General features: G+C 42.9%; 2 protein-coding genes across 4 annotated transcripts; both read left to right on the forward strand.

Annotated features, from left to right (window-relative positions):
* The first annotated feature begins 5,400 nt into the window (after window positions 1-5,400).
* On the forward strand, window positions 5,401-8,911 carry LOC121284860 (pancreas/duodenum homeobox protein 1-like). The gene is made up of 2 exons (XM_041200696.1): window positions 5,401-5,740; window positions 8,532-8,911. Exons 1-2 carry the CDS (start codon window positions 5,401-5,403, stop codon window positions 8,909-8,911), a joined length of 720 nt encoding a protein of 239 aa, XP_041056630.1.
* Window positions 8,912-56,470: 47,559 nt separating this feature from the next.
* On the forward strand, window positions 56,471-121,180 carry pdgfra (platelet-derived growth factor receptor, alpha polypeptide). 3 transcript variants are annotated; one of them, XM_041200589.1, is made up of 23 exons: window positions 56,471-56,763; window positions 76,294-76,369; window positions 79,711-80,022; window positions 82,390-82,656; window positions 85,137-85,267; window positions 90,332-90,506; window positions 94,018-94,207; window positions 96,095-96,210; window positions 97,457-97,583; window positions 97,833-98,029; window positions 98,625-98,719; window positions 99,495-99,627; window positions 100,494-100,598; window positions 101,166-101,276; window positions 101,779-101,932; window positions 104,500-104,666; window positions 110,443-110,561; window positions 110,687-110,809; window positions 111,168-111,279; window positions 112,106-112,205; window positions 112,327-112,432; window positions 113,283-113,521; window positions 118,100-121,180. In XM_041200589.1, the coding sequence occupies exons 2-23, from the start codon at window positions 76,309-76,311 to the stop codon at window positions 118,245-118,247; spliced, it is 3,288 nt and encodes a 1,095-aa protein (XP_041056523.1). In that variant the 5' UTR covers window positions 56,471-56,763; window positions 76,294-76,308; the 3' UTR covers window positions 118,248-121,180. The 3 variants fall into 3 exon arrangements, with proteins under 3 accessions (XP_041056523.1, XP_041056533.1, XP_041056515.1); XM_041200599.1 differs by lacking the exon at window positions 56,471-56,763 and adding an exon at window positions 57,043-57,061; XM_041200581.1 differs by lacking the exon at window positions 56,471-56,763 and adding an exon at window positions 57,116-57,570.
* Window positions 121,181-134,037: the final 12,857 nt, after the last annotated feature.

Consider the following 134,037-nt stretch of genomic DNA (forward strand, 5'->3'; position numbering starts at 1 on the left):
AGTTTTATGTTAAGCGTATTATTATTGCAATAATAAAATTAATTGCATCAGTATTGAAATCCGGCTAAATTGGTAAGAGAGCAATAAGGTAATTGTTAGACATAAATATATATATAAATATAAAAATATATGTACAGTAAACGGCCTGAAGACCTATAATATAATTACGTTGGCCGCTGGAATTGTTTTCCAATGAGCGATTTTTTTTTGTTTTAGAATTTGCATATCCTATAACGAAGCCAAATTGCATTCGTAACCAAAAGCGATGACCCAAGTGAATGCCAGTTATTTTGAAAGCCGCCCTTACCTGGTAGAAGAGATAAACATGCTGGGGTGAGGGGAAAGGGCGGGGGAGTGGGGCTTGCAGAGAGAGGCACGGACACGACGGGCCTAATTGCCCCCTCCTGTGCTGTAATCATCCTATAATTCTAGTACCGACTCCAAAACAGTAGCTGTACATTGGAGCTAAGCTATACCTTTGGAGTTAAGCTAACATTAAGAAAAAAAAACAAAATATTGCGTTTGATGGAAATCTGAAATAAAAGTAGGAAATGCTGAGAAAAACTCAGCAGGTCTGGCAGCACCTGTGGGGACAGAATTAACGTTTCGAATCCATATTACTCTTCTTCAGAGCTAAAGAGAAGTAGAAATGTGATGAGTTTTACACGGTTTAAGAGGAGGTGGAACATCCCAAATACTGCTGCCTGTATTATATAACATACCAAATCAAGCTAAACCTATTGCCCCTATCCTCACTGACTTACATTGACTTCTAGTTTTCAAATACCTTAAATTTAAAATTCTCATATTTGTGTTTAAATTCCTTCAAAGCTTCAATTATCTCCCTATTTCTAGAACCTTACCAGCCCTCCCATGCCACACCCCTCCTTACAGACTCTCAATTACCCTGACTCTGATCTCATGTGTATTTCATTCTAGCATTGACGGAGATGCCTTCAGCTCTCTAGGCCCAACCTGCTGGAATTTTGTCCCTATATTCGCCTACCTCTGAACTTCCCTCTCCGCTTCTAAGCGCTTAAAACCCAACTCTTCAAGGAAACCTGTAGTCACCCTGCCCAATATGCCCTTCTTTGGACCAGTGTTTTTTTTTCCTTATGCCCCTATGAAGCACATGGTGATGTTATTTCTATGTTAAAAGTATTATACCAATTCAAGATTTGATATGGATCATTTGTTCCAGATTCTTGTTATTATTATTTGTATGATTATGGTTGTGTTATTTCAAAATTCATTAAAAAATGTATCTTCTTCAATGAGATTTTATTTTGATATATGTCTTATCACTGAATACATTGTGAAAAAGTTTGCACGATTTCACTAGAATGGAATCCTTTAAGTACCAAGAATTGGCCAAGTGGTTCTGCATATGCACTTTAAATGATCCTGTGCAAAGCTTGTTTTAATCATCAATATGATTGTGCTGTTTTATGCCATCCATTACAGTTATACAAGTATATGATCAAGTTTAGATCATGCACATGAGATCTCCTTTTAAGCCAACTGGGTTACAAAATGGACAAGCAAAATATGATGCTTTCATTTCATGTTATGGCATAAGATCAACTGAAGCTGGGAGCAAATGCAATAAGAACAAATGTATTATGAAATTGATTTTTGGGAGTTTTATACTGCTCTCAGAGTGCTGCTTTCTGACCCCAATGGTCATATTAAATGTAAATGTGTTGGATTTCAGACAGCAATGAGAAATATACCTTTACTATTGAGTCTTTTCAGCTGCTGCTAAGTTTACTGGGATTAGTCAAATTTTTACTCCAGCAGCAATATATACTTTGGTGGTGATATGACATCCGTTGGTGTCATGATGCTATTGTTCACTAACTTTCCATTATCTTCATTTTGACACCAAGACTTGACATCATGATATCACTTTCCCCTTGTGCACTCCTTATGAAGATCATCATTACCAAAAAGATATATACAGAATATAAGTAACATCATTAATTCCATAGCATATATCATTAACAAAACAGTCACATTGTAGTGATCTTAAGAGTGCCATATGATGTTCCAGGAATAACTAGAATTTACTTTTGCATCTGTGGATAAAGTCCATGCCATTAGAACCTCTCAATAAGGTTGCACTTTAAAATAATTAATGGTTATTATTACGTTCACAATACATAAACTCAATATATACTGGCATGCAATTTCTTGACAATTCAAGGGTGATTCCCACATAGCACATTAAGGGGGTATAAAATGGCTGCATGGCCACAGCACTGTATCCCAATACATCAATGCTTTAAGGAGAAGGGAAAATATGGAAATTAGAACAAATAAAAAAAAACACAACCGGAGTGTCTGGAACTTATCTAGTAGTATGTGCCTTCAATTCATGTACTAATCCATAGGATTATTTCTTGTCCAAATGAAACTGATGAATAAGGATTATCTTTTGGTTCAAAGAATTACCAGGAAACCTAAATTTTATACGATGTTTCTTCAGGTGAATGGAGGTTCCAAACCAAGCACCTGCACATCATGATAAACTAAGTGTATCATTCCTATTGCAGAAATGCAATACGTAATGCACTCCCTGTCAAATCTCTTTTCAGTTTTGGAAAACAATTTGTTCCTCACCTGATAGCCACATACACACTTCCGGCAGGCGTTGTTGGACAAAGATCAAGAATAAGAGCACGAGGTAATTTTTTGCCTCCCGATGTAAGGGCTCTCAGGCCTATTCAGTAGTAATGAATGGCTTCTTAGACGGGGAAACATTCTCATCGTTAATGTTTTAAGCATTGTTGTTTGCCATGCAATCCATTTAGTAAGGATTTATGACCATTCTTAGTTAACATTTAATATACCTATATCTATCTATACGTAATGTATATATATGCTTTCATTATATTGTACTTTGGGCACCGCATTTTAGTAAGCACTCTTTTTGGTTGAAATTTTAAAAAATGACCAACTATAGCACAGGGGAAAATCTACCAACCACAAAAAATGGACACACCTGTCACAATAATATAATTAAACTTATCTATATAATTGCGTCTTTATTTACACTAATAATTTTAATCAACCACTCTTAAAAGGTTTATCCATGACCTTCCCAGGGTTGTCATTCTATCAGCTGAAATCTTAACCTGTGTTTGAGCATGCGCAGTGCGATGGGTCGCCCCTTGAATCGGTGCACTTCTCAGTGCAGCAACTGGGAGTGAATCTGTCCTTGGGATGCCGCAGGGCTGATGAGCTTGATTTAGTCTCATAATAGGCTGGAGCACACATCTTAGACGCACATAGAGGTAAGGCTTCCCTGAGAAACTATTCTCGATTGTCGTTTTGGCTCCTGAGAGGAGTGGGCTGACGAATACATCCACTGCTTCATTTTATTTATGTTAAAAATTCAAAACAGGAATTGTTTGCACAAAGACCTATGTTTATTGGTTCAAGAGCTCCAAGTGTGCTTTTCCTCGAGTTATTATTATCAGTATTGTTTCCTTTTCCATAGGATTTTATAAAAAGTTGGGGTACACATTGTAGAGCCTTTAGAAAGTAAAGCTTCCCAGATAAACCATTGCTTTGTGATTATTTTGATTCACAATTACCAATATCAGAGGTGATCCACGTCCATGAAAATAAATTTTCTGTGGTACAATCTATCAGTATTTGGATAAAGTGCTTTTGGAACGCTTTTAATATTAAGAACATTTTCTAAGAAATCAAATCAATTAAACCACCACTCGTCTGTTGTAAATTGTGTGGTGTGATGTCGCGTTATGGAGTTCCGACATGTCTTGTAACGGCATTAAAACAAAAAAAGTAGATGAGACATGGTGCATTTGAAGTAATACAGGATTCAGAGAGAAATGTCGATATAAAAACAAAAGGATTGAACATCGCCTTGCTTAGTGTTCAAGACCAGCTTCCCATACTCTGGTCTCCAAGCCAACCTGTATTTTGGTACCTGATACCAGGTGAAAAGGTCATTTCTTTCTACTGTGTACATAGGCTACATAATAAACAAGAGAAAAATCAATATCCTCACCACAGAGGCAGATTACCTTACACAAGATCCTTGTTCTTTAGCTGGCCGTGAATGGTAGCAGAAGCAACAGTTTGATTAAGATTGTTACTTCACAATCTTACGGGGAAAAATCAATCTGGTGTGTTGAACAGACATCTCCAGCAAAAATATTACATCCCCGCTGTAAATCAACAACCAGCACAAGACTAATTCTGTAGAACGATTTCTAGTCCATTATTGGTCTTCTTGTTATTAGCTCCTGCGCCTAGGAAATCTGAACCTCCCAGCAGCAGTTAAACTTACTTGCTGGCTGAGCAGCGTCTCTCCTTGAAATCAGTACAAAACGTGGGAAAATATTAACTTGTCGCAATAACTCGACTTACATACACTTCACCCATTCACTTTACAACAGCAGTTTTAAAGCAATCTTTTATTTGAACGATTCTTCATCTTTTACCGAAGACACGGAGCCCTCAATTTTAACATCCAAGTTGGAAACCTACGTTCAACACATATTTTCTGTCATTTAAAATAAGACTAAAGATGTGCAGGGCGATCACAGGCAAGAAAGTACAAAAATAAACTTAATCCGAAATTTTATAATATCAAGCACGGAGAAAGATTGGAAGAAGCAGTTGATTCATTACAATTAAACGTGGACGTGTGTGCTGAATATTGAATGATTTACGACTAAGTCTACTCAGGATAAAAGTTATGCACATGAGGTTTGCTGAAACATTTGATAGCCTTATTTTGGTTATAAAGAGTTCTTCTGCATTACACGGATGCACAAATGTTTGTGTCTGTGTATAAATCCTATATTAACAACATTTATTTCACTTGGAAGATCTTTTGTAGCTGATTTTAACGTATATTTCAAACTTATTTAATATTCACATACACGGGTCCACAAATGTCTCTATCATCAGTCATTTATTAAAGTATATTCACATTATATTGCTTCTTGATTTTAGTAATAAAATAATCAATAAGTTAGTCCATAGTTCATAGAAATAGTGTAATTACTTTTCCAAAGCTTTTGCGCAATGAAGTTTGGTGGAACCTTTTGTACTTTACGACTTGTGATCACAACTTATTTTCTATGATTGCAGTCATGATGTACTCAATCGCATGCATGTGAACTCTTTAAGACAACATTTCTCGCACCACATGCTGTATGAGTCTTTTACTGTGGCTCGGTGTGATTCATTAGAAGATTTTTTAAAAGTAAAACGCCTCTTTGCTGTCTACCAATCAGCGACTTAAAGGCAATCACATGACAAAGTAACAGGTGAGCAGTCTCAGATCAGGTGTTCGCGTTCATTCCATGTGAGACTGGGGATTTCAAGGTTTATAGAAACATTGACATAAGATCTCAGTTGATGCTAGATACCATTTCAGTTATGGACGGAGAGGTGGACTATTTTGAGAGTGCGTGTCAATATCAGAGCCCAGAATACGTTCAGAACCCACCTGCCTGTGTGTACGCCAGGACTCCGCAGCCCTCTCTCCTTAGATCGTGCTTCGGTGATTTGAACGAGCGTTATGTGACGGAGTTCACCCGCTACGACGGTGCTACAGAACCGAAGTCTGGCTACATTTCCCAGCCTAACTACTTCAACACAGGGTATGGGAATAACCTGCAGCCTCAGGGACGCTACCCGTTCCCTTGGATGAAGAACACAAAATCGCATGCTTACACTTGGAGAAATCGGTGGGAAGGTATTGTTACATGCTAATCAATTATTAAGTTTAGCTTTTGCTTGAATTTAATGATAGATACGAACTAGAATGAATAAACTGTTAATAGCCCTCATTCAGCACATTTTCAGATATAATACGATATTTGCCATGCAACTAAATCTATATCTACATAAAAGCACACCGTATGTGTGTGTGTGTGTTTGTGGACAAGTACCCCAATACGTAAATGTCAGGTTACATATTATTATTTACACGTAAATACGTGCCCTGATTACATTTTAAATTAATACACAAAGTGTAATAGAGAACCAATTCAAAACTTAAGGCAGTTACAAATCAATGAAACGTTTCCTTTTATTTGCTCTTATTAATACCAAAATTAATTCACGATACGAAACAACTGAAGAAAAAAATTACACCAACATCACATGTCTTGGCCACTCGACTTACACCATGCGAGCAAATTCGCTGCGTACATATTTGATTTCCTTACCTTGTTGAGTTTGATGGTTGCTGTGCAGATGGGACTAAGGGAACATGACAGGGGGAAAATAATCGGTTGGACTGGAATAATGCCACAGCTGTACCTTCTTTGAGTGTTTCGTCTGTAATTGTTCACCTCCCCCCTCATCCCGATTAGAGTGGATAGAATCCACAATATTGCCAATTGTAATGGATCTGTGCAACTGAGGCGTGAGGAGAGGGCCCGAAGGCCTCTCTCTTCCATAATTTCTCACCCGTATTTTTGCTAATTATCTTAACACCGAATTTACTAATTGGCTCGTTTTTAACATGTATTTCCAGGCGTTCAGATGTATAATCCGTGGCAATTGGGTAGAAATGTTCGTTATGGGTTAACGAAAGAATGAACTAATTTGTCAGGCCTGGCGAGCATTTCTTACGAGATAGTCTCTAAACATGCTCTGCAGCCGCACAATTTTTAAAAGTGCTGTTATATTTGAGAATTGTAAGGGTTTACACCATCTGTTCCTGCGAAATGCTAATATTTAGTGAATGATTAACACCTTTACAGCAACAATGCCATATCAAAAAAGTGTAGCAAGGATGAGAAAGAGGTTTAGATCTATTGTGTAAGTATAAAATGCAGGTGTTTGGGTTGTAAAGGAATTCATAAAAAGTTAATACAGCAGATTTATATACCAATAGAAAAAGGAATAATTTTGGTTGAGACTGGCATTCTGTATAGGTGTGGACCCACATTGAACAGGCAGGTATTCGGTTGAAAAAGACCATATGTGTGTTACTCCATGTTTATTTATCCGACAGGCGATTGGAAAAAGTGTTGCGGTAATATCCTTTTACCGGATTTTATACTGTATCCGCAGTGAATATCTATGGACACAGTATAAAATCTGGTAAAAGGATATTATCACAATATCCTTTGTGGCATTATTTCTACACATTAACGTCCAAATTTAAATCTTAGACCAGCTGTCTTTTATTAAAAATAAATTAATATATCACCAAATTTTCTAGTTTCTGTTCCCTTCAAAAATTAGGATATTTAAAATTGGGAGTTGTTACATTATTGCCTGGCAGAATAGTTTTGTAATAAACACGAGGGAAAATTGTCGGCTATGTTTCCCCAAGAAAGACCACTACAGTACCAAGTGTAATAAATGCAGATTGGAAAATTAATTTCCCCTTAACCTATATTCAGAATGGCCCCCGCAGTTTTCAACACGCACCGCCTAAGAGCCAAAGAAATGACTCTGTGCAAATGTGTAATCTTAATCACAAGGCCCCAGCGGGTACATTTATGGAATGCGAGACTCACCTGTATGAAAATTATCTTAATAATTCAGAATGAGAGGGAATTATTTAACCTGGACATCGATATCTGACCGAGGAGAGAATGTGGTTCATTATAAAGAAAGAACCTTTTCAGTACAAAGCATTTCAGTAGTTTTTGATATTTAATTACAGAAGTTTATTGTACATAAACCAGTAAATTTAATATTTCATCTGGTTATGCTTCAGACTTAATTAAAATACTGTATTAGTTTCATAATTCAATTATGCGCAAGGTTTTTAAAGCGATAATTATGGTGAAAGGTACCAGGACATGTTCACTCCAGCCACTGGTAGATTGTTACCTTTTCCCCTGTAAAATACGATTGTCATTTGTAATTCTGGTATACGGTTTATTAAGATAAAATATTACCAGTGGTATTTAGAGCTTAATAACACACATGGTGCCTGCTGTACAATGTGTCACAAAAAAGTATAATTGCTTTAAGGAGTTCATGTGAGCTGGAAGTTTCAGAGAATTGCTGATAACATTTGGGGGCAAAAAGCCCTCAACTTCTACACATTCCTCCACAAAATGGACCACGGCATATAAGGAATGATTTTCTTCTGTAATTTTGCTTTAAACCTTCTCAAAAAGCCAACATTGCAAAGAAGAAAGGCCCTTCGAAAGGAATACTTACCTTTTTTTTAAAAAAAACCCTAAGTATTTGAGATATTTCACGTCTGTTTTTATCGTGTAATTTTGTAATGACGTGAAATTCGTTTCCAATTGGGCCACGTTTCCACACTGAAGGTCAACCCATCACGCCGTCCTGAAATGCATTGCTTAATAATCTATTGTTACTGTAGAACATTTTAGTCAGTATGAAATAAATCTTTCAAAATGCATCCTTTCTTATTTCACGTTAACAAAAGGCCCTCAGATCCTGACCTAAGGGACTGAAACCACAAATTCTTTTATCAGCTCATTTCCTTAGATTGTGTGTTATTTGTGAATAATGGACAAGTAAAGATGACAGATCTGGTTTTCTGCTAGGAAACAACTTTACGATGGACGCCGATGAAAGCAAACGGACCCGAACGGCCTATACCAGAGGCCAGCTGCTGGAACTGGAGAAGGAGTTCCATTTTAATCAGTATATATCGAGACCCCGCCGCATTGAACTAGCAGCAATGCTGAACCTTACCGAAAGGCACATCAAAATCTGGTTCCAAAACAGAAGGATGAAATGGAAGAAGGAGGAAGCGAAAAGACAAACCAAGGCAAATTTAAGCAAACCCGAAGCGGCGCTGGACGGCAAGTGTTCGGGAGAAGCTACGGCAGGGAGTCACTCAGGGGCTTCCTTCAAAAACACGGACAATGATTTTTCTATGACTGGAATCAACAACGATATTGGACATCTATTAACTTCATAGAATGCAAACTTAACCTGTTCGCTTTGAAGTATGTCAATTATTGTTTTTTTTAAATTCTTTCTCAGGATGTGGGCATCGCTGACTAGGCCAGAATTTGTTGACCATCCCTTTTTGCCCTTGGTGGTGTCACGCTGGTAAATGTTGTAGTACATTTCATAAGCTATGGAACAAGCCCGCATGCATTTCCATTAAAATATTTAATATATTGTAAAGAAAAATAATCGGTTGACTCCAGAATGCGATTAATTTAAATATCTGACAGTAGAGATTATTTCTGCCTATTCACTCAATAGGACAGTCCTCTAACCCATCACCAGAAGCAATATTATAGATGTATACAATCAGGAATAAATTGTTAATAATTCCTGGATCTTGCATTTTCTTTTCTCTTGAGTTAACATTATGTTCAAACAAATAATAGGACACAGATGGAATTCTCATACTGCATATTAAAATGCAAGAGTGACCAGAATCGGGTTAGAGAGCTAAGTGGACCGTGGAAACATGTAGGGTTCAGGTGAGAAGTCAGTGCAATCACCAGACAACAAGCCGGTACAATTTACACCAAAGTTTGCCTAATTGGACTGAAATCTGGTCTGTTGTGAAACCAATAAAATTATTAATAATTAATCATTGGTGAGCATTACAGACCAGGCATTCGTTATATTTCACCCTTTAACACAGTCACATTCCTTATAACTTCTGATTACAAATAATAATTTTTTTTACTGATTGCAAAAGTAACAAATAATTTCATTTAATTTCAAATAGCTTCATCGTGAGATCACAAAATGCAAAACGCTTACCCGATGAATGGACGCAATATTTTAATATAAAACTATTGGTGAATACAAATTATGGTATGACTTTTAAGAAGGGAAACGACCGAAAGAGAACTGGTTCCACATTACAGATCCAGTTTCGGAGTTTTACGATGTTCAGACACCCTTAAGTATTGGAAGCAGGAGGAATCCGATCAGCTTCAATTTCCACATGACCTGGAGCCACTAAAAGGCACTATTTCATTTCAGTCTATTAAACGATTAAAACATGGAATTTAGCAAGTCACGTCGAGATTCCGGCACATAAAGGAATTCCCAAAACATACTTTACGTAAATAAGTAAATGCATTAGTGATAAAAAAAAGTTTGAGCGTCGTTGCACTAGTGATACCAATTCATAGTTCGCACATCAATTCATTGAAGATGTCAAATATAAGAATGTAGAATGTAATGCGATATAAAGACAGGATTAAAAATGTCAGTAGTTATCATTGATCTCGACATTCCACATTGTGCAATGCAAATAATATCCGAAGATCTGTACTGAAAGAATACGTACGCTGAATAATGCCCTTAGTTAAACAGGATTTAATTACACGAGGAATATGAACGATGGACACTTGAGCTTGGTGTATTATCTTATACGACGCTGGTTACTGACATTAACGTGAAATGAGGATTAACCAAAAACAGAACGTTTCTTTAAGATTCTCACAACATTTGTCTAGTTTTGAATGGATGCATAAACATAGTTCTTGGGAGTGGGAGGGGCCGATGACATAGGCAGAGACAACAGAGAACTAACTACACCAAGTGACTGGAAGACTGTGAATGAATTATTTCCAATCAGAGTTCATACCATAATGACCACCTATGATTACAATCGTTTCGCTAGTTTAAAAGCAGGGACTTGGAAGTGAACCCGGTTTCAATACTTGAAGGAACTTAATGAAAGAGACATTTTGATGGGTGTCCTAATCCCGCAATAAATAACATGCTAATATTCTGATTTATTTTGTATCATTTTAATTCAATAATTTCACGCTACTGGGTTACACAGCGAGGTGGATGTGGAAAAGCTAAAGCACTTTCGTAGAGAATGTGAGTCACCCCAATCGTTGTATTTCGGCAAGTACTTAAAACCGTCACTTCGAGGGGAGGGTCCAGCAGCCACGGAAGTAACTAGTTATAAAAATAGATATCCTGCAATACTCCTTAACTCGCTCCGGCAAGAAACAACCCGAGAATTTGAAGAATGGCCCTTTCCTGAGACACAGAGTTGGCGGTTAAGGTTTTATTAAATCTCACTTATTATTTTAACCGTAGCTCACGTAAAATGGTGATCACAAGGCATATAACCTTGCCATTGTATCCCCGAACACTGGCTACTCATCGAAACTAACCTTTAGGATTTCAATCTCGGTTGTAATCTGTTACTCTCGCAGTTATTCATTGGACTGATATGCCTGTGAGGAAATCGATCAATAATCTTTTCGCCTTACATGGAATTGTGGCTTCGGAGCACGAAAGGCTTTTTCTTGACTGTTTTCCCCTGGTTAGGACCTAAAGCGTTCGACTAAGTAAATGTTGGGGTTGATTTTAACACCAAGGGATTTTGGGGTCCTGTTTTCCCGTCTTTTGGCTATTTTACTTGCGTTCTCACAACCCTGTAAACATTAACTTGATTATTGCACACACCCATGGCTCTGCACGTTTGGAAACCTCAACAGGAGTACAGTCCAACCCATAGTGTTCCTCCACACACTTTCGTAGAAATGGCTGGATTGTCTCCAAGAGGAGGTCAAAATGGACCTAACTGCATCCTAGTTGACGTCTGCCAATTTAGCACAGGCCACTGATTGATCTATAGCCTCCATGCGTCGCTCAGCTATTCGCTAAATACATTTGTTGAAGCGCTGAGGGAAACAAAGCTATTTAAACTTGATTCATTTCTTTTCAGGCATGAAACAACAAAGAGGATCATTTCGATATATCGGTAGGGTGGCTGGAAATCACAGGATAAAAAAATACTTAATCCACTCCCCTACAACTAATCATTATTCCTGTTATTTAACAATGACGTTTTTAGTCACAGCTGAAAACTAAATTCTTATACCCACTTTCAAACCCATACAGTGTTGATTTGACTTTCTGTGGCCAAATGTACCTGGGCAAGATTTATATATATATATATATATATATATATACACACACACCTGACCCATAGAGTCCATGGGATTAAATCTAGGGTACAGGTGTTTTTCACAAATTTAGATTCCGCCTTAGCTTCCGCCACCTCACCCCCCCACCCCCTAACATTTTCACTTCAATCTTCTCCTGAAAATGGTGGCTCTTACAGGTCCAACTGGCCGTCATTTACATGTGTGCAGGTAAGCCTGTTTGGTGTGTATTTCATTATGAGCTTCCAGTCAATCCTGTGCTACCACTGCACCTTTACTTAAACACTTCCAGAAATCAGCAACGGATTGCCATCAGAATTGAGAATTTCAGCACGGCTTTTCCCTTGAGACTCAATGTAACTATGCATAGAATCCAAATCATATATACAGAGGTCCTGTCACATACAATGCTTCCAGCAGAGGAGCATTTAACCTATCATGTTCATGCTGGCTGCCTGGAACTCACCTAGTCCCATCTCTTGCATTTTCTCCATACTCTCTTTGGCTTTAGATAATTATCCAATTGTCTTTTGAATACCTCAATTGAATCTGCCTCCACCACATTTTCAGGTAGAACATTCTAGCCACACACTGTGTAAAAAAGCTTTTACCTGTGTCACCACCTGAAACCGGTGTTCTCTGGTTCTCAACCTTACCATGAATGGGAACAGTTTCTTGCCACTCTGTCCAGCCCCTTCATGATTTTGAACACCTCTATCAAATCTCCTTTTAATCTTCCCTTCGCCAAAGAGAACAGCTGAAGCTTCTCCAATCTATCCTTATAGCTGAAGATCCTCGTCTCTGGAACCAAACTTGTAAATCTTTCCTGCACTCTCCTAATGTCTTCACATCCTTCCTGAAGTGTGGTGCCCAGAATTGGACACAATACTCTAGCTGAGGCTGAGCCAGAGTTTTTTTAAAGTTTCTTCATAACTTCCTTACTTTCTTACTCCATGGCCCTATTTATAAAGCCCAGGATCTCGTATGCTTTATTAACTGCTTTCTCAACCTGCCTTGCCATTTCAATGACTTGTGCACATACAGTCTCATGCCCCTCTGCTCCTGCACCCTCTTTAAAATTATACCCTTTATTTTATACTGCCTCTCCTCATTGAGAGTACTTGAGAATTGTTCACTGAAAACTGCTAACTTAGCATTGACCAGTGAATCAACTCATTTGTATGGCTTGGTACAATAACCATCAGATGTATTCACTCCATGTATATTTTGAGGGGGTTCTGGTTTTACTTTATCATCAACAAGATAAGTTACATATAACAGCACCAATCCTAATCCTATATCAAACAAAAATGCATTGCTTCACTGGTTATCGTTCTGGAACCCATGCCCCTTTCTATACAATATTGCTGAACAACTAGGGAGACTCATTCATTGGAAGCACATATCAAGAGTTCTCATGAACGGAAAGTCATGGGCAATCCATACCTGGATTTCTGATATTTTCATTTGATGTATGGAGCTCTCCTCTTGGACCAAAATTTCACACATATCTCATCTAATGTCGTCATTGTATTGGAAGGCAGTCACATCCATTCAACATTCCTTGTTGATGCTTTTAAATGGCACCTAATATACCTGTATTTGTACTTAAGCACAACTTGACCTGGTAGTAACAGGCTATACTGGAATACTTTGTGCCATCTTGGCCAACTAACCATCTGCCCATAAAGACTTAAACAAATGTACAGAGGCCCAGTCACCAGTATCTGATTACTGGTAAGATTTTTAATGCCAGTGAAGTCCTATCACTTCATTATTATTATTAATAGTACTATTATGATCTAGTGGATTTCAATCTTAATGGTAGCTTTGCACTTCTAGACCCTTGATTTAAATCTACCTTAGATTGATTGAATAGAAACTTCCTTTGCTTGCTGGCTATATGGGTTCATTAGAAACAAAAACAAAAACAGAATTACCTGGAAAAACTCAGCAGGTCTGGCAGCATCGACGGAGAAGAAAAGAGTTGACGTTTCGAGTCCTCATGACCCTTCAACAGGACTAGATGAATCCAAGCCCATCTTCCAATCCCAGCCCCAGCCGTGTATTCACTATACCCCCTGACCTTCCCCTCTCTGATGCTGAATGTTCAGTGCTTAGCAAAGGACTTAGTTTCATACCCTTACGCCCTTACCTCAATGAATTTCGGGCTCGGCACGATGCTGAACTCTTCTTCCGCCGTCTTCGTCTCTGGGCTCACTTCTTTGGGCAGGAGTCCTCTCCCTGTTCAACGGATCCTTTTACCCACCTCCAGTATTCTCCCTCCACCTGGACCCCTCCCTCTGGATTCTTACCTTCTCTTGATCTTTTCATTGAGAACTGTCAGCGCGACATTAGTCATCTCAATTTCTCTGCTCCTCTCACCCGTTCTAATCTCTCTCTCTCTGAACTTACTGCACTCCGTTCTCTCAGGTCCAGCCCTGACATTGTCATCAAACCCGCTGACAAGGGTGGGGCTGTTGTTGTCTGGCGCACTGACCTCTACCTCACGGAGGCTGAGCGTCAACTCACAGCCACTTCGTCCTACCTCTCCCTGGACCATGACCCCACCACTGAACATCAAGCCATTGTTTCCAGGACTGTCACTGACCTCATCTCCTCTGGGAATCTTCCTCCCACAGCTTCCAACTTGATAGTCGCCCAACCTCGGACGGCTTCTACCGTCCTACCCAAAATCCACAAACAGAACTGTCCCGGTAGACCGATCATGTCAGCTTGCTCCTGCCCCACGGAACTCATTTCTTGTTATCTTGACTCCTTTCTCTCTCCCCTTGTCCAGTCCCTTCCCACCTACATCCGTGATTCCTCTGACACCTTACGTCACATCAACAATTTCCAGTTCCCTGGCCCCAACCGCTTCCTCTTCACCATGGACGTCCAATCCCTCTACACCTCCATCCCCCACCAGGATGGTCTGAGGGCATCTTCTTCCTCGAACAGAGGCCCAAACAATCCCCATCTACCACCACTCTCCTCCGTCTGGCTGAACTTGTTCTCACGCTGAACAATTTCTCCTTCAACTCCTCTCACTTCCTCCAAATAAAAGGTGTGGCTATGGGTACCCACATGGGCCCCAGCTATGCCTGTCTCTTTATGGGGTATGTGAAACATTCCTTGTTCCAGTCCTACTCTGGCCCCCTTCCACAACTCTTTCTCCAGTACATCGATGATTACTTCGGTGCTGCTTCATGCTCTTGTCGGGACTGGGAAAAATTTATTAATTTTGCTTCTAATCTCCACCCCTCCATCATTTTCACGTGGTCCATCTCTGACACTTCCCTTCCATTCCTTGACCTCTCTGTCTCAATCTCTGGTGATAGGCTGTCTACCAATATCCATTACAAGCCTACCAACTCCCACAGCTACCTCGACTACAGCTCCTCACATCCCGCTTCCTGTAAGGACTCCATCCCATTCTCTCAGTTCCTTCGCCTCCGTCGCATCTGTTCCGATGATGCTACCTTCAAAAACAGTTCCTCTGACATGTCCTCCTTTTTCCTTAACCGAGGTTTTCTACCCATGGTCGTTGACAGGGCCCTCAACCGTGTCCGGCCCATCTCCCGCGCATCCGCCCTCACGCCTTCTCCTCCCTCCCAGAAACATGATAGGGTCCCCCTTGTCCTCACATCACCCCACCATCTCCGCATTCAAAGGATCATCCTCCGCCATTTCCGCCAACTCCAGCATGATGCCACCACCAAACGCATCTTCCCTTCACCCCCCCGTCAGCATTCCGTAGGGAACGTTCCCTCCAGGACACCCTGGTTCACTCCTCCATCACCCCCTACTCCTCAACCCCCACCTATGGCACCTCCCCATGCCCACGCAAAAGATGTAACACCTGCCCCTTCACTTCCTCTCTCCTCACCATCCAAGGGCCCAAAAAATCCTTTCAAGTGAAGCAGCATTTCACTTGCATATCCCCCAACTTGGTCTACTGTATTCGTTGCTCCCAATGTGGTCTCCTCTACATTGGAGAGACCAAACATAAACTGAGCGACTGCTTTGCAGAACACCTGCGGTCTGTCCGCAAGAATGACCCAAACTTCCCTGTCGCTTGTCATTTTAACACTCCACCCTGCTCTCTTGCCCACATGTCTATCCTTGGCTTGCTGCATTGTTCCAGTGAAGCTCAACGCAAACTGGAGGAACAGCACCTCATCTTCCGACTAGGCACTTTACAGCTTTCCAGACTGAATATTGAATTCAACAACTTTAGGTCTTGAACTCCCTCCTCCATCCCCACCCCCTTTCTCTGTTTCTTCCCCCTTCCTTTTGTTTTTTTCCAATAATTTATATAGATTTTTCTTTTCCCACCTATTTCCATTATTTTTAAATATTTTAAAATCTTTTGTGCTCCCCCACCCCCACTAGAGCTATACCTTGAGTGCCCTACCATCAATTCTTAATTAGCACATTCGTTTAGATAATGTCACCAACTTCAACACCTCTGTGTTCTTTTGTTCTTTTGTCTGTGACATCTTTTGATGATCTGCTCCTATCACTGCTTGCTTGTCCCTACAACCACACCACCCCCCTCCACTTCTCTCCTCCCACCCAACCGGCCCCCCCCTCCCCACCCCTCCTCTTCCTCCTCCCGCCACCCCACCCCCCGCCCTCACACCTTAAACCAGCTTATATTTCACCCCTCTCCTTGGATTCACCTAGTTCTGTTGAAGGGTCATGAGGACTCGAAACATCAACTCTTTTCTTCTCCGCTGATGCTGCCAGACCTGCTGAGTTTTTCCAGGTAATTCTGTTTTTGTTTTGGATTTCCAGCATCTGCAGTTTTTTGTTTTATCTCTGGGTTCATTAGAAGTTCTTCCATAACTTAAATGCCAATGAGATTTCTTTCTTGAGGTGCTGCCATACCCTATTCCAGAATTTGAATTTCCCTTGGTTTAATGACATTAAGTCAAACTTAGACAGTATTTCTATGATACATGAAAAGGTAGCAGTCCCAAGGCAAAAAACTAGAGTATAACTGGCTTGTATGACACAATGCTTAATATTATGGGTGGAATTGTCCCAGATTTGCACAAAGTGTTGTACTAGTTGGGAAAAGGATGTTTTACTCGCCAGCTGCAATGGCGGCTTTTGGCGTTGTATTGCCCCATTCCCGGCACATCTCGCCTCATTAAAAATGCATTCACGGGAAACACACTGGATCGCTGGAGGGCGGATTTGGATTTTCCCACCAAACCGTGACCTCAGCACTTCCTCATTCTGGGCATCATTTTTAAAGCGCACCAGAGCGCATACCTCCTTCCTGCCTGCAGACCTGGACTGCACCAGGCAACATATGGCCCTGAAAGCAAAGAAGACAGCAGTGACACCTCTCTGGACTGCCTGCTGGACACAATGGAAGGCTGCCACGAAGCCCTCTACTCCCACCCTGGCTGCAGGAGGTCCACCAAAGTCACCAATCCCGCCTGGGAGGCTGTGGCGGCAGCAGTCAGTGCCACCAGAGCACAGAGGAGGTCAGCCATCCAGTGCAGGAAGAGGATGAATGTTCTCAGCAGTTCTGCCAGGGCAAGTCAACTACCTCGTCACTCTCAACTCACACACTCACAAACCCATCACACATCCACAGGGATCTCACACCTCAAGGGACAACATCACTAACTCTCACACACACCCTCACATCTCCAACAGGCTCATATCCTCTGGAGCTCGCGTCCTCATTCCGTTCATTTCTCCACACACCACACAAACATTCCACGCAGTGCCATGAGTCCTGCTCACACGCTCTACATCTGTTTCCATGCAGGAGAAGCTGGCTCACAACAGTAGGGAGAGGTCCCAGACCTGGAGGGGTGTGGAGAGGCCCATACTCCAGGTCTGAGGAGTGTGCCATCAGGCTGACTGGATGTGGACTGTGCCTGCAGTGACAGTGATGTCAGTGGTGAACACCCATATGATGGTCCTGCACTATATCATCCCTCCCTCAACGCAATGTGAGTGCTCACTCTCATACTTTTGACTCTGCTGCCATGCACTAATGATCTCTACTGAAGTTCACAGGGAGCTCTGCCAAGGGACCAAAACTCTCAGCCAGTCAGTCCCTCAGCCCCATCCACATCCTCACCTCCAGCCAAGAGGACATCTCCTCCAATGAAGAGCTGGAAATAAGAAGCCTGGAAGACCCATCACAGTGCTTACCCACACCTTCCACCAGCGCAGAGACACACACCTCGATAGGATCTAGACCTAGAGTAGGCTCGGGTTCACCATCTGCTGGCCGCTGCACGATCACGTGTCTGCAGCAGGAAGAGGCAGGTTCAACCAAGCTCCCTGGCACTTGGAGGACTGCTAGGGAAGAGGCATCTGTGAGGTCCGAGTCAGATGACGAGCTCCTGGATTCAGCCTTTCAACTCATTGTGGAGAACCAGCAGAAGATGGAGGAAGATCGTGCAGAGCTGTTGGAAGCCCACAACAGAGTGGCATGTGAGTCGGAGGAGTGTGCCCCCTCCTCTCTGATGAAGTGTTGCCCCCATGTGCATGTATGGAGGTCCCTATGGGAAGGATGGCAGGTGCCATGGTGACGCTGGTCCAGCAGAACGTGGAGGTGTGTGCAGATCTGCACTCCATCACGGTAGTCATAGATGAGTTCCTGCAGTGGCAACATAAGAGGGAAATGGGGCACTTCAACATTCCTCCAAGTGCTCCTTCCCCTCAAGAAGCCAGGCCGGGGCCCCCGGGCACCCTAAGGAAGGAGGAGCAGCAGCTGGACACCTCTGGGTCATCCACTCAGGAATCTCAGAGGCTGTCCTTTCCCTCCGAGTCCCCTTTGCCTGTGAGCCCCTCAGCCTCATCCTCTGTCACAGCAGAGGGAGCAGCTGGCCCATAGGAGGACAGCCAAAGCAAGCCAGGGCCCTTGAGACCTCGCCTTTCCAGAGATTGCACACCAAATTCAACAGAGGCAACAGGGCCAACCATTGTTCAGGTTGTCTCTATCTCCACATTACACCCTCACTCCTCCACCCTGCCTCCTACCTCCTCCCTTACTCCTTCCTCCACCTAGACTCCTTCCTCTCCCTGGACTCCTTCCCCCTTCTGAACTCCTCCCCTCTGGACACCTTCCCCCTCCAAACTCCTTCCCCCTCCAAACTCCTTCCTTCCCCCAGACACCTTCCTCCCCCAGACACCTTCTGCCCCCTGGATGCTTCCCCCTCCAAACTCCTTCCCTTACAACTCCCTCCCCCCTTAAACCTACTTCCACACTTGCTGCATTCCCCCTGTTACACCCTCTTCCTCTGTACTCCCTCCTCCCCCTCCCAACCTCACTCGGTTGACACCTTTGCTCTCCTCCCAATCTGCTACCACCAACACCTTCATCCGCTCTCCTCCCTACCTCATCCTCCCCTGACACCTTCATTCCCCCTTCACAAAACGTCAACCCCCACCAATCCTCCCCCAGTGAAACTTAGATTTTCCTCTCCTGCCACCAGCCCCTCCACTGGTACACCTTCCTCTCCCACTCACAGCTGGACCTTCCTCTTACCCCTTCACCAATCAACTGTCGCAGTCCATGGCCAAGACTATGATGTTCCGAACTAGATCCGAGACATCAACAGAGTCTTCCCACCTTCCATGAGCTGCTTCGCAGGAGAGGCACATCCATGAGAATCTACCCTACATGTGATGCACATATCCCTCCAGGACCCAATACTTCTGCTCCTCGGATGTCCGCGATCTGAGAAAGGCTCTAATGCTAAGTCCAGACTTCTGCACATCACACCGGCATAGCTGAAAATCTAGAGCAGGGGGATGACTCCGGTCGGGCTTATTTTGCATCCCATTAGTGGGATCATAAGGCGATCGCCGGTGTGAAACTGAATTTTGGCCTTCCCACCATATTGTTCCCCCCCATCCCCACCCCACCACCGCCCACCTTGACGCCTGCCACCAAATGAACTGGAAAACCCCAGCCTATATTTTACTTCACAAAAACCTATGTCAATGTGAGAGAGAATTTGATTTTACTTTGTCAGGAAGGGTGGAATTAGTTAAACAGCATATTTCTAACAACTTTATTAAATAATTATTGACAACTTAGTTAAGAGATAATGTTTTACATGCAAGTCAGAGATATGATTATGAAACAAGATAAACCCTTGTATTTTTTCATTTAGGGTTTACCATGTAAAAAATACAATACCCATTTGTATCTCAGTGCCGGCTTGTCCAGTGACTGAAAGCTGTTGCCAAATAAAAGTTGCAGAACAAGGCTGACTTTTGCCCCCATATCTTGTGTAAACAGAAAAGCCAACACTGTGCAGCTAAAGATAGATGTTAAATATTCGGTTTCACATAGCAACATACAACAACACAGACCAATGCACCTGGAAGGTTGATGAACGATTTGATTTGATCGCCTTATTAAGGAGGACTCAGGTTTCAAAGTACATTTGCACTAGTAAGTTTGAGAACTCTTGAGACTTTGACCAGGGATAATTTCTTATGTGCCAGGAGAGCACTCTTTAAAAGTGTGCAGCAATGGCACTTTGCTTTGTCAATACAAGTACAAGCAGTCAACACGTCACTTCCTAACAGTGTAAATGCAAAGTATGAAGCAAAATAGTGCTTTAAATGTGATTTCATAAAGACATTATTGATCTATGAAACTGAAAGTTGCTTGCAAGTCCAATGGAGGAATATTAGTCACTCTCGTGTGAAAAGATTGCATCACAATTAGATCTATAAAATATTTTAAGGGAACGTCTTTGTATTATGAGTTCTTATGTGAAGTGCTAGCATATTTTGCATGGCATTGCTCATGATGGCCTGGGAAGTTACATTATTACAGGGGCTGGGTGCTAGAATATGTAAGAGGAGGAATGGTGTATATCTCCACTGAAAGGATTTGGAGAGAAGCTTATGAGAGATTTACCTCGATATGCTGACTCAAGTATTCTTGGATTGGTTTCTTGAAAAATGTGCCAGGGTTATTTTCTGCCTTTGCTCTATTAATGTACAGTCTCACCCAGCAAAGTATAGTCCAGAAATTTGACCATGTGATGCACTTCATTTTCAAATAATTAATTTAAACCGTTGAAAATTCATGCACAGTTTATGCCTGAATTTCCAATATGTTCCTAGTGGTCAAGGCAATTGGCCTAAAAAGTTGAATCCTTAATCCTATAATGAGCCAAATGTTATTGGCACTGCAGTATACTCCCACCATAACTCTGGCAGAAGTCAGGCAGATTGACATGAAACCAAGCTAGGATCAAAATGCACAGGTGCTGACTTAATCTGGGAATTTACATCTAGCCTTACTAGGGGTGGAGTATCAGTCCATTCCTAACCAGACCACTGACATGGAGAAGAAGCAGGACTGCACAAGGGGAGGAGTCTCCCTGCTCTGGCTGTTCCTACATTTTAAAGATTGATCCATTCTATGTCTGGAGGCTGGTGACTGTAAGAAAAGGAAACTGTTCCTCCTTACCTTTCTTGGCTTGCCTGCAGCCTTGACACAATTAACCACACCATCATCAAACATCTCTCCATTTTCATCAAACCTGGTGGGACTGCCTTTACCTTGTTACATTCTTAACTATTCTGCCATAGCCACAGAATTACCTGCAATGGCTTCTATTCATGCTCATTTACTGTTACATTTGGATCTCCCCAAGTATCTATACTTGGTCTCCTCCTATTTTTCATCTACATGTAGCCAGCCCCTCAGTGGCATCATTCAAAAATACAGTGTTAGCTACCACAAGTTCACTGGTGACACACCTCTCCCTGCCAACTGCCTGAGGCTGAATCAGACCCTTCACAATGTTGGTGTCCCAAGATGAGTGTCTGATCACATATCTACTTCATCACCAAGACTACCTACATCCATCTCCTTAACAATGTCTGATTCCAGCCCTGCCTCAGCTTATCTGCTGCTGAAACTGCCATGCATGCCTTTGTTAGCTCTACTCTCTACTATTCCAAATTGTCCACCTACTTTCTACATTCCATTAACCTGAAGTCATCCAAAACTCCACTACCTTGTTCAGCTATCATCCTGTGTGTTCGTTGACCTATATTGTCCTGTGGTCTGGCAACACTTAGCTTTGTGAAGGAATGGTCATATTGGGGGTACTTTAAAGAAGGTGTGTGTGTGTGTGTGTGTGTGTGTGTGTGTGTTTGTGTGTGTGTGTGTCTAATTTAATTAAACTAGAGATAATTAAACTCAAAGTTTAAATTATCAAAGAAATTAGGTGTAAAACAGATATTTGAAATGGAGATGAGTAAGCTAGGGTGAGGTCTCAACAGAGACGGTGTTTGATTTTCAAAGATACATGGAAAATGTTTAAAACTTACAAGCTAAATAAGGCAAGGTTATTACGTTGATTTTTCCCAAAAGTGCTGGGCATAATGAGAACATGAAAGATTTTTATATTCTGGGAAAAGTCACTTCTAAAGGCAAGTTGAAACAATGGGATTTACAGATCAAAAAGGGAGACATGTATTTAAAGAAGGATAGAAGGTGGTGTGAGGGGTGACCATGAGAGATCTTGAAAGGTGACCATGTGAAACAGACTTGGGGAAAAAGCCTCTAACCACCCTGAAGAAGTTTGCATTTCAATAGCCAAAGTTGCGTTAAAAACCTTTGGAATTCCATTGTCCATTGGGGACTTGTGGTAATATTACTGGATGTCTTTATAAATTTGGAATCTATTTAGACTGTTGCCTTAAAGGGGTGCATAGTTGGGAGTCTGGTTAAGTAGAAATTTTTGGAACTGTTATAACTGTGTAACTGTCATCTTGTGCATATGTAAGCTTTTTATTCTTTTGTTAATAAAAGTTTTAATTTAATCTTTAAAATCTCTGAAGACGTTAGTGGACTCATTACTTCTGACTTCAGTGCCCCAGCCTTCTCGTAATAAGTACAAATTGTAAAATCATTGTGATAGTGTGGCCAAGTTTCCCTTGTGGATTTGGTCAGCCGGGCAAATACCATCTGCCATATCATAGAAAATTTTAAATTCCTAATCCCAGATTTCAAATCCCTCCATGACCTCACCATCTGCACCCGCTCCATGCATCGCCGCCCCACCCTAATCAATCTCTGTAGCCCTACAATTCTCTGAGATATTTGTGCTTCTCTAATTCTGGGCTCTTAAGCATTCCCAATTTTAATCGCTGCATCATTGATGGCCATGTCCTCAGCTAGGCCATTAACTCAGAAATTCCCTTCCTACATCTCTCCACCTCTTTAAAACTACTTTAAGATGTTCTTTAAAACCTACCTTTGACAAAGCATTTTGACAGGCTTAGTGTCAAAATTTGTTTGATAACTGTTCCTGTGTAGTGCCTTGGGATGTTTAACTGTGTCAAAGGTGTTACAAAAATGCAACTTGCTTTTGTTATGATTTTGAGATGTGATGTATCAGCTTCCATAAGGATAATGTCAACATCACTGGATGGATTCAAGCCAGTGAATCAGGCTGGACCCCTGAAGGGTATGCATTTATAAAATAACCTAACACTGGGGGAATAAAGGAGGAGCAGATGTGACTTCTTTTGGGCGTTGGCGGGCAGGTAAGGGAGACGGGTGTAGGCAGTCCTCCAGGTGAAAGCCAGATAACAGAGTTACCAGCAGCACAAGGCTGGTGAGCATTCTAAGCCCAGCTGCCTGCCTTATCCAAATGAAATGTTCCCCTAATGGCCTGCACACTCCAGTGGGGTAAGCACTGGAAGGCAACAATAGTGTTACTGCTGGATTCACGGCCTGTGAATTTTCATGTCCACAGAGCTTTCCTTGTGCAGTGCAAGAACATAAATTAGTACATGAACTACATAAATAAATAATTTTTAGCGAGTAGTATGGGAACAACTTTTACCTTTCCTGTCAGTTTTGTTTGTGAGTTTTTATAACAAAGTTGAAGAAATAAATCACAAGAAAAGTTAAACTAACTTAAGAACATGAGAACATGCAGAATAGGGGCAGGAGTAGACCATATGGTCCCTTAAGCCTGCTCCACCATTCAGTATGTTCATGGCTGATCTTTTGCCCCAACTCCACTTTCCTGCCTGCACTCTTTATCTCTTGATTCTTGAGAGGCCAAAGATCTATCTATCTCGCTTTGAATATACTTAGTGATGGAGTACCCACAATGCTCTGGTGTAGAGAATTCTGAAGATTCATAACCATTTGAGTGAAGAATATTTTCCTCATCTCAGCCCTAGATGATCGATCCTTTATCCTGAGACTGTGTTTCTGTGTTCTAGACTCCCCAGCCAGGCATACATTCTCTCAGTGTCTACCCTGTCAAGCACCTTCAGCATCTTGTACATTTCATTGATGTCACCTCTCATTCTTCTAAATTCCAGAGATTAGAAGTCCAATTTGCTCAGCCTTTCATCATAGGAAAGCGGTCTCATCTAATCCAGTGAACCTTCACTGTACCACCTCCAAGGCAAATAAATCCTTCTTTAGATGCGGAGACCAAAACAACGCACAATATTCCAGATGTGGTCTCACCAAAGCCCTATGAAAATATAGCACAAGTTTCTTGCTGTTCTACTCCAATCCTATTGCAATAAAGGCCAACATGCCATTTGCCTTCCTAGTTGCTCGCTGCATCTCCATGTTACCCTTTTATGTTCCTTGTATGAGCACATGCAAATCTCTCAGAACATCAACATTTACAAGTTTCATGTCTTTTAAAAATATCCTGCCTTCTATTCTTATTACCAAGGTGGATACCCTCACCCTGCCCACATTACAGTCTACTCTGTCTGCCACCTTGTTGCTCACTCACTTAACCTGTTTATTTCTTTTTCTGCCTTTGTGCAGTCCTCACAGTTTATATGCCCATCTAACTTTGTATCATCAGCAAACCTGGATACATTACCCTTGGTCTCTTGGTCTAAATCATTAATATAGATTGCAAATAGCTGAGACCCCAGCACTAATCCTTGCGGCACTCTACTAGTTGCAGCGGCCAACTTGAAAATGTCCCACTTAACTATTCTTGCTGCTTCCTTTCAATTAACCAATCCTCCATCTATGCTAATGTCTTATCCCCAACTCCAAGGGGAGAATTTTCTCCCCGTCGTGGAGCTGGGCAGGAGCGGGCGCACAGCCGATTGCCACTCGCGATCAGTTGCACGCTGCCATTTTACATAGGCGGGCCAATTAAGGCCCGCCCAGTGTGACGTGCACCCGGAAGCACTGAGCGCTCCCTATGTGGGTGGGGGAGGAGGTAGAGTCAGGGCCTGCGCTCTTTTGCACGGAGATGCCTCAGGGAGATTTATTTCATTGTGAAAACCTGAAAGAGATTTGAAAAAACGAATTGGACATGTCATGAGCTGGGACATGTCTATTAATTTTATTAAAATTTTTTATTAAAGTTATAAAACCTTCAAGAAACCTCATCCTGCCTGTGAATGAGGTTCCACGAAAAACACAAAGGCTGCCTGGGCTCTTCGCCTGCCCACCAACCTAAAGTTTGGATGGGCAGCCCTGAGAAGCAGTTTAATTAGTTAATTAATGGTCTTAATAGGCCTTTGACAGTTCGGCGGGCTCGCAGCCAACTCCAGTGCGCGCCCGCCGACCTGAGGATTGGAACTATGTGTGGAGATGTCGGGATGCCCGACATCACCGCACATCATTTTAAACGTTGGCGAACGGGACCCGCCCCCACATGTTGACCAGAAGATTCAGGCCCAGAAGTGCTTATCCTGTGTATTAACCTTTTGTGTGCACCTTATCAAATGCCTTTTGGAAATCCGAGTATGTCACATTACCTACCCTGCTAGTTACATCGTCAAAAAATTCTAATAAATTTGTTAAACACAATTCCCCATTTGTAGAACCATGATGACTTTGTCTGATTATACTTCGAGTTTTGAGCATAGTTAAGACTTCCTTAATAGGTTCCAGCATTTTCCTGATGGCTGATGTCAGGCTAACTGGTCTGTAGTTCCTGGTTTTCCCTCTCCTTCCTTTCTTGAATAGTGGTATTAGATTTGATAGCTTTCAATGTGCTGGGAACATTGTAGAATCTCAGGAATTTTGGAACATCATAACCAGTGCATTAGCTATCTCTGCAGCTGTTTCTTTTGGAACCCCAAGATGTAAGCCACTAGGTCCTAGGAATTTGTCAGCTTTTATTTATATTTTTCCTTCTTTATCATATGTTGCTGATGCTGTATTCAGTGTTACCAAAGTATTTTATTTAAATATAATACTTAAATCAGGACTTTTATTAAATCAGAATCATCCTCTGAACCTGAAAAATGGTAATTCTATTATGTGTGTGAGAAATGGTTTACCCCTTGACTATATCTGTGTCTGCCTGTCTTATTGTTCCTACTGACTGAATTGCAAGAGATCAATTAATTTATGGATGCATCATTTTTGATTTCAGAATTATTTAAGAGAAGGCTGAAGACTTTTAGGTCTAAATGTGTCCTGGCCTGTGTGAAAAACAGTCAATAGTGCTATTAATGTTTCTCACGTGTCGGTGCAGACTCGATGGGCCAACGGGCCTCTTCTGCACTGTGTGATTCTGTGATTCTGTAATATATATTAATATATATTAATGACTTAGATGAGGGAACTAAATGTAATATCTCCAAATTTGCAGATGACACAAAACTGGGTGGGAGGGTGAGCTGTGAAGAGGATGCAGAGATGCTTCAGTGTGATTTGGATAAGGTGAGTGAGTGGGAAAATGCATGGCAGATGCAGTATGATGTGGATAAATGTGAGGCTTAGGTAGCAAAAACAGGAAGGCAGATTATTATCTGAATGGCTATAAATTGAGAGAAGGGAATGTGCAACGAGACCTGGGTGTCCTTGTACACCAGTCACTGAAGGTAAGCATGCAGGTGCAGCAGGCAGTAAAGAAGACAAATGGTATGTTGGCCTTCATAGCGAGAGGATCCGAGTACAGGAGCAGGGATGTCTTGCTGCAATTATAAAGGGCCTTGGTGAGACCACACTTGGAATATTGTGTGCAGTTTTGGTCTCCTTATCTGAGGAAGGATGTTCTTGCTATAGAGGGAGTGCAGTGAAGGTTTACCCGACTGATTCCTGGAACGGTGGGACTGACATATGAGGAAAGATTGAGTCAGTTAGGATTATATTCACTGGAGTTCAAAAGAATGAGGGGGGATCTCATAGAAACCTATAAAATTCTAACAGGACTAGACAGGGTAGATGCAGGAAGGATGTTCCCGATGGTAGGTGAGTCCGGAACAAGGGGTCACAGTCTGAGGATACGGGATAGACCATTTAAGACTGGGATGAGGAGACATTTCTTCATCCAGAGAGTGGCGAGCCTGTGGAATTCGCTACCACAGAAAGTAGTTGAAGCCAAAACATTATATGTTTTCAAGAAGGAGTTAGATATAGTTCTTAGGGTGAAAGGGATCAAAGGATCTGGGGAGAAAACGGGAGCAGGCTATTGAGTTGGATGGTCAGCCATGATCATAATGAATGGCGGAACAGGCTTGAAGGGCCTACTCCTGCTCCTATTTTCTATGTTTCTATGTTACATGTACACAATGTAAATAGGGATTTGCTGGCACTTCTACCGAAGTATGGCAGCTGAAGGAGGCAACTCATTTAGAAATTCCTGTTCACAAATTCCACTTTAAAATTTGACAATATTGAAAATTTAATTTGTCATATGTCGCACAATGTGACTTTATTGTATTCCCTTCATCCAGGTAAAAGGGATAATTGCATGTGGCTCATGTATCAGTTGCATTCTGTAGACCACTAGAGATTATTATGCATTATATTTTTATATTGAAGGGTCAATATAATGCGCACATTCATTCATTCATAAAGGACAAAATTAAGTGTCAGCCTTGGCTCAGTGATACACCTCTTGCCTCTGAGCCAGAAAAGTCATGAACTCATATTTCACTCCAGAGACTTGAGTATATTATCTTGGCTGACATTACAGTGCTGTACTGAGAAAGTACAGCACTGTGAAAACTGCTACCTTTAAGATAAGGGGGTGTTATTTTAACCAAGTCTGCCTGATCCAGTCCCGGCTGTCCAACACCAAGTCAGTTAGGTTAAAATTACCCCGAGATGTTAAACTGTTGCCTGTCTGCTTGCCCAGATCCCATGGTGCGAATTGAAGAACAGCAGTGTTCTAACTGACTCTCATGCCTCAACCATCACTTGCTGTTTGTGGAACCTTCTTGTGTGCAAATTTGCTGTCATAATGTCCCACGTTATTGCACTTCAAAATATATTATATGGACTATGAAGTGCTTTGGGATGTCCTGACCATGAGAAAGAAATTATATAAATACCTTCTTTCCCATTTTATGGGGTAAGGGGTAAACGTATGTTTTCATTCCCTAACAAATGTACACAAAGGGAAATCATAACATCATGTTTTTAGTGGAGGATTTTGCTTGCTGTGCATTCACATGCAAAGAAAACTTCTAATTCATTCTATCATGATCCAGGACAATATTGCATTTTACTCACTGATGTATCAGAAGTTGTGCACCTATGATTCATGCAGAAGGAGTGATTGTACACCTTTAATTCATGTACAAAGGAATCCATTAATATACAGTGAAAAATTGTAAGACATTTATATGAGAGTAAATGTACGCTATCTTTTCATATATAAGTAATGAGAATGCCTCATTATTCAACTTCCACTACTTTGCCTAGGCTCTGCTTAGGTGCAGCGCACCCAAAATTTCTGCACCTGTGCTGGCCTGCATTAGGTAGACTATGTATTACAAATAGCGGAATTGTACACTTGATATATCTGGCTAGCCTGTGTGTAGAAATGCTGGATGGAATACAGATACGGTTGATAGCTTAAGATGTCTTCTGTGTGGGTCTACCCAATGACCTCTGGAACTTGTGGTAGCTTTTGGAAAGTATTGAGTGTCATAGGTTCCACCTCTAAATCATGTGGATCACATCCATGGACTAGCCTTTCCTAAGGCACAACCTACAGGAAATTTTTCCATAGTGATATGATATATAACATACCTTTAAGACAAATGTTGTAATGTAAGATCACATGATCTTGATACCCAATGGCAGAGTATCAAGGGTTACCTCTGTAGCCAGTAGTTTTGATTTAGAGTCTGAAGTGCAAAGACAGAGTTTTGAGTTGTAAGCAACCAGGTGTAGCTGCTGAATTCCTTTTGTAAATAAACAGAATGTGTTTCTTCTAAGAACGGTCCACTGATCTTCTCTGTCTTGGTGCCAACTCGGTCACCTGAGTGTGCAACCCAAATCCTTTAACAAACCAGGGCACTGGATCCAATAAACTGGCAACAAGAGTAAAAAGCAAGAAAAGCCACAAAAGGAGGAGGTAAAAAGCAAGAAATAATGAAGGCACTCAGAAGAACCGAGATTGGGCCGTACCTCGCATGGTAGTGGTAAGTAAAAAAGGCATAAGTCCATTGTGAGAAGCAACCAGAGTGCATGCACTGTGACTTCATAATGATGTTTGTAACTGACATTCTCTCTTCCTCCATCCTCAATCTGCCACAGAGACCTTAAGGACCCTGCTTTGACCCCCAAGGAGCAGCAGGTGCCAGGTGCACCCACGTCACATCCTCCCCTCTGCACCAAGCACCAGTGCAGATACAGGCACGTCAGTCGGCGTTAGTGTGTCGGATCAGATGGTAGTGCACAGTGGTGAAGGCACATCACACTCGCCTGAGGAGCTGGTGGAGGCAGAAGGTGCCCAGGGTGCCGGCAGCTGGAGGATTCTGGAGACCAGGACGATGCTGAGTCTGAGGCATATGATGAACCCCTGGAGTTGTCCATCAGGTGACAGATGCTGGATGTCCAGCAGGATACATGGGAAGATCCAGCAGAGATTACTGCCTGAAACAAATTTAGATTTTCAGAAGGCACTGGAAATTACTCTGGCAATGGAAGGCCCAGTGCAAGACTTGAAAGCAACATAGGGAGCACAAAATGGTGCCATTCTTCACGTTGGCTGGGAAGACTCAGCCAAAAAGAGCAGAAAAACGCACAGCTTTACTCAGAAGCAGGAAGCAGCCACTGCTCGCAGACAAATTAAAATAGATAATTTAGCAGCAAAATCATGGCGTAATGGTAACAGAGGTGGAAGCAGACAACCTTGTAATGAATCACAGTTTAAAAAGATCGAATGTTTTTTCTGTAATCAAAATGGACACCTCATGAAACATTGTAAAGATAGAATCAGGCGGACTTTCAGACAAAAGTAAAAACCCAATGAGATTAAGTGTTGAAAAGACTGAAGAAATAGATTCAGATATTTATTTGTTATATAATTTAAAGGTAGGAAGAACAGATCTATTTACATAACCATGAGAGTGAATGAGAGGCCTAGCAGAATGGAGGTGGATACTGGAGCAGACACTACGGTGATAAGTGAGTTTATTTTTAAATACCTGAATCATGGGGAACGTAAAATAAATTTGGAAGTATCTGGTGCCAAATTAAAAACTTACATGGGTGGAGACATACAAGTTAAGGGCATAAGTAAAGTTACAGTATGCTACAGAGATCAAACAGTGAAAGTACCCTTGATGGTGGTAGCTGGCAGAGGACCAAGCATACTGGGATGAAACTGGCTGAGGGAAATCAACCTTGATTTGTCAGAGATTCCAAAAGAAAAGTGAAAACCTGCCGAAAGGCCTTCACACATTATCAGTTTCCCTTCTGCCTAAGTATGTAGCTCTGGAAAAGTATGAAGAGAAACAGAAGTAGTTCTGCACTTCTCTAAATAAAATGAAGGATGAGTTGGCAGAAAAGACACACAAATGGAATGCTCTCCTTCATTGGCAGAGGTATAGAATATAAAAGTAAGGATATAATGTTGGAATTGTATTAAACACTGGTGAGTCCACAACTGGAGTATTGTGTGCAGTTGTGGTCACCACATTACAGGAAGGACATAATAGCTCAGGAGAGAGTGCAGAAGAGGTTTACAAGAATGTTGCCAGGGTTAGAAAAGTGTAACCACGAGGAGAGATTGGATAGGTTGGGGTTATTTTCCTTAGAACAAAGAAGGCTGAGAGGTGATTTGACTGAGGTGTACAAAATTATGAGGGGAATAGATAGAGTGGACAGGATAAAATTGTTTCCCTTGGTGGAGAATTCTAGAACCAGGGGACATAGATTCAAGATAAGTGGCAGAAGGTGTAGGGGGGACATGAGGAAGAACTTTTTTACATAGAGGATAGTGGGTGTCAGGAATTCGCTGCCCAAGTTGGTGGTAGAGGCAGGAACTCTCAACTCTTTTAAAAAGTACCTGGATCTGCACCTTAAGTGCTGTAAGCTGCAGGGCTATGGGCTAGGTGCAGGAAGGTGGGATTAGAAAGGGCACCTGGGTGTCCTCGGGCTGGCATGGACAAGATGGGCCGAATGGCCTCCTTCCAAGCTGTAACTTTTCTATGGTTCTAATGTTTAATTTTCCAGGAGGCAGTACACCAATGCAAAAAAGAGATGGAAGAGCTGAAAAATCAGCTATGTGAAACTAAAGGGGCTTTGGAGGCAAAAGCTGCAGAAGTTTCTAAGAAACAGGCAGATGATGAACTTCTGGCAAACTCAACCACTGAGTTCACTCAAATCAAGCTTACAGCTGAGATTAGTCTGGTCAATTTGGAAGTTGAAAAGATGCAGAAACTCACCAAGGCTTCTTTGACAGTACCTTCCAAACCTGAACTCTACCACCTTGAAGGTCAAGGGCAGCTAGATTCATAGGAACACCACCACCTGCAAGTTCCCCTACAAGCCATGTGCCATCCTGACTTGGAAATATATCACTGTTCCTTCATTGTTGCTGGGTCAAAATCCTGGAACTCCCTCCCTAACAGCACTGTGGGTACAGTGGTTCAAGAGGGCAGCTCACCACCACCCTCTCAAGGGTAATTAGGGATGGGCAATAAATGCCAGCCGATTGAAAGAATTAAAAAAGCCAATAATTTGCCTTCAATTTCATGGGTTTCAACTTTAGCCACTAGTCTCCTGTGAAGGGTTTATCAAATGCCTTCTGGAAGTCCATAACATTCACTAATATTCCACACCCCACTGCCCCCATCCCCCCACCCCCCCAACCCCCCCACCCCCCCCAACCCCCCACCTCCTCCATTCATGACTTTAGGCAACTCTTCAAAAAATTCAATAAAGCTTGTCAGGCATAAATCCATGTCTGAAACATGCTCTTTTGCATGACAGCTGCTGAATGGTGCCACTCAGAGACTGAGCATAAGAACATACGCTGTAAAATCAAGGTTTGATGTCTATCACTAATCTTCTTTAAGAATCTCTAAATTAAGCTACTGAGAAATCTACAATTTCTGTCTGCCCCCTGTAGAAAACAATACCCTCCTCTATGGAGCAGGGGCTGTTCTAACCCTTAACAACTATGGTGCAACAGTCAAACGTAAGGAAATAAAAAGGCATGGCTATAGCTCAGACAACTACCAAAAGTCAAAGCTAACACTCCAGTACTGAGAGAGTGCTGCATTGCGGAAGCTGCTATCTTTCAGATGAAACATTAAACTGAGTCCCCATATGCCTGCTTCAAATGGTGCAAAGATCCCATGGCACTATTTTGAAGAAGAGTAGGAAAGCCAACCCCAGCATCCTGGCGAATATCTATCACTCAATCAATATCACAGAAACAGATGATCTGGTCATTAACATTGTTATGATCAGGTGAAGAAGGGTCAAATAGCATCTCTCTTTCCCACTCGTCATTTGACCACAGCAAGTTTCTTCAAAATGATATATTTGCCAATTCAGTGCTTGTCTAACTGTTCACATGCTGTGCCTATAAAAGACACAAGCAGACAGGCTTTCTTGTGTTTTTAAAAAGAAAAGAGGATAGTTTTTATTGTACTTAACACAGTCTAAGAAAAATAATAAAAATTGCTCCAACTATCACAGGCACAAAGTTCATACATACACAAATAGATTACAGAGTGGGAGGATAGAGTAAGCAATTTAAAGTTCAGTAAAGTTAAAAGGTTGTACTGTTCTTGAAGGTTTGTGACTCAGCTGGTTTCAGGCTGATCTTAGTGGCCCTTCTGAGTTTGGCATCAAGACAGTTTAAAGATGTAGACAGATGATTTATCTGTTCTTTTGAAGATAGCAGCTGCTGGGTTGAGTTCATTTTAAAATCTCTGTCTGCCACAAATGCAGAGTCAAATAAACAACAAATGGGGTTCAAAACTTGTAAGAAAAAGAGAGAGCAAGAGAGGTAATCCACTTGGGGTCTTGCTCATTCAGCATCTCAGTTACTTAAGCACACAAAGGGTGGCTGGCTTGCCACATGATCCCCTCTCTCCAATTTCCCAGTGACCCAAATATGGTAATGGCTAGTGTACTTCAGATGTAACTTGATTAGATCATGGCTGGGAATTCCTCTCTCAGCCAGAGCTCCATTCTCCACATGATTATGTCCAATGATTTGCCTCCACCTAGATGAGTACCCAAGTGATTGCCTGGATGCTATGCTTGGGATAGGAAATGGCCCCCATTCATATTCCTTATTGAAAAGAGCTGAGACAGACTTCCTTATATGTGGGGCATATTGCAAGTGTTATTGGAGAGATTTAAAGTAACTCAGCAGGGGAAGGATCAAAAAATAAATTTACACATGTAAGCAGAGGGCATGGTGGATAGGTGATGGCCATGGGGAGATGATGGCGTAGTGGTATTGTCACTGGACTAGTAATCCAAAGACCCAGGGTAATGCTCTGGGGACCTGGGCTTGAAGCCCACCACAGCTGGTGGAATTTGAATTTGAATTCAATAAAAATCTGGAATTGAAGTTGAATGATGACCATGAAACCATTGTTGATTGTTGTTAAAACCCATCTGGTTCACTAATACCATTTGGGAAAGGATATCTTCCATCCTTACTCCAGACCCACAGCAATGTGGTTGACTCTTAAAAGCCCTCTGAAATGGCCAACCAAGCCACTCAGTTGTATCAAACTGCTACAAAGCCTTAAAAAATTGAATGAAGACAGACGGACCACCCGGCATCAACTTAGGCACCGAAAACAACAATGGCAAGCCCAGCCCTGTCGACCCTGCGAAGTCCTCCTCACTAACATCTGGGGGTTAGTGGCAAAACTGGGAGATCTGTCTCGCAAACTAGTCAAGCAACAGCCAAACATAGTCATCCTCACGGAATCATATCTTACAGATAATGTCCCAGGCACCACCATCACCATCACTGGGTATGTCCTGTCCCACCGGCAGGACAGACCCAGAAGAGGTGGCAGCACAGTGGTACACAGTTGGGAGGGAGTTGCCCTGGGAGTCCTCAACATTGACTCCGGGCCTCATGGCATCAGGTCAGAAAGGGGCAAGGAAACCTCCTGCTGATTACCATGTACCACCCTCCCTCAGCTGATGTATCAGTGCTCCTCCATGTTGAACATCACTTGAAGGAAGCACTGAGGGTGGCAAGGATGCAGAGTGTACTCTGGGTGGAGGACTTCAATGTCCATCATCAAGAGTGTCTCGGTAGCAATACTACTGACTGGGCTCACATAACTACTAGACTGAGTCTGTGGCAGGTGGTGAGGGAACGAACAAGAGGGAAAATCATACTTGACCTCATCCTCATCAACCTGCCTGCCACAGACGCATCTGTCCACGACAGTAATGGTAGGAGTGACAACCTCACAGTTGTTGTGGAGATGAAGTCCCCCCTTCAAATTGAGAATGCTCTCCATCGTGTTGTGTGGCACTACCACTGTGCCAAATGGGATAGATTTTGAACAGATCTAGCAACTCAAGACTGGGCATCCATGAGATGCTGTGGGCCATCAGCAGAATTGTACTTGAACACGACCTGTAACCTTATGGCCCGGCATATCCCTCACTCTACCATTACCAACAAGCTAGGGTATCAATGGAGAGTGCAGGAGGGCATGCCAGGAGCAGCACCAGGTATACCAAAAAATGAGGTGTCAACCTGGTAAAGCTATAACACAGGACTAAAACAGAATTACCTGGAAAAACTCAGCAGGTCTGGCAGCATCGGCGGAGAAGAAAAGAGTTGACGTTTCGAGTCCTCATGACCCTTCGACAGAACTAAGTAGAAATAGAAAAGGGGTGAAATATAAGCTGGTTTAAGGTGTGTTTGTGTGTGTGGGGCGTGGGTGGGTTGGGTGGGGGGAGAGAAGTGGAGGGGGGGTGTGGTTGTAGGGACAAGCAAGCAGTGATAGAAGCAGATCATCAAAAGATGTCACAGACAACAGAACAAAAGAACACATAGGTGTTGAAGTTGGTGATATATATCTAAACGAATGTGCTAATTAAGAATGGATGGTAGGGCACTCAAGGTATAGCTCTAGTGGGGGTGGGGGGAGCATAAAAGATTTAAAAATATTTAAAAATAATGGAAATAGGTGGGAAAAAGAAAAATCTATATAATTTATTGGCAAAAAACAAAAGGAAGGGGGAAGAAAAAGAAAGGGGTGGGGATGGAGGAAGGAGTTCAGGACCTAAAGTTGTTGAATTCAATATTCAGTTCGGAAGGCTGTAAAGTGCCTAGTCGGAAGATGAGGTGTTGTTCCTCCAGTTTGCGTTGGGCTTCACTGGAACAATGCAGCAAGCCAAGGTCAGACATGTGGGCAAGAGAGCAGGGTGGAGTGTTGAAATGGCAAGCGACAGGGAGGTTTGGGTCATTCTTGCGGACAGACCGCAGGTGTTCTGCAAAGCGGTCGCCCAGTTTACGTTTGGTCTCTCCAATGTAGAGGAGACCGCATTGGGAGCAACGAATGCAGTAGACTAAGTTGGGGGAAATGCAAGTGAAATATTGCTTCACTTGAAAGGAGTGTTTGGGCCCTTGGACGGTGAGGAGAGAGGAAGTGAAGGAGCAGGTGTTACATCTTTTGCGTGGGCATGGGGAGGTGCCATAGGTGGGGGTTGAGGAGTAGGGGGTGATGGAGGAGTGGACCAGGGTGTCCCGGAGGGAACGATCCCTACGGAATGCTGACAGGGGGGGTGAAGGGAAGATGTGTTTGGTAGTGGCATCACGCTGGAGTTGGCGGAAATGGCGGAGGATGATCCTTTGAATGCGGAGGCTGGTGGAACAGGACTGCTTGTCAAACAACATAAGCAGCAAGTGATAGACAGAGCTAAGCGACCCCACAACCAATGGATCAGATCTAAGCTCTGCAATCCTGCCACATCCAGTCGTGAATGGTGGTGGACAATTAAACAACTCAGTGGGGGAGGAGGTTTCACAAATATCCCCACCCTTAATGATAGGGAAGCGTAGCACATCAGTGCAAATGATAAGGCCGAAACATTTGCTACAATCTCCAGCCAGAAGTGTCGAATGGATGATACACCTCAGCCTCCTCTGGAGTTCCCCAGCATCACAGATGCCAGTCTTTAGCCAATTCGATCCACTCCACATGATATCAAGAAATGGCTGAAGGCACTGGATACTGCAAAGGCTATGAGCCCTGACAATATTCCAGAAATAGCACTGAAGACTTGTACTCCAGAACTTGCCACGCCCCTAACCAAGCTGATCCCAGTACAGCTACAACACTGGCATCTACCTAGCTATGTAGAAAATTGCCCAGTTATGTCCTGTTCACAAAAAAACAGGACACATCCAACCTGGCCAATTACTGCCCCATCAGTCTACTCTCGACCATCAGTAAAATAATGCAAGGTGTCATCAACAGTGCTATCAAGCGGCACTTGCTTAGCAACAACCTGCTCACTGATGCCCAGTTCGGGTTCTGCCAGAGCCACTCAGCTCCTGACCTCATTACAGCCTTGGTTCAAACATGGACAAAAGAGCTGAGCTCCCGAGGTGAGATGAGAGTGACGGCCCCTGACATCAAAGCCACATTCAACTGAATGTGGCATTAAGGAGCCTTAGCAAAACTGGAGTCAATGAAAATTAGGATGAAAACTCTCCACTGGTTGGAGTCATACCTGGCACAAAGGAAGACGGTCGTGGTTGTTGAGGTCAATCATCTCAGCTCCAGGACATCACTGCAGGAGTTCCTCAGGGTAGTATCCATGGCCTAATCATCTTCAGCTGCTTCATCAATGACCTTCCTTCCATCATAAGGTCAGAAGTGAAGATGTTCACTGATGTTTGCATGATGTTCAGCACCCTTCATGGCTCCTCAGATACTGAAGCAGCCCATGTCCAAATACAGCAAGACCTGGACAATATCCAGGCTTGGGCTGACAAGTGGCAAGTAACATTTGCACCGCACAAGTGCCGGGCAATGACCATCTCCAACAAGAGACAATCCAACCATCACCCCTTGCTGTTCAATGGCATTACCATTACTGAACCCCCACTATCAACATCCTGTGCATTACCATTGACTAGAAACTGAACTGGACTAGCCATATAAATACTGTGGCTACAAGAGCAGGTCAGTGGCTAGGAATCCTGCGGTGAGTAAGTCCTGACTCCTCAAATCCTCTCTACCATCCACAAGTCAGGAACATGATGGAATACTCCCCACTTGCCCGGGTAAGTGCAGCTCCCACAACACTTAAGAAGCTTGTCATCATCCAGGACAAAGCAGTCCACTTGACTGGCACCACACCCACAAACGTTCACTCCCTCCACCACCAACGCACAGTAGCAGCAGTGTGTACCATCTACAAGATGCACTGCAGGAAGGTGACCTTTGATAACCTTTGATAAGTGTCCCACAACAGATTTGTGAGTGAAGTTATAGCTTATGGAATATAAGGGACAGCACAACGTGGATATGGAATTGGCTGAGTGGCAGCAAACAGAGAGCAGCGTTAATGGATGTTTTTTGGGCTGGAAGAAGGTTTATAGTGGAGTTCCCCAGGTGTCAGTGTTGGGACACTTGCTTTTCTTGGTATATGTTAATGACATCGATCTTGGTGTACAGGGTACAATTTCAAAGTTTGCAGATGATACAAAGAAGGGGGATAGTGTAGAACTTCTAAAGGACATAGACAAGTCAGTGGAATGGGGGGACAGGTGACAGATGAGGTTCAATGCAGAGAATTATGAAGTGGTTAATTTTGGTAGAAAGAACATGGAGAGATAGTATGAAATAGAGAGTACAACTCTAAAGGAGGTGCAGGAGCAGAGGAACATGGGTGGATATGTACAGAAGTTACTGAAGGTGGCAGGACAGAGCATACAGTATCCTGGGCTTTATTAATAGAGGCATAGAGCACAGGAGCAGGGAGGCTACGTTGACCTTGTATAAGTCACTAGTTTGGTCTCAGCTGGAGTATTGCATCTAGTTCTGGGTGCTGCATTTTAGGAAGGATGTGAAGGCATTGGAGAGGGCTCAGAAAATGTTCACAGGAACGATTCCAGGGAAGAGGAACTTCAGTTATGCAGATAGATTGCAGGAGTTAGGACTGTTTTTCCTAGAGAAAAGATGGCTGAGAGGCTGCAGCAAGTGGTTAGGATCTGGAATGTGCTGCCTGAGAGTGTGGCAGAGACAATAGACGAAATTGTCCCAGATTTGCACTAAGTGTAGTTATGATGGCAGGTTTTCACACTATATCATCTCAAACACGCTGCATTAATAATGCATTTCTGGGATACACACTTTTTTGTTGGAGGGCTGGCTCCAAATCGCCTGCTTCATCACGCCAGGCACCAGATTTAAAGTACAGCTGTGCCCAGTGTTTCCAGCCCAGGACTGCAGCAAAGAGGACATGGTCCCGAAAGGCAAGAATACTGCAGCCCTCAAGTGCATTTTGGACGCCATGGAGGCCTGCTGTGATGTCCCCTACTCCCCTCTAGCCGCAGCAGGGGCAGCAGCATTAATACTCCGGTTTGGTAGGAGCTGGCAGTGGTGATTGGTGCCAATGCTGCACAGAAGAGGTTGGCCATACAAAACAGATAGAGGATGAATGATCTTATCCGCGCTGCCAGAGTATGACAACCATCTCATCAGTCTAAACTCACACACTCAAGCCCATCACACATTCACTGCCAGTTCAAGGAACATCGCCACCCATTCTCGCACACATACCCTCATGTCCATCTGGCCTCATCTCCTCTGGAGACTGCCTCCTTGGCCCTCACCATCTTGGGGCCACTTGCACAGATCAACATGTGCCCCGACACACACCCTGGGATACCCTCCTTCCCCAGTACAGCCCTCGCCCTGCAGTCTCTTCCCTTGCCTGAGGCCACTTCTCTCCCTTCCCCAACCAAGCCCTCGCCCTGCTGCCATTAAAAATCCATTCACATATGGCTAGTCTGATAGGTAGACACCTGCCCGTGAACCCCCCTAAAAGTGATGTGGTGCTGCCTGTGAAGCCTGGTGCTGATAGATGACTGCGAGTGCTACCTGAAACACGGTAGGCAAACAAATCTTGAAGCCTTGAGCAAATTGCAGCCTGCCAAGTGCACGCCTTATATATGCTGTTGTGGAACACGTCGGCGTGCTTTCCTGCCAATGTGGGCGGAAGTTCCAGTGATTGGGTTGAGTCTGATGGGCTGGCCTTATAAAGATATGCAGATGTATTCCAATGAGGGTCCCGATGTCCAATGGCAGAGAACGCAGCCCGGCTGAGCGGACGATCGCAAACTGGTTTCATGACATTGTGAAACCAGTTTTTAACCTTCTTGCCCTATTGTCCGCTCATACCACCATACACGCCTGATGCTGGTGTGCATGTAACATTCCAGCCAAGGTCAATCGGAGCTTTCAAGAAGGATTTGGATTATCATCTGATAAAGAAGAATGAGCAGGGCTATGGGTAGAAGATGGGGGAATGGCGCTAAATGAATTGCTCCTTCAGACAGCCAGCACAAACATGATGGGCCAAATGTCCTTCTGTGTTATAACCATGCTATAATTTTATGATTCTAATGATTGTATATTATTTTAAAATACTTGCATCTACACACATTTTCTGCTTGTAAACCTTACTTTCTGATGTCATCAATGTTTTTTTTTGCCACATTGAGATCAATTCTCCATTATAAATTCATGTGTCCATATTTATTATTTTTACTATACAGCCATCTATTCTCCAGCCATCAGTGGCACTCTAGAGCTCCCAGGTCCAGTCTAAACATGGGGCACACCAAAGGTCAATCTAGTGATTTACAATTGCTTGTTAGGCTTTATTTTAAATTTGATTTTGTTTTTGCAATGGCTTTGTCCATGATCATTTGCTAACTATAATGGCCATAGCAGAGCAAACCCAATTGTCCTGACCTTAGCCCTCCTTGACCTCTTGGCTCCTCTGATGCCCCATATCTGAGGAAATTAGTACCCTGGGGCTAGAATTTGTCCATTGTCCATTCACTCATACGAGAGGAAATAGCCATCTGTCATCACTGCCATTCTGTGTCCTTTATTTCTGATTTGCTTACTTCCAACAGCTCCTGTGGTTATTGCCAGATTTAGACCACTTTCTTTGGGCCTACTATTGCTTTCTTTTGGCTCTGCAATTTGCTCATCTTGTCTTCATCCGTATACCCACTGCCTCTATCCCTGCTCTATCTTCTCCCCAAATCAATCCACTTTCCTTGTGTTCTCCACCATTGCAGTCCTCCCTTTACCCTGGTCTATTTGCTGCCTTGCCATCTAAAGCAGTTAATCTGAAGACTGCATTTGGTCTTGACTCTCCGTGTGCAACACCACTGGAGACTGACTAGTTGTAATAATATTCTTGAAATGTCCTTACTTTATCATGATTGTGACATTTTGGTACCTTACAATCGATGGTTTATACTGCAACAATAATATCTGAAATTCTTACATCTTCCAGAGATAATATGAAAATCTCTGGCAATCCGGTTACTCATGTTCGATCGCAAATGATCTAAGTTCTCAGCCTCAACTTGTCACTTCACCCCAGCTGAAAGATCTTGAATTTCCCGTAGTGATAAACATAAATAAGGAGTACCTGGAGATGGCCAGTCGAGCTGGCTCCGTCCATCTCCCACTGAACTTTCGGCAAGGGAGCAAGACCAGTCCTCACAATAATCCAGCATCAGTATTTTCTCCAGCCAGCTGTGAACTAGGCAGCCTAGGCCACAAGATTCACTAGAGATTGCTGGACTGCAACATTTCGAGGAGAAGGCCCATCACCACCTTCTCAAGGGCAATCAAAGGGCAATTAATGCTGATCTCGTCAACAATATCCCACATCCTGAGAATTAACTGAAAATATATGTTGGACGTAACTACAGTACAAACACAAGGCTAACAACTGTTAATGTGATATAATACAGACAGAAGTGACATAACTCCTGTTTATGTTCATGAGCAGCATCATTGGAGATCGCTTTGTCCTGAATAATAAACAGGTTTCTGTAGTTTTAACAGCTGTATAAAACATTAAACACTTCCTTAATTGATGTTTAATGACCATGTGGATTAAACTAATTATGGGGCAATACATTTAATTTTATAACATGAGATTAAATATTTAGTCATGGCATCATAGAATCACAGAATGGTTACAACACAGAAGGAGGTAATTTGGCCCATTATGTCTGTGCTGACCCTCCAGAGGAGCAGTTAACTAAGTGCCACTCCCCCTGCCTTTTCCCAGCAGCCCTGCAAACTTTTCCTTTTCTGATAATGATCCGATTCCCCTTTGAAAGCTTTAACTGAACCTGTCTCCACTACGCTTTCAGGCCGTGCAGTCCAGATCCTAACCACTCGCTGCATGATAAAGATTTTCCTCATGTCCCCATTGCATCGTTTGCCAATTACCTTAAATCTGCCTCTTGACCTTTTCACCATTTGGAACAGTTTATGACTATCTACTCTGTCCAGACATCTCATGATTTTGAATACCTCTATTAAATCTCCTCTCAACCACCTCTTCTCCAAGGAAAACAGTCCTAACATGTCCAATCTATCTTCATAACTGAAGTTCCTCATCCCTGGAACCATTCTCGTGAATCTTTTCTGCACTCTTCCAATGCCTTCACATCCTTCCTAAAATGTGGTGCTCAGAACAGGATACAATACTCCAGTTGAGGCGGAACCAGTGTTTTATACAAGTTTAACATAACTGCCTTAATTTTGTACTCTATGCCACTATTGGTAAAGCTCCGGATGCTGTAAGCTTTATTAACCATTCTCTCAACCTGCCCTGTCACCTTCAATGCTAATGCACATATACAGCCAGGTCCCTCTGCTCCTGCACCCCCTTTACAGTTATATCCTTTGTTTTATATTGTCCCTTACCCTTCTGACCGAAATGTAGCAATTCACACTTCTCTACAATAAATTTCATCTGCCATTTACCTGTCAATTCCACCAACCTGCCAATGCTGTTTTGGGCAGTGCTGTGGACTGGTAATCCAGAGACCTAGGGTAATGTTCTGGGGACCTGGGTTCGAATCTCGCCACAGCAGATGGTGGAATTTGAATTCAATAAAAACCTAGAATTGAAAGTCTAATGATTTTGATTGTTGTAAAAACCCATCTGTCGCCCTCACCTGGTCTGGCCTACATGTGACTCCAGACCCACAGCAATGTGGTTGACTCTTAAATGCTTCTGAAATGGCCAAGCAAGCGACTAAACCACTACAAAGTCACAAAAAAGGAATGAAACCAGACAGGCCACCTGGCATTGACTTAGGCACTGGAAACGACAACAGCAAACCCAGCCCTGTCAATCCTGCAAAGTCCAGTACAGCTACAACACTGGCATCTACCTGGCAATGTGGAAAATTACACAAGTATATCCTGTACACAAAAAACAGAACAAATCCAACCCGACCAATTACCACCCCATTGGTCTACTCTTGATCATCAGTAAAGTAATGGAAGGGGTCATCAACAGTGCTATCAAGTGGCGCTTGTTCAGCAATAACCTGCTCACTGATGCCCACTTTGGGTTCCACCAGGGCCACTCAGTTCCTGACCTCATTACAGCCTTGGTTCAAACATGGACTGCCCTTGACATCAAGGCTGCATTTGACTGAGTGTGGCATCAAGGAGCCCTATCAAAACTGGAGTCAATGGGAATCGGGGGAAAACTCTCTGCTGGTTGGAGTCATACCAGGCACAATGGAAATGATTGCGGTTGTTGGGGGTCAATCCACTCAGCTCCATGACATCACCGCAGGTGTTCCTCGGGGTAGTTTCCTAGACCCAATCACCTTCAGCTGCTTCAATGACCTTCCTTCTACCATGAGGTCAGAAGTGGAGATGGTCGCCGATGATTGCAAAATGTTCAGCACCATTCACGACTCCTCAGATACTGAAGCAGTCCACGTCCAAATGCAGCAAGACCTGGACAATATCCAAGCTTGGGCTGACAAGTGGCAAGTAACATTCATGCCACACAAGTGTCAGGCAATGACTATCTCCAACAAGAGAAAATCTAAACATTGCCCCTTGATATTCAATGACATTACCATTGCTGAATCCCCAATATCAACATCCTGGGGGTTACCATTGACCAGAAACTGAACTGGACTAGCCATATAAATACTGTGGCTACAAGAGCAGGTCAGAGGCTAGGAATCCTGTGGCGAGTAACTCACCTCCTGACTCCCCAGAGCACATCCACAATCTACAAGGCAAAGTCAGGAGCATGATGGAATACTCCCCACTTGCCTGGATGAGTGCAGCTCCAACAACACTCAAGAAGCTTGACACCATCCAGGCAAAGCAACCTGCTTCATTGGCATCCATTCCACAAACACTCACTCCCTCCAACGCAACGCACAGAGGCAGCAGTGTGTACCATTCACAAGATGCACTGCATAAACTCCCCAAGTCTCCTTAGGCAGCACCTTCTAAACCCATGACCATACAGAAGGGCAAGGGCTGCAGACACATGGAAACACCACTACCTGGAAGTTCCCCTCCAAGCCACTCACCATCCTGGCTTGGAAATATATCGCTGTTCCTTCAGTGTCGCTGTGTCAAAATCCTGGAACTCCTTCCCCAACAGCACTGTGGTTGTACCCACATCACATGGACTGCAGTGGTTCAAGAAAGCAGTTTGCCATCTCCTTTTCAAGGGCAACTAGGGATGGACAATAAATGCTGGCCTAGCCAGAGGTACCCAGATCACGTTAAAAAAAAACACTATCATCCTGATGGCTCACAATACTTCCAAGTTTCATATTATGTGTAAATTTTGAAATTGGGCTTTGGACACCAAGGTTTGCATCATTAATATTTAACAGGAAGAGCAGGAGTCCTAAGATTGATCCCTGGGGAACTCCACTGTAAACCTTCTTCCAGCCCAAAAAACAATTGTTTACCATGACCCTTTACTCCTTGTCTCTCAGCGAACATTGTATCCACGTAGCTACTGTCCCTTTTATTTAATGAAAGCTAGCTTTGCTCACAAATTCATTGTGTGACACTTTATCAAATGCCCATGGAAGTCTATATATGCCACATCAACAGCATTACATCATCAAGCCCCTCTGTTACCACATCAAAACCTCAAGCATGTTAGTTAAACATAATTTGTCCTTAACAAATCCATGTTGGCTTGTCTTAATTTGCCCTCATTTGACTATTATGTTGTCCCAAATTAACATTTCTTAAAGCTTCCCCACCACCGAGTTTAAACAGTTTAAACTGACTTGCCTATTGTTGCTGGGCTTATCTTTACACCCTTTTTTGAACAAGGGTGCAACATTTGCAATTCTCCATCCTCTGGCTCCATCTCTGACTTTAAGGAAGATTGGAAAGTTATGGCCAGTGCCTTCACAATTTCCTCTCTTAACTCATTCATTATCCTTGGATGGATCTCATCCGGTCCTGGTGCCATATCAACATTAAATACAGATCGCCCGTCCAACACCTCATCCTTATCAATTTTAAACCCTTGAAATACCTGAACTACCTCCTTGTTCACCGTGACCTGGGCATCATCTTCTTCCTTGGTAAAGACAGATACAGAGTATTCATGTAATACCTCAGCCATGCCCCCTGCCTCCATGTGTAAATCCCCTTTTTGATCCCCAGTTGGCCACACTCTTCCTCTTACCACTCTTTTATGATTTACAATAAAATCCTGTTGACTCGAATCCCAGAGGATCCACCCAGACATTCATGTTAAGTGAAGCTTTGTGATAGTCGAGGAGACCCCATTCCCACATGAACGCATCTCTGTGTGACCTGATATGCCTAAAAACATGGCCTGTGTCAAAAGCAACAGATTCAAATGACAAATGAAAATACAGTAAAGCAGTAAATGTGTGAAAAATCCTTTATTTAATTTGTTCACACCTTACAATGGCCTGACCTTGGAAAAGGCTGGAGCTTTGCATTGAAAAATGTCAGGAGTTACTTTTGGAAAATCTCTGTGATCTTTCTCTGCTTGGTGTGATGGCTTTAGACCTGAGCGATACAGTTTGCTACATCATCAATGCAGCCAAACATGTTTCCGGTGTTTTCGTGCTTTGGTGTGAAATCCCAAAGTTTCTCTATAGCCTTTGCAGCATCAGCTAGGGAAGCATGCTACTGAGGGGGCAGGCATTCATCAGACTCCTCAGGATCATCGGCCTCTTTGGACTCCCCAGTTGAAGAACGTACTACATCTGTCAGTTCCCTGTGCAGCTTGTGGCATCGTTCACCTCCACCTGAGTATCCATGATTGTCTCTGTGCTGGCCTCCAGCAGATGAGCGAAAAGGTTGGTTGGCCTCAGCCTCCTCCTCCTCATTCTCGATGTCTTGTGTAGTCATAACCTGTTTGAACTCAGTGTGATGGAGGCTATTGGTAATTATGGCATCTGTCACCAATTCTATGCTTTGTTCATCAGGAACATGGCCTCTACAACAGTTGGGTTGTACTTCGCTTCTTAACAATGGCGTCAATAACCTGACAGATCAGCTGCCATCAGTAGTGGGTTTTCAGGTTCCCAATTACCTCCTGATCCATTGGCTGGAGCTTGGCTATGGTTTTGGGAGGCAAGAACATCAGCTTGATGCTCATGAGGCCAGCGATGTCACGGTGTGCAAGGCAGCTGTGTGTAATGATGACAATCTTCCTTTTCTTTCACTGATATGTTTTGTCCATTTTCCTGATCTATGTCTCAAGCATGCTGGAGGTCATCCAGGCAGTTTTGTTAACCTCATGCCGTGTGGGTAGAGTTTTGACATTTGCAAAGCAACATGGCTCATTTCATTGTTCCACTTTCCATCATTGCACGTTTCACTTTAAACATCAGAGAGTTGTCTGCAAAAGACAGTAAAACAGTCCAGTTTCATCCATGTTAAAAATGTCTCATGGTGCATATTTGTTCAAGCCTGGACTAGACCATTTTGGAGCCTATCATTTGTTATTGCTGCGGTAACCACCGCACCCTCAATGCTTACTGCGTGGAAGATGATGCCGTTTCTTGTCTTGAATCAGCCCATACTTCCGTCACTGCAGGTATGGTCCATGTGGCCCAGCTTCTTTGCCAAGGTGACTCCCCTTCCCTCCAGGATTGGACCAGAGTTGGGAATGTTCTCTGCTCAGGCTATCTTGAACCAAGTTAACAGAGCTTCTTCAACATTGGGATAGGTAGCCATTCTCATCCTCTCCCTTGTTGTAAACAATGCCTATTTGCCAAACTATTCCAAGATGTTCACCTTGTATTTCATAATTGTGGACAAGCTCTATGGTGGAATCTCCCATTCCTTCACAACATTCACTTTCTGTTTCATGCCATGGGTTTCCACCTGCTGCATCAATTTCACCTTCTCTCTGATCAACAACACATTTAACTTTCTCACAGGTTTAGCCATACTCACAGGCTCTGCATGTTTTTTTCACAGGGAGATCTTGATGTCAAATGATGGCTTGCCCAGCATTCTATGATTTTACGCGCTTGTGTGGTCTATCTCTGCTCTGATTGGTCAGCACTGTCATATGACAAACTTAACCAAGCTTGGCTAGTTCAGAGAAGCCAGTGTGGAATTTCAGCTTACCATGAACATGGTTCTGTGAAATTTTCTGTTCTGCCAATGGGATTGGCTGATGATTTCGACTGGAATTTTGTGTCTTCTGAGTTTGACTCATTGTGGTTTCATTGTATCTGCCTATAGAATACTTTTGGATTCCCTTTTATGTTAGTTGCCAGTCTCTTCTCATACTCTTTCTTAGCTTCATTTGCTTTTTTAATTCCCATCTTTACCTTCTATATTCAACCTCATTCTCAATTGTATTATTCACCTGATATCTGCCATAAGCACACATTTTCTGCTTCATCTTAATCTCTATCTCTTTCATCATCCAGCAGGCTCTGGATTTGTTTGCCCTATCTTTCACTTTTGAGGGAGTATACCTTGACTGTATTTGAACAATCTCATCTTTAAAGGCAGCCCATTGTTCAGTCACAGTTTTGCCTCCTAATCTTTAATTCCAATTTATCTGGGCCAAATCCATTCTTAACCCATTGAAGTTGGCTTCCTCTCACTTAATTATTCTTATTCTGGAGGGCTTATTGTCCTTTTCCAAAGCCAACTAAACCTTATGATACAATGATCACTATCCCCTAAATGTTCCCCCACTGACACTTGATCTACTTGGCCTACCTCATTCCCAAGAACCAGGTCCAGCAGTGCCTCCTTTCTCATTGGGCTGGAAACATACTGTGGTAGAACATTCTCCTGAACATACTCCAGCAAATCTTTCCCCTCTCGGCCCTTTTACACTATTACTATCACAGTCTATATCTGGGTAAGTAATGGTCCCCTATTATAATTACTCCATATTTTATTTGCATCTCTACAATTTTCTTGCAAATTTGTTCCTCTACATCTTTCCCAGTAGTTGGTGGTCTATAGACTACACCGAGCAATGTTCCTTAGCTCTGGCCAAATAGATTCTGTCCTTGACTCATCTGGGGCATCCTCTTTCTTTAGCACTGCAATTTTCACCTTAATCAATGCCATCACCCCTCCTCCTCCTCTCCTGAACACCTTTTATCCAGGAATATTTAACACCCAGTCCTCCCTTTCTTTGAGCCAGTCTCTGTTATAGCATCAACATCATATTTCCCCTTGTATTTCTGTGCCTGTAACTCATCAATCTGATTTGCCACTCCATGTATTTACATGCATACACAGTAACCCTGATTTGGACTTTATTACTTTCTCCCTTAACACTGACCCCCATCTAATAACTTATTGTTTCCTCCTCTAGTATTATCTGTCTCTCCCAGCATTCTTTGCAACTTGGTATTCATCTTTTGTATTACAAAAATTGCAACAGCAATTTTAAAAAATTATACATTCATACATGGGATACAGGCGTCACTGGCTAGGCCCTTATTGAGAGGCCAGTTAAAGTCAACCACATGGGTCTGGAGTCATATGTAGGCCAGACCAGGTAAGGATTTCCTTCCCTAAAGAGCACCAGTGAACCAGATGGGTTTTTACAACCCATCATCAGACTTTTATAAAAATTGGATTTCAATTTCACATCTGCTATGACAAGATTCAAACCCCTGTCCCCAGAGCATTAACCCGGGCCTCTGGATTGCTAGTCCAGCAACAGTACCATTACACCAGCACCTCCCTACAAATTGCCTGCAAGGAAATTGGTCCTGGCTCTGTTTAGGTGCAACCCATCCGGCCTGTACAGGTCCCATTTCCCCCAGAGCTGGTTTCAGTGTTCCAATAATCTAAAGCCTCCCTCCTGCACCATATTTCCAGCCACACATTCATCTGCTTTATCCTCTTATTTCTATGTTCACTTGTGCATTTTACTGAGAATAATCTTGAGATTACTACTTTTGAGGTTATGCCAGGCAATTTCCCACCTAGCTTCCTAAGTTCTGCCTGCAGGACCACATCCCTCTTTCTGCCTATGTCATTCGTACCTTTGTGGACCACAACCTCTGGCTGTTCACCCTCCCCCCCCCCCCCCCCCCCCCCCCCCCTCAGTGCTCTGCAGTCACTCAGTGACAGTCTTGACCCTGACACCAGAGAGGCAACACACATTCCTGGATTCCTATTTGTGGCCACAGAAACACTTGTCTGTTCCCCTAACCATTGAATCTCCTATGGCTATTACTTTTCCAGTCTTTGTACCCTCCTGTACAGCTGAGCCAGCAATGATGCCACAGACTTGCCTCTGGCTACACCCCCCAGATGAACCATCTCTCTCAACAATATTTAGAACTGAATACTGGTTGGAAAGCAGGATGCACTGGGGACTCCTGCACTACCTGCCTGTTCCTTCCTGATTGTCTGCATACTCTTAAACTGCAGGGTAACCACACCTATAAATGTGCTATCCACAAAACTCTCAATCTCGCGGATCATTTACCCTTGTTATAATATACAGAATAGTAACATTAAGGGGAACTTCTTCAATATTGAAGTCTGAACCATTAATATTCAAAATTCCATTCTATTTTTGTAAAGGTCCCTCCTGTAATTAAAAGAGAAACCCCGATGTGGAATTGAGTTTGGAGAGGACGCGAGTATCAGGACTCTAGGGCCTTCCTCTGCGCTTTGCAACGCTCTCGCTGCGGAATTGGATCAGTTCGCAGTGTCTCAATTTTCCTTTATTATGGAGCAAACTTTTCATTTCAGCTCCAGTGTCAACGAAGAACAGATTTTCATCTGTTTTTTCAGACACAAGAGTACCGACCATTCGCTCCTGCAGCCGCACATCCTCCAGAAGCTCCTCCACATCAGTAATGTGTCTGCCGGACTCAGGCGTCCTCTGCTGGTCATCATCTGATCACATTGAACAGCGTCTGCAGTCACCAGCAAGCGCTAAGGCGGGCAGTCTGGTACAATTCAATCGGACGCACAGGGACCAGGGACTCCTACATTGCTAATCTACACAACAACGGGACCCGGGCCACGTCACCCGAGATTTACTAAATACAACTGGGTTTGTTCGTTTTCTGCTATTTAACAACAGAGGCGATCTCCGTGAAGATATAGGTATCTTCAGCACCGCGAAAGGACATACATTTCAGGATTGACAAAGGGGATGGAGCGGAATAAAGATACAAAGTCCGAATGAAGAAACTCGAACACGAAAGTATAAAGATGTACATTTTAATGATACACACGTCCATCTTCTGTCTGTTTTACTATGAACTGTTTTCTTCTGATTCCATGGATTGCAATTTATATTTGCCGTCTGTAATTTAAGATATGAAACAATGCAAACACATTGCACATTCCACAGCAACATGTCTCTATGGCTGATAGAATGCTTCAAAATCCAAATCGCATCCCCCTTAACTACTTAGATAAGTGCTGCTGTTTCTTTTACACTCCACGTATACACACTACAATAGAACCCATAATACATGGGTCCACTTGGGCTCCTTATCAGCTGTCTGGTGCCTCATCTAATTCTTTTGTTGGATTTGACTTTGCAAAGCACTAGAGTAAACATAATTTCTGAATGGATTCACCCATTGTGTAACTCGATTAATTACATCAATTCGCGTAAAAATCATTGCGAAATGACAATAGGCCGTTGCCACATTTATACAATTAAGCCAAAATTCCTACAATTTTGTGATGATTATTGCGCCAGGTATTTAGCAAAATAGACAGTCCGTACCCGGAACTCTTACATCGGGAAATAACAAATGCAGAGCTGGAAGGTCAGAATGTCATGGTTCTGAGAGGCAGACATCTCTTTAGTCACCCAGAAATGTGCCAAGCTCAGCAATGCCATTGTCTTGTTAGTGTTCATTCAGGCTGTCGACTTTACAGTCGCTGCCCTGTTTTGTGAGCACCGTTTTATCTCTCCCTTTACTGAATCCTTTAGCTCGTAGTTCTAAATAATACAACGAGCGATGCAATACAAAATGTGTTACAAACTCACAAGAACACTGTAATTCTTAGGCAACACGTTGTAATGAGGCCAAATTTATCTACTGGATTTCATATTAAATGAATTAACCCCATACTTTTCGGATTGGGTAACATTCCTTCCTAGATTTGGTAAATAACCTGTAAACCGTCGATAGTCACGATGACATTCAACACCTGATATTCAGACACGATTTATATCGGTCTGTCAGTCGCCCTGTTGCCTATCGCTTTTTTTTAATCTCTCTTTGACTATCACTTACGGATCTATCTGCCTACATATATCTATCACACCCATTATGCTGCCTTCTATTTGTTTACATTCCGATTTACCTCAGAACCCTATTCAACTTGCTGTTTTTCGATATAAAAAGTATTTCGTGTAATGCTACATTTCGCAACACTTGTGGACAGGCTTCGAGCTTGTTCTGACCGTTAGAAGTAATCGAATCAGCACTGGGACCCCGGGTAAGCACCGAGAATGGGCAGGACTCAGTTTGCATCCGAGGATAGCAGTAGATCTTCGGGATACAAGGAAAACTGTCGCTGCATCGCGCTACCGCTGCTCGTTTGTCATATGTAGAGTCTGAAGTACTGAGTTATACTGCAGGCTGCGGCTCGCACCCAGTCGATAGAGAGGGAGAGAGAGAGAGGGAGCTCTCCACATTCATGCCCAAAGTTCCACTCCACTTGGCTACAAGTTGATATCCAGCTTTCTAAGAGAATTCATAACAAGCTAATGCTAAATTTATACAGCGTCCAAGCGCCTCGACAGATTATTTCAGTATTTTCTAAATCCGGGATTTATAGCAGATAGGAGTTATATTTACACCTGCCAAATTCAACCGATGGCGAGATAACCTCCTGGCAGGGAACTGGGAGTGGGGATTGGGCGGTCGTTGGGGGACGGGGGAGGGGGGCAGCCTCATACTATTTGACTTTAATGCACCAGGTAGATACTTCAGGGTGTGATTCTTGAATTATACCATCGATCAGTCCCAATGTTCAGCCCCAATCAATCTGCAGCTCACAAAACTTTCAACATGAGAAAAGCCATATGCATATGCTCCAGAAATATTAGTCGGAATATTGAATAAAAACGCAAAATGGTTGAAGAGAGAATGGCATTAATGAATGGTATTCTAGTTTATATTGAAGGGTTAACCAGTGATCTGGATTACGGTAGAATGAGTTAGATGGGAGATGGCCTTTACCCATTCCTCACTCCCAGAAAATACTACAATCATAAAAGCAAAATACTGCGGATGCTGGAAACCTGAAATAAACGGAAAATGCTGGAAAAGCTCAGCAGGTCTAGCAGCATCTATAGAGAGAGAGAGAGTTAACGTTTCGAGACCATCTGACTCTTCTTCAGAAAATACTACAACTCGTGGTCTAATGTGAAAAGACATTAAAAAGCACCGCTTCTTAAAATTGAGTTAGTGGCTCGGCCACTGTTACCGACTGAAGAATATTCGTGATGAAAACAGACAGGACGATAGTTTGCAGCCAAGTAGGTGCCTTCCTGCAGAAAGGAGGGTTGAAGGATGCAATGAGGATACCAATAGGGGCAGCTAGTCGATATGAAAATGTTTGTTCCTCTCCCTAACTAAATAGTTAATTTATTCCTACATTATCATGACCTAGACTGATCAAGTTGGGGAAATTCAGCACCAGCAGAGATATTGGGACAGTGCCACTGAAAATTAGTTCAACTACCACCTTCAGGAGCGAGTCTGGGAATGGTAAAGACCCAATTTCAGTCAGCATCAAATTACAGATACCCTAGAGCTGACAAACCACTTAAACTCCGAAACAAACCTGATCGATTATGGTCATAAAAGCGAGTCTGCACATTGGAAATCATGGAGCTACTTGTTGTAAATGTTAAGCATGAGCGAGCATCAGCCTGTAAAACTGTACTTTTTAAAGATGGGGTCGCAAGCTTACAGTGGAGTCCTGCGCTCACACTCACAACTCCGTCTAGTTTGCAACTTCAAACTTTACACACAAAAAAATAATAAAACATCCCCTCCCCCAATCCCCAGCTTCAGGCATTATTCATATGGAGCAAATGATTTGCCCTGAATAGAGGAACAACACTCACTGCAGGGGCTGTAGCTACGATATGACACAGAGGCTGGCCTGTAATAGTGCAGGAAGCTAATGTTTTACTGAATATTCGACAAAAACATTCGACATGGTGTGTGCTCATTGTGATTGGTCATTTTGTCTGCCAGCGCTGTGTGACATATGGTCAGGGGAGCTGGCATTGAGGTGACTGAGGGAGGACCCTCAGCAAGCCATCGAGGGACACATATGGTGTGCATTTTAACGCTTTCTATCAGACGTATGGCCTGATAAGAAACAAATAAACAAACAGACCTGTCAATTTGGGAGACATTTTTACCCTCCCTTTACCCATTAGGACCACACAGAGCTACCCTGCTTGTTGGGCAGTTTCTTTAATTGCTTTTCCCGGTAGATTTATTCACTCCACTGTCAGGAACTGACTCCAGCTGCTCCGACTTACTGATCAAACCGCGCTAGGCAAAAGGAACGAAAAGTGAAGGGGTTGCTTTAAATAAAGGGATTCGCAAATACCTGGTGAAATGTTTTTCGATACTGCCATGATAAAAATCGAGGCAATGAAATGAGTTTGTCTTCTCTCATTAAATTAAATGGAGCAGATTAGCTGCAAGGAGAGGGGTAATTGTGTTTCAGGCACAAAGCCCTTGTGCCAAACTCTCAAGATCTGCAAATAACTTCTCACACAGGGGAGCCGTTTTTTTTGCGAAATGTTTGTTGAGGAGCGCGAACCAGAGATGGTTGGAATGAGACTGGTAATTACAGTTAGGTGGGCTCAAAGCAGCCAGGGTCATTGCTCATTCTCCCGTGAGTGACAGGCTCCGCTCTTGCTGGCTGCGGGCCCACCAGGAAACTGCATCTTCATCGACCTGGGTGATGAGAAACAGGTCGATCCTTTGATTTCCGTTCTGTAATGCTGTCGTTTGGGGCAGATTTATTTGCTTAAAAGAGATGCACATCGAAACATCCATTTTGAACAAGGTCACAATACAGATGGAAAATGAATTCCAGCTAGCCGCCGGAGTGTGGACCCAGGCAGCAAATTGCATGTTATCGAAGGGAATGGAGTGAAATCTAGGGTGTCGCCTCGTCTCAGACTGTCTATAAAAACAATGACTGTACCCGTGATGTTCAGGATCAAACTTGACGAAGAGAAAGCATTCGGTTTATTTGTGTTCGATTGGAGTGTCATCTTCAAAGATTTACAGGATTGTGCTGTCGACTGTTTGTGTGAAGCTATATGTACCATTGCAGACCTGGGCCCTTTATCTATAGCGTATCGATACATATCTGGATTGGTCGAGTGCACAATAACGCTAGCATTTCCCCTGATCTATGAAGAAACATTCTGCGCCACTGTTTTCCTAACATGTTTGTGCACGACCACAAAAATATCCCAATCCAAAACGCAAGTATTGCTCTGGGGTTAGGTGAGAACAGAACAAGGACAGATGGTAAGGCAGGTTTACACCTATGTGCCGTGTTCCTGCCCCTTGTGCTCAGATGCACAGCAGCAAATGCGAGGGGCCCTCTATACTAGGGCAATGAGGAGCCTCAGTTAAGACCATAAGACATAGGAGCAGAAATTAGGCCATTCGGCCCATCGAGTCTGCTCCGCTATTCAATCATGGTTGATTCTCAACCCCCTTCTCCCGCCTTCTCCCCGTAACCTTTGATCCCCTTACCAATCAAGAACCTATCTATCTCGGTCCTAAATATACTCAATGACCTGGCCTCCACAGCCTTCTGTGGCAATGAGTTCCATAGAAACCCATAGTTAAGCCCCATCAAGGGACAAATTATCTCCCCAGCCAATCTTGTCAACCTTTGCTTTCATCCACCCGAACTACTGTGAGCATCCTCCCAAGGTGAGGGGGTCGAGGGTGCCCCTCTAGAGTTGAATTGCCTTCAAGGTGACACGTTTAATGGTGAGATGTTGAAATTAGAACCTCCATGACTGATACCCGAGTCAGACAGGTCTGCAGTGTCCAGGGCACTGATGGCTACTGAACATCCTGCCAGGCTCACTGTGAGGAGCTGGAGAGGTAGGCTGGTCACTGGAGGTCACACTCCTCCAAACTGCCCTGGACAATTCCGCAGCTCAGTACGCCGAGGGGTATGGGCCTGGGTCGAGGCGCAGGGGGTGACCGAGTGCTGGCAAATGGCATTTTAGTAGCCCAGCAACAAATGTCCCACCTTCGCTTTGCATCAAGTTTGTTCTGCGCTTCATCCATGTACTGTACGAATTAACCCGACAGTCATCTGTATGTTTGCAAGGGCCAGTAATGGCTTTCAGGATGCAATAATTCACTCACTTGGAAACAAAGTATCATTCCGTCTATCCAACAATGTACAACCCAATATAATAGGCTATACTTGTAATATAACTGCACTCTAATCGCAACGGCTCATTCTCATTCACAGATTGCCTGCAAGCTAACGGAGTTGGACGTTAAAGGACAACTAAAAGAAACTTAGTTAATTTCCTAATTTGAAAATCGTTGAACAAACCTCGCGCATATACAAACAGAAAGACTGAACACTGGACAAAGCCGAGAGAAAAGGAGCGAGAAAAACAGTGAAGTACACAGAAGGCAAAAGGGGTCAGAAAAAGTCGATAGAAAGAGAGGACGGGGAGACAAAAAAATACAGATGCAAAAACACCTAGAACTTTTCCTGGTTGAAAGCCCAGCCTATTGATCAGCGCACGTACAGTCACTATTACTTGATAACATGCCCATGTTTACATCAAAAACATTCCAATGTGTCCCAGATAACGAGTGCTTTCGGAGTAATACGGTATCTCTGCGAGGCTCCCCAGATTGGCCTCGCTGTTGCCTCCAATGATTTCCTGAAGCACATGTGGAAGTAATAGTTGGCCTGTACTCACAGAGTTGAAGATATATTACTGCAGCTAGCGGCTGGAGGCAAGATGAGAAACAGCACAGAGCAACAAAAAAAAATAACAGGAGAACTAACCAAGCCGCTCCTTCTAGCGGACACCCAGAGCAAGCACGTACTTTACACTCGTTTACAACTCCCCCGTCTTATTTCAATATCTCCCCCCACCCCCCACCCGCTCTCCCCTCCCCACTCCTTGGGCTGTTTTTGCCCCAGTGACGATCTGCCCCTGCTGAAGAGGGACAGGCCAAGCCTGCTAGACAAACAGACATTTTAGAATGACCATATCGTGTATCCAAATTGGGGTTTTCAATGCAAAGAGACGAGGCAATTGTTGGCAGCGCCTCAGATCTGGGCAATACACCCCCCTCCCCATACAGAACAAGGGCGCCTCCTCTTTTCACCGATGGAAGTTGTTTTATGTCATTATTTAAAGCGATCGGTTCACCACATCGTGAATAATTATACCCAGTGTTAAGGAATGCCTGTTTTTCTCTAACCCTAAAACAATCTGCACTTCTCTCTGCAGATTCGTTGTGGTTGAAAAATAAAAGCTTTCTCTGCAGTTCTTCCCCTCACCCCCAAATAAACTCGCCCAATTCCCCCTCAACTTCAGGCAGTTTTCATTTCTGTACTTTCTGTAAGGGTACTGAGCACTTATGGCCAACAATTCAGCAGCGGCTTAGTATGAGATGGAAACCCATTCATAAGGAGCAGCAGTCCGTGAGCGCATTCTCACAAGGTGGGGGGGGGGGGGGGGGGTATGCAAAAGAGAAAAAAAAATCCCTCCATATAAAACTTTCTTCAAAAAGCACATATGGCAACTTTCTGAGCAACCCAGGCCTGGATGTGACTGTGCCCTGAGTGGTTAAGAGTTTCGGAGGCCCAACCTTCACAGCCAGAAAGCAACAGGGCTCCAAGCGCTGACTGAAAGCTGCCGACTCTTATTCTGAAGCGACCACAGGGACTTCATTTCCTGACAGTTATTTACTTAGAGCAGATGATTAGGTTTTTGGAAGGATGGACTGCAACATTGAATCAATTACAAGCCGCCGTTCCTTGCGCCCATTAACAACCTGAGCTCAGCTCCAGTGTTAAATTGTACATGTTGCCACGGGTTGGAATTGGACTTTGTGGATTTTCCACTTTGAGCAAGGTAAGGGAAAGGAGGGGGCGAGATCAATTTATTAAGGGGGGGTGGGGGGGGGAGGTGCGAGATCTAGATTTATTAAGGGGGAGGTAGTTTGTTTTATCTCCTTGTGTAAAGCAAAGCGTTCCAGAGGAGGGACGGGGAACCCAGCTTGGGACCAGAGCTGCCTTCGCCCAGCCTGGATGGACACAAACATCCAAACACTTGTAGAATTGTTCCGACTTTATTCTTTGAGAGAGCCTTGAGCTGGTTGTATTCATATCGCCGACTGCTTTCAGAAGACTGTTGACTTTGGCAAGGAATGGTGTGTGAAAATTGTGCGTTTCTTTGACTTGGGTGCGCGTTTGAGTTTGGAAGTGAACTGCTTATCTGGGACTGTGGCATGTTTGTGCTGTGTTGCTGTGGGGTGGGGGAAGTGTTCCCTGGACCCTGTTGTGTCACGTTAGCCCGCCCGCTGCATTTTACTTGGACAGCCCTTTAAGCTGATGGCTCCATTGCGTAAATTCTGTAATGACAAACACATTGGCGCTCACTGTGGAAGCCATCGGGTGCCTGCGTCAGGGATTTAAGGTATTTCGAACGAAATAGAGGCTTTTTTGGGGGAATACTCCGCTGTCCTAGGATCGAGGGTGGCGGAGGGAGAGATTTTGGGATTGTTCAGGAGCCCCTGCCATGCGGATGAATCACGTAAACAGGAAGGAAAGAAGAAGTGTGCCAGCAAAGTTAGACAGTCTGTGAAGCGAGGCGATACCGGGAGGTTTGTGTGAAACTATCGCTGGGGCGAGAAGGGAAAGTGGCATTGGGGCAATCGAGGTAAGAATCAAACAGTGCTTTATTTTAGTTCTGTCTCTTTGTTGATTTTCTATTCACCTCGCTCTTCATCACTTGGCTCTATTTCCACTTACAACCCACTCTCAATATATCTCTCCTTCATTCAACCCTTTATCCATGTCGATGGGAATGATCAATAAGCCGTGAGCTTTTCCCCGCAGTTAATTCTGTCCGAGTTGCCGTCTTTACCCCCACTCTCCCATCTATTCCCCTCTCTTTCCCCCTCACACACGTCCACTATCTTACCCTCTCTCTCTCTCTCTCTCTATTTCTCCCTCCTCTCTCCCCCTCTGTAATACATCTGTAATCTATTATATGTTTCCCCGCTCTTCCACTTCGGGACTTATCTTTAAAAAAACACAGCATTTAATTTCGGAGTTCCCCAGCTCCGCTTGCCCAGCCGCACGGTTCCCCTTTTCCTGGGTCCGAGATTCACGGTGCAATCTCTCCCCAACACCCCCTCCCCCCATACACACCCTTCCCTTTCCTGTCATTCTCTCCCAAATTGTGCCAGATTTTCGCACAGGAGATTGAAAAGCAGCAGACGGGCGAACAAGCAGCCATTTGGCCCGAAGCTCTGTGTCTTTTCCCAGTGCCAAAACGCAGCGGGAGGGTCGGAGGAACCGGAGCTGTGCTCGGTGGCACTGGAAGGGTTAACGGGAGCCAAGGCGATTAAAGAAACCGCGCAGAGAGCGGCTATCCGTGCTCTGTTGGTAGCTGGCACTTTAAGGGGCAGCATTATTTAGATATGTAAAGTCTGAAACAATGGAGCTTCTGTAAGACTATCTTGATAAAACAATTTCTCTCCCAGGGAAACCCTTTCTGTTTGTCTCAGTTTGATCCCTTTAGGCGACTTTTATAAACCATTATAACCTGTTTTTTTTTTAAACGATGGTGATCCTGTGGTCATGTAGTTTGATTCTGTGAGAAGAGATCAATCCTTTATTAACCCCTGGCTGTGTTGAGTAAGATTTCTAACCGGGGTTCAAACCAGCGAGTGATGCAAGTCACTTTCTCAGAAGTTCGGACTGGAAGAGGAGAGTTGCTCCTTAACCTATTCAAGTTGCCAGCTCAAAGAAGCCGAGGAGGGGTTTCACTGAACAGACCCTTCCTTCATTTGTAACATGAGAGAGGTGCGCTTTGCCCAATCTAAGTTTGTGAGGGATTGAATGTAGGATTTGGCGGTGGTTTTGGTTCTGCCCTTGTCACCCTGGAGTCTACAGCCCTTTTTTGATGGACTCCAGAAGTTGAACATTCAAGGGCGGTTCGCAGAATCTGATAAATAAATACAGGGATTGTGTCAGACTTTTACTACAGTAAGCAGTGCAACGTTTCAGACAGAACTCAAATAGTCTCCAAAAGCACTCGGGGTTACACTCTGCACAGATAGTGTGAACCCTCTTTGCACAGGGCACCTCATTTCCCCGTGAACAGCCTCTGGCAGGCAAGATGCGAATAGCAGGGTGGGGGATCAATTTTTTCACTACAAATCACAAGCTGTTGGGTTCCAAATCAAAAACCCCAACCTGTGTAAGCTTGAATTGCCTAAAGGTAGAACTGAGTGGCATCGACCCTATAGCTCTGCAAGATGCTTGTGGGCGTGTTATTATTTCTCTGTAGCATGGATGAAATTAAACGTGTTTATCAAGTTTTGTCTTTGTCTTCTTCAAAGGGCACGTTGTTTGCAGTGAAGAATATTGGATAAATAATTTAAATGCTGAATATATCACTTTCTGTTCAACTCACATCTTGCAACCATTAAAAGAGGTTTAAAAGTGTCACGGCAGCAAGACAAATGGCGGCCTCCCACAGATTAACACGCATGATGGGAAAATTGGTTGTATTTATTTTCGCCCATACAGATCAAAATATTTCAAGAACATAATGTGTGTGCACATATATCCCTAATATAATAACGTACACCAGCTTGATCCCTCGCTGCGCATCTCACTTTCGCCTGCACAAGTAAATAGAATATAAATTTGCATACATGTAAATAAAGCCCCATGCGTACACCTATCACTCCCCCTCTGGACCAGGGCAGAATTGCAGGTGGGATTGAACAATAAGTAACTCATTTGCGCCACTCTCGTTCCCTGCTGACTGCGAATAAATGGTAATAACGATTCCAGGAAGTGACATTTCCAGGGGGTAATCGAATTGACAAGGATTGTTTCCACTCATTGTTGTCTCTGTGATATCACAGTGAGATTGTTACTCGTGTCTGCATCGGGGGGAGCGATACACTCATGGGCTACTATTTAGAAAAACGGACACTAGTCATAGACTATAAGGATTCGGTGCCCTCAATGCTCTGGCGAGTTACAACAGATCAGAGAGGCAGAACAAAACTAACACTGACAATAAATGACATAATATTGACAGACAGATTACTGATATTACCTCGCTAGCGCAGCAATAGCTAGTTTGCTAGACTACACATGTACACCCATTTAATCCACGCAGGTTATTGGGAAACACGAATAATATAAACTTTAATTACAATTAATGAAAATTTTAAAATCTGGCGTGCTTCACTGGGCTTTGCTTGAAAGTTGTTGAGAGAATTATATGTTCTCAGATGTATCAGAGAGCCATACTTTAGTTTGATGCAGTAATGCAAGCACTTCTATGGTAATCCCACAGCGCCAGGATCTCCGAAAGTGTTCAGTGTTTGTAAACAACCCTGCTTATTTCATGCTCACAATTTTTAGTTAGCATTCATCTAAGGGACAGAGTATATCTTGAAACTAAAATAGCCGTTTCTACTTGCTCTCTGAGCCTGTGTTTTAAAGTGAGGAAATACTCCCACTTCTCCAAAGCTCGATGGCAAGAAAAGTTAATAATGGGGAAGTTAATAACACGTGCTCATGATTGAAATTTAGTTCAAAAATCTGACCGTTTATTTTGTTTGTTTGCTCGGTTTCTCAGAAATAGTTTAAAAAAAATACATTTTTTCGGGCTGGTTACTGGGACACCCACGGGCGAATCGCCTCTGTTTTTGGAAAGCCCCCTTTGTATGTAAGAAAGGCTTTTTGTTCCCCCACTTTCCTGTGCAATGGGTTCCCGTTATAAACCATCTGTTACAAAGGATGAGGATTTCTGTTTATTTGGTTTGGAAAAGCCAAAACGACGTTAATCTGATAATCCAATAAATGATTAAACAGATTAATTAGAATTTTCTTCAAGGTACATGCATTTTACTTATTAGGAAGGGGTGCTTTTTAATGTGCTGCCCTTCACATAATGTGGAGGTTTTGCTTTTGGACTTTTATTTTTACTGGGCCGGAGTTATATAGATTTATTTGGCTAACATTGTAACACGTTGACGGGTTGTTTCCCCTTTCAGAGGCTAAACTGCAAATACAGTAGCATAGCCACGTTAGGAAAAAGTACAAAATTACAGTGTTGAAAGTAAATATATACAGCAAAATATACAGTTAGAGTAGGATGTTGTGTCTGTGCAAAGAACTTTTGTGCGTCTACTGCCTTTCTAAATGATAGGGTGGGGGTTGGTTTGTACCCTAACTGTTTAGACAACACCCTGCTGCATCCAGACTGCTGTTCAATGGAGACACAGCGCCCCCTCGTGGACAATCTCCCGCAGTGTGAAAATTTACACTTTCCACCGTTCCTTTTCCTGCTTTTCCAGCGAAGTTCTCAATGGGCTCCTTATCGCTTTCTGGCAGAACGCAGTTTGAACCAAAGGCGATGTGAAGAAAAGCTGTTTTATACAGCAGTGAGTGGTTAGGGTCTGGAATGCACCTCGTGAGAGTGTGATGGAGGCAGATTCAACTGTGGCTTTCAAAAGAGAATTGGATAATTATCTAAAGAGCGATAAAAAGATTGCAAGACTAGGGGGAAAGGGCACGCAAATGGGGCTGCCGAGTTGGTCCAGCAGAGATTCTGCACTGACACGATGAGGCGAATGGCCTGCTGCAGCGCTGGAATCATCTTTTGAATTTGTAAGTTCATAGTAAAACAATCTATTTAAATGGTAATGCTATAATTGACATTATAGCAATATCATTAATATCAATAATACTATTTAAATGAATCTATGCATAAGTGAGCTAGTACTAAATTTGCAATGATTTGACTGAAAATGCAGCTGCAAAAGTGCTAAGAAATTGATTATCTAGCCTCAGTCCCAAACCCTCATACGTCGAATCCTGGCTGGCAAAAATTAAGGCACGTTTACTAAATGTATAGTAAAGAAAGTGCAATTTGGTTAAGCATATATTTCAAGATTTTTTTCTGTGTAACATTACAGAAGCTACATTCAGTGCAGCCCAAACCAATTGAAGAAATCTCCCATCACAACCTCCCACCCCCGCAATACAAATCGACAATTCTGAATTCAGATTTTAGTTTCATTTGAGTGAATAATTGCCTGCATTTATCTGCTTGATTCTGCAACCTAGCTGTGATTTTGATCACAGTTTTGTGACTGTGCTCTAAGATCAAAGTGAGAGAGGATGTAATGTTGTGGATGATGTGCATTCAAGGTCTGGGGACCTTGTCTGCAAATGCTGTCTCTGGGTGGGGGGTGGGGTCAGTATATTGCCAGTTTACCAGATTTATTGTGTTAGAGATTTTCCTTTCATTCACCAATCACCTGCTAAATAATTACAGACGATGTTATGCCAAGCAGGATCCAAACAGGAATGTACAGAATCCTAGTTCGTGGGAAGAGGGGGGTGGGGCAGCGGTAGGGGAGTCGTAATTTTCCTGTAAGCTGATGTAAGGGAAGAGGATGAGATGAAATTCATACCTGACCTGACACTAAGGAGAGGGACACATTTGTCAGTATTCTAGTGAAATAGAAATACACCATCAAAGGTTATAATTTTGCTAGATATCCCTAACATGTCCTTATGTGCCTTGATGTCAAATTTTGTTTGCAAATGCTGCTGTGAGTTCCTTGGGACATTTTACAATGTGAAAGGTGCTAGGTAAATGCAAGTTGTTGTTGCTTCATATTATATTGTTTGAATAGTTGAAAGTTGGCACAATCTATTCATTTCTAATATATTTGAATTTCTACCCAATGCCCCTAATCTCCCCCCATCCTATATACTCTTATTATAGTATAATTATAGGAATTAACCATGGAACAATAGAGGTTAGATACCTCGCTACAGCAAGCACAGTGGTCATCAGAATTTTACCATTGCAGGACATTTCTGGTGTGCTGTATGTGTAATGAAAATGGAAACTGATTCTTTATTAAACAAGTGTCACAATCCTTGACCAGACACCCGAGCTTTTTGGTACGATTCTTGTTAGGGACCAGTAACTTTTTGTTTAAAGTAGGAAAAGTTTGAGATTTAAGACACTTGTTAAGAAAATAAAGCCACGGGATTCTACAGGTTTTGAACAAACAGAAATAAACTTCACTATACAAGGTCAGAAAGATAAAACAATTTACAATATCTACCTTACACTCTATCGTTCATGGTTAATATGAGGTACATGTGAATTAACAGGCAAACTGTGGTTGAACACACCACACTGCAAAATAAGTGGATGATGCGTCCATGGATTTCTCAACAATCCATCCAGATGTCAGTAAAATTGTGAGTCAACCAATCTCACTGAAACTCTGTCTATCTCACGAGGGAATCCAGTCTTCACCTTCAAAGATCTTGCCTTGGAATTCTCTCCAAAAGTCACTCCAACTCAGATGGCCTCAATGATGGCTCACCTCACAATCTTGTCTTCCTAGATTCTGTTCCCTTGGATTCCCAAGCATGCACTCAAGCACTAATTCATAAGCACAACTTCAGCTCTTTGGCTGCACCGAGCAGAATACGTCTGCCCCAAAGGGCTTTGCCTCAATGACCCCAGCATGGAGTCATCAACATTTTACTGCCTTCTTCAATCTCTAGGGCTCCTTCTAAGCCCTCTTCAGTTGTCAGGGCTTTTCCTGAGCCCTCTCCACTTAAAGTCTGCCGACTGTCGCCCTTTTTCTGTTTGTAGCCTTTTTCACTGCGCCTCTTTCTTCTTAGCTGGGGCGTTTCCCTGCCCCATGCCTAGGACTCTTTCTGATTATGGTTGCCTGCTCCAGATCACATGATCGCTGTATTTGCGCTGTTTCTTCTTTTCTGTTTCACACAGGTGCCCTGAGAACTCTAAAGCGCTGTGCTGCGCATGTGTAGGCCACTCCTGGTCCATGCAAGCGCAGGAACTCCTGAGGCATGCTGGGAGTTGTAGTTCCCAGCCTACTGATGATAAGGTAAATCTGGATCTCATAACACAAGTCTACAATTTGGTTATTCATAGCACACTCTCCCCCCCCAACCCCATCACTCATGTAGATTCATGGGCACTAACTCATGCCCTAAGCATATACTGTAGATTGCTATATTATATTGCAGAAGTGGAACTGCTGACCTTCTAAGAGTTAACGTAGATAGGCAGGATGAACCAATTTGAAATGACTCTGTAATACTGGGTGTAACAGTGAATGAGTACATGCACTGCATTAACTAATGCCTGTGAATGTGATTGAAAGCTGATACAAGCTGTGGTAAAACTTTGTCAATTTTCGGATCTACTTGCATTTTTCCAGTCTTTCATGGGATGTGGGTATCGCTGGCTCGACCAGCATTTATTGCCTAACCCTAATTGCCCTTGAGCAGGTACTGGTGAGCCACTGCCTTGAACCAATACAGTCCATGTGTTGTGGGTACAACCATAGTGCTGTTAGGAGGGAAGTTCCAGATTCTTGACCCAGCGAGAGTGAAGGAACAGTGATATAGTTGCAAATCAGGATGGTGAATGGCTTGGAGGGGAACTTCATGGTGGTGGTGTTCCCGTGCATCTGCTGCCTTCTAGGTGGCAGAGGTTGCAGGTTTAGAAGGTGCTGTCTAAGAAGTCTTGGTGAGTTGCTGCAGTGAATCTTGCAGATGGTACACACTGCTGCTACTGTGCATCGGTGGTGAAAGGAGTGAATATTGAAGATGATGGATGGGGTGCCAATCAAGCGGATTGCTTTGTCCTGGATGGTGTTGAAATTTTTGAGGGTTGTTGGAGCTGGATTCATCTAACAAATGGAGAGTATTCCATCACACTCCTGACTTGTGCCTCATCGATAGTGATCAGGCTTTGGGGAGTCAGAATCACAGAATTGTTACAGTGCAGAAGGACACCCCATCGTGTCCATACAGGTTCTCAGAATGAGCAACTCATTTAGTGCCATTCCCCTGCCTCTCCCTGTAACCCTGTACATTGTTCCTTTTTAGATAACAGTCTAATTCCCTCAATGGTTCAATTGAACCTGCGTCCACCACACTCCGACAGTGAATTCCAGATCCTAACCGCTAGCTGTGTGAGTTTTCCCCTATCACTTTTGCTTTTTTTACTAATTACTTTAAATCTGTGCCCTCTCATTCTTGATCCTTTCATGACTGGGAACAGTTTCTCCCTAGCTACTCTGTCCAGACCCCTCATGATTTTGAATACCGCCATCAAATCTCCTCTCACTTTCTTTCCTCCAACTTTTCCAATCGATCTTCATAACTGAAGTTCCTCATCTCTGAAACCATTCTTGTGAAACCTTTCTGCACCCTCCCTAGTGCCTTCACATTCTTCCTAAAGTGTGGCATCCAGAACTGGACACAATACTCTAGCTGAGGCTAGAAAATGAATCATTTCATATTTCTCTGCATTGACCTTCATCTGCCACCCATTCCACCAAATTGTATATATTTTTTTGAAGTTCTATCCTCCTCACACTATCCTCCTCACAGTTCACAATACTTCCAAGTTTTGTATCATCCGCAAACTTTGAAATTGTGCCCAGCACACTGAGTCTAGAGAGTTACTAGATTACTCATTGCTCAACAGTGTTTGCTGAGTCTATTCCCTGAATTGTTTCTGTCTGCATTCATTACCACAGACGTAATCGCTACCATGGCTTTCTCAATCCAGTAGGAGATGGGGTTTTGGAGAGGGAGGTTGGGTGGAGAGGGGGTGGATGGGGTTGGAGATTGGGTGGGCAGTATCCTTCTCACCGACCACGCCAAGGTCTTCCTCTTCTAAAGATCGCCTGGCTGAGCCTGGGGAAACTTGTCCTTTGTAGGAAGCTGCTCTCAATGGAGATCAAGCCTGGAACCTGAACTTAATAAATGTAAGTCCTATTCTTCCCTTTTCCTTTGTTCTTGAGTCTCTTGCTCTTCAAGCAATACTTTCAGAGTATTACACTCTAATATGTCACAACTAATAGAGGAGATTGTTTTTTTCTGGTCATAGTATAATCGAGAACTATTACCTTACTGGAGCTTTCAGATCCAGGCTATCAGTCAATCAAAACAATTAAATAAAACTCAAAACATGGTATCTATGGTATCTTTAATTTAATTTATGGGTATTACTGTAGCACAATCGAAGCGGAAATACAGATCAGTGAAATGGCTTTAGGGAACCTATTTCTTAATGCTATTATTGAGTGATGCGTTGCATCCTTTAACAGGGAGTATGGGTTGGTATTTGATTTTTGAGGTTTTAACTAAATGCGTTCAGCAATTATCAGTACAATAAAATGAAATACTTCCTAAAGTCCATTTGTTTGTTCAAGGATTGTAATGATTGACAGTTTCCTATCCTCTCCCCTCTTATCAAATGCTGCTTCATTTTCAGACCTTATTTTGCCTTTCCGCTAAAAGATTATAGTGGGGTCACCATTCTTCAAATAAAAGAACCTATTGTGCTACACACAGGATAGCATTGAATGAGATAGTAGGAACTGTGTAAGTTTAAACAACAAATTTACCAAACGTTCTAGTACAAGATGATCACTTTGTAAGCATTGATAGTTGAATTTTTGTGACTGGTAACTTTGTGGGATAATGTTAAATTGTAATTGATTCTCTTTTACAAGTCTCCATATGCACAAACAGGTCCCCTGGACACAGATATACTTTCATCTCTGCACAATCATTCACACATGTCTCATGCACTTATACATATTCTGTGCACGCGTAGATGTAGAGATATGTAAGTGTTTATGTACAGCACTTAGCGGGGTGTTCGGGCTGATGGTTCCTCATACAAGAAGGTCCGATGATGCAAAAACCAGTAGCAATCGCAGAGTAAATTATTGGATTGAAGCTAGATGCCAGAATGACCAGGTCAAAAAGTGGCTAGTACTGGTGCATCCAGTATTTGAATGTTGCATGTGAATTATAATTGAAAATCCTGCTGTGCTTTGCTAAACTCAATGCAATTATTGTTTCAGGTGGCCATCTATGGTGATATTTTTGACTGTTCTTTAATAGGAGTTCCAGCTCTGGGGAACTTGTCCAAAAAGAGCCAAGTTACTAAAATGTTGATGTTGTATTCTAATTAACTGATTAGCAGTCTGAATACAAGCTGAATATATTACATTTCCTAATAAGCCCTATTTTTTCATAAACATAATATATCAGACTTGGTGTACTATTTATTTTGAAGAATGATATAAACTGAGGGCTCCCAGATTTCTTCACAAAATCAAAGAAGTACTTCCTTTCTATTTCGCACACTTTAGTTTGTGATGAAGACCATGCAAGATAAAAGATAAGAGCTGTATTTTAGGTTAAAGTCAGGTTTACAAAATTAATGGAGTTTTCAAAATGGATGTCAGCTTGCATGTCTCACATACAGGAAATGACACCATTGAGTTCATGATCAGCTCACTATGTCATAACTAAAACACCCTGTGTTTTCCAATTGGAATAGTTTTCTGCTTAAACTGGATGTAAATTAAGAACTGCAATTTTAGAAGAATAATTCAGAGTGAGCTCCTACCATAATTATGCTCTGAAGAATGACTGAGGTGAGGGAGAATTTCTTCATTCAGAGAGTGCTGAATCTTTGGAATTCTCGACTGGGGGTGGAGAGGTTGTGGAAGCTCAATCATTGAGCATCTTCAAAACAAAAACCAATAGATTTCTGGATGCTGATGATATTAAGGGCTATGGGGGTAATGGGGAAAAAATGGCATAGAAGAAGATGATCTGTTTGAATGGTGAAGCAGGCCAAATGGCCTACTCCTCTATGTTACATCCTGAAAATTTCTGCTAGCTGTCAGAGCTGCAAGTGAGAAGCTCCACTACCAGACCAAATGCAATGAAATGGCAGCTTTTGTCATCTTCAGGCTCCTTTGTAATCTGCTCAACATCCATTTGATTTGCTGCAGATCAACCCAGGGTTTTTAAGGTTGCAGTTAAGTGCATTTACTCTCACTGTTTGTTCATTTCCACTTCGCACTGGTACAGCAAGTCCTTGTTTAAGATGTGTAGGTGTGTTCCTGAAAAGTTCAACTTTAAATGAAACAATGTTTAATGCATTAGATTTTCCCATTATAACTAATGTAAATCTGTCGTTGGGTTCAGTTGGACCTTTCTCATCAGTGAAAGCATTAAACATTATACCCTGTAAGTTGAAATACTTGACATTGCTAAATTCCCATATTTGTAAATGAAATAACTTTCAAAATAAATAGAAAATGAAATATGCTGACTCTTTCTACTCACCTCCAGCATGCCAATTCTCCGGCTCACTGTCTGCCTGGCTTGCTACCTTTCCTGCTCCCCAACCCTTTGGCTTGCTGCCTCTCCCGCTGCCCAGCACTCCGGCTTGCTGCCTCTCCCGCTGCCCAGCGCTCCGGCTTGCTGCCTCTCCCGCTGCCCAGCGCTCCGGCTTGCTGCCTCTCCCGCTGCCCAGCGCTCCGGCTTGCTGCCTCTCCCGCTGCCCAGCGCTCCGGCTTGCTGCCTCTCCCGCTGCCCAGCGCTCCGGCTTGCTGCCTCTCCCGCTGCCCAGCGCTCCGGCTTGCTGCTTGTCCTACTCCCTGACCCTCCTGGTTGCCGCCAGTTGTGCTCGCTGTTCCTCCCTCTTGCTGACCCACCCCCTTGTTGACCCTCCCTGTTGCCAAACCTTTCACCTTCTTGCTGACCTGCCCCCTCACTGACCCTCCTGCCTCCTCATTGACCCTCCCTCTTACTGACCCTCCTGCGTCCTTGGTGAAATTGAAATCACTAGGGAAATGGTACTGTGCAAATTGATGGAGCTGTGGGCTGGCAAGTCTCCAGGTCCTGATGGACTACATCCCAGGGTCTTAAAAGAGGTGGCTAATGAGGTAGTTGATGCGCTGGTGTTAATTTTTCAAAATTCACTAGATTCTAGAAAGGTTCCATCAGTTTGGAAAGTAGCAAATATAACCCCTCTATTCAGGAAGGGAGGGAGGCAGAAAACAAGGAATCATAGGCCAGTTAGCTTGATGTCTGTCATGGGGAAGTTATTAGAATTGATCATTAAGGAGGATAAAGCTGGGCACTTAGAAGAGCTCAAAGCAATTGGGAAGAGTCAGTATGGTTTTGTGAAGGAAAATTATGTTCAACCAATTTATTGGAGTTTTTTGAAGGAGTAACATGCGCAGTGATAAAGGGAAGCCTGTAGACATACTGTACTTGGATTTCCAGAAGGCATTTGATAAGGTGCCACATCAAAGATTATTACGGAAAATAAAAGCTCATAGTGTATTGGGTAACATATTAGCATGGATAGAAGATTGGCTGGCTGGCAGAAAGCAGAGAGTATGCATAAATGGGTCTTTTTCTGATTGGCAGGATGTGACGAGTAGCGTCCCACAGGAATCTGTACAGGGGTCTCAATTTTTTATGATTTACATCAGTGACTTAGATAAGGGGAGTGAAGGCATGGTAGCTAAATTTTCTGATGACACAAAGATAGGTGGGAAAGTATGTTGTGAAAAGGACATGAGGTTGCAGATGGATATAGGTAGGTTGAGTGAGTGGGTAAAGATCTGGCAAATGGAGTTTAATGTGGGAAAATGTGAAGTTGTTCACTTTGGCAGGAAGAACAAAAAAGAATATTACTTAAATGGAGAATGGCTGCAGAGGGGTCTAGGTGTTCTAGTATATGTGTCACAAAAAGTTAGCATGCAGGTACAGCAAGTAATTAAGAAGGCTAACGGAAAGCTATCCTTTATTACAAGAGGGATTGAACATAAAAGTAAGGGTGTTATGCTTCAGTTATACAGGGCATTGGTGAGACTGCACCTTGAACATTGTGCAGTTTTGGTCTCCTTATTTAAGGAAGGATGTAAATGCAAGGTGGACATGGAAAGGATGTTTCTTCTTGTGGGTGAGTCCAGAGCTAGGGGGCACTGTTTTAAAATTAGGGGTCACCCTTTTAGGACAGAGATGAGGAGAATTTTTTTCTCTCGGAGAGTTGAAGTGGGGTCATTGAATATTTTTAAGGCAGAGGTAGATAGGTCCTTGTTAGTCAAGGGAATCAAAGGTTATCGGGGTTAGATGGGAATATGGAAATCGAAACACAAGAAGATCAGCCATGATCTTATTGAATGACGGAGCAGGCTCAAGAGGCTGAATGGTCTACCCCTGTTCCTACTTCTTATGTTCTTATACTCATATGATCTCTCTCACGGGCCCACCTGCCTCTTCATCAACCCTCCCTCTCACTGACCCTCCTGCCTCCTCGTCGACCCTCCCACTGACTGACTCTTCCTTCTTCTCGCTGCTTCCCTCTTCTGAACTCTCTGGCAAGCGGCAGGAAAAGCAGGTTTGAGTTTTAGGGTTGCAGAGGTCAGCTGCAAGCTGGAGAGGCAGAGAGAAAGAGGGTCAGTGAGAGGGAGGTTCAACATCAACTGGGAGGGTCGGTGAGAGGGAGGAATGGCAGTGATGGGGAGGGTCAGCAAGAGGGAAGGTCAGTAATAACCATGAGCAGATCAGGTAGTGGAAAGGCTGCTGCAAGGTGCTGTCATTTGACCCTATGTCAGAGCTGGCATGCAACAATGTTAAGATGCAACTCCCGACGCTAAACACAAAAACAGGACCTGTCAACTATCCAACCTTAAAGCAGAACAATTTAAAATGTGGATTTACTGTACTGAACTTGCAGTTTAAATTTGGAATCAGAACCTGACCTCATCTGAAGTCGTAAAGGGGTTGCTGGAAATGGTAGTCTCACAATGTGGCAGTTTGATATTGCAAGGAATGAGCCCAGTAAACATAATTTAGAAACATAGTAAATTTACAGACAGATGGAGGCCAATTGGCCAGCTGTGATCTAGCCTAATCCAACTTGCCAGCTTTAGGTCTCTAGCCTTGTAGTTTAAGGCACTTCAATTGCCTTTCCAAGCACTTTTTAAATGCACCGAGGGTTTTTGTCTTTACCACTCTTTCAGGCAGTGAATTCCAGATCAAACCCCATTCTAGGTGATAAAAATTCTCCTCAGCTGCCCCCACCAACCCTTTTACCAATTACTTTGGGCAGGATTTTCCTATTGGCAGGCGGGAAGGTGGCGGGGGGAACGAGGCCCGCTCAGCGACACGTAAAATGACGTGCGGTGACGTCGGGCGGAACTCCCGACGTTACCGCGCTCCTTTTAAATTTTCTGGTAGGCGGGAGTGCAGCAAAATCCGCCGCCAATTGAGGCCATTGACAGAGTCATTTAGCTAATTTAATGGACCTGCCCATCCAACCTTAAGGTTAGTAGGCAGGCCAGGAGCCCTGGTGGGAATTAGAAAAAGCATGAAACCTCATCCACAGGCGGCATGAGGTTTCATGTAGGTTTTAAAACATTTTATTAACATTTTTGTAAAAATTATGGACATGTCCCAATGCATGTGACAGTGTCACACGAGGGGACATGTCAGGAATTTTTTTTTCTATTTTTAATTTTTGTCACAGAACAGCCGATCTCCCTGAGGCAGCACTTAGCCTCAGGGAGATGATTGCGCTCTTTCATGCGCATGCGAAAGAGTGCACTCTCGATTTAGGGATCTCCCCCCCTGCCCGCACAGGGAACGCACAGCGCTTCCGTGTGGGTGCCACGCTGGGCGGGCCTTAATTGGCCCACCCATGTAAAATGGCACCATGCCCCCCCGATTGGAGGTGTGCCTGTGCATGCCCGCCCTTCAACTTTGTCCCCGACAAGGAAAATCCTGCCCTTTAAATTTATGCCATCTGATTGTTGATCTCTCTGCCGAGCGAAATAGGTCGGTCCTTTACATTTCATCTAGTCTCCTCATAACTTTATACACCTCCATTAAATCTTCCCTCAATGACTGCCTATCCATTTTAGCTAAAATATTCCATCAATATCCTGTATACCTCTTCTGTATCGGCTCTGTAGTATGATCGCATCCTTTGTGTAGTACAGTGATCAGAACTGTATATAGCGCTTTAGCTGTGGACTAACTAGTGTTTTATACAGTTCACAGAATCAGAGTGCAGAAGAGGCCCTTCGGCCCATCGAGCCTGCACTGATATGTGAGAAACACCTGACTTACCTACCAAATCCCATTTACCAGCACTTGGCCCATAGCCCTGAATGTTATGACGTGCCAAGTGCTCATCCAGGTACTTTTTAAAGGATGAGGCAACCCGCCTCCACCACCCCCCCAGGCAGGGCATTCCAGACCATCACTACCCTCATCAACCCTCCTCAAAAATTCAGTCAAATTAATTTGCTATGGCCTTCCCTTAACAAATCTATACTGACTGTTCTTAATTAATTGGTACCTTTTCTAATCAACAATTTGTACTGTCCCTCAGAATCACTTCCTGGGGAGTTTGCTTGTACCACTCTTTCAGGTAGTGTGGTCCAAATCTGAACGACCATCTCGGCAAAGAAAAATTTCTGTATATCCCCTGTATCTTTTTTGATAATTATTTAAAATCCATGACTGCTGATACACTTGTCAGAGTAAACAGTCTCTCCCTATTTGCTTGAACAAAGCCCCTCATAAATTTGAATACCCTTATTAAATCTACTGTAACCTTCTCTGCTCTAAGGAGAACAGTTTCAGCATCTCCAATCTCGCCACAGAATTAAAGTCCCTTATCCCTGGTGTTATACTGGTAAAGCTTTTTTTTTATTCTTTCATGGGATATGAACATCACTGGCAAGGCCAGCATTTGTTGCCCATCTCTAATTGCCCTTGAACTGAGTAGCTTGCTCAGCTATTTCAGAGGACAGTTAAGAGCCAACCGCATGGGTCTGGAATCACAGTAGGCCAGACCAGGTAAGGATGACGGATTTCCTTCCCTCAAGGGGTTCAGTAAACCAGGTAGGTTTTTACAATGATTGAAGATAGTTTCACAGACACTATTACTGAGACTAACTTTATAATTCCATATTTTATTAATTAAATTTAAATTTCACCAGTTGCCATGATGGGATTTGAACCTACGTCCAGGAACATTAGCCTGGGCCTCTGGATTACTAGTCCAGTGACATTAGCTACTACTTCTCGTAAAACTTCTTTTGCAGTCTCTCGACGACCTTGATAGCTTCTTAAAGTATGGTGTCCAGAATTGTACACAATACTCCAGCTAAAAAGAGATTTGTTAAGTTTTAGCATGATTCTCTTGTTATTATATTCAATGCTCCTGCTTACAAATCAAGTATCTGACACACTTCCTTAGCTGCCTTATCAACTTGCACTGCCACCTTCAAAAATGTGTGTATATGTATCCCAGGAGCCTCAGTTCTTACACTCTCCTCAAAATAGTCAATTTAAATTATACTGTGTCTTCATATTTTCCTCCCAAAATGCGTCAACTCACATTTATCTTCATTAGATTGTATCCGCCATCGTCCTGGAATCCGCTGTTATCCTCCTTATTATTTACTACATTAAAAAGTTTAATATCATCAGCAAGCTTTAAAATTTCACTCTTCATACCCAGCCCAGACTATAACAAGATGTGTCCTTGATCCCTTCCTTACACGGGTAGAGGTCATGTTCCATTTCCGACACAAGTTCGCTCATCAAGGGGAGCTGAATATGAATGATACTCCACATTGAGCTTTGCACTGTGCTCATTAGGTAGGAGGTTCAGACCATTCAGTAGGTGATCCTCAACCAACTATTTACATTTCACTTAATCTTATTGCAATGTAAACAATGTTTTACTCTTGCCAAAATGAATATTTAATTTGAGTCCCATATGTGGCTTTCTACCCTTTCATGACACCATGAGCCTGACTGCTCTGCAACTGATAATCATTAAGGGAAATCCTTAACCAAATATTAATATGGAATGAGGACTTTAATTCTTCTATGATCACCAAACAATTTGGAGATAAGAGCATCCTGAGATTGATGCTGGTAAGAACTAAAGCCCCAACAGAATGGACTGAAGGTGTACAGTCCATCTGCTTCCCTGAATGGGATTCTGATAAATGCATTCATTGATTCAATCCATTTATTCAACTTTACATTCTCTGTGGATTTTCTTTTTACATCTACAATGATCTTGTAATACTCAGCTTATATAGTTTCATTTTCCTATGGAGTATTGGACCTTTGTCTAGACCAGTGCTCATATTCAGCTTGCAGAATGTGCGTTGCCACACATATCAAATCGCAAGCGGGTAGAATTACACCAATGGAAAAACTGACCATGCCCCTTCCACATCCCTACAATGGGCTTTCAACCAACTGATTCCAGCCAGCATTGACATCACAGTCTGCAAATGGTTGGAGACTTGTGGTTGCAGGAAGAAGTAAAAAACCTAAAGAGAAGAAGGGCATTCTGCAAAAAAATAACTTTTTGTTGTCATCTGTTTGAATGTGCTGCACTCAGTTATATATGTTCAGCATTTCTGAGTTGAGCTGATTTTATCCTACACACAGAGGAAGAGAAACTGAGAGAATATATAGTGAGAAAAAAATGTCAAATACCTGGTAGAGTAAAATGTCATTAGGTTAGACGGGTGATGCCCTGTGGAATGCTAAAGAATAACAGTCCAGGTCTGAAATTCTGCACTGGCGTCCAGTAGGAATGTGGGTGTTTTTGGCAATGTAGGCAGAGTTTGTGGGTGTGAGAAAAAGAACGAGACACCCTGTGAAATGATCAATAGACAAATCTGAGTTTATTTAATTTTCAAACTGTGGTCGCATAAGGTACACATCCTATGCCAGCTGCAATGTTCAAAATCCTCACAGTACATCTCCCATGAGAAGGATTGCTTGGAATGGGCAGATTTCCTTCTGATTTTTTGGCTGTGATGCTAACAGCATCAAAACCAAGCTGCTGCATATTAGCCCGATCTGATTAGGCAATGAAGGAAAAGTCCGGTTCGGATAAGACCACAGAGTGCCTGATGATGGCAAAGCAGTGACCCTCCCAAAAAAGCATCAAAGGACAAATGGTTGCTCTTAATCAGCTGAATGATATCTAGAGAAGATGGTGGTCATGTCACTGAACTAGTAATCCTGATAAGTAGCTTAATGCTCTGGGGACATGGATTCAAATCCCATCATGGCAGCTGGTGGAGTTTTATTTAATTTATAAAGCTGGTTTAAGTTATGAAACTATCGTTGTCATTAAAACCCATTGGGCTCACTAATGTCCTTTAGGGAAAGAAATCTGCTTTGCTTACCTGGCTTGATCTGAATGTGAATCCAGACCCACAGTGTTCTCAAATGGCCTGGTAAGCCACTCAATTCACAGGCAATTAGGAATGGGCAACAAATGCTGGCCTTGCCAACGATGCCCACATCTCATGAAAGAATAAATTAAAAATGTAATTCTCTCCTAAGCACTGGGCAGCTGCTCAAGTTTAGGATAACTGAAGATTCTCAAGACTTTCAAGTCTAGCTTTTATAATACTATACTCACAGTGCTTGGGAATGATTGGCTCAGAAATTGGCGGAGTGGCACATCTCTTGACAAGCACTATGAATTGCTTATTTTACCTCACCCTTCAGCTGCTTTGATTTTGCACTGCTAATTACAAGAAGTGCAAGTTGATAATGATGTAGCAATGCCAATTGGGCATCTGGGTCCTCACGAACGTTGGGTACTATGGTTTATCTCACCCTATGAAGTTTATGGATAGTGAAAGACACAGGATAAACAACAGAGTGGGAAATGGAGTGAATTGGAGTCAAATTAGATACAGAAAGAGAAGTAGAGAGAGGAAAATAGTTTGTTGATTAAGAGAGAGAGAGAACATAGAGAAAGTAAAAGTATCAGGAATTCTTGTTCGATCAGGTCTGGTTGAGGTCAGTTTAGTTTGGTTCAGTTTTGAATATCTTATAAAATAGCAGATTTCTCAAGAAATCCAAGCTCGAGTTGGCCGAAGAGATAAAGAGCCATGATTCCTACTTGGGCTACCGTATATAGTATACCGTATAGTATATCTAAGTGCAGTATTTCAGGTTCTAAAGGGGTTTGCAGAGACCAAACTGATTGAGGGTAGGGCCTTCATCTGTTAACAGGCTGATATAAAGGTAGATGGTTAAGCAATCCATATAGGTTTCTATTATAAAGTAGTTGAAAAGATTCATTTTAAATTTATAATGGTGCAGATTACAAAGGGTGGTAAGGGAAGTGACTGAACTACAGAAGCTTTCTCTTCCATGGTATTACCTGAATATGCGGATCTACAGATCAAAATACTATTTAAACTAGAATTAATCTCTCATACCCTAAATGCACTCCTGTGTATATAATTCTGCAATTTTCTGAAAATCAGTAGTAATATCAGGTAAATGGCTGTAACTCGAATGGTAGTGACCTGGTATCAAGTGAGTTATACAGGCTCTTACTGTTTGAATGTAGCAGGGAAATAACATTCATTGTCCATAGTAATGAGCTATAGAAAATCTACCAATGTTTTTGGAATAATGTACAGACTGCCTCCTTTTTCTTTTTCTTCAGTAATTTTCCACAAAGATGGGCATATTCTGGAAGATATTCCTGATAGTGGACTGTCTCTTCTTGGAAGTCTTCAAAGGTAACTATCTCAACATGTGTTCTAAGTGAAAATTTAAAAAATGCATCTTTGGTTGTGAAGTACAATTGAAAATATTAAATTGACTTAAAATCTTAATATGAAACAGAAAACATGTTCCCCCTTCTGTTTGTTGTGGGTCTGGCCTACTCAGGAATTAAAATCTCCAAGGAGGGTGAGCTTGTACTCTCCTCCTTTGAAGAAAAGGAGATGGTTTGGTGCAGATTTTTATAGTATTTCTTCTTAGTGCCATTGCTTGTTTAGTGTGTGGGTAGGCACTGAGGATTGTAGGGTCAGATTTTATGAATCATAAGACCATCACCATGAGTCAGTTATTGAGCTCCTTCAGGAGAATTTTACATCTGTTCATAAGTGGAGGAGGAATACAATGTCAAACTAATAAGACATAGGAGCAGAAATTAGGCCATTCGGCCCATCGAGTCTGCTCCGCCATTCAATCATGGCTGATAAGTTTCTCAACCCCATTCTCCCTCCTTCTCCCCTTTGATCCCCTTACCAATCAAGAACCTATCTATCTCGGTCTTAAATACACTCAATGACCTGGCCTCCACAGCCTTCTGTGGCAATGAATTCCATAGATTCACCACTCTGGCTAAAGAAGTTTCTCCTCATCTCTGTTCTAAAAGGTCTTCCCTTTACTCTGAGGCTGTGCCCTCGGGTCCTAGTCTCTCCTACTAATGGAAACATCTTCCCCACGTCCACACTATCCAGGCCTTTCAGTATTCTGTAAGTTTCAATCAGATCCCCCCTCATCCTTCTAAACTCTATCGAGTATAGACCCAGGGTCCTCAACCGTTCCTCATATGTTAAGCCTTTCATTCCTGGGATCATTCTTGTGAACCTCCCCTGGACCCTCTCCAGGGCCAGCACATCCTTCCTGAGATACAGGGCCCAAAATTGCTCGCAACATTCTAAATGTGGTCTGACCAGAGCCTTATAAAGCCTCAGCAGCACATCCCTGCTTTTATATTCTAGTCCTCTCGAAATAAATGCCATCATTGCATTTGCCTTCCTAACTACCGACTCAACCTGCAAGTCCCTTTGCATTCCAGATTTCTGAATTCTCTCCCCATTTAGAAAATAGTCTATGCCTCTTCTTCCTACCAAAGTGCATGAACTCACACTTCCCCACATTGTATTACATCTGCCACTTCTTTGCCCATTCTCCTAACCTGTCCAAATCCTTCTGCAGCCTCCCCGCCTCAATACTACCTGTCCCTCCACCTATCTTTGTATCATCTGCAAACTTAGCCAGGATGCCCTCAGTTCCTTCATCTAGATCATTAATGTATAAAGTGAAAAGTTGTGGTCCCAACACTGACCCCTGCGGGACTCTACTAGTCACCGGCCACCATCCTGAGAAGGACCCCCTTATCCCCACTCTCTGCCAGACAGCCAATCTTCTATCCATGCTAGTACTTTGCCTCTAACACCATGAGCTCTTATCTTACTGAGCAGCCTCGTGTGTGGCACCTTGTCAAAGGCCTTCTGGAAGTCCAGGTAGAAAACATACATTGGGTCTCCTTTGTCTAACCTACTCGTTGCCTCCTCAAAGAATTCTAACAGATTTGTCAGGCATGACCTCCCCTTGATGAAACCATGCTGACTTTGCCCTATTTTACCATGCACTTCCAAGTATTCTGAAATCTCATCCTTAATAGTGGACTCTAAAATCTTACCAATGACCGAGGTCAGGCTAATCGGTCTGTAATTTCCCATCTTTTGTCTCACTCCCTTCTTAAACAAGGGGGTTACATTAGTGATTTTCCAGTCATCTGGGACCCTCCCTGACTCCAGTGATTCCTGAAAGATCACCACTAATGCCTGCACTATCTCTTCAGCTATCTCCTTCAGAACTCTGGGGTGTAATCCATCTGGTCTAGGTGATTTATCCACCTTCACACCTTTCAGTTTTCCTAGCCTGTTGCCCTTGTCCAAAAACAATAATATCTCATGGTAGCCTCAGGGAGGTGACCGTCATCAAGTAGCCTAGGCTTTTCTGCCAGCTCTACCACATGGGTTTATTTACCTTGTATTCATTAATGGCCGTATCAGCAGATGCCCATATTGAATTTTGTTGGTCATCTGAGGCAAGTTGCCTATAGCCAATACAAAAGCAATTGTGAGGAACTAAAGTGAGGGTTGTAAGGGGCGCTGAAAGTAATGGGAATAGCCACATTCTTCTGATGGTTCTAGGTTTTGATCCTTACATGGCACTCAGCTCTTATCAGAATAATACATACAATAATGAGAATATTTTCCTATTTTCTAGGAAACTAGAAAACTGTTCTAGGAGAACAGTTTCTATTTTCCAAAGCCATGCTTCGGCTTGGAGCTTTACCAACCAAGGATAGATAGTAAGAACTAATAAGCATGTTCCCTATGACTTACATCCATTTGGTCAGAAAATCAAGGACAATCTGTTGAAAAATGTACAGATTATGTGCTCCTGGTGGGTGAGGTTTCACCTTGAATACATTCATTTGAAAAATGGTCCATTATGTGTTTCCATAGCTTGCATTAATTCCAACATTCTATTTTTGTTATTCACTTTGTATTGATGACAAATAATTTGAGCTTAGTTTTTTTTCCTCGGAATTAAATTAAAAGTAACATTTTTAGTGATCTGGTGGCATAAAATTTGTTTGGGAATGAAAAATAGATTTGGGAGCCCTGTAGATGATTATTCCTTGTTTGAGCATTCCAATGTGTGAACTTCATTTCATTCTGTTTGAGGTGATATTGAAGCAATTAGTTTGTAGATCAGCATATTCAGATAATACCATGAAAGAGAAAGCTTCTATAGTTCAATCACCTGTAGCTCAGTCACTTCCCCTTACCACTCTTTATAATATGCACCATTATAAATTTAAAATGGTGCACTTATAGATTGTGCTATGGTAACTTATTCAATGCTTGCCTTGGTGACCTTCCATTTTCAGCCAGGCCATCAGGGGAGGAGCCAAGCAGATGCAAGTTACTTGCCTGTGAAAGGGGATATTTATTGGAAACACTACCCTGAACCGTCTAGCAGAGTGTTAAAGAAATTGACTGGTAGAAGTCTGCTGCCAGGGCACTCACCCATCCCCTCAGCTTGTGAATGGTACTGAGGCCCTTTCATAGACCAAAGTGTGGGGATAAAAAGTGGATTTGGGAGCCCTGTAAATGATTATTCCTTGTTTGAGCATTCCAATGTTTGAACTGCATTTTGTTCTGTATATGGTGATATTGAAGCAATTAACCTTGACAGAAGATAATTGAGCACAGCAGAGTATCTGTTTAGTTCTATGAATGACGACCATACTCCTTTTTCTTGCTTTTAGGGCCCCAACTGGCCAAGTGCCAAACCTTACCAGATGTTTACCCCAACAAAGCTGAAATAAGAGTTGCTCTCCATACATCGTTCAGCCTGAAGTGCTCTGGGGAGAATGAAGTGGGTTGGGAGTTGCCATTTTATGAACCTCATGAGGAGAATATCAGTAGCAAAGATGAAAACAACAACAGTGGAAACTTTGTGAAAACGCTTGAGATCCTTAATGCGACAGGAATCTATACTGGCATATATACCTGCTATTACCCTGCGCTCCAGCAGGATGATGAGATCGAGGGACGAGATATCTATGTTTTTGTTCCAGGTACGTGGATGTGTAAGGGAACAATTCAAGTTTGTACACAAGAAACTGTGATGCTTAACTGCCAGTGGCTTTATTAGCTGCAATTTTCCCATCCCTCCTACACACTGTTTCCCCCCAATTCTTCTGAAAGTCCTGTGCTGCTGTGGTAAACTTACTCTTTTTGGTACCTCAGCCCTGTGGTCACTCTTTAAGTGTGAGCCAATCCAGTGAGTGCTGGCAGCTTATCAATCATTGCAAGGATTGCAACTGAGATCTCGCATGGCTGCAACTCATGGCCTCACAAACATACCCTTTCCAGCAAGACCTATTGGAGAGCAATCAACAAAAAGGAACTTTGGTTAATTTTCTTTACTTCCTCTATAGCCTGAGCACAGATATCAGTTATAACAACCTGGCTGAGATCAGCTAACTCAGACTGAAGATTGAATCTGGCACTTCCAAGTGGCTCAATTTCATGCTTGGCATTGCCTAAAACTACTGAACTGTCAGGGGAGCTACTGCTACTTACCTTTCACTTTGGAATTCCTGGGTACCTGACTACCTTTTTCAGATTTGGGTTCAGACCCCTAAAAGTTTATCTCAGAAATTTGTGCTAGCTCTACTGACTCTGATATAAGAAATGTATATATTTCTTAGCAAATTTCTCCTTCCTTCCTCTCCTGAAGGTCTTGACTCTTTTCTGGGGTACAGATTGACAGATGCTGTTTTCTGGCTTATGTGTGATGAGTATCAGCAGGCTAGTCAACTGCAGAGGACCAACACCAGAAAAACCTAAAGGCAGCATAAACACCCGCCAAAGATACTCCAGGGAGGATGTCACCAAAATCAATCGGGAAAGTCAATATCTTACACACATTTCATGACTTTTGAATCTTTCAGGTTTTTATTTTGTGGACTGAAAAGAGAATAACATTTTAATTGGGGGGAGAACACATGATGGGACTTCAAAATTAGTGGCATTACTATTGCATGGCTTTCCTGCTTACACCACTTCTAATATCAGAGGAAAGTAAAGATGAGCATAAATTTTCTTTGCCGCCTGGGCTGGTTGTATGTGCAGCCTGACCTCCCTCGCCGACCCTCCCTAAGACTTAAATGATGACAACGGCTAATACCCATCATGTTATCAGTGCTCTCAACTCCTGTAACCAGCCTTGGTTTGCCAACTCTGCCTCCCAGGCCTGATCGTCTACCCTCAATTCTTCCTGGCTTTCAAGGACTCCCATCCTGCCTTTAATCTCTCTCAGCTTCCATCATTAATGTTTCCACAGCTGCCCTGCTATGCCATTTTCCCCCTGGTTACAACAATCCACTCCCCCTTCTATTATATGCCTACTGAAACTGATTGTGAATCTCCACTGACCTTATTGCAAAAACACAGCAGTTTTTAAACAATCTGATCACATCGGTTTCCCACCAGGCGGGGTAGGTTAAACTGTTTTGGCTGTTTTAACATTTTACTTGCTAATTGAGCAGCTATACATTGCAAGACCACATGCCTGTTACTTAAGAAATGCAGGCTTCAGTTCAAAAATCCAACAGTAGCTTCAGAATGACAGGAGGGTCAGAGGCATTCTTGTTTATTCCGAAGATTTATTTATAAAAGCAGAATTTCTTCTAATTAGATTATTGCATTCTCCACAGCTAGTTTATGTAAAAACTGTGACCTCTCTATCTGGAAGGCGAGGACAGTTTGAATTGGATGCTTTCCAGGATGATCTGTGCTTGGCTGGTAGAAGTCAAATATGAGTGATAGGTTGGATGACATCACTTTTTCCTTTTCTCTAGGCTGCACCTCCCTGTTGTAAATTGGCTGTAAGCAGCTGAAAGCCAGTCAAACCAAGAAAAATTAGTTGATTTCACAACCTTCTAGCTGCCAAACACTTAGCAGTTTGAATTAGATGGCTTTCTGTAACCATTGCTCTGGCTAAAGTCCCTGGGTATCTTCTTGGTGTGGCAGTGGTGCAAAGTTTTGTAATCCAGAGTTCATTCTGGAGTTGAATAATTCTGGACTCCCTTCATGAAAAGCTCAGTGGTGAAAACGAGGCACAATGTAATAGCTCTTACTGAAAATCTGATGGGCATTTGGTCTAAATTCTTCTTCTAACACAAGCAGTGTTATAGTGTATAAGTGACAGTCACAGGTTGCAAATAGTGCAAGGTACTAATGTGAAATGAAAATACTCTCCAGTACTATATAAACTGATTCCAGTCAAAATATTTTTGATGTAGGTTATTAGAGAAATGTGATATCCTGTAAAATATATCACAAATACATTTTGACTTTATACCACATTCGTCTTAAATTGTCATCCTTTCAAACACTGACAAAGCAGTTTATTGTTAAATACATTGGTCTTTTTTCAGATCCCGACTATCCTTTCATCCCGCCAGCGAATTTTGAAAATATAGTCATGGCGGCAGAAGGTGAGGTTGCAGAAATCCCATGTCGTGTGTCTGATCCAGATGTCCATGTCACCCTGAGGAACATTGATACTAAGAGCATGATTTCTGCCACCTATAATAATAAAGAAGGATTCAGTGGCCTCTTCAAAGAGGGGACGTACACCTGTATTGCAACAATCAATGGTGTGAAGCACAGTTCAGTCCAATACATTGTTAATAGATTTAAAGGTGAGGCAACACTTGAACTTATTGTCTTTCATTGGAGCAACACTAGCTGTAATTAATGCTACCTTCTGGGGTTATATTTATTTGTTATCAATTCAAAATAAACCAAATCTACAGGCAGAGTTAGAGAAATATTATTTAATGTTTGGATAATATTGCTAGTTAGTGTGAAAGGTTTTTGGTATTGAAAATAAATGCATTTATTTTAAAGTTAAACTTCATTTTTTTTTTTAAAGGTCTCTTTTTCTCTTGTTAATGTAAACAGTACCAGTGTTGAGGAATGGAAGCATTGAGCCCACTTAGGTCAGGTGTAATACAGAGAGATTCAGCATGAGCTCCCTGAACTATCCAATAATGTGTCCCAACTGAAAATTCAGAACATTGTTGTCTACTATATTAGTGTTAATTCCCCTACATCCCCTTCTCTCCACCTCCCCGCCTACGTCTGCACTCCCCCCGCCCCCCGCCTCCCCCCCCCCCCCCCCCCCCCCAACCATTATTCATCCAGTTGTGGCTCAGTTGGTCCTGAGTCTTAAGGTTTCTGTGTTTAAGGTGCACTGCAGAGACTTGAGCACTAAATCTAGGCTGGCACTCCAGTGGAGTCCTGGACTGTTGGAAGTGATACCTTTTGGGTGCATGTTTAATCGAGGCCCTTTGTGCCCTCAGGTGGTTGTAAAAAATCCCATGACACCACGTTGAAGAAGCAAAAGGGAAATATCCGTGGCCAATGTTAACCTCTCAATCAAAATCACAAAAACAGATTAATTGGACATTATCACGTTGCTGTTTGTGGGAACCTGCTGTGTACAAATCAGCTGCTTAATTTCCTATATTATAACAGTGACTACACTCCAAAATAGATTCATTGGCTGTTCATTGGGATGTCCTGAAGTTGTGAAGGGTGCTATATGTTATAAGTCTTTCTTTTCCCTTTATCTTTTCCTTGGAGACTCTGAGTGACATTGCCAAATTTTGGGCAATGAAGCCCAGACCAATTAGGAACTAAATGGAGGCTGCTAAAACCAATTTCACATTAGTCCTTTATAATGAACAATCAGAAGAGATTTTCATTCCACTGGACTTGATTCATATCAAACCTGGGTTGCATGGTATAAACAAATTGTACCACATTGTCCCTATCACAAACTTTTGTATAATCACCTGATAACATAATGGGCAAAAACTAAATCCTTCGGTCACTAAATGTAAAGACAATTAAAGGAAATTGGAACATAGGACCTCAGAATAGGAGTAGACCATTCTGCCCTTTGAGCCTACTGCACCATTGATAAGATCATGGCTGATCTGCTTGTAGTCACAACTCCACTTTCCTGTCTGCCCCCTGTAACCCTTGACTCCCTTGTCTATCAAAAATCCATCTAACTCAGCCTTGAATAAATTCAATGACCCAGCCTCTACTACTTTATGGGGAAGGGAATTCCACAGACTAATGACTCTCAGAGAGAAAAGATTTCTCCTCATCTCGGTCTTAAAAGGGAGACCTCATGGCTTTCCTTCCTGTCAACATAACGGGGAAAGAAGTCCTCTTTTTACCACTTGTGGTAAAACCATAAATGTATTCTACAATTTTGTAACAAATAACAAACAAAATCTTTTTCTAAAAATTATGGGCATAATTTTACATCCTGCGGGCAGGTAAAATAGTGCCCGATGGCGTTGGGCAAGTGTCCTGACGCCATCAAGTACTCGCGCAATATTTCGGTCCGTGAGCACGTGTGAGAGTCAGCAACGGTCTCCCGATGACTGAGAGGCCTATTAAAGCCATTAATGTAGTAATTAGTCTGCATGTTTTGCTGCCCGTCCAATGTTACGGGTGGCGGGCGGGCGAATCAGCCAGGTGGCCTTTGGATTTTTGAGGAAACCTCATCCAAGGGTGGATGAGGTTTCCAATATTAACTTGAAAAAATAAAAATGTTTGGGCACAATTTTTACCATTAATATGTTTAGGTGTTGATTCTTATGGGTGAAAATTTGGTTTGGAATTTCAAGACGTTTACTTTTGGTTTTAAAGTTCTTCAGCTCCCTGAGGCAGCTCTCTGCCTGCAGGGAGCTTTCAATGCGCGCATCCCTGCGCCTGCACTGACTTCAACGCTCGCCCTCTTCCCACCTGCACCCCGGCAGTGCTGAGCTTTTCAGTGCGCCTTTCATGCTGGCCGGCTGTTAACTGACCAGCCAGCGTGAAATCGCGGTCGGGGGCTGATTGTGGGTGATGGATAGTTTCCCGGCCACTCTTGGGTCCGCCCACCGCGCCCGCCGGACGACCTGAAAATTCTGCTCTATAAATTACGTTTTTTTCATTCCTGAGCAGACAATTGGTATTTCTAAATTAAAAATAAACTTCATTAAAAATGAAAGTCAGTGTGCCTATTCCAAAATACCTGGAGAGAGACATTAGAAGTATTATTATACCTGTTTCCACTGAGATGGGTTTTAACATTAACTTTTTGTACCTTATATTTCAGTGGCAAAGGACCTTAAAGTTGAAATTGAAGCTAATAAAACAGTAGTGAAAGTGGGCGAACCCATCTTTGTGACATGTCTAGTAATGGATAATGAAGTGGTGAATATAGACTGGAATTATCCAAGAAAAAGTGTAAGTAAAAGGGTTTTCCTTTTTTCCTAATATTTTAATGGTACAATTAATATTTTAGTACGTGATGGTATAAACCTGAAGATAATTATTAATGTATAGGTTTCAGTTTATTATGAGATTTAAGCAATTAGCTTTCAAGGCCGTTTTCTAGGTCAGTATGTCAAGAAACCAACTAGGGCATAGGTAATTTTAGATTTAGCACTGTGCAATGAGACAGAATTAACTAATCTTAAAGCAAAATAATGTGGATGCTGGAGATCGGACATAAAAACAGAAAGTGCTGGAAAAACTCGTAGGTCTGGTAGCATCTGTGGAGAGAGAAACAGAGTTAATGCTTAATTAATAACCTTGTAAGAAAGGGACCTCTTCGGAAGAATCTTTAGAATTTTATGTTGAATTTGAGAGTGATTTAGCTAAGTTGTAAATTAAAATCTTAAAACTGAACAAGGCAAATTATGTGCGTATAAGGGGCAAGCTAGCTAAGGTTGATTGGGAAATGACATTAATAAATATGATAAACGATGACAAGCATTTAAATAATTAATTTGTAATGCACAAAAAATATCAATCCCTTAAGGAATAAAAACCCCACAGGAAAAGTGGTCCAATGATGGCTAATAAAATGAGTTAATAAATAATATAGAAGGAACATTGTGTTACGGACAGGAGGGTGGGTTAATTTAACCAGGCCTGATTTCTCCCCCATCACCCCTCCGTAAACAGAAAGGTGTTTTTTGATTTGAGTTCTCCTTTTATAAGCAGTGGTGTATTTCCCAACCCCACAGTTTTGGTGTGATCCGATTTCTATTAATAACCCCAAAGCAAACTTGAGTTAGGGTAAACTCAGAGGGTTAGTTTACTCACACTGACTCCAACACTGGAGGCGGGTCGTGACGTAGCCCCCTGTGCATTCATACAATAAAAGAGCAATAGGGAAAGAAAGATTTATAGGGCAAAGACTACAGAGTAAAGAATTATTGGGGGGGTTGGGGGGGGTACATGCAAACATGCCTCCTCCACCCCACCCCTCCCTTAACCCTGTATCATTCAGCCCATGGTTTACAACAAGTTTACATTCCTTTGAGGTTCAAAACCCAGCAGGTAGGGTGATCCAACCATGGCTAACAAGAGAAGTTAAAGATTATATTGGATCAAAGGAACAGGCTTATACAGTTGCCAAAAAAAGTAGTAAGCCTGAGAATTTGGAGCATTCCAGGATTCAACAAAGGAGGACCAAGAAACTGATAAAGGAAGAGAAAATAGAATACGTAAGTGATAGCGAGAAATGTAAAAATGGACCATACAAGCTTCTATAGGTATGTAAGAAAGGAATAGATTAGCAAAGACAAATGTTGGTCCATTACAGGCAGAAACAGGAGAATTTATAATGGGGAATAAAGAAATGGCAGAGAAACTAAACAAATACTTTGTGTCTGTCTTCATGGAGGAAGATACAGAAAACCCTCCCAGAAATACTAGAGAACCAAAGGACAAGCGAGAATGAGGAACTGAAAGAAATTAGCATGAGGATAAAAGTAGTACCAGATAAATTAATGGGATTGAAAGGTGATAAATCCCCTGGACCTGATGATCTACATCCCAGTGTTGAAAGAGGTGGCTGTAGAGATAATGGATGTATTGGTGGTCATCTTCAAAAATTATATAGACTCTGGAACTATTCCTGCAGATTGGAAGGTAGTAAATGTAATGCCACTATTTAAGAAAGGAGAGAGAGAGAGAGAAAACAGACCTGTTAGCCTGACATCAGGCTACTACATCAGTAGTAGGGAAAATGTTAGAATCTAGTACAAAAGGATGTGATAACTAGACACTTCAAAATTAATGGTAGGATTGGGTAGAGTCAGCATGGATTTATGAAAGAGAAATCATATTTTACAAACCTGTTAAAAAATTTTTGAGGATATACTTCTGCACTGTGATTCTGTGATAACTAATAGAATAGATAAGGGGAACCATGGAATGTGGTGTATTTAGATTTTCAGATGACTTTTGATAAAGTCCAACACAAGAGGTTAGTAAGCAAAATTAGAACGTCTCATCAGAACAAGGAGCCATAGGCAGGGAAACATTCTTGGGAGTTTATTGACAATAGTGAACATTATGTACAAGTGATTAACACCCCTGCCCAGGCTGTGCATCATGATCTATGGACACCCGGTGCGGAAAAGGGGTTGGGAAGGAGGAGGACCTCCTCGTGAACCTGTTCCTGGGCCTGGCCAAGTTGGCTATTAACAGGTCCAGGCAGCGGGCGATCGAGGGGGGAGTCCTGTCCGTTTGTTTGTCCCTCTTCCGCGTCTACGTTCGCAGCCGGGTGTCCCTAGAGAGGGAGCACACGGTGTCTGCCGGCACTCTCGAGGCTTTCCGTGCTCGGTGGGCACCGCGGGGACTGGGGTGTTTTAGTAACCCCTTTAATCATATTTTGGTTTAAAGTTTGTAAGTTTCCTTTAAACTTTGTCCTTGGTTTTACAGCTGACCTGACTTAGGGGCTGTGCTTGATTTATCCCTTATTTTGTTAATTTAGTATAATTGGTTTAACTCCAAAAGAGTTACATCTTCTTAACTTTCCTAACACTGCAGCTACATCTTGGTGCTCCCCAGACATCCACAGTGGAGGTGGAGGCAGCCTGCTGACTGCTATACCCTGTATGTGATGACCTTGGCGGGCATCTCTGGAGGGCCAAGATCTGGAAGGCCCTGGCCTGTTTTCGAGCCCTTGCTGTGTGGCAGTGGCACCCTCCTTGGCCTGAGGAGCTGAAGCTGCTGTGGTCACAGGAAGAGTGGATTCGAATGGGTCAGACTCTCCTGGATTCACCTGGATGGATGGCCCCAGGAGGTACACCTGCTGATCTTCCTCCCTATGGGTGCCCAAGGGCCCTTGGCTGACTCCTTGAGGAGAAGTGATAGCTAGAGTGGAACTGGGCTGCCCCACACCCGTCTCGTGTACACAGTGTTGGAGATCAACCTTGGCGTCGGCATTGGAGTTCAGCCTGTGCAGGAGTGACATCCTGGACCAAGGTCTCCATGGCAGCCACCATCCTACCAGTGTTGACCTTGGTGCATTGGCATACCGGTGCTATTACCTCAGCCTGAAGGCAGACGGGCTCCTTTATCGTGCTTCGCAATGTGAGGAGTGCAGCGGACATCCCTTCCTGATGTTCCCGAGCTTGCCTTTCCTGCTTCATCAACTGTGACATGACCGAGTCCAGAGGCTCATCATCTGACTCGGATTCAGCAAAGTTCTGGCCTCCAGCAGTCCTCCAAGTGCCGGACATCTGGGTAGTCCCTGCTGCACCTGCTGTGGATTAGAAAGTGCGATACACTCACCAGATTGTGACCCTAAGGCTACCCTAAAGCTAGGTCCCACTGGGTTGTGTGTTTCTCACTGGTGGAGGCTGTGGGTGAGCGCAGTGATGGGACTTCAGATTCCACTTTTGAGGTGTCTTCAGGGCTTGATTGGAGGCCCTGGGTTGTGGACGCTGTCCGCTATTTCCCAGATGTTCCTGCGGAAGCAAGTGGAGATAATTAGTGCATGACAGTGGCCTGTGAAACAGGACACATCACTCACAGCATGGTTGTCTGATGAATGTTGCACTGCTGGACCCTCACTTGGTAGAGCAGCACCAACCTCACCATCAGCACAGGAACGGTCCAGATCCTTGCTGGCCAGCTGGATGGCTCTGTTTTCAAAGTCCATGAGGACCTTGATTTCAGGCATTCCTCCACCAGTCTGCAACCTCTGCCTCTTGTGTGCCAGCTTGTCCTGCATGAATAGAGATGGAGAGAATGTAAGCAGGACACTTGTCAGGCCAGATGATAAGTATGCCTGGCATGTGTGGGTGGTGAGTGGTCCCATGGACAGGATGAGGACAATGAAGGTGTGTGAGACAATGAATGGTAATGTCTCTTGAGCTGGCAGTGAGTGAGGGCCCTGTGGATGTGCGATGGGTTTGTGAGCATGTGAGTTGAGAGTGATGGGAAGAGTGACATATCTTGCCGGAACGGAGGAGCTCTTTCATCCTCTTGCGGCACTGGGTGGCTGTCCTCTATTGCAGGGTGTTGGTGCTGACCACCGCTGTCACCACCTCTCAAGCTGGATTGGTGATGTTGCTGCCCATCCTGCGGCCAGAGCTGGGATAGAGGACATCGCGGTGAGCCTCCATGGTGTCCAAAAGGTGCTTAAGGGATGCATCATTGAACCTGGGGGCTGCAGTCCTTTTGCCTTTCCAGGCCATGCAGTAGTCATGGGCTGGAAGCACTGAGTGATATGCGTGCGGCTGCACTTTAAACATGGTGCCCGGCGTGATGAAGTTGTGAAATGATGACATGGTGGGCAAATGAGAGCCCACCCACCATGGAAATGGTGTGTTTCCCAGGAATGCATAATTAATACAGCAGGTTTGGGATGATATGGTATGTGAAACTGCCATTGTGGCCGACGGGTAAAATGTTTTTCCCACCCGCTACCACGCTTAATGCAAATCTGGGCTGATTCTGCCCAAGGACAGTGCCAAAGGATATAGACTGATTAAATTGATGGGCAAGAATATGGCTGATGTAATATCAAGTGGAGAAATGTGAAGTTATCCACTTTGGCAGGAAAAATAGAAAAACAGGATATTTTTAAATTGTGAGACACTGGTAAAAATTTGCATTCAGAGGGACCTGGGAGGTCCTCGTATACAAAGCACAGAAAGTTAGCATGATGGCACAGGAAGTAATTAGGAAAGCAAATGGTTTGTTAACAATTGGAATATAAGAGTAAAAATGTCTAACTGCAATTCTAGATGTGCTTGGTAAGACCACACCTGAATTCTACTGCTCTAGTGTGACCCATAATGAGATTACTTGGGAAAATCTCTGCTAATGCTCCAACTTCAGCACTGTCCTCAACTGGAAACCGTTTAAGTTGGCGTGTAGTGCGACTGAAAGGTTTTCAACTTTGCCCTCTTACTAAAATTGAATATTTTGTGTAATTGTGTTGTTATTTATTAATTCTAAAGGAGAAATCATAAGCATTCACACAGAGTCCTTATTTTATTGCAGAAGGGAATTGTGGCACACCAAATTCTTAAGGAACTAAGACAGCCAAGTTTCAAGATAATGAAAACTCTGCAAATTGAGAAAGCCACATTGGAAGATGCTGGAGTCTATGAATGTTCCGTGTTCCATGCAACACAAGATACCAAGAAATTAAAGCAGATTCACATCCATGTTAGTGGTACGTATAAGTTACTAGTGTTTGACTATATTTCTTTCTTTTTATTCTGGTGCACGTGCACAAAGACATACACGCTTAGAATATGTTCACAATGATAAGTTTTCTAATATATTTTTGCCTGCTGCAAAAGGCATTTTTATGGTATGATTATCAAATGCTTCATTCAATGTGATAAATGATGTTGGATTCAGATTTTGAATTCCACCAAATGTAATGGAAATGAGCTGCTTTTAACACCTGGCTTTAACTTCCTGACACCATTGCATTGCCTCCCCCACTACTCCCCCTAACACCGCCACCCTATCCTTCCACCACCACCCTTACACTTGGGGTTGAGACCTATGCTATTTTGGGGTACACACCAGTGACTGAGCAGGGGGGAGGCAGTAGCATGGTGGTATTGTTGCTGGACTGGTACTCCAGAGACCTAGGGTAATTCTCTGGGGACCCAGGTTCAAATCCCACCACTAACAGGTGGTGAAATTTGCATTCAACAAATAAAAGTCTGATAGTGACCATGAAACCATTGTCATAAAAACCCATCTGGTTCACTAATGTCCTTTAGGGCAGGAAATCTGCCACCCTTACCTGGTCTGGCCTACATGTGACTTCAGACCCACAGCAATGTGGTTGACTCTTAAAATGCCCTCTGAACAAGGGCAATTAGGGATGAGCAATAAATGCTGGCCTAGCCAGTAATGCCCACATCTCATGAATGCATTTCATTTCTTCTCTTTACATTCATTGGCACTCCCATGTAGCAAAAGCAGATGCTTAGCTACTGAATGACAATGTTGCCCATATTTTACTATTTTATCAACTTTATAAAATCCAGATTTCTTGCTGCAGCCAAATAGGTAGAAGAAAAGAAACACAGTGTGAGATTGGGATTACTTCAGAAAAGTGGGCGGAGCCAACATCAGAATTGACCAATGTTCTGCTCTCTGTTGGCTTGCTGGATAACTTCTGCTATAACCAGAGCGCTCTAATAACCAGCAGAAAGGGCACATTCCCCTAATAACTCTAATTATCAATGCAATATCACATTGAGTAAAGCATGGGAATGAATGTATGATTTTATGAAAATGAAGGGCAGGAATAAAACAGGTGGCCCATTAAACTTGTTCCATACAAACATGAGCCTGAATTTTTCACTGTCGGGCACGCACAATAGCCAGTCCGGAAGCAGATGTGAAATGCGCTTCCGTCTGTGATCGGCCCCCGACCGCGATCTTACACTGGTGTGAAATACGCCCCCAGAAAGGCTCAGCACTGCCATTGGGAGCAGGAAGAGAGCGGGTGCTGACGTCACTGCGGGTGCTGGTCAGCGCTTTCACCGAGCTCCCTGAAGGCAGACAGCTGTAGATGTAGACCTCCAAATAATAAAAGAAAGCACAAAAATGCTGCAAAAAAATGTCCATGCAGCACAGTCAGGCATCTGAAAGCAAACTTTGTTTAAAGAAAACGGTCCCCAGATATTTCTTTTCATTTTAAATCCTAAAGGAAATTTCAATCCGCCCTTTGATGAGGTTTCATCAAAAATGTAAAGCCCATCGGGCTGATTTGCACATCCGCCAACTGTAAGCTGACAATTGAGCCATTAATAGGCTTAATTGCCCGCTTAATTATCAGCGGGTGCTCTTCTGACTTTTGTGTGCACCTGCCGAGCAAAATGTTGCATGAGTACGTAATGACGTTGGGATGCTCGCCTGACATCGTCTTGAGCGATTTCGTACCCATTCAGGTCGGGCACGCACCCGCCCGTGGGACGTAAAATTCTGGCCCATGGTGAAAGTCCAAACCCCCTTGACACCTTCTCCAGCCACACAGTCTCCTGGAAAAGGCTCTATTTTTGTAACTAGTGGTAGCAGATGGATTGTTTTCGAGGCTGCTGAAGGAAGTCAGGGAGGAGATAGCAGATGCTCTGAGAATGATTTTCCAATCTTCACGAGATACAGGGGAGGTACAGAGGACTGGAGAAATGCTTCCATTGTTTAAAAAAGGATCAAAGGAAATGCCAAACAATTATGGGCCAATTAGTCTTACATATGTGGTGAGCAAATTAGTAGAATCAATCCTGAGAGATAGGATCAACTGTCACGTGGAAAGGCATGGACTAATCAGGGATGGCCAGAATGGATTTGTTAATGGAAGGTCTTGCCTCACAAATTTGATTGAATTCCTTGAGGAAGTGACAAGAAGGGTTGATGAAGGTAGTGCAGTGGGTGTTGTGTACATGGATTTTAGCAAGGCATTTGACAAGGTCCCACATGGCAGATTGGTCAGGAACGTAAAAGCCCATGGGATTCAGGGTAATGTGGCAAACTGGATAAAAGGTTGGCTTTGTAACAGAAAACAAAGGGTAATGGTCGATGGATGCCCTTGCGAATGGAAAGTTGTCTCAAGTGGTGTTCCACAGGGCTCGGTGTTGGGACCCTTGCTGTTTGTGTTATATATTAATGATCTGGACGTGAATGTGGGGGGCACGATTGGGAAATTTGCAGATGACACAAAAATTGGCCGAGTAGTGGATAGTGTAGAGGATAACCATAATCTCCAAAACGATATAGATGGGCTGGTGGAGTGGGTGGTAAAGTGGCAGATGGATTTTAACATAGAGAAGTGTGAGGTCATACATTTCGGGAGGTCAAACAGTTACAGAGATTACACAATAAATGGGAATATACTAAGAAGGGTAGATGAAGTGAGAGATCTTGGCATACAAGTACACAGGTCCCTGAAGGCAGCAGTTCAAGTAGACAAGGTTATAAAGAAGGCACATGGAACGCTCTCCTTCATTGACAGAGATATAGAATATAAAAGTAAGGATATAATGTTGGAATTGTATAAAACACTGGTGGGACCACAACTAGAGTATTATGTGCAGTTCTGGTCACCACATTACAGGAACGAAGTAATAGCTCTGGAGAGAGTGCAGAGGAGGTTTACAAGAATGTTGGCAAGGTTAGAAAAGTGTAGCTATGAGGAGAGATTGGACAGGTTGGGGTTATTTTCCTAGAACAAAGAAGGCTGAGGTGTGACTTAATTGAGGTGTACAAAATTATGAGGGGAATAGATAGAGTGGGCAGGATAAAATTGTTTCCCTTGGTGGAGAATTCTAGAACCAGGGCACATAGATTCAAGATAAGTGGCAGAAGGTGTAGGGGGGACATGAGGAAGAACTTTTTTACACAGAGGGTAGTGGGTGTCTGGAATTCGCTGCCCAAGTTGGTGGTAGAGGCAGAAACTCTCAACTCTTTTAAAAAGTACCTGTACCTGCACCTTAAGTGCTGTAAGCTGCAGGGCTATGGGCTAGGTGCAGGAAGATGGGATTAGAAAGGGCACCTGGATGTCCTCGGGCTGGCATGGACAAGATGGGCCGAATGGCCTCCCTCTGTGCTGTAACTTTTCTATGGCTCTATGGTTGTAATGCTAGATCCTCAGTTTAAAAATGGTTACCATATTTTGGAGAATTACCATGAGTCTTGCCATTCTATTTTCTCATTCCCAGAAAAAGGATTTATCCATTTGGATCCCAACTATGGAACAAAAGAGTTTGCAGATCTACACGAAGTCAAGCAGTTTGTGGTCAACATTGAGGCTTACCCAAAACCCACTGTATTGTGGCTGAAAAATAACATCACCCTGCTTGAGGATAACAACGAAGTGATGATCAACACAATAAAAACCCAGGAAATTAGGTAAAGCAGAAGGTGCACCACACCACAGCACCAGCCCAGTATATAGTCAACAATACATGAGTCATTTTTTGGAAGAAACCCATACAAAACTATTTAACTTCAACATCAGTGTTAAGATCATAAGTTCTCAACTTCCTGTTTCTTTGTAATACCAGATTAGAAACAATGCAATCTAGAATTTCCATTCCTTGTTGGGGCAGTTGTCAAGCCTTAGGCAGTGCGTGAAAAGGAAATTGGGACCAGCCCAGTCTCTGCAGGGTTTCTACCTCGTGGAACAGCCATGGTAATTTCTAATGGAGGAATAATAATTGGAGCAGGAGTAGGCTCTCTGGCCATTTGAGCCCTGCTGCACCATTCACTAAGATCATTCACTAACTCAACTCCATCTTCCTACACTATCTCCATGTCCCTTGATTTCCTCAGTATCTAAAAAATCTACCAATCTCTGTTTTGCATATACTCAACTGCGGAGCATCTACAATTCCAAAGAATTCCAAAGACTGACAGGAAGAAACTTCTCCTCACCTCAGTCCTAAATGGCTGACCTGTTATCCTGAGACTATGCTCCCTAGTTCTAGATTCTCCAGCCACTGGAAACGGCCTCTCAGTATCTACCCAGTAAAGCCCTTTCAGAATTTTAAGAGTTTCAATGAGATCACCTCATGTTTTCTAATCTCCAGAAAATACCTCAGGCATCAACCTTTGCTCAGTGGTAGCAATCTCAACTTTGAGTCAGAAAGTCATGGGTTCAAATTTCAATCCAGATAATTCAATGCAAAATCTAGGTGGGCTGTTCAGTGCAGTACTGAGGGGTTGCTGCATGGTTGGTGGCATTGTCTTTCAGATGGGGAAGGCCATGGCATAGTGCTATTGTCACTGGACTAGTAATCTCAGAGACCCAGGGTAATGCTCCAGGGACCCGGGTTTGAATCCCACCACGGCAGATGGTAGAATTTGAATTCAATAAAAGTCTGGAATTAAAAGTCTGATGATGACCATGAAATGATTGTTGCAAAAACCCATCTGGTTCACTAATGTCCTTTAGGGAAGGAAATCTGTTGTCCTTACCTGGTCTAGCCTACATGTGACTCCAGACCACAGCAATGTGGTTGACTCTTAAATGGCCTCACAAGCCACTCAGTTCTAGGGCAATAAATGCTGTCCCAGCCAGCAAAGCCCACATCCCATGACTGAATAAAAAGATGGGATGTTAAACTGAGGCCCCATCTGCCCTCTCAGATGGAACATAAAATATTCCATAGCACTATTTTGAAGCAGCAAGTTCTCCTCGTCAACAGTTATCCCTTAACAAAATAACAAATAATCAGATCATTTGTCTGAATGGTTTTTGTGGGATCTTGGGCAGAATTTTGCCATTGGCGAGCATGGGGTGGGATCTGTTCACTGATACGCAAAGTGACGTGGGATGATGTTAGGGGGATCCCCCAAAGTCATCCCGCCCCATTTAAATTTTCAGGAAGGCGGGGGCACAGCAAAATCAGCTGTGTGCCCGCCAACCTGTCAATGGCCAATTGAGGCCATTGACAGGATCATTTAAACAATTAAAGGACTTGCCCGTCCAACCTTAAGGTCGGCAGAGAATAGAGAAAACATGAAGCCTCATCCACCGGCGGGGCCCGCTTCTCTGGCGGGGATCGGCTCCCTGCCCGCCAGAGATTGGGTCGGGCCTGCCTGCCCGGCAGGCAGAAAATTCTGCCCCATGTATGCAAATTGTCTGCCCTGTTTTCTGACATTGAAACTGTGATGATATCCTGAGGTCACTCTACACTACAATCTCTCAATTCACTAAAATTTAAGAAAGTGAAATATTTGGTGCCACTTCAAATTCTGACTCCCTATTTGCTATTTGCTGCTTACTTTATCCAGGTATCAAAGTAATCTGACCCTGATTCGTGCAAAGAAACAAGACAGTGGGGCTTACACCATTGTTGTTGAAAATGAAGATAATAGCACCACTTATACATTCAACTTACAGGTTAAAGGTAAGCCCACAAGCTCCATTGTATTCTTTAACTAGCCAGTATTTGTAGTACCTGTTTTAGCACTTCTTTGCAACACTAGACTATTTTAACATGAATATTTGAAGTAGTGGTACTTCCAAATTTAAAAGATTAAAAACACAGTTTATCATGGTGAAAATCTTATAAAGGCAGACACTGGAAATATACAGCAGATCCTCCAGCATCTTAAAAGAGAAAGAACAAGCTTATGTTTCAGCTGTGAACCAATTGTCAGAAAAGGTAGGATCAATTTGAACCCCTAGCAGTTTGCTGCCATTGGAGTAGGGATGAGTGCAAAATGCCTTTGCTGGCCTAAGTTTGAGGCCCAGCACATTTTAACCACCAGGCCTCAACTACATGTCACCGATCAGCTGCCCTGCTCAAAACAGCTAGCACAAAAGGGAACTTTGTCATCAAGCAGACAAGCTGTGGAATAGGGGTTTTAGGATGGTCCCACCAGAAGATAGGAGGATGGGAAGGTGTGTATGTTAGGCAGTGGAACAGCAACCTTCCTTATGGAACTTGAAGGAGTACTCCTGTTTCTGCAAGTCACATGTAAGAAAGTTTCTGCACTAACTTTGGACCTTCTCCTTGTCCTTTCCGAAAGCTTCTGACCTGTTTTCATCCAGTAGGCCAACCATGACAGCTTTGCCACTTGGACCTGGGTTAAAATACAATTAGGGTCCTATCCCTGATTATATTAATTCATGAGGCCAGTGCCTGCTTAACCCTGTAGGTTAAGACCACAGGTGGCAGGAAAGAGGTGACTGTCAAACAGGTAATTGAGTTGCTCATGTTGACTGCCTGTTTGCCTGGTTTTTGCCAAGCAGGGATGCAGATTAAAATTGATCTCCGTGGGTCCACCCCTTAGTTCTAACAATTGATCTCATGTTAATCTATCTGTTCACTTTCCTCAAGCCATTTAAACAGATTGCCTTTCAAGTTCAAGTAAACTCAATGAAGTAAAGAACAAAATGTGACAGGAATTTTATTTCATTAAAGGTCCAGGACCTTAGGCATTTTGCCTTATTGATCAGATACCTGATATTCTAAGTCACCATATCAGTGACACTTTTTAAGAGTGCAATTATTGGCAATTCTCTGCGTCATCTATACCTTTGATGATGTAGGTGCAGACTATTTTGAAATTTGCTATGCCTTCTATCGTTTTTTGGCAGACAAATACAGATTAAGATTTTTCAGGTCTTTTCCTATTTTCGTTTACAAGTGCCAGCCAAGATCATCAATCTTGTTGACGTCCATCATGGTTCCGCGAGTGGCCAGATAGTTTCATGTTTGGCAGATGGAACACCCAGCCCAGAGGTCGAATGGCTCATTTGTACGGACCTAAAAAAGTGAGGACTTAATCATTCAATCATGCAGCATATTTAAGTGAGGAAAATATCTACTTTGATTTAAAAAAATTAGTTCTATTAATTTTCACTTCTGTTGGAAAACCAAATGAAAAGTTGCCGTTGAGTAAAAAGTTCCCTCATTCCCTCCATGTAGCCAATAAATTGCATTTTAAATGATTTAAGATACAAAACTTTCCAATGGGTAATGAGATGAAAAGAAGCCTTAACAATCTTTATATCTTCCCATAGGTGTGCAAATGACTCATTGCTCTGGAATGTTCTCCACAGCAATTCGAGTGACATCAGTATTGAGACCCATCAGACAAAGATAAATACTGTGGAAAGCAAACTGACCTTTCAGAAAGTTGATAACACAGTGGCAGTGAGATGCATTGCAAAGAATGAGCTAGCAGCCGTTGCACGTGAAGTCAAACTGGTGGCTCACAGTAAGTAAGGACTTCTATTCCATCTCATACTGTGGGGAATGGTCCCTTTTGTGACAATGTCTTTCAATAAAGCACATTGCAGTTTGCTTCGTTTGGACTTGGGTCACTTCAGCTGTCTAAATACCATGCAAAGTTGTGCACTCAAGGTGGTTGCATGGGGGAAGGACCTGGGGTTGTAGTTCATGAAACATTGAAGGTCCATGACCTTGTCATGAGGCTGTTGCAAAAATGTTGGGTTGTAGAGCTAGGACATTTCAATATAAAACTAGAAATATGTCATACCTTGTACAAGGTTTTGTCTTGTCTACATCTAGAATACTGTGCCTACTTTTGGCCATCCCCATATAGAAAGAAAGTCTGTTTGTGGGGTTTGGCAATCAATTCATATCTATTTTAAGAACTTTTGATATGATATATTTAATGAATTGGGACTTTTTAAAAGTCTAGCAAAGCCAATTAACAGCTGTCTCTTCTGGTGGTGTCATTGAAGACCCTACCATTAGTTAAATTCTGCCTTTTCTTTTAATTTCCAGATGAAAATCATTAATACAATATATAACTCTTGGAATAACAGCCATTTAAAACTTATTTACAGATCTCCATTCTGAATTGACGGTGGCTGCAGCAGTCTTGGTGTTGTTAGTTATTGTGATAATTTCTCTGATAGTGCTCGTCGTAGTTTGGAAACAGGTAAATACATTTTTCAAGTTCAATAATGTTAAAATTCTTAAAAGGCTTCTTAAAATTCTTAATTGAAGCAAACCTTTTTAAATGTGAAAAGTAAGTTAGCCCCATAAGTTGAGCAAACGGTCCCCGATTGGAAGAACAGAGGCTTGGGATTTAGACTTTTTTCCACTTTGAAATTTCCATGCCCAGCCAAGGAGTAGATGTGTGATCCACCTGAGAGTCCAGCTTAGAAACAGGACCTGGAATCTTGAAAATTCATTTTTTCAATGTAATGATTTCATTGTGATCCCATCACTAAAAGGGCCATAGAGGCAACTACAAAGCATTTCTGGAAGGGACCAACCTGCCTCTCCCCTATTTTGGACCCACTCAACTGGACTTCCCAAGAGGAGGAATGCCCCAAAACCACCGAAGGCATTGGTCCCACCCTTTACCTCTCAAAATTGGCGACATCAGTGTCGAAGATTGGGAATAGTCTGATCCTAGTATTTATGCCACAATTTGCTGCCTCATAATATACTGTTTTGAACTCTTAGATGATTCTTACAGCAGCCAAAGAACTTATACATTCAAAAAATGTAACTGTAATTCATTGGAAATGTTTTAATCACAGATAATTTGATGGCAACCAGGACATTGTTGTTAATATAAATAAATATTAATGGTGCAAAGTAGATGAATTTTAATGGATATTTACAATATATTCTGCTTAAGACCGGAGAAAATAAGGATTCTCTCATTCCAGTATTGTGAACCATTGATCTATTGTTTTGTACAGAAACCAAGATATGAGATAAGATGGAGAGTCATTGAATCAATAAGTCCAGATGGACATGAATATATTTATGTTGACCCAATGCAACTTCCCTATGATACACGATGGGAATTTCCTAGGGATGGGCTTGTCCTTGGTAAGTCTTTATTCCTTTGGATCTTAGAGGTTATCTTTTTAAACCATGAATCCTACTAGCTACTAACTGCAATTGTTCAAATATAAGTTGACAGAACTGTTGAACTGTAATGAAAAATGCTGCTTAACCTTTTAACTCCTTTCAGCCTTGGTTCAGTGATAGTACTCTGAGTTACAAGGTCAGGGGTTCAAATCCCACTCCAAAGAATGGAGCATAAAACACTAGGAGGACACTGTCAACAAGGTTGTTTTTATGTTGATATGTTAAACTGAGTTCTTGCACCTCAAGGGAACATTAAATGTCCCTTGGCACTGTTCACTATTGAACAGGAGAGTTCTCACTGATGCCCTGGCCAATTCCTCTAGCAATATAATTGTAACAGATTATCTGGTCATCATCTCATTGCTGTTTCTGGGACCTTGTTGTGCAAAGATTTGGTGCCTCATTTCCGACTGATGAAAGGTGCTATATAAATGCAGGTCCTTTCCTTTCTTTTAATCAGGGCTTCTGCCATTAGCAATATGTAATCCCCCTGTAATTACCTAAAGGTCACTATAATAAAGTAGAATTCTAGGAAACTATAGCATACACTTCAACCCAATTGGTCCATATGGTACCCTTAATACTAAACCAATTTAGTTTCTTTTTCCTAGGTGCATGAAAAGTGCTCTTTCTCTTAGGAAGTTACATAGTACATCATCACACACTTTTTTACAAAACAAATATTCAAGCTTAATTTACAATCTGGAATGGAATTTGACCATCTTGACTTTTTTGTTCTGTCAGCTCTGGTAGTTTACGATAATGTCCAGAATCATAAATTAATATTACCACTTTAATTATTATATTCCTTGTGTTTTTTTAAGGACGAATTCTTGGGTCTGGAGCCTTTGGAAAGGTAGTAGAAGGAACTGCGTACGGCTTAAGTCGCTCACAGCCTGTTATGAAAGTCGCCGTAAAAATGTTGAAGCGTAAGTTACCCTATGTTATACATTGCACAGCTGGGCTTAGTCTGACATCAGTTTACTTTGAGGAAATCTTATAAACTGCTGTAATACACTTTTATATGGGTTTTTTGGTATATGTGAAACAAATTTGATTTTCTTTTATGGGAGTTGCCAGTTTACAGAGATAAATATTTCATTAAGTGCTGTGCCAGCAGGCTGGAAGAGACAAGTGGAAAACAAGCTTCCTCATGTGTGGGAAGGTAGATTACAGGCAGAGCTATTTTAAATTGTTCTATTGCACTTTGTCATGGAATTGGAAGAGACTTAGGAGCAGCTATAACATAATGATTGGTAGAGGAAGACTGACAAAAGGGAAGAAAAGAAATAATATTAAACAATCTTTAAAAAAATGATCCAAATATATGCCTTGCCATTTAATGTTATTTGCTTTCAAAGAGTAAGGTATTTTGATAAATTTGTAATTTTGTTTCAATAAAAAGTACATATCTTACAAATTTTGAATTGTGTTATTAACCGTGCCATTTTCAATTAGCCTTTTACAGCTGACTTGTATTTCAAATGTTTTCACAGCTACAGCTCGATCTAGTGAGAAGCAGGCCTTGATGTCAGAACTGAAGATAATGACTCATCTGGGCCCACATTTAAACATTGTCAACCTGCTAGGAGCTTGTACCAAAACAGGTGAGTTTTGTTTTTCATGTTATTTCCCCTGTTTTCCCCCCCACCCCCTGTCCCTCCACCTTTTCTTTGTATTGTGATCTGAATCCATCTTTAGAATAGGAACTATAAACACTACAAGGTCTCAAGTTATGATTAGACCATAAGACCATAAGATGTAGGAGCAGAAGTAGCTTATTCGGCCCATCGAGTCTGCTCCACCATTAAATGTGATCATGGCTGATCTGCTAATTCTCAACTCCACTTTCCTGCCTTTACCCCATAACCCTTGATTCCCTTACTGATTAAAAATCTGTCTATCTCAGCCTTGAATATACTTAATGACCCAGCCTCTACAGTCCTCTGCGATAAAGAATTCCACAGATTAACAATGCTCTGAGAGAAGAAATTCCTCCTCACCCCTGTCTCAAATGACCAATCCATCCTTGTACACTGAACACAACATTGAGGGAAATTTGTTTTATTCTGAAATGCATGGTACTAATTTTATTTTTCTATCCACCAGGTCCTATCTACATTATCACTGAATACTGTTTCTATGGTGATCTGGTAAACTACCTGCATAAGAACAGGGACAGCTTTATAAATCGATACTCTGAAAAAGGAAAAAAGGAAGTGGATATTTTTGGCATAAACCCTGCTGATGAAAGCACAAGAAGGTGAGTGAGTTGAATGACTAAATAGGAATACAGCCTCTTATAATTTACTTTTTAACAAGATTATAATAAGATCAATCAATTCAATTTATCATCTTAACAAAGTGCTCTCTTTAAACGAACCATGATATCACTTGATGGATTTGCACACATTAAGATTAATGTGGGAGACCTAGTGAGAGCTCTTCATAACAGAGTTACTAAGCAAAGACCTACTTTCAGAGACCTGACGTGGTCTCTGGCCATCCAGGGGAACCATAAACATGTCCTTTGTTGCCTGAGAAATCCAAAAGAGTATAGAACAATGCAAAGAGCTCTACATGGCCTTTATTGATCTATCAAAGACCTTTGACTCCATGAATCACGAATACCTTTGGGAAAGTCCTCCAGAGACTTGGATGTCCAGTAAAATTTGTTGCTATCCTGCGACTCTTGCATGATGGTATGACAGCAACCACCCTTTGCAATGGAATGGAGACTGAGCCCTTTCATATCCAGATGGGCGTCAAGTAATGCTGTGTGATTGTAGCAACACTCTTCATTATTTACCTCAGTCTGGTCATGGAACTCACTCCTGGCCAACTTCCACATGGGGTCATGATTGATTTTGGACTCGATGGGAAGCTCGTCAACCTCCACAGGCTGAGAGACAAGAATAGGGTGACTGTCTAGCGCATGACTTATAACATAGTGATGACTGCGCTGTTGTGGCCCAACTGCAAATGACATTCAGACCACCATCAAACTGTTCAACTCTGCATACAAAAGGCCTGGCCTCTCACTCAACATGAGCAAGACCAAAATCCTCCACCAGCCGTCCCCCAGACAAGTGCATCCGTCTTCAGCTATTGTTATTGTTGGGGAGACTTTAGAAGTCATTGAACACTTCCCATATGTCAGCTGCTACTGTTCTTAAGTAGCCACCATCAAAGTGGAAATCCAGTACAAGATCAGCTGTGCTAGCCCAGTCTTCCAAAACTTGCACAACCGGGTCTTTTGATAACAGAGATTTCCAGAAGAGGACAAGGGTTTAGTCTACAACACTATTGTTGCCTTCTATATGGCGGTGAGACTTGGGTCCCCTTCCAAAGAAACCTCCGGGTGCTGGAGAATTTCCACCAGCAGTGTCTGCTCAGGATACTCAAAGTCAAATGGGAAGATAGACAAGCAAACATCCGCATCCTTGTTGTCTTGCAACCATGATCATATTGAATCAACTGGTCTGGATACTGCATCCGACACAGATCCTCTTTTCACAGTTTAAGGATGGCATCTGATTTTGAGGAAAACAGAGAAAATGTTTTTGGACACTCTGAAAACCTCACTGAAAAGGAGACTAAGTTACATTGGTGTGCAGGAGGAGCTAATCTTGCCATGTGGCAGCGCCTCATCCAATAAACTGCATGCAGTTAGAAGCTGACCTCATTAACTCTGCTGTGGAAAAGCAACAAAAGCGGAAGGAGAGTGAAAACCTCTGAAGGCTTGAGAGCCTCCCTTCCTCATGGTAACTTCTGTCCTCTCTGCCCAAAGAGCTGTGGCTCCAGGATTAACCTGCTGAGTCACCTGAGGACACACAAGCCTGGCAGGCATCACCCTCGTTTCGAGGGACTAATGATGATGACTTTTATTATATCATGAATGGGTTTTTTAAAGTTAGTAAATGAAAGGCATGAAAACTAAATAATTGGTAAATTCAACATTTCCATTTAACTGTTATTAAATTCAAGTTAATTATAATATATCAGAATGCATAGAAAATGAATCAAGAGTCTTTTTCAAGTCCTATAACCAACTTTAAAACATTTAAATAGTAGCTTGACTCCATTAATGGCATACTCACTTCTGAATCAAAAGGTTATCTTTATGGACTTGGGCATCATTTGAGGCTTTGAGCATATAATCCAGGCTGGGACTCTAGTATAGTTCTGAAGGAGTGCAGTGTTGTTAGATGTGCTATTATTTGAATAGGATGTTAGCCAAAGCTTGTTCCAATCATTCAAATGGTTGTTCCTGATACCATAGCATCATTCAGAGGAGAGCAGCAAGTTCCTCAATGTCATGGCTAACATTCCTCCTAACCAAGATATTCAAAACTCAAATTAAATTCTTCTCATTGCTGTTTGTGCTATTCTGTTGTTATATTGCCCTACATGGTATCTGTCACTGTACTTCAATGTATTTCATATGTGAGACATTTCTAAAAGACCTGATAAGGCGCTGCATGTATGTACCTTTTTGAAATTGAATGAAGGATACAACAACATTAGAGGGTAAGATTGGTCGTTGCCATGAAATGTGCTCATAGTGAGGTGGCAGCCTTTTTAAACCATGGTCGATTTTTTTTCTAGCTAGTGTGCGTTGACTGTATTTGTGCTCATAGTGAAGATCAATTTCTTCCCAAAATTGCAGCTAATACAGCAAGGACCATTATCTAAAAAGATGGGGGGAAAATTCCTGCAGTGGCTAATGCAAAAGTGTTAAAGATTACTGTGTGATATCCAGAACAAGTCTCTGGAATTAGGAAAGTTGCTTGTGTGTTGAAGATTAAAGTCGTGCTATTGTTTCTGTAGTTATGTGATCTTGTCCTTTGAGAACAATGGGGACTACATGGACATGAAACAGGCTGAAAGCACCCAGTATGTGCCAATGTTGGAAAGGAAAGGCAGTTCCAAATATACCGACATACAGCAGTATATGTATGACCACCCACCATCACAGAAAAATAAGTCCTTGACAGGTAAGAGCCAGCTACCCTCTTGTTCTATTTTATTCAATGATACTTGAAGCATGGTGGACTTGTGAGAACATCTGATCGAAGAAGAAGAGCTGAGCCCAGTAACCGACTGGATTGGAAATTACTTCTGAATCAGTATTGATCATTTTGTAGAAATTAGTATCCCTCAAAACATAAGGCAGAATTTTCCCATTGTTGCGCGGGGGCAGACCCCGCATGTCCACACCTAAAGTGATGCACGGTGCCATCGGGCGAGTGTCCCGACATCACCCCGTGCCATGGCGATATTTCCTTGGGTGGGTGCGCGACGATGTCTGACACGCGCCGCCATTAATTAATGGGCCACCTAATACCCTTGACTCACCAATCGATGCCGATTTTTCGGCGCCCGTGCAATATTCGGGTTGGCATACAGGTGCAACGGGCAGGCGGTTAGGACACATTCATATAAACCTCATCCGCACATGTGGCCGCCGGGGCCTTGAGTGTGCACTGTCAAGCATTTATTTTTGAAAGTTTTTGCAACTTGCCTGTGTGATCTGCAATACTTCAAAACACATACCAACTGCTTTTTCTGGACTCCTAACCTTCAGGTCAGCACTCTTGACGAATCTTTTCTGGGCCTGCAAGCTTCAGGAAGCCTTCTCTTAGCCTGGGAATGGGAGCTGAACTATCCACTGGAGGCAGCTCCTCTGAGGAAGAAGGGAGGGCTAGAAGGGGGAGGAGGCCAGGCGTGCAAATTCAGCCTCCAGTGGAGCCCCTTTGGGAGGATAGGCGCAGGCACAATGGGCGCAGGGCCAAGAGGAGTCCAAGGTGGAAGGGGCCGCAGAAGACACTACTATCCTGTTGCCAGGGTGTACAGGTGGCGAAGCAGCTACTTCAATATGTCTGAGGTGCAGTGCCGAAGGAGGTTCCGTCACTCAAGGGAGCCAATCAACTATATCTGTCAGATGACAGAGCCTGTGATCTCCGTGAACTCTGTGGGTGGACACCCCATGCCAGTGACTCTAAAGGTCAAAGCTGCCCTCAACTTCTATGCCTCTGGTACCTTCCAGGGCTCAGTGGGTGATCTTTGTGGTGTCTCCCAATCAGCTGTCCATACTTGTGCCAAGCAGGTTACAGACGCTCTGTTCAGGTGTGCATTGACCTTCATCCACTACTGTTGGAACCAGGCAAGCCAGACACAGCGAGCCAGAGGCTTCGCAGCCATTGCTGGCTTCCCCCGTGTCCATAGTCTGCACACATGTGGCCATCAAGCTGCCAGCAGGTGAGCCCGGTGCCTTCATCAACAGGAAGGGCTTCCACTCCATGAACGTACAAATAGTATGTGATCACAGGATGCTGATTCTACAAGTCTGTGCAAGGTACCCAGGCAACTCCCATGATGCTTACATCCTGAGAAATTCCCAGGTGCTGAGGCTCTTCAGTGCTCCATCCCAGCTAGGTGGATGGCTGCTGGGTGACAAAGGCTATCCCCTCAAAAGGTGGCTCATGACACCTCTCCGCCACCCAAGAACAGAAGCTGAGCGGCGCTACAATAGGAGACACGCCTCCACAAGGGCTGTGGTGGAGAGAACCATCGGTCTTCTCCAGATGCACTTCCGATGCCTGGACTGCACTCCAGTACCCCCAGACCGTGTGTCGCTGATAGTGGTTGCATGCTGCGCTCTCCACAATCTTGCACTGGAAAGGGGGGATGCTGTGGACGATGAAGACGTTGACACAGTGGCTGCAGCTGCACACGATGATTCCAGCAGTGAGTCCGAGGATGACCATGCACAGGGAAATGCTGAGGGGATAGACACTGACCCAGGCATACTCCAGGGAGGCAGGGACACCCGGGAGGCTTTAATCCAATGAGCCTTCAGCTAGCACAACACTGATGGGCCACCAGGACAAGCCTGGGCTGTAGGCTCGATACTTGACACCTAAGTGCAAAATCTGCCAAGTTAGTAACAGTTACTAAGGGCCTTGATGGTAAAGCTGAATGTCAAACAACTCACTCATTACAGTTTTGGAAACCATACACATGCAGAAGAAAAGAGGCACCCTCAGCCATGGTGACATGTCTGAACTTAATATGTGAAGCAAACCAACTTTTTCCAAAAAAAAAACAATATTTTTACAAATCAAAACAAATCATCTCAGGCCAACACAAAAGAACCAGTGATAAACCCGTGGTGTGCCTTATTCTTACGTTTTTGGGTGCTACATCTTAGTGCTGCCGCGTCGTTGGGAGTGGCAGCTGAGACAGCCTGCTGACTCTGCTGTCCTGTTGGCCTCGATGACCTTGGCGGTCGTCCTCTGGCCCGTGGAGCCTGTGCTGGCCCCGCCTGGGAGGGAGCTACCAGTTCCACAGCTGGCATCTCCCCAGTCGTTACAGCCTCACCGGATGCTACAGTCACTGGGAGATGTGCAGAGGAGCAGCCGCTCTCATCCGGAGCGCCCTGAGAGGAGCTTGCAGAGACAACAGGCAGCTGCTGCATCAACGTGAGGTCGCTCTGGACCTCCCTGCTCACTGTAGATGGATGGGCATCGAGCTGGGAAAATTGATGCCCAGACCATCTCCCACATGGCACTGACCAGCTGAGATCAATGCCGATGTGAGGGCTTGCTGGTCCGAGCGCATCCCCAGGAAGCACCGATGAGTCTCCTGGAGGAGCCTCTCCACGAGAGTCACCACTCTCTCCATGGAGGATGGATAGCGCTCGGACATGTGGCTTATTGCTTCAGTGATCATCCGCATACACTCCTCCACCACGGAGACCAAGCCAAGCATAGCCTCATGTATCTCCCCCAGACGCTCCTGCACACCTGGCCGCATTTCTTGCACCTGCTGCATTGCGGACGACTCCTGAGGCACATCATCAGGCACCGATTAAGCAGGTACCTGGTCCCCTGCAGTCCTCCGACTGCTGGCGCCATGGGCAATCTTTGTCTCTGCCAGCTCCTCTAGCAACTGTGAAGCACCCTCACTGTTGTGCCCCAGGACACTAGCTGATGTTCTAATTCCCACTGCGGTGCTAGTATCTGCTCTGGTGCCTGCCTTGCAGAAATGGTGTGACGCTGGTGAGACTTCAGGGTCCTGAGATGTGAGAGGGGGCCTCTGCTGCTCCTCCTCCAGCCCTGCTCCGATGATGCTGAATGGAAGAACAAGGACAGTGGATCAGTTAATGTGGAGACAATGTCAATGTGCATCCCTGTCCCTCAGATCATTATATGCTCATCCTTCCATAAGCAATGGTCAAGTCATGTTGCAAAATTAAATCAATTAACATTCCGCACTGCTATGGCTGTTGGGAGAACAATGCTGACCTCATTGTTGGGCATAAATACTTGGCCATGGCACCCCAGCCTCACCGACACCAGTGGACCTTGGCACATGGCGCCTCTCCAGATCCAGGACCTCCTCGAAGGGGCTAAGAATGGGGATCTGCACCTGGCCGCCGCCAGTTCTCGCGTGCTCTGCTGCGTTATGAGCATTCTTCTCCTGAAAATGAGAGACGAGCGTTGATTAGTGCAAATTACACACGGACTCTCTTCGCGCACAGCCCACCCCAACCAGTGTGGGACATATCAGGGCTCCAGTGTCTCCTCACCCTGCTGCTGCTGATCACTGAGACAAAGATGCTCGGCCTGCTCCCTACCACCCCCCTCACCCCGTCCACGTGCTGCCTACATCATATTAGGCACTACACGGTATATCCTTCCATAGCAAGGAGGCGCATGCACGTGGAACGCAGATGGTTCGTTGCCATGCCACCTTCAAGCTCCCCTCCCAGCATGTCATCACCCTGACTTGGACATGTTCTGGAGTTCAAACACTGCGCCTAGGTACAGCTCCTCCAGGTTGCCCCCACACCAGTCATGTGGGACTCAATGTAACACACATGCTGTGGGTGAAAAATACATCTCTTCATCACCCTCTCAGGGTGACCTCAGCATGGGCAATATCTGCTGGCCCACCCAGCAAAGGACACATGCCGTCAATGATTCAATGAAGTCATTACACTCAGACTTGGGGGGGGTGCATTGAAGAAGGGGAGTAAGCCGACCTGCTGGGTTAAATGACCAATGCCAACATGGTACTCCCCCTGCCAAAGCGCAACAAGTCGTTGAAGCGCTTGTGACACTGGATTCAGGTGCGCCGGACCATGTAGTGGAAGCTCACCACCTCCGCCACCTCCTCCCAGGCGTGTTTCACCATGTCGGGGAGCCTCCTCCTCTCGTCCTGGGGAACCAGCACCTCCCACCGTGCTGCCCCTCCTCAAGGAGGGCAGCAAGGCAACCTTCCAAAAAATGAGAGGCACACGGGCCTCTTGCCCTACCCTCCGGCCTGGCCTGTCCCACTACCTACCCTCCAGCTTCGCCTGCTCCACTGGCCTACACTCCGGACTGACCTGCTCAGTAGAAGGCCTCTGGTGAGCCCTTCCACTTGACGTTGTGAGCAGCCTTGCAAAGGCTGCCAGCGCTTTATATAAGCAGACGCCGGGTTGCCATTGGACCTGGCAGACAGTGCACTCCTGCCTGCTTCCACTATCCTTGGGAGTCATGCATTACACTGGGTGGGCCTTAATTGACCTGCCACGTATAATGGTAGTGTGGACCCGATCATGGTCAGCGATCGGGTCCGCGCCTGCTCCCCCACCACCCCTCCCCCCACCACTGCTGACCAGAAAATTCAGTCCATAGTGAGTTGAAATTTTGTTGTAGCTGAACCTTCTGAACTTTATTTGTGCAATTGTCTTAAATTTATTGCAAAAACAACTGCCATAAAATATAGCACCTTTGAAGTAGTAAAAATGCCCCAAGCTGTTTCACATGAGCGTTATCAAACAAAAGCTTACACCGAGCCACAAAGGAGTTATTCGAGCTGAAGACCTTTTTAAAAAAAAAAAATACCTTAAAAGAGGCAGGAGCAGTTGAGAGGTGGAGAGGTTTAGGGAGGGGAGCTTAGGGCATTAGCAGCTGAAGGCACAGCCACCAGTGGTGTAGTGATTACAATTGTGGATGTATGTAAGTGGCCAGAATTAGAGAAATGCAGATATCTCAGAGGGTTTAGGACTGGAGGAGGTTAGAGAAATAGGGAGGGGCAAGGTCATGGTGGGGTCCCGGGGGGAATTGAGAGTTTTAAAATCAAGGCCTTGCTCAATCTGGAGCCAATGTGGGTCAATGAACACTGGGGCGATGGAAGTTGGTGTAAGTCAGCAGAATAGGCAGCAGAATTCTGAATGACCTTAAGCTTGTGAAGAATGGCAGGTGGGAGGCCAGCCTGGAATGCATTGGAATGCATTGAAATCTAGAGGTACAAAGGTATGGATGACGGTTTCAGCAGCAGATAAACTGAGACAGGGGCAGTGTAGGGCTGCTGGCTATTTATATAAGTTTTTAAAATAATGCAATTTCTAAAAATTTAAGGAGGTAAAGGCTGCATGGAAAATGCTTCATATTTTGTTTCCATTTTTGTTTATGAATAAGGGATGCAATTAAATAAATTGCCTTAAAATACATCCTAGCATTAGTTGCAAATGATAGAACCCTTCACACAATGGCGGCTTTCCTCCACTAAGTGCTGCTTCGGGTTGTGAAGTAGTGCTCACTGGTATCTGGATAAAGTCACTTCATTTATTCCCAGCTCTAAGGAGCAACATCCAGTTCCTCATTCTTGCTCTTTTTCATTAAACCTCTCGCTTCATTCAGATTGTTTATTGGCCATTATTATGTAAGTAAGTGCAAGCTCATGATCATGTCCCATAGCTAACATTTATTTATTCCACAGAGACTACTGAAACTTGGAACCCTCTCTTAGATGACAACTCAGACGGCCTCTCTTTCATGGATCTAATCAGCTTCACCTTCCAAGTTGCACAAGGAATGGAGTTTCTGGCCTCTAAAAATGTATGTATAGATTGTTTTACACACTTAACTATTAATGCAGGTCCACAAATGCTCTGATTTTATTTTGACAAGGAATTTAATATGGTGTAGTAAAATTGGAATTTCTGCTCTTTGTTTTTACACAGTGTGTACATCGTGATCTGGCAGCTCGTAATGTTCTCCTAGCACAAGGAAAGATTGTCAAGATCTGTGACTTTGGTCTGGCACGTGACATCATGCATGACTCTAACTATGTTTCTAAAGGCAGTGTGAGTATCAGACAAGTCATCTCAGATCTGAAAATACTTTCATAACAAATTCTGCAATCTGAGAAGAAAGAAAAGTAAAAAGACTTTTCAAGCATGGCTGTGTCTTAGATCAGCAATTGTAAAATCACTCTTATTGTGTTTTCGTAGTGACTGCAAGAGTAAAGGCTGCATTGAACTGTAGCCATGCAACTGTTGCAGTATAGGTTCTTATAATTCCAATGTTAGGCTTTAATCTTAGGTTCTACACTATTGTTTACTCTCGTCTTATAACTGTTGTATAATGTCATGTTAACAATAGCCTATTTAAATGATTGTCACTTTTAAAGTCAACTTGGATCTTTTCAATTTTTGTTTTCAGACTTTCCTACCAGTTAAATGGATGGCTCCCGAAAGCATATTTGACAATCTGTACACTTCATTAAGTGATGTCTGGTCTTATGGCATTCTTCTGTGGGAAATATTCTCCTTGGGTATGTGCAAGCTATGTAAATGATATTAACCTCCTTATATTCTAACAACAAATTCACTTTATATAAATAGCTGTTTTATGGAACCATACTCAATGTATAATCCATATTTTTGGGAGTAAGGATCGGTAAATACTTTGGGAGACAGATCACAGTGTAGTCTGGGTGATTGCTACCCTAATAGCAACATCTTCCAATAAAAGTCAGGAAGGTCCAAGTACCTTTGTTGCCTTTCTGCTTGTAAACCCATACTGAATGCAATTGTATTGCCCTTACCCCCAGCCTGACTGAGAACTGGCAACTCAGCATAGACCATGATTTGAACCTGGGGCATCTGGTCTGTAGGGATCAATTATTACTACCTTTCACCAGTTGACCCATCCTAGGAATAGATGCTTCCCTTTTTGTTAGGAAAACACCTAGGTCACTGTGCAGGCCATTACTTTACTAAACTGTGTTGTTGCTATTTCTAATGTATTGCTCATGATTTAAAAGATTGAAGAACTTGCTTCAAGACATTTTGTGAAAGATTTTGTGATTTAGTTAGAAATAATTTTCAGCTGCATTAAATAATTAGGGTATTAATTTTCACTATATTCAAATATGAATTTCAATTAATTACATATTAGATTTCCCTAATTTTGGTAACTCTGCATTTTAATTTAATTGATTAAGACTAGTTTTCTGCATGATCCATGGTAACGGCTGAAAAGATTATAGTAGCCATTTGAAGCTTTTAATGTCAACAATGAATAGCTGCCCTACAGCTTTTTAGTTAAGATAATCTCATCTCTCATGATTTCTAACTGGATTATCTTGTCTGTTTTAGGTGGCACACCATATCCAGGAATGATGGTGGATTCCAACTTTTACAACAAGATAAAGAGTGGATACAGGATGACTAAACCAGAACATGCTTCTTCAGATGTGTATGTTTACAGCTGATAAGCTGTTGGCTTTTAGTTTTCAAAAGAAAATAACAGAAATAATTAACTGTCTTGAAATTTAAAGCTAAATTTGTGTTTCCTGTTTGAATCCTCCTCTATGTAGCTATGACCTGATGGTGAAGTGTTGGAATAGTGAGCCTGAGAAGAGGCCTTCCTTTACACGTCTGGCTGAAATTGTTGGCAGCTTGTTGCCAGAGAACTACAAGAAGGTTTGTTCTTTTGCTTGTAGTACAAGACCAGAATTTTAGTTAACAGAGACTATGGTGATCAGTGGGGAAAGAACCTCGGTTACTGCTATTCCTAAAATGAAATCATCCTCACTAAATCACAAGATAGATACAAATGAGGAAGACCATTCACCCCATCTTGATTCATCCATCCAGAAAGATCACAAGGTTCCCCATTACAATATTAAACTGTTTCCTAAATTGTATCAAGACTTCTGCCTTGAATTACATTAATCTAAGTAGAAGTCCCGTCCCTGTGTTGATCGCATTTTGTGAAGAAGGACATCCTTATATCTGTCCTAATTTTTCCTTTTAATTGTTTGAACTTGTGACTCTTCATCCTACATTCACTGTCTCTTTGCGACAGAAACTGTTATTTTGGTAGTAACACATTTTCTTTGCTGCAAAGCGACTAATCATGTAATTTACAGAGCTATTGAAAATATTTCATTCAGGAGCTGGCCCCGTGACTCATTGGACTAAATCATCAATACCACATTTCTAATAATTTGTGCCTCAAGGATTCAGGCAATTGCTACCATTTTGAACCATGTTAAATGTGAAAAAAAAGGACTGTTAATGATGGCACGTCCTGAAAAGGTGGAATGCTACCTGACAGTAATAGATGACCTGACCAGGCATTTAGTAGGCATCAAGTAGGCCAAATCTAGACACTGTTCATTGCTAGAGACTCAGCTTGCCCTGTTTGTCATTGTTGTGAATAATATTGATGAATGATTCATAGGGTGTCTCCCTTAGTGCAGAAGCTCATTTTATCCAAATATAAACTTTGTTTACAAGCCCTCTAATTATTTTTTTTCTGACTGAACAGAGCTACAAACAAATGAATGATGACTTTCTGAAGAGTGACCATCCTGCTGTTGCTCGCATGCGTGCAGAATCCAGTGAGTCTTACATTGGAGTTACCTACACCAATGAAGATAAAAAGAAAGATCGGGAAAGTGGATTTGATGAGCAAAGGCTAAGTGCTGACAGTGGATATATCATCCCACTGCCTGACATTGACCCAATCACAGACAGCGAACCTGGTTCTGCAAGAAACAGGCACAGGTACAAGTATAATAACATGTACCACAAGATGAAGCATGCTCTAGCATGTCCTAGTGTGGCTGGAAAATCTCAGTTGTTTCACTGTAAGCTAGATAAGTATATCAGTTGGACCATTTTATCATGAAGACCCAGAAGGCAGCAATGGTGTTGTCTCTTAGCCGCAGCAGTTGTCCAATTTATCTGGATTAAATTCCATTTGCCACTGATCAGCCCATCTGACCAGCCGTCTATATCCTCCTGTAATCTAAGGCTATCCTCCTCACTATGTACCACCCCACCAATTTTCATGCCATCTGCGAACTTGCTGATCAACCCTCCTGCATTCAAGTCTAAATCATTACATATACCACAGACAGCAAGGGACCCAATACCGATCCCTGTGGAACCCCACTGGGCACAGGCACCGAGTCACAAAGACACCCCTTGACCATCACCCTCTGTTTCCTGCCTCTCAGCGAATTCTGGATCCAATTTGCCAAATTACCTTGGATCCCATGGGCTCTTACCTTTGTTATCAGTTTCCCATGCGGGACCTTATCAAAAGCTTTGCTGAAGTAGACTAGTCAAGTAGACTACGTCAAATGTATTGCCCTCATCTACACACCTGCTCACCTCTTCGAAAAATTCAATCAGGTTGGTCAGACATGACCTCCCCTTAACAAAACCATAATGACTGTCCTTGATTATTCCTTACCTCTCCAAGTGTAGATTAATTCTGTCCCTCAGAATTGCTTCCAATAGTTTCCCCACCACCAAGGTTAGACTGATTGGTGTGTAGTTCCCTGGTTTATCCCTTCCACCCTTTTTGAATAATGGTAGGACATTGACTGTACTCTAGTCCTCTGGCACCTCACCTGCGACCATAGAGGTATTGAAAATTATTGCCAGCGCCCCTGCTATCTCCTCCCTTGCCTCACTCAGTAGCCTGGGATACATTTCATCCAGGTCTGGAGATTTATCGACTTTTAAGCCTGCCATACCAGTAAGAACCTCCTCCCTTTCTATGCTAATTTCTTTAATTATATCACAGTCATTCTGCCTGATTTCCATACCTATGTCATCCCTCTCACTTGTGAACACTGTCACAAAGTATTCATTTAGAACCCTACCTACCTCTTCTGGCTCCACACACAAATTAGCTCTATGGCCCCTAATGGACTCTTTCCCTAGTTATCCTCTTATACATAATGTACTTGTAAAATAACTTCGGATTTTCCTTTATTTTACCTGCCAATTTTTTTTTTTTGCTCTCCTAATTTCCTTTTTAAATTCCCCACGACACATTCTATACTCCTCTGTTTTGAGCCCTCAGTATCTACCATAAGGATCCCTCTTTCTCATTATCCAACTCTGTATATCCCTCGACATCCAGGGTTCCCTGGATTTGTTGATCCCACCCTTTATCTTTACTGGAATATATTGGCCCTGTTCTCTCCCTATTTCCTTTTTGAATGAGTCCCACTGCTCTGACACAGATAGAAGTAGCTGCTCCCAGTCCACTCTGGCCAAATCATATCTGATCTTATTAAAATCGGCCTTCCCCTAATTTAGAACTCTGATTTCTGGCCCATCCTTGTCCTTTTCCATAACAACTTTGAATCTAATGGAGTTATAATCACTATATGCCAAACGCTCCCCCACTGATACCTCTACCGCTTCATTCCCTAAAATTAAGTCCAGCACTACCCCATCTCTTGTCGGACCTTCTATGTACTGGCTTAAAAAACTCTGCTGGATGCATTTTAAGAATTCCACTCTCTCTCAACCTATCACACTATGACTAACCCAGTTAATGTTGAGGAAGTTGAAATACCCCACTATTGCTACCCTATTATTTTTATACTTCTCTGGAATTTGCCTATATATCTACCCTTCTATTTTTCTCTGACTGTTTGGGGGCCTGTAATACACTCCCAGCAATGTGATTGCTCGTCTTTTGTTTTTAAGTTCTACCCACATGGCTTCATTTGAGGATCCTTCTAAGATGTCATCCCACCTTACTACTGTAATTGATTCCTTGATCAATATTGCGATACCTCTTTTACTTCCTTCCTTGCCTCGCCTGAAGACCCTATATCCTGGAATGTTGAACTGCCAATCCTGCCCCCCTCTCAAACATGGGTAGCATCTTCCAGTCGGCGAGTGGGGGCGGGGCCCGCTCGCTGACATGCAAGTGATGCGGGGATACATTGGGCATGTGTGTCAACGTCACCCTGCGTCATTTAGATTCTCAGTTCGACGCGCACGCAGCCGATTTGGCTGCGTGCCCGCTGAACTGTCAACAGCCTATTAAGGCCATTAAAAAATTAATTAAGATGATTAACGGACCTGCCCATCTAACTTTAAGGTTGGCAGACAGGCCGGGAGCCCAGGCAGGCTTCGGAAAAAACATGAAACCTTATCCACGGGCGGGATGAGGTTTCATGAGGGTATTTAAATTTTTATGACAAAAACAAAAACAAAAACAAAAATACCGGGAAAAACTCAGAAGGTCTGGCAGCATCGGCGGAGAGGAGCACAGCTGACGTTTCAAGTCCTCATGACCCTACAATAGAACTAAGTAAAAATAGAAAAGGGGTGAAATATAAGCTGGTTTAAGGGGGTGGGGGGGGGGTAGTTGGGACAAGAAGAGCTAGGTAGAGGGCCAGTGATAGGTGGAGATAACCAAAAGATGTCACAGACAAAAGGACAAAGAGGTGTTTAAGGTGGTGAAATTATCTAAAGGAATGTGCTAATTAAGGGTAGAAAGCAGGACAAGCAAGGTACAGATAGCCCTACTAGGGGTGGGGTGAAGGAATCTAAAAAGGTTAAAAGGTAAAGATAAAACAATGGATGAAAATACCTTTAAAAATAATGGAAATAGGTGGGAAAGGAAAAATCTATATAAATTATTGGAAAGAAACAAAAAGGAAGGGGAAAAAACGGATGGGGGTGGGGATGGAGGAGAGAGTTCATGATCTAAAATTGTTGAACTCAATATTCAGTCTGGAAGGCTGTAAAGTGCCTAGTCGGAAGATGAGGTGCTGTTCCTCCAGTTTGCGTTGAGCTTCACTGGAAAAATGCAGCAAGCCAAGGATGGACATGTGGGCATGAGAGCAGGGTGGAGTGTTAAAATGGCAAGCGGCAGGGAGGTCTGGGTAATGCTTGTGGACAGACTGAAGGTGTTCTGCAAAGCGGTCACCCAGTCTGCGTTTGGTCTCTCCGATGTAGAGGAAACTGTTTCAATAAAAGTTATGGACATGTCCCAACTCAGGGAATTTTTTTGTCACCTTCATTTAAAGTTTTCAATTGGAGCCGATCTCCCTGAGGCAGCACTTTGCCTCACAGAGATCTGTGCCCTCTTTCGCGTACATGCGTGAATCAGTGCACTCCCTGCTGAGGGAATCACCCCCCCCCCCCCCACCCCCACCCCCCCGCCTGCACAGGGAGCGCATAGTGCTTCCTGGTGGATGTCACACTGGGTGGACCTTAACTGACCCACCCACACAAAATGGCTCCCCCCCCCCCCCCCCAAACCCCGACTGGGGGCGCTGATCGGAAGGCCACCAGCTCCTGCACTTCCCCCTCAATGGGGGGGAAATGTTTTCCCAGTGTCTCTGTGACAGCAATGACATCACACTTCCATGTGTTAATTTGTGCCCTCAACTCATCTGCCTTATTCGTCAGACTCCTTGCATTAAAATTAATACCTTCCAACCTTGCCAAACCTCTTTGTGCCTTAACTTGTCAATAATTTCTATGCCTTCCACACTCACTTGCTCTCTCTTCTATTTTTGGCTGCGCATCTCCCCCTGCTGAACCTCGTCTCAGGATCCCATCCCCCTGTCGAGTTACATTAATATTGCCTATTAACTAGTTGTAGCGATACCTTGTTAAAGGAGAGACACATTAGGGTGCATAAAACAATAGTTGTAATATATGTTCATCCTGTCTGGCAATATAAAAGCACATCTCCAAACTGGCAGCTTTCAATCCATGTAGGGCCCTTTGTAGAAATGCTGTTTGTTGGTTCACCCTACCCTAAGAAATACATTGCTTAAATGCTCTGCAAGCTATTACAACAGTGCCATTGCTTCCGTATCTGATGGGTATTCACTTTCAGTTTTCACACAAAACAATTACTGGAAATAAATGAGTATACAGGAAAGAATCTTAGTTACCAAAGGTGCCAGAGGAAAGTTCATCATCTAGTTTGTTTGACTGTTTAGAGAAAGCTTGTTTTAGCTTAATTCAAAGAATATTTCTGAAATTCGAATATATATTTTCCTAAGTTTTTACATTTCCCTTCCTTTAGGATGCCATGCATCATTCCTGGTTTAAAGGGCAGGAAGCAATCTGTTTCCTATCCTCTTCAAATGTCATGTTGTTATCTGTTGTTAATGGATGATGCCAGAAAGACTTCCATTATTTTTTATTGAACCTAAACAATTGGAAACTCACTACAGAGTGAATCATGACATACTCACACTCCATGCCAGTCTATGGCTCAGCACAGTACACAAACTCATTGTACTACCAGGGTATTTGCTTCTCTTACTCTCACTTGCCTTTTATTTTGACACTGTCTTTCTTTTGCAGTTCCCAGACGTCTGAAGAAAGTGCGATAGAGACAGGTTCCAGCAGCTCAACTTTTATAAAGCGTGAAGATGAAACCATAGAGGACATGGAAATGATGGATGACGTAGCAATCGATCCCTCAGACCTGGTGGAAGACAGCTTCCTGTAACCAGTTACGCTTATCGTGGGAAAATAAACTGCATCTTATAACAGACATGATTTTCTTTATAACCACTTTTTGAGGAGAGAACTTCGAGGTGGGAACTTGATGGCATATCTCATAACAGGGCCCAACTTGGCAAGCAATCCTGAAAAAACAATATGATTTCTATTGCAGTACATATCATGTGCATATTTCAGTGCATTATTTTTCTATTATGGTACTCACTATAATGTTTTTTAGTGTGTTGCACACTGCCATTCTCATGAACTAAACATAAGGCTATACAAAGTTAGTTGTCTGTTTCAAAGGCCCTTTGCTACATGGAAGATGGCTCCTTTATTCAGATAATTGACTACATTTTATTATTTTAGCGGACTGCTTTGTACATACACAATGATAACCATTACTAAGAATGTATGCTGATGTTGCAACATACCGTTATCCCTGTAGCAGTAGATAGACAATGGCTATATTGCTCCCCAGGTGGGTTACAATAAGTTGTTTATCATTGTGTTCAAATTCCAGCGCACATCATCACCGAACATGTGTTCTCTTCAGTGCTCACTTCCTACTCATTATGAATTATGATGTTTCTTTTGCAAAGCACAATTTTTTGGAAGTTATTACATGTAAAGAACACATTGCAACATTGCAAGATTCTACACTTGACTGTACAAATTCAGGAAATCCATAAAAGACTACGAAGATGGAGCAGCCCTATTGCACCATACATTTTAAAGCTACGACTTTGGAACCCACTGGTATCACTGGGTTGAGCCTAAGTCATAATGGACCTGTTTGTTAATGCAACTGCCATAAGATTGAAAGATTTACCAAGCTTGGAAAACTGACGTAGTTGACCAGCTGTACGAATGCATTTGAGGAATAATGAAGAAGATTGTTGCCGAACAAGATTCTCTTTCAAGTAAGCTGAAAGGAAAAGCAAAGTGCCTCTTCTTTGAGTCAGGAGCTAATGGACAAAACTGGCACCAGAAGAATTATTTTCTTTAAATGTAAACAAATTGTACCAACACCGTAAGGGTCAAAAATCTTAGAGATTCCTTGCCCGCAACCATTCCAACCAAGAGGGTGCCACAAAGCACAGAATTCCACATGTAAATATTGTAAATGCTGTCATATTGACTGATATACTGGAAGTCAATTGGTTTCCAGGCACCATAAGATGTTGATTGAATGGCTGATGTGATATCACACTGGTGTAGGAGAGGAGCTCAATAAGATAATCCAGAGTCTGAAGCTGGAAAAATGAAATATATTGCATAACACTGTACGGAACTGACATCTTTACAATGTATTTTTGGTGGATGGACTGATCAAATATGAAATCATCATGTAGTGGCAGGTGTATTATTGAATGGTTTTCTTGTAATGGCTCATGCATTGAATTTGATGGTAATAGTTCTTTTAAGAACAGTATGAGTTCATACAAATTCCTGACATTTACAAACAGCAGGTTCCAGGTATGACAAGAATGATTGAGTTTTGTTTGTGGACTGCAAGGGAAGGACTTTATAATCCATCCAGGACCTGGATTAAGTTTTCTGATTTTCTGTGAACACCATATTTATGTATGTAGATACCCTGGAAACTTCCAGAGTTGGTCATTAGTTTGAAACCCTCTGAGAAAGTATTTGTCAACTCAACTCAATTAACAGCCATTATCTACATTTATATAATCACTTCCTAATCTGTTAAGTTAAATTCAAATTGCTCATCAAGTTTTCCCACATGAATTGCTTCATATAAACATTGTCATTGAGATAAGATAGAAGATTAGCAAACTCTACTGTGAGCCCCCCTCATTACTCATTTGGCTCCTAATTCAGTGAGACGCTACACATGCACATCTATCTTTGATTGAACCAAGTGCATAATGACCCTTTCCAGCTCTAAGGTGTATTGACTTTCAATAAGACATCATTGTTACTGAGCTTTTTATTTTTATATTTTCTTGCCTTCTAGCATCCTTGTTATTGCAATACACAGCAGATCCACTGGGCATGACTGACATACTCTAACTTCTGAGGTACTGCAATATAATATACATTCCATAGCACATTATACTTTATGTATTAATCGTGGCATTATAGAATAATCACAGAGTGAAACTGACAACAAACTACTTTTCCAACTGCATCCAGTTGTCTAGGCACATATTCTGACATTAGTGATGCTACACATCTCTTAATGCTCAGGCCAATGTTGGAAATCATAAAACACTTTCCTCCATATCCAGTATTAAAAAAACAAATCACATGTGTCAAGTGACAATTGGAACACAGAAATATTATAAAATGTAAAGAAAATAATACGTAATTTTACAGGCTTAATTGTTCAATGTTTCCATTTAAAGAAGGATTTCAGACAATATCTTAAATCAGCAAGTTAATGCAGCAGAAGAAATTGACGTAGCATCTCCCAGGAAACATGACTTTAGCTTTGAATGGCTTGAATGTTAAAATGTGGTTAAATTTTATCCAATGGTCTTACTAAGTGACAAGGGTCATTGGATATATATAATGATGTTATACATCATTTCTGTGTGTGTGTATATATATATATATGTATTTCAGTGTAGTCATCTGAGTTACTGCCGTACATTTATGTCTAGCTGTATCACTGCCTATGTTTATATTTTTGACTGTGATGTACTCCACAGGCACGTTACATGTTGCACTTTTGAATGTCTAAAGAAAAATTATATTTTAAAATTTACAAAAAAAAGTAAAATGATTTCAAAGGGATCGAATTGTGAATGCGTGGCTGGACTGTATGTAGGTTAAAGTCTCAAACATTTTATTATGATGAAATTACACAAAGTTTTAAAGACCTTTTTTTAAAAAAAAAATCTTTATGTTACATCAAATACACATTGTCTAAACTGAGAATCTCTATTTCAATAAATTCAGATGAATTTATTCATTGAGCTTGTTCCATCTTTCCCTCTCTCTTACCATAAAATGAACATTATACTTATCCATTTCTGATTGTGCCGTTAGTAAATCCCTCCATAATAATGTTACCTCCCCAATGCCTGAAATTTGTGACAGACAACTAATTGTGGCTGTGCAGTAAGATACATAGTGGGGAGAGGCAAAACTGTCCTTGCGTGTGCCTCATGTACAAAAAAAATGTAATGCACAGAGTAAGACTTCCCCCATTGTAACAGTTCATTTTTCAAATGGTGTTAACCGTCTAAAAATACATGCTTAGATCGAAGAATATACTTTATATTCGGGTCTATTTCATCTTTTGGGTGACTGATGGCAGGTTATGCTGGTTGACTGTCCATCACAGTGGTGAAGGGGCCCTGGCGATTTTGAGTCCCAGCCTCTAATAAATCTAGCGGACGAACTATGGGATGTCAATCAGGCATCCTAGTGCAACCTGCTGGGTTAAGGCCTCAAGAATGGTCCAAGTGTGCTGTAAAGTGGGAGTGGGGGAGGGGTGTACCCAGAGCATTAGGCACCAGTTATTTTTATGGTCCCCTGAGGCCACTTTGTTCTATCATCTGTGGAACTTGTCAGCGTCTACATTGCACAAGCTCCTAACAGTTTCAACCAAAACTGGCAATCAGGGTCCTGCATCATAGGGCCCCAATATCCATATAAACATAGGCTGAATGCTTGAAACAGGTGGGCACTTCGGACACCCACTGGTAGGTCTCTTTGAAATGGAGCCAGAGGTATTGCTGGCATTAATGGTCCCTCTAAGCCTAATGCTATCATCATAGGTCATGGTTAACAGGTAAGACTGTCAAAATTGGGTCCATTGACTTCAATATTTTCAGTCAATCATCTTGGGATGAACTGTACATAAATATTTATACATTATATCACGATTGCTAACATTTTAGCCTGGATGCCTTAATGGTTTACTGCTTGTTGGCTTCTACTACAATGTTGCTACAGAGAAATGGAGTAACAGCATACTGGTGAATTTTACTGCTTTGATTTAAATGTTAATAATGATTTTAATGCTATTGTTTTACTTCAAGATTTGAATGGTAGCAAAAGAAGCAGAGAGGAGATGAGAGTTTTATTTTACACAGGAAGATGTTATCATCTGGAATGCACTCCTATAACCACAGTATAACTAGATTAAATAGTAACTTTCCAAAGGGAATTGAATATATTCTTGAAAATGCAAAATTTGCAGGTCAATGGAAGAAGAACAGAGGTGTTGAACTATTTGGATAGCTCTTTCAAAGAGCCAGCACAAGCACGATGGGTGGAATGGCCTTCCTCTGTGCTAAAAGATTCTATGATTTTAGATACAAAAGTGTTGAGGATTCAGTGTCAAGGCTTTTGATGCCTAAATTGTTCAAGTAAATCACTACTTGGCTGTTCCAAAAATTAAACTGGTACAAAGACCTCCTAATGCAGTGGGCAGGATCTTTAAGTCGGCGAGTGGGGGGCGGGGCCCACTCGCTGACGGGTTAAATGACGCAGGATGACCCATTGGGCAGAACTCCCGATGTTGGCCCGCATCATCTCCATTTTCAGGTCAGGGGGGCGTAGCCAAATCAGCTGTGTGCCCACCGACTTGTCAATGGCCGGGAGCCCTGGCAGGCTTCAGAAAAAACATGAAACCTCATCCACAGGTCGCATGAGGTTTCATGAGGGTTTTTAAAAATTTAATAAATGTTTGAGTTAAAGTGATGGACATGTCCCAACTCATGTGACAGTGTCACATGAGGGACATGTCAGGGAAATTTTTTCAACATTTACCCTCAAAGTTTTAATTCTGAGCTGATCTCCCTAAGGCTGCACTTAGCAGCACATAGTACTTCCTGGCGGACATTGCACTGGGCTGGCCTTAATTAGCTCGCCCATGTAAAATTGTGGTGCGTCCCTGATCGGGGGTGCCAATCAGAGGCGTGCCTGCTCATGTCCTGCACTTGCCCCCTGACGGAGGGAAAATTCTTCCCACTGATCTTTGACTGGGAACAGCATTTCTGTGCATCAAATACCCATAGTCACCTATTCAACCAAACAAACATTGTAGAGCACTGAAAGAGTGAACTGATCTTTCAGTGGATGTTCTGCACAAATGTAAGTTGCCTTTAACTGAGTGCTCATTAAAAGACGTTTACTATAAACACCAGCAGAAAACAGCGGATGCAAGTGGGGCGAGGTTGTGGTATCTTCCTTTACATCTGTTCATTCTTGCGCAGACCACTGGCTCCTGTCCTATCTCATCTTGTTCCCCTAACTGATAAATTATGTCCCATTAGGCCCTGTTCTCCCACTAGCTCCTTTATTCTACTAACTGATTAAATAATGCTACGCACTTATCAGATGGAAACTCTGTGAGAAAGCTGCATTGTCTCCTAAATTCACAACGGACTCTGAAGGCATTTTTTGTGGATGTCTTCAAAGTGGCTGATCTAGCCTTAATACTATCAAGCTATGTGGAAAAATGATGTCAACTTCCAATTCAACAAAAGTATTATAAATGCTTATACTATGTTCGGAGTGCCTATTGACAGCACTGTGTCAGACATTTCTTTAACTGAATTCAAATTCACATGGTAGGATTTGAAATCATGTCTCTGGATTATGAGTTCCAGGCACTGAAGGAGTCATCCTAAAGCAGGGATGAAAGATAGAATACACCATTCATCATCTCAAAACATCCCATGATGCTTCATAACCTATTAAGTACTTACGCAGAATAGTCACTAATTTAAGTACATCTGAGTCACACAAATGTTATTGAGGTGAATGACCGGATAATCTGTCCTTGTGCTGATTGGTGAGGAATAAATTTCCCACTTCCTGTGTGGCGCAATAAACAATCACTTTGTCCACATCACAATGGTGTCAATAGACACAGCTGCTGTTGGGCCATCTGACAAACAAAATCTTTTCTTTCTTTCATGGGATGTGTGCATTGCTGGCAAGGCAGCATTTGTTGCCCCTCAACAAAAATAAAAATACCTGAAAAAACTCAGCAGGTCTGGCAGCATCTGCGGAGAGGAGCACAGTTAACGTTATCCATCTCTACCTGTCCCATCCCGCACCCCCCACCCCCCACTTAAAGCAGCTTATATTTCACCTCTTTTCTATTTTTATTTAGTTCTGCTGAAGAGTCATACGGACTCAACATTAACTGTGTTCCTCTCTGCAGATGCTGCCAGACCTGCTGAGTTTTTCCAGGTATTTTTATTTTTGTTTTGGATTTCCAGCAGCTGCAGTTTTTTGCTTTTATCTTATTTGTTGCCCCTCCCTAATTTCCCTTGAAATGAATGCCTTACTAGGTTATTTCAACAGACAGTTAAGGGAAGGATGGCAGATTTTCTTCCCTAAAGGGCATTAGTGAACCAGATGGGTTTTTATAACAATCAGTGATAGTTTCGTGGTCACTTTACTAAGTCTAGATTTATATTCCAGATTTATTAATTGAATTTAAATTCCACCAGCTGCAATAGTGGGATTTGAACCCATGCCCAGGGCCTGGGCCACTGCCTCCCCTACTGTTGTATCACTGCCCATAGTATGTTTTACTTCAACCTGAAGAATCATCTGATTTGCTCATCCCAAAATAGACAGAAGCAAGAGGAGGGAAAAAAATGAGAAAAGGAAGAAAGCCATCAATCCGCATTGCTAGGCTGAATTTTAACTTTTGGACTTGCTTGCAGTGGGAGAGGCTGACAGTGATTCAGAAATGCAAAAGCTTGTGGAACGGGTTTTGCCATGGCTCTTCAGCTCAACCAGTTGGAGGGACAGGCCTGATGGCGACTCACATCTGACCATGCAATCCTGTATTTCACACAATTTGATTCTGTTAGGGCTTCAAAAAGAAAATGTGTAGTGACAAGAGATTTTCAAATAAAGAATTTTAAACCATTGGTGAAGGAAGGGAAGTAGCAGAAAAATAAAATTGAGGTTCAGAAGATTGCTTGAATAGTTTAAAACCCAAAGAGCATGGGATCTTTCCCTGAGCTTCTTCCTTGGCACAGTGAGGCATTCGATTCAATAGCTGAGACAGACAAATGAGGGTGGATTCCTGTTTCAATTCTTAGCCTGTGTTGCATTTGGTGAATTGCTTTTCTTTCCCCTTCATCTTGCCTTTTTCCTCTCTATTTTTCTTCCTTAGTAAAAGGTCATATTTTCGCAATGAGCTCCCTCTCAGTTGTCTTCCTTATTCCAGTTTAAAAAAAAACTGTTCACAACATTTAATAACAAGGGTAAACAAGGAATGGAGGCTAAAATAAGTTTAACCTAGTCCACATTACAATAAATTTACCCTGATGGAACATCCACAAAACCTTATTGGTTTTGCCCCACATCAGAGTTTATTGATATCACATGTCTGGTAGAGCTGCTGAGGTTTAATTGCCTCTCTTCCTAAATTGGCTGCAAGGGTATTGTTGTAAAATGAAAAGTGAGAAATGGGACCCTGGCTATGGTAGGATGCGAGGCTCAGTGGAGGTGGATGGTCATGGTGGGGGCTGGGGTGTCCAATTGCGGATGTTCCTCAGGCAGGCACCTGGATCCTGGAGGTAGGTGTAAAGGCAGTCACCTCCTGAATCTGTCAAGCTCTTGCCTCAATGCAGCTGATAGGTTTCCTGAGACTAGGGAAAGCCGGATATCAGCAATTAATGTTGAAAAACAGAATGACAATGAGGTTCACAGGCCCTCAATAAAAAGTCATTCCAGGAGTGCCAGATAGTCAACTACTGTAAACCCACTATCTGGATCATACTTTCTCCCAGCCTGCTTTATATAAGTACTTGATTCCTTTCTCTGTCTCCTTTCAAAAATTTCAGACCCTGGACACTGCTCCCATTTGTCAAACAGCAGATGCTGATCATGTTGCCTATACAGCACCTCTAGACCCATCTTTCATTCCTTGACTTATCCCATTACCACCTTTTCAGCCTTGGAACATCCATTTTGCCATATAGGGGGGACTTTTCAAATCTTAGTTTGTGGTGAAATGGTGGGCTCTGTAGTGGATTGGGAATCCGATTGTTGCTTGAGCAGGCTTTGCTGAGACTCTAACTGTGCCACAGCATTAAAATACCACTTCTGGGTTTCCTGGCCAATCAGAGAGAATAGGCTGGATGAGGGTGTGCCAAATGTGTCAAAGGAAGGGTTGCTAATGAAAGGGCAGTTGCCCAAAAGGCTGAACTGGACATGGATTCCTGGGGCTGCAGCAACCATAGGAATCGAGAACTGACTTAGGAAGACTGCTCCCCAAGTGTCACTCTTGCCTGGAGGGCCTGCTGCAGGATCTGAGGGTCCGCAATGAGGCGAGCTCGCCCAAAGATGGGAGGAAAAGGGCAGCCGTTGGGTGGAAGTGGCCGAGGAAGTCAGCAGCAGAAGTGTGATCCCTCAAACCTGGAGACAACATCAGGACCTTACGAGGGTTGGAAAGGTGAATGGCATAACGCCTTCAGGTGCCTCACACTCTAACTTCTCCAGCATTCTCCTGAAAAGCACTCCTCAGGTTAGTACACCCCTTGCATCTCCACTCATCCCTCTCTCTTCAGGCACCTCCTCTCATCTGAGCAGCTAATGGTCATACTCACTCTAATCCTATTGGCCTCTTGCTCTCATGCCTCACGTCACCCTTAAAAATGTTGTCCTTCTCTTCCCTCCACACAAGCCATTTCTAACATTCATAATTCTATGGGGAGAATTTGGAAGCGGGTGCAGGGGGTGTGGAGCCAATCGCTGCCTGCGATCAGCTGCGTGCCGCGATTTTACGTGAGCGGGTCAGTTAAGGCATGCACACAGAGCTGCCTCAGAGAGATTAATTTCATTATCAAAAATTGAAAAAAAAACAAATAAAATTATTCAGACATCTCCCCTCATGTGACATTATCACGAGCTGGGACATGTTTATGAGTTTTCTTGAAACATTTTATTGAATTAATAAACCCTTCATGAAACCTCATCCCTCCCGTGGATGAAGTTCCTTGAAAAATGTGAAGGCCGCCTGAGCTCTTCGCCTGCCCGCCAACATTAAGGTTGGGCGGGCAGCCCTGACAATTACTTCAATTAGATTATTAGCGGCCTTAACAGGCCTTTGACAGTTTGGTTGTTGTATAGCTGACTCCGGTGCGTGCCCGCTGAACTGAAGGTCAGAATGATGCGCACTGACATCGGGACACACACCCGATGTCACCGCATGTCATTTTACGCGTCGGTGAGTGGGGCCCACCCCTGCACGCCAAACAGGAGATTCTAGCCTGTGCTTTCTCTCCTTGCAGGGAAAGAGATTACACAATCTTGGCAAGAGGCAGAGGCTTGGAGTAATGTGGGGCGGCACCTTACTCGCCACTGGCAATGCGTACCTACCTGATCCAGTGGGAAGGAGATCTTGTTCCAGGAAGCTGCAGATGTCAACAGTGTCCTGATATGACAGCCTGGGGAACAGGTGCTCAAACATGTTGGGAGAGCTGCTCATCTGCCTGTAGACCCTGTACTGGGGCTCCTTCCAGCTGGATCTCTGTGTCCATCCCCCTGCTCTGTGGATTGGCATGTGGCTGAGGAGAAACAGCTGGTACTACAGCTGCTGTTGGTGCTGTTCCTCTTTGTCCCTCAGCAACGATGGAAAATACCACTGCATAGGTTACTCCTTTACCACAATGAAGGCTGGTAGCAGGGAAGCACAACTGAAGGTGAATGAACTGCAAGGCAGGCGAAGCACCTGCCAAGAATTTAGCAACCATCTGTCAAGCTGTTTCGCCTTTCACCTGGCCATGGCTGTAGCTCTTCAATTTCACTGTTCAGAGTCTTCCCAGCCTGTCAGTTTCATTGACGAAGCTCTCTCTCATCTGTGCACTCACTCTGATGAGTTGCCAATAGCTCAAGGAATAGGTGTGCTGCCTGTTAAACCAGAATGGTTGTTGAAAACAGAAGTTAATGCCTTATGTGCACACTACAATGACTTACCCCAGCTCCAAGTTGGGTCCCCATGAAACCTGCCCTGGTGAAACCTATATGTGGCAGGATGCTGTCAGGATCCTGACTCAACGTCACTTTTAAGGGATTTAACACCCTCATGTATCTAACCACACCTCCCTTTGCCCATTAAAACTCCCCCCTTAATCTCTCCTGCTTTCCACACTATCTCAAGCCTTCCCTTTTGTTCCTTCCTCCCTCCCTTCCTCTCCCTGCCTCTATACTTGCTTAACAATTATTCCAACTCTCACATTGTTCAATTCTGATAAAAAATCATTGATCTAAAATGTTAACTTTTCTCTGCACAGATGCTGCTGAATATTTACAGCATTTTCTGCTTTTATGCCAGATTAAGTCCACTCCACAGATTAGATTTGATCCAAATTGGCAGGTTATTTGAGTTGGATAGATTAGGGAGCATTAGGGGAGATGAGCATTTGTCATGTAAGCAAAGAACTAGGTTAGGTGTTATAAAATATTGCATTTCACAGAGACTCATTGCCTCTGATAAAATTTACCAGCACATGTAGTGAGAATTGCTGCATATGTTGAAAAAGAAGCTCAACAATTTCCCAAGTGCAGCCCATAGAAGGTAAGGTAATATTAGGAAATGTGTCTTAATTGCGATCTACTGGAACGTGTTTGATCAAAGATGGGAGAGGAATTTCCCAGGTTTTTTTCGTAAATTGGTTCAAGGTTTTTCCACCACCCTCTTCCAGGAAATTTTGGAACTGTTGCTTTTGGGAACAGGAGGGCTGGATAAGGTGGGATCATTTTCTGCAGAAGTTACACCATGCCCAGGAACATTTGATGGACCTGCTGATATTTTCCTGTGATATGTGTTTGTATGCTTGTAAATAACATTAAGTGGTGCTTGGAATGTGTAAAACAATATGAACATAGTTGCAACAAAATCACATCCAGAAACAAGTGCTTGGCAGTACAGAACTTGAATATTGCTGAAAAGGGTGGCATGTTGCCAAAGCTTTTTGTCCTCCATTAATCAAGACAAACACAAGAATGCCAAATTTCAAATGACCACAACAATTTATACTACAGGAAAAAATGGTTCCGATTGGTTGGTAAGTCAACTCTGATTGGCTGAAGCACTGCCATGGAGAAAGCAAGGGGGAACCAAAGGCCCTCCATAATTCCAGTTATGACGGAAGACTTGGTCAAAACCTTGGTTAAAGGTTTGTTCTTTTTTTGAATTACCTGGAAGCATGGAAAGACTTTGGTTCCCCATTGCTTTTTCCATGGCAATGCCTCAAACAATCGGAGTTGACTTGCCAACCAGTCAGCACCCTTTTCTCCTGTATTATAAATTGTTGTGATCATTTGAAATTTGGCATTCTTGCATTTGTCCTGGCGAATGCAAGACGAAAAGTTTTGGCAACATATCTCTCTTTTCACCAATATTCCTATCCAGAAACTTTTGGCACGACTTTATTGAACATCCAGATTGTGGAAAAATGGTGCCTAAAGAGGACATTTGCTTACAAATACTTTGAGAGCATAAAAATGAATCTATGTTTCTATTTCGGGTGCTAACTATTTTGTGAATTTCCTACATTTTTTTATTTCCGACTTCTGCATTGATAGTTTTCTCATCTTGTGTTTCTGTTTTTCATTCCAGCAGGTCAGAGTCCTTCTCACTGAATCTTGAGAATGATCTGGTGTGTTTGTGAGCAGAGTAATGATTACAGAGCGTGACTATTCCAGCTTCAAGCAGTTGTGATCTATACACAGAGCTTTAAATGGGGACTGTCTGGAAAAAGCGAGTCACAATGCATTTACACTGTAATCACATTATCTTGTGTAATAAATATGTTGTAATAATGCATCAGCACACTATTTATGTCTGTGGTTTGTGGTTTTGGCAATGAAGGAAAAATTATTTGAGAAATGTGAAGGCAGCACACCTTTAACTGGCTCATGCTTGTCCTCATTCACCCAGAGTAATTCTTATTTTGGAATTCTCATTTAAATATTGTGGGGTAAGTGAATACTCAAATGACCAGTCACATAGCAGTTTTGATATGGCAGGTGGTATTTGCCAGGCTGACCAAATCCATAAGGGAAACTTGGCCAGGCTATCACAACGATTTTACAATTTGTATTTATTACAAGAAGGCTTGTGCACTGAAGTCAGAAATAATGAGTCCACTACCTTTAGAGATTTAAAAAATTAAAATAAAACATTTATTAACAAAAGAAGAACAAACTTAAACACACACACAAGATGACAGTTTCACAGTCATAACAGTTCCCAAAATTTCTACTTAGCTAGACCCCTAACTACACACCCCCTTTAAGGCAACTGTCCAAATAGATTAAAAGCAAAATACTGCGGATCCTGGAAAATTGAAACAAAAACAAAATTTGCTGGAAAAACTCAACAGGTTTGACAGCATCTGTGGAGAGAAAGACAGAGTTTACGTTTCGAGTCCAGATGACTCTTCTTCAGAACTAAAGAGAAGTAGAAATGTGGTGAAATATATACTGCTGAAGGGAATTGAGACAGATGAATCACAGAATCACACAGAATCACAGGGCAGAAGAGGCCCTTTGGCCCATCGAGTTTGCACCGACACATGAGAAACATCTGACCTACCTACCTAATCCCATTTACCAGCACTTGGCCCATAGCCTTGAATGTTATGACGTGCCAAGTGCTCATCCAGGTACTTTTTAAAGGATGTGAGGCAACCCACCTCCACCCTCCCAGGCAGCGCATTCCAGACCGTCACCACCCTCTGGGTAAAAAAGTTTTTCCTCACATTCCCCCAAACCTCCTGCCCCTCACCCTGAACTTGTGTCCCTTGTGACTGACCCTTCAACTAAGGGGAGCAGCTGCTCCCTATCCACCCTGTCCATGCTCCTTATAATCTTGTACACCTCAATCAGGTCACCCCTCAGTCTTCTCTGCTCCAACAAAAACAACCCAAGTCTATCCAACCTCTCTTCATAACTTAAATATTTCATCCCAGACAACATCCTGGTGAATCTCCTCTCCACCCCCTGCAGTGCAATCACATCCTTCCTGTAATGTGGCGACCAAAACTGCACACAGTACTCCAGCTGTGGCCTCACCAAGGTTCTATACAACTCCAACATAACCTCCCTACTTTTGTAATATATGCCTCAATTGATAAAGGCAAGTGTCCCAAATGCCTTTTTCACCACTCCACCAACATGCCTCTCTGCCTTCAGAGATCTATGGACACACACACCAAGGTTGATTTGTTCCTCAGAACTTCCTAGTGTCACGTCATGCATTGAATACTTCCTTGTCAAATTACTCCTTCCAAAGTGTATCACCTCACACTTTTCAGGGTTAAATTCCATCTGCCACTTATCTGCCCATTTGACCATCCCATCTATATCTTCCTGTAGCCAAAGACACTCAACCTCACTGTTAACCACCCGGCCAATCTTTGTGTCATCCGTAAACTTACTAATCCTACCCACCACATAGTCAGCTATGTCGTTTATATAAATGACAAATAATAGAGGACTGAGCACAGATCCTTGTGGTACACCACTGGACACTGGCTTCCAGTTACTAAGGTATCCTTCTGTCATCACCATTTGCCTCCTACAACTAAGCCAATTTTGAATCCACCTTATCAAATTATCCTGTAGTCCATATGCCTTTGCCTTCTTTATAAGTCTCCCATGTGGGACCTTGTCAAAGGCTTTGCTGAAATCCATATAAACTACATCAACTGCACTACTCTCATCTACACACCTGGTCACCTCCTCAAAAAATTCAATCAAATTTGTTAGGCATGATCTCCCTCTGACAAAGCCATGCTGACTATCCCTGATCAAACCTTGCCTCTCCAAATGGAGATAGATAAGCTCCTTCAGAACTTTCTCCAATAGTTTCCCTACCACTGACGTGAGGTTCACTGGCCTGTAGTTCCCTGGTTTATCTCTACAGCTCTTCTTAAATAGTGGAACCACATTAGCTGTTCTCCAGTCCTCTGGCACCTCCCCTGTGGCCAGACAGGAATTAAACATGCAGGTCAGAGCCACTGCGATCTCCCCCCTTGCTTCCCTCAGCAGTCTGGGACACAAATCATCTGGACCTGGAGATTTGTTCACTTGTAAGCCTGCCAACATCTCCAATACCTTGTCACTCCCTATATCAATTTGCTTAAGAACCTCGCAGTCTCTCTCCCTGACTTCAATACCTTCATCCTCATTCTCTTGGGTGAAGACGGATGTGAAGTGTTCATTCAACACTCTAGCGATGTCCTCTGGCTCCACCCATAGATTGCCCCCTTGGTCCCTTATGGGCCCTACTCTTTCCCTGGTAATCCTCTTCCCACTGATATATTTATAGAATATCTTGGGATTTTCCCTTCTTTTACCAGCCAGAGCTTTCTCATATCCTCTCTTCACTCTCCTAATTGCTTTCTTAAGCTCCACCCTGCACTGTCTGTACTCTGCTGATTTGCTCCCCTTGTACCTGCTAAAAGCCTCTCTTTTCCATCTCATCATAACCTGAATATCCCTGGTCATCCATGGTTCTCTGGGCTTATTATTCCTTCCTATCAGCCTAGAGGGAACATGTCGAGCCTGTTCCCATTTCCTTTTTGAACACCCCCCACTGTTCCTCTGTAGATTTCCCCAAAAGTAACTGTTCCAAGTCTACCTTGGCCAGATCCTGCCTTATTTTACTAAAATCCACTATCACCAAAACATTTTTTTGCAACTTGTCGATTTCTTTGTCCATAACGAACTTAAACTGTGCCATGTTGTGGTCGCTATCGCTAAAATGCTCACCCACCACCACTTCAGCCACCTGTCCGGCTTCATTCCGCAGAATTAGATCCAGCAATGCACCCTCCCTTGTTGGACCCTCTACATGTTGACCTAAAAAGTTCTCCTGTACACATTTCAAGAAATCCACTCCAAGACCTTAACACTATGTCTATCCCAATTAATGTTGGGAAAGTTGAAATCACCTAAAATAATTACCCTATTGTTATTGTTTTTACACACCTCCACAAATTGTGCACATATTTGCTCCTCAGTTTCCTGCTAACTCTCTGGGGGTCTATAATAAACACCTAATAATGTGGTTTCCCCTGTTTTATTCCTAAGCTCTACCCACAAAGCTTCATTTGATGCCCCCTCCAAGATATCATTTCTCCTTACTGCAGTAACTGACTCTTTAACTAATAGTGCAACACCTCCTCCTCTTTTACCCCTCCCCTGTCTCACCTGAAGATTCTATATCCCGGAATGTTGAGCTGTCAATCCTGCCCTTCCCTCAACCGCATCTCAGTGATGGCTACTATGTCACGATTCCTCATGTCAATCTTTAACTCATCTGTTTTACTCCTGGCATTAAAGTAGAGGCCATCCAGCCTTGCCTTACTCCCTTGAAACTTAATACAGCTGTACTCCCTCTGACTTGATTGTTTTACTGTATTATAATGTGTCCCTATTCTGCTAACATTCTGTGTCTCCTCCCCCTGCTGAATTAGTTTAAACTCCTCCCAACAGCACTAGAAAACCCACCGACAAGGATGTTAGTCCTGCTCTGGTTCAGATGTAGACCGTCCCACTTGTGCAGGTCCCACCTTCCCCAGAAACGGTCCCAGTGATCCAGGAATCTAAAATGCCATCTCCTGCACCAATTCTTAAGCCACGTATTCATCTGCACTATCCCCCCATTTCTGAGCTTGCTAGCATGTGGCACTGGGAGTAATCCAGAGGGGCCTTGCTTTTTAGTCTACTGCCTAACTCCCTGAATTCTTGATGCAAGACCTCATCCCTCTTTCTACCTATGTCATTGGTACCACCATGTACCATGACCTCTGCCTTATCACCCTCCCCCTTCA

The sequence above is a fragment of the Carcharodon carcharias genome, chromosome 1 (assembly GCF_017639515.1).
Source record: "Carcharodon carcharias isolate sCarCar2 chromosome 1, sCarCar2.pri, whole genome shotgun sequence".
Taxonomy (NCBI): Eukaryota; Metazoa; Chordata; class Chondrichthyes; order Lamniformes; family Lamnidae; genus Carcharodon; species Carcharodon carcharias.

Coding starts and splice junctions, on each gene's coding strand:
- LOC121284860 (XM_041200696.1), top strand. CDS start 5,401: ATGCTAGATACCATTTCAGTTATGGACGGAGAGGTGGACTATTTTGAG. Junction 5,741..8,531: donor TTGGAGAAATCGGTGGGAAG/GTATTGTTACAT, acceptor GTTTTCTGCTAG/GAAACAACTTTACGATGGAC.
- pdgfra (XM_041200589.1), top strand. CDS start 76,309: ATGGGCATATTCTGGAAGATATTCCTGATAGTGGACTGTCTCTTCTTG. Junction 76,370..79,710: donor CTTCTTGGAAGTCTTCAAAG/GTAACTATCTCA, acceptor TCTTGCTTTTAG/GGCCCCAACTGGCCAAGTGC. Junction 100,599..101,165: donor CGCCGTAAAAATGTTGAAGC/GTAAGTTACCCT, acceptor ATGTTTTCACAG/CTACAGCTCGATCTAGTGAG.